This window comes from Nicotiana tomentosiformis, chromosome 7, assembly GCF_000390325.3.
Source record: "Nicotiana tomentosiformis chromosome 7, ASM39032v3, whole genome shotgun sequence".
Lineage (NCBI taxonomy): Eukaryota > Viridiplantae > Streptophyta > Magnoliopsida > Solanales > Solanaceae > Nicotiana > Nicotiana tomentosiformis.
The window spans coordinates 29038769-29182947 of record NC_090818.1 but is presented as its reverse complement, the minus strand read 5'-3'; the positions used below and the strand labels follow the sequence as shown (position 1 = coordinate 29182947).

At 39.2% G+C, this 144179-nt stretch overlaps 8 protein-coding genes and 2 long non-coding RNA genes across 11 annotated transcripts; 6 read left to right on the top strand and 4 right to left on the bottom strand.

Annotated features, from left to right (window-relative positions):
* Positions 1–14840: 14840 nt before the first annotated feature.
* On the top strand, positions 14841–15350 carry LOC138895411 (uncharacterized). The gene has a single exon (XM_070180097.1). The coding sequence runs from the start codon at positions 14841–14843 to the stop codon at positions 15348–15350; it is 510 nt and encodes a 169-aa protein (XP_070036198.1).
* Positions 15351–57456: 42106 nt separating this feature from the next.
* On the top strand, positions 57457–58179 carry LOC104109522 (F-box protein CPR1-like). The gene has a single exon (XM_009618847.2). It carries the CDS (start codon positions 57457–57459, stop codon positions 58177–58179), a length of 723 nt encoding a protein of 240 aa, XP_009617142.2.
* Positions 58180–72376: 14197 nt separating this feature from the next.
* Positions 72377–76857, bottom strand: LOC104109519 (uncharacterized). Its single transcript, XR_689241.4, has 2 exons — positions 75670–76857; positions 72377–72630 (listed from the first exon to the last, which is right to left on the bottom strand). It is a non-coding gene; the product is annotated as an uncharacterized lncRNA (long non-coding RNA).
* Positions 76858–88146: 11289 nt separating this feature from the next.
* On the bottom strand, positions 88147–88692 carry LOC138895410 (uncharacterized). The gene has a single exon (XM_070180096.1). It carries the CDS (start codon positions 88690–88692, stop codon positions 88147–88149), a length of 546 nt encoding a protein of 181 aa, XP_070036197.1.
* An 8347-nt stretch (positions 88693–97039) lies between these two features.
* On the top strand, positions 97040–97968 carry LOC138895409 (uncharacterized). Its single transcript, XM_070180095.1, has 2 exons — positions 97040–97347; positions 97497–97968. Exons 1-2 carry the CDS (start codon positions 97040–97042, stop codon positions 97966–97968), a joined length of 780 nt encoding a protein of 259 aa, XP_070036196.1.
* A 19075-nt stretch (positions 97969–117043) lies between these two features.
* LOC104109521 (protein sym-1) lies at positions 117044–124457 on the top strand. Of its 2 annotated transcripts, XM_009618846.4 has the most exons (8): positions 117044–117429; positions 120065–120220; positions 120349–120481; positions 120570–120609; positions 121448–121567; positions 121643–123233; positions 123494–123570; positions 123637–124457. In XM_009618846.4, the coding sequence occupies exons 1-5, from the start codon at positions 117136–117138 to the stop codon at positions 121533–121535; spliced, it is 711 nt and encodes a 236-aa protein (XP_009617141.1). In that variant the 5' UTR covers positions 117044–117135; the 3' UTR covers positions 121536–121567; positions 121643–123233; positions 123494–123570; positions 123637–124457. The 2 variants fall into 2 exon arrangements, with proteins under 2 accessions (XP_009617141.1, XP_033515421.1); XM_033659530.2 differs by lacking the exons at positions 117044–117429; positions 120065–120220; positions 120349–120481; positions 120570–120609; positions 121448–121567 and having other exon boundaries at positions 123081–123233.
* Positions 124458–127229: 2772 nt separating this feature from the next.
* On the top strand, positions 127230–131610 carry LOC104091672 (ATP-dependent zinc metalloprotease FTSH 2, chloroplastic). Its single transcript, XM_009597064.4, has 5 exons — positions 127230–127356; positions 128611–129849; positions 129923–130236; positions 130386–130626; positions 131060–131610. The coding sequence occupies exons 2-5, from the start codon at positions 128665–128667 to the stop codon at positions 131399–131401; spliced, it is 2082 nt and encodes a 693-aa protein (XP_009595359.1). The 5' UTR covers positions 127230–127356; positions 128611–128664; the 3' UTR covers positions 131402–131610.
* Positions 131611–134062: 2452 nt separating this feature from the next.
* Positions 134063–134970, bottom strand: LOC138895126 (uncharacterized). Its single transcript, XR_011409328.1, has 2 exons — positions 134545–134970; positions 134063–134445 (listed from the first exon to the last, which is right to left on the bottom strand). It is a non-coding gene; the product is annotated as an uncharacterized lncRNA (long non-coding RNA).
* Positions 134971–135517: 547 nt separating this feature from the next.
* On the top strand, positions 135518–137876 carry LOC104091683 (pentatricopeptide repeat-containing protein At2g41080). The gene has a single exon (XM_009597079.4). It carries the CDS (start codon positions 135598–135600, stop codon positions 137572–137574), a length of 1977 nt encoding a protein of 658 aa, XP_009595374.1. The 5' UTR covers positions 135518–135597; the 3' UTR covers positions 137575–137876.
* Positions 137877–138408: 532 nt separating this feature from the next.
* Positions 138409–143938, bottom strand: LOC104091691 (probable alpha,alpha-trehalose-phosphate synthase [UDP-forming] 7). Its single transcript, XM_009597090.4, has 4 exons — positions 143594–143938; positions 141273–143309; positions 140297–140570; positions 138409–139510 (listed from the first exon to the last, which is right to left on the bottom strand). The coding sequence occupies exons 2-4, from the start codon at positions 143261–143263 to the stop codon at positions 139199–139201; spliced, it is 2577 nt and encodes an 858-aa protein (XP_009595385.1). The 5' UTR covers positions 143264–143309; positions 143594–143938; the 3' UTR covers positions 138409–139198.
* Positions 143939–144179: the final 241 nt, after the last annotated feature.

Below are 144179 nucleotides of genomic sequence, written 5' to 3'. Positions count from 1 at the left end.
AGTAGTGATGAGGTACAGTCAAGACACTCACTAGTCAAATAACCTGTGCAATATAGTATACAAAAATAACAAGAAAGCAAATAGAAGTGATAGAAACAATAATCAACTAGTGATGTAAACAGCAAGGCAACAAGAACACCATAATTATTGCTCAAACGAATAAGGAACACAAGTACAACCAATTAATCAAGTCCTTCAAATATAAATCTTTCACATATAATTCTTTCGAATAAATACCTTCTGAATATACTTCTTTTAAATAAATATCTCTCGAATATAATTCTTTCAAATAAATATCTTTCGAATACACTTCTTTCCCATAAATGTCTTTCGAATATAAATTCTTTCAAATAAAAGTCACTATGTGACACCTCATTTCATAATCATTAAATACGGGTCTCAGTCCACTTTTATATTTTCGTAACACGGGTCTCAGCCTACTTTCATGTTTCCACGACACCTCATGCCATATTTCTATCAAAACCGCACGGACAACTCACGTGCCAATAATAAAAATCATCATATTTTTCCCGACACCTCGTGCCCACATTTCATATCTATTGCGGCGTGCAACCCGATGCCATATAACATTAATCATACCTGTTTCGGTATGCGACCCGATCCCATATAACATAATCCGCCCAACGATAGCCACAAGCTCACAATTTTAACATAGATTAGACTATTATCAAGTTTACCGAAACAACAAGACATGTTGCACAAGATGTAAAAATAAACACAAGAAAAATCACAACATCACATAAAAATTACCAACGCAATAACCTCACATCATCACATAAAAATTACCAACACAATAACCTACATCATTACATATCATCCCTGACAATAGCCACCCTTATCTCTCTTATAATAGCCTTCCTTATCCTTCCGCCCTGATAATATCAATAGCCACTCTTATCGCTCCTATAGTAGCCTCCCTTATCCCTCTCCCTGACAATATCAATAGCCACCCTTATCGCTCTTATAATAGCCTCCCTTATCACTCCGCCCAGATAATATCCCAACACACATAACAAGAGTGAAAAGCCACCCGTATGCCCGCATAATGTCAACAATTAAATGCCATCCTTATACGCCGCATAACAGTAACCCAAGTCATATAATAATTCACACAGAATATTATCACAACAACACAACATCATCAACTCGTATTTACAAATTTTCCGTAGGCCACAACCATTCCAAAGGTACAACAAAGTCAATTAATTTCATTACAGATAGTCCACGGCTTAACACAATGTATATAAAATCTCAAAAACAACCATAAGGATGGGAAAATAACTCATCATAGGACAACGCCTTCTTTAATACAAATTTTAGATAAATATATAAATGCCTCAATTTAAACCTATTTAATTAATTATTTGCAGATGAAAATTCATAATGTGATTATTTCCAAGAAATATCAAATCAAGAAATACACGAAATTCACATAAAAATCCAAGTGGCAATCACACCAAATTATCATATAAAAACAAATTCGACAAGCAGGATTGAGGCATGGAAAATTGAGGATTTAATAAATGCCAACAATTATCTAATTTACTACACAAAATATCTAAGATTTTAACCCAATAAATTTTGTACATATAAGCCCGATTACATACTCGTCACCTCGCGTACACGGCTTTTCACATTTCACAAATGGCACGTAAGACTCGATGCCTAAGGGGTAATTTCCTCCACTCAAGGTTAGGCAAGATGCTTGCTTTTTTGAAGTTATGTCGATATTCCAAAATAGTTGTCTTGCTTGAATAAATCCTCCGGACAACTCAAATCTATTCAAATTAATTGTATAACTTCATTAAAATTCATCGAAACCAATTTCGGATAATATAACGTCAATTTAAAATTTCACATTAAAACGTCAACCGAAGTCAACGCGGGGCTCGCCTCTCGGAACTCGATATAATTTTCACAAAATCCGAACATCCATTCCGATACGAGTTCAACCATACCAATTTTATCAAATTCCGATAACAACTCGACCTCCAAATCTTAAATTTTCCGTTTTTGCAAGATTTTGCAAAAATCCCAATTTCTTCCATTTAAATCAGAAATAAATGATGAATATAACCATAGAATCATGAAGTATAATTATTTTCGGATATAGAATACTTACCCCAATCCATATGGTAAAAAATTGCCTAAAAAATAGTTTCAATCCAAGCTTCATAGCTCCACAACTCCAAATATGTTAAAATGGCCGAAACCTCTATTTTTAGTATCTGTCCAGGCAAATTACATTTGTTATTTGAGACTTATAAATCGCATTTGACACATGCGCTTTTTGCCTGTCCCAGAAAAACAACATTATCATCCTTCGATAAATCGATCATAACTTTCTGTACAAATATCTAAATGATGAATAGATTAACTTTATGGAAATAAGACACCAAGGGCTACAACTTTCATATTTTTATAATTTCCTGATTACTTATAGATTTTGATATATAAGCTTCTAAAGTCAGCTCTGCGCATCAGAAATCTGGCGATGCACATTGCTGTAGCCAAAATCTGCAGTACCAGCCTTCAGTCAATCGATCATAACTTTCTATATAAATGTCCAAATGATGAATGGTTTAACTTTATGGATACTAGACACCAAGAGATAAAACTTTCATATTTTAATAATTTTCAGATTCCTTATAGATTTCGAGATATAAGCTTTCAAAGTCAGCTTTGCGCATCAAAAATCTGGCGATGCACACTGCTGTAGCCAAAATCTGTAGTACCAGCCTTCGGTCAATCGATCATAACTTTATATAAAAATGTTCAAATAATAAATGGTTTAACTTTATGGAAACTAGACACCAAGAGCTACAACTTTCATGTTTTGATAATTTCTCGATTCCTTATAGATTTCGAGATATAAGTTTCCAAAGTCAGCTCTGCGCATTAGAAATCTGGCGATGTACACTGTTGTAGCCAAAATCTCCAGTACTAGCCTTCAGTTAATCGATCATAACTTTATAAAAATGTCCAAATAATGAATGGTTTAACTTTTTAGAAATTAGACACCAAGGGTCACAACTTTCATGTTTTGATAATTTCTTTATTCCTTATAGATTTCGAGATATAAGCTTCCAACTTCCCAACGCGATTGCACCAGTTGCTGCCAAAAACAGCTTCTGCCAATAGAAATTCCAGCAGCTTCAACAAGGCGCCAAACGATCCGAATCCCATCCGAGCCACTCGGGACCTTGTCCAAATATTCCAATAAGTTCCGTAACATAACACGGACCTGCTCGAGGCCTCAAATCACATCAAACAATATCAAAACTACGAATCGCACCTCGAATCGAATTATGAGTTTATGAATTTTCCAAATTTTATAATTTGCGCCGTAACGTATCAAATCAATACGGAATAACTTCAAATTTTGCACACAAGTCATAAATGACGTAATGGAGCTTTTTCAATTTTCAGAATCGAAATCCGACCTCGTTAACAAAAATTCAACCTTCGGTCGAACTTTCCAAAAATCTTCTATTTTCCAACTTTCGCCAAAATGCGTCGAATTGTCCTACAGACTTCTAAATCCAAATTCGGACATACGCCTAAATCCGAAATTACCATACAAAGCTATTGACATCATCAAAATTCTATTCCGGAGCCGTTTGCTCAAAAGTTAATTCTCCGATCAACTCTTTTCATTTTAGCTTCTACAATAAGAATTGTTCTTTCAATTTAATTCCAAATATTCCGAAAACCAAACTTGACGGCACACACAAGTCATAATATATATTACAAAATTTCTCGGGACCTTAAGTCGCTGAACGAGGTGTTAATTCTTAAAACGACAAGTCGGGTCGTTACAGATGTACCCAATCTATTCTAATAACACCCACTCAAAAGAAAGCAAAAAATTGATATTTTTTTGCTACAAATAGCTAATTGGCTAATATTAGTAATATTTGGCTAATATTAGTAATATTTCATGAATTGGCCAATTTTGATAATGAGCTACTTATAAATGGACATAGATGGTAGTTTTCCTAAATAAAAAGGAATATATTTTCATATACGATCAACTAAATATTGCATTAATTGTATGTTATGAATCAGCCTCAACCCAATAATGGGCTGAAAAGAGTTATTGGGCTTAGAAGAAGCCAAAGGGTAGAAATGACATTAGGTAGCCACATTTAAGCATATTATTTAAAATGTATCTATAGTTTACAATGTATTTAAATATTAGTCAATTCACTCAAAATTTAGAACACGGTGTCCTGAAGTTTAAACCTCAAAGTTCAAACTTCAGGACATCGTGTCCTAAAGTTTAAAAATCTTGTCTAGAAATTTGAATCTAATATCCTGAATTTTAGATTAGTGTTTGACCCAAAAATAGATTTCTCGGTCAAAGCTAATATTAAAAAAAAATCGGGTTACTGATAAAAAAAATTACTTCACTTTCTCGGTAATTCAAAGAATAGAAAGAATAATGAAAATAATAGGTAAGGAAAGAAAATTTAATGTAGATCGATAATCTCTCCCAGAATTGCGGTTTGAGCACTTTGAATAAAGTAAAAGACTAATTGCATATATTGATAAAAATTCAGATGCCTTTATAAATGAGGATCGAGTCCTTATATAAAGATGCATAATTATAACGGTTTTTCTACTTAATTCTGGCTTGTTAATGACATTAATTGCCTTGATTGCCCGTTACCATATATAATTGTAACAGTTACAATAATGACTGAAGGTTTTCCGCATTCAAGATCAATAAAAGTGCCACTTGTCACCTTGTTGATGGTCCATGTTTTATTTTTTTTCCACCAATACAGATAGTCCCCCCACTTTTTGAATGTTCTCAACTGAATATTCGGGAAGTGGTAAGTATTTATGGCGAGAATTTCTTGCCGCCTTTTCCCAATTATCATAATGCCTTCTTCAGAATCAATGAGACATACGGCATGTCTATTTAATGCTCAAGACACGTGTCTCATTGTAATTGGTTCTGTAGTTTTCAGTGCCTTTTTAGGATTTTTCTGCGGCTGCATCAGTCACGAAGTGGCGGTTCCATGATGACAGTTCATAGTGACCATCTCTACCGACGGTTGCTTTCCCCTATAAATACCTCGTCACACTCAATTTCAAAAATCCCTTCCTTCTTCCTTGCATTCATATCTCTAATTTCTCTTGTAGTTCTTCTTTCCTTTTATGTGTTTCTACCATTAAAGATGTCTTCTCGTTCATTAAACCCTTCTTTATCAAAAGAACCTCGTAAGGTGGTGATCGTTGACGAGCTCCCTCTCTCTACTGCCCCTACTAGGAGTAGGAGAGGTGGCAGACTACGTAGTTTAGGTTCGTTGTCCACTCGTAGTTCTACTCCTCAAAGTAGTACTGGCAAGCCTTCTTCTTCTAGGGCTAGAACTTCCTTAACTCCTAGATCTTCCTATAGAGGGAGAGATCATAACGAACCCATGCGAGAACCCCTTATTTTCTAAGATTGTCCCACAAGAATTTTCTTTTGTATCAGATCGTGAAGCTATGAGAAAACAGGTTTCTTCCATAGCGTCTCTTAACCCCGTTGATCATTACCCTAGCTTGATTACTCCAAGACTCCTTTCCTTGGTTCGGTGTGAATGTAAGTGAAAACCTGATTTTTCAGTAATGACCCCTAGCGCCAATCATAGAATCACCTCTTACCATGAATGTTATTCCTTTGTTTATACCTACCCTTTTACCTTAGGGTTTACTCCCCCTATTGATCCCGTGATCATTGAATTTTGACGCTATTTCAATATTTGCCTCGGTCAAATAGGTCCAATTGTGTGGAGGGCAGTTGCTTGCCTTTGTTACTTGTCAGGCTTAATTTTCGCCCCTTTTACCTTATGTCACCTGCTCCACCTATATTCCACGAAACATTTTCATGAAGGTATTTTTCCCTCGTGGCTAGAAGTAAAAGAGTTTTAGTCAGCCCCGAGGATGACCGTGACCATGTCTGGTACACTCGATTTGTTGTTGTCCCACTCGTGAGTTAGTGGGTGATGAGAATATGCCTTTCCCTGAGAAGTGAAACTTTGCACGTAAGTATTTTTTCCCTCTTATTTCTTTGCTTTCCTTGACGTTTTAATTTTCTTCACATAAGTGCTTGTTCATTTTTCAGCAACCATGGAAGTCTTCGCAGAAATTTCTAACTTCCGTGATTGGGTAGAAAAAATGTTGACTGATGCTCCCATGAACAAGAGATCTTGGAAATCTCTCTCACAGAAATTTGGATAGAAAGTGAAGACCCATGGTAAATTTTTTATTCCCACGGTTCTCCTTCTCGTTGTTCATCATTTTCTTTTCTTTTGATATTTTTTGCTTTTGCCATTTTTTTTAGGGTTTGCCATCCGTAGCATCAACCCCGCTTCTGTTCCTTCTGCTAGGCTTTCTATAAGCTCTATACGGGAACAAAATTTTTAAGTGTGTTTTCCTCCAAGAGAAAGAATGTCGAAACCCGTGGCTCTGCAGATGAAGGGGATAACGAAGAAGGTTCCTTAGTGAGGAAATCACGAGTCAGAAGGCACGTGATTTCTGATGATGAAGACCGTGTTTCTCAAGACCCCCTCCAAGTTTTATTCCTTTTAGTCTTGTTGATAAGCCAGAGAGTGTCTACTTGGACATCTCTGATGAAGATGATGGTCACTTTGATAACCCCTTCTCAAGTCCCGTTGACAGACTCTTTGCCTAAGGATTTGAGGGTGAAGAAGACTTTAGTCCTATTTCAGAGGAGCCACAACTTGCCTCTCTACCAATGACTTCAGTTACCCCCGTTGCCAATCCTCCTGTTTCTTCTGCTTCCTTGCCTACAACTGCCCTAGTTGTTGTCCATGTTGTTGTTTCTCGTGAAGAAGCTAAGCCTTATAGCGGTAGACGGGGCATGAAGAAGGTTTTAATTGAAGTGCCAGATGGTGGGAATTTGTTGAAGAAGCCTGGTTAGGCCGTTGTATGGTTAAAACCATTACTTTATCCCGTAGAAAGGAAGAAACTTGAGTCCCGCAGTTCCTTGACTTTGATGAATGATATTATACATTCCTCCCTCAAGGTATATATATACTCTTACTATTTTCCTTCCCTTCATTTGGTGTTTGTAACTCCTTTTTCTTGTCTTTTTATAGTTCAATTTTACAGATACAGAGCTTATGAGAAGGATTTCTTAGACAGATCAGCAAGTGATTGAGTTGCGCACCGAAGCTGATAATTGAAAGGAGCAATTTGAAAGCCTTCAACTGGAAAAAGATGTTCTTGCTGAAGAAAATGGAGCTTTGGAACAATAACTAAAGATAACCACCACTGAACTAGTGGTTTTGAAAGCTTCCTACAATCAAGTTGAAAAAGACAAGGATAGATTGGAATCCTCCTTTGCTGAGCAACACTCCAAGGCAACTAAAGAAATAAGAAGCATGAAAGAGCTCCTTAACTAGAAAGAGGTGTACGTAAGTGATCTGGTGCAGATACTCACCCAAGCTTAAGAAGACCTCCGTGCCTCGTCGGACAAGATTCAGTTCCTTGAGAGTTCTCTTACTCCTTTGAAGGCATCTTATGAAGCTTCAGAAGTAGAGAAAGAAGAGTTGAGTGTTGAACTTGAGCAGTGGGAGAAGGATTATGAAGCTCTTGAAGACAAGTTGGCGCTTGATGTTAGCTGGCTTTCTTGAACACCCATTTTGAGACTCTAACTGAAGCTAGCCAGGAGAGTTTTGACCTTAATGCTGAAATCACAAAGGCTAAATAAGCGATTGAACAAACTCAACAGCGTCAAAGCTTCTCAAAACCCGAGGATGAAAGTTCCAAAGGTGATCGAGATGGACTTACTCCTGGTGAAGCTGATATTCAACCTTCGTCTTCTCAAGTTGATCCCTATACTCCCGTGGATGATACTCCTTAGTTTTTTACCCTTGGCCTTTTGAAAGTGACTTGACTTTGTGCTGGTTTTTGGTGAAACTTTTTTTTGTTTATGAGTAATTTTTGGGAGATTTTCCCTCCCATGTTTGTGGGAAACTGGTATAAATATCTTTTTGCTCTTTAAGTTTTTGAGCTTATACTTGCATTAAAAATGCTTTAGTAGACCGCGTCTTTAATATGCACGGGTTTTTTATAAAAGAGGTCCCTTTTATATTAACAACACTGATGAAGATGACATCTCATCTTCATATTGGTGCAAAGATATGAAACATGAAGTAATTTGAAAAAGTTTTATTTTTTTGAACTTTCAAATAAGTAATCTTGTACAACTTTTTCATAACTTCTTTCTTTATAGCAGGTTTACAAATACGGGTACATTTTCCAGCGATTAAATCTATGGCCTTAACCTAGAAGCTTGTGAAAGTATTTTGTAGGTTTTCTAACTCTCTACTGCCCATTCTTTCCGCGAGCTCGAACGCCTTTGAAATTTTGACATTTTCTTCAAGGTTTTCACTATTGGCTAAACTATGCTTTTGTGGTGTACATCTTCTTTCCTTGTGTACTCTTCCATATGCATTCCCCCCCCCCCCCCCAGTGTTTGAGCATTGAAGCATGAGATCTCGGACACTAGATCAAACTCTTAATTTTGTCCTTTTCCTGAAAAAGAAAATACGTACGAGACTCGGAGGTAATTTTTTTAGATGATGACTGCTTAACCCTTTGCCATCAAAAATGTTGTAACCTAGACGAGGAATAATTAAGTATTCTGCGAGTCTTTTGGGTCAAATGTCATCATTTGGTATGGCCTAGCTTTTTGCCTATCATCTAAAATGGTTAGTAAAACTTAAATGAACAAAGTAAAAATTGAACTTTCATGATACCTGGCCATGGGTATTAACTCCTTTAAGAAGTAATACTTCTTCAAATAGATTGCATTCCAATGGGATGGTAGCACCTTGCCGTCCATAGTTTCTAACTCGTACGCTCCTTTTTCTAGCAATGCCTTTAACTCTATATGAGCCTTCCCAATTTGGACTCAACTTTCTTGCGTTAGCCACTTGTGTTGACCGGAATACCTTTTGAGGACGAAGTCCCCAATTTTGAAATACCTCAGGTTTGCCTTCCTGTTATAGTATCGTTCAATCATATGCTTTTGAGCCGCCATCCAAATTAATATCGTTTCTTTTCTCTCTTCCATCAAATCCAAATTTATTCGAAGTTCTTCTTCATTTGTTGCCTTACTTGTATATGTGTACTTAGTGCTTGGTTCCCTTATCTCCACTAGGATTAAAGCTTATGTTCCATATACATGTGTGGGTTTCTCTCGTGCTACTTTTTGTCGTTGTTCGGTAAGCCCATAGCACACCTGGTAGTACTTCTGGCCACTTGCATTTTGATTCTTCTAATCGCTTCTTTAAGTTGTTGATGATGACTTATTTGTTGACTCAACTTGCCCGTTATCCACCGGGTGGTAAGGTGTAGAAGTAATCCGTTTAATCTTTCAACTTTGAAAAAGTCAGTAACTTTCGCACCTATAAATTGCGGTCCGTTATCACAAACGATTTCCTTTGGGACTCTAAATAGGCATATTATATTCCTCCAAATGAAGTTCATAACTTCCTTTTCTCGTACATGTTTAAAGACACGTGTTTCTACCCATTTTGAGAAATAATCCATAACTAAAGGCTACAGTAGACTAGGATAGTATTTTTGATAAAGTAGGCTAAAGAGGTCTCTAAACTTGCATGTTTTATCTTTGCTTTAAAAACTTCTTCCTCCTAGCTTTCAGCTCATAAGTCAGCTGACTCTTCACAAGTGTCTCTAGCAGAACAATCTATCTGTTTAGCAAGTAAAACAAGGCTCTGTTTGTAAGTATTAACATAAAGTGCACTGCCAAACGGTTCCCAGGTAATGTTATGAATGCAAAGACACTTGATTTTTCCAACTGCAGGTTCATATGAAACCAAGAACGGGTGGTACGCTCTCCACAAAATGTCACCATTTTTCCTTGAAGCCATTGGCTGAAACAAGTAAGGAGTAACCTGACGCTCATCTGTAACAGACCCATCATAAAGCATCGAGAAAAATTCATCAGCAACAACATTGAATATCATGCGTCGACAAATGCAGAACTGTTTCACCCATGATTCTGGGTCACCATACCCTTTCATCATCCAAATATCAACTTCACGATCTATCAAACTATTAAACAAACAAAGTGAATCCTTTGACCCAAAAATGACAAACTCAAAATCATAAGTCCAAGACTTGTCAACTAAACTAACTGGTAACATTATTTCCCGGAATATTTTTAAGACTATCTTGAAATTCAATAGAAAATGTTGTTGGATTTTGAAAATAGTATAGCAACTATGCTACTAGAACTACCAAAAAGAGAGTCCCGAGGGTATTTACATTCCTAGTTCTGAACAAAAAATACTTGTGCAAATGGAGGTTGTCAAAAGGTTTCAGTATCAATACAACAGAATATATGGGAAGCGAACAAATAGTAAGGTTCAAGTAGGAAGACTTAGGACAGAAAAAGGAGTATAAAGAACCAGCAAAACATCAGCCAACCATTATCCTATCGTTGTAAGATCAAAGCAAAACATCCATGACATGGCATATGATCAAGAAAGCTAAACTCTGTAAGGGAGGTGTATAGTACTGCTAGAAAGATAAGTATCTTACTAGTGGAATGCATTAAGGAGCAAGAATAGTTGGTTTTTCGCCGTAGCCATAACAGTTGAAAATATCATGAAATGTTTGGGGAGTGATGAGCCCAAAACTATATAGCTTCTCAGGAAGTAGATTCTAAGACATTGGATTTACAGCATGTAGCTCAAACATGGAGAGTCTCACTTACCAAGACCGTCCAAAATTATGCTGCTAGTCTGATTCCCACAAGAAAATTTCACCTTCCAACACTACAAGGTGGATAGAGTCAGAACACAACCTTCAAAACAAGGCCATCTTTGCAATTTCATGAACCTGATGGGATTCTATGATTAGAACTAGATATTTTAAATTTGAGGATGTAGCTGGATCCTGATGGTTTTCTCGAAATGACCAAGCATATTAGTGGCTTCCTTTTATGTTAATGGAAAACCAGATTATGCTCTGGCATAGAAGCTAAAACTAATGAAACATAAATAGAAAGAGTGAAATTAAGAAAGTTTTAGGAGGCTAAAAAGGAAAAAATCATATAATGAAAAAAATGCAGCATAATTATAAAGCAAAAATACTTCAGCAAACAGTGGCTGTAGGAATTTTCTAGTATATCAAAGAAACCCAAAATGCAAAGGGATGTTGACAGCAACTACAATTGAAGATTTCAGCCAAAACAAACAGTAAACTCCAAATAGGAAGACGCAGAAGAGAATAGGAAGATGAAGAACTAGCAAAGCATTAGCCAATCCTGTTTTTAAGATCAACAAATTGTAAAAGGAAAAAAATGCTGACAAGGCATATGATCAAGAAAACAAAATTCAATTCATAGTAGTGGTCTTTAGTATCATTTCTACAATTCTATTAAGCCTCCTACAACATAGAAATTTGGCGAGAAAATGTAATAGAAACACTAGATAGTTGCAAAAACAACACATTGTTTTGAACTATGATGAACCCAAAAACATCTACCTAGTAGTAGTTACGACATTAGATTTGCAGTCTCCACTTTAATCAAAGAGTTTGAATACCCAAGAGCATAGAGAATTGCCGTGTAATCCTGATTCCTTCAAGAAAGTTTGACCTTCTAATAAATTAAAGGAGGTCCCCATTGTCAGCCTGAAGCCTGCAAAACAATGCCATGTGGCAAGAAATTAATAAGATTTTAAAACAGGAACTATCTATAAAGGTTGTAAGAAGATTAGCATATAAAATTGTGACTTTATCCAAAATTTTATTAGAGTAAAAGAATTAAACAATAATGTTTACCCGAAAAATAAATAGAGTTGAATTTATATGCAATTCCGAGGATATGTGGCGCAACTTAATACAAAATGCAAGAATAAATAAAATGTGAATGTAGATTGGAGAGAATGCAATCTAGACAAGGCAATCAAGAACAGTGAACCTTAGGATTCGACAAAGAGAATCAATCTAAAAAACTGGAAGAGCCATTCTTTACTGTAGAGGAATATAATACTTTCATTACAATGTAAGTCTCAGAAAAAATTCTGTCCTACAGAAATGATAACCAAGCCTTTTTATAGTGGAGGGATTCGGCACCGAGCATAATAAAATAAACATTCAGTGGGAGACCCATGATAAGTCAGCTTTTTCATAGTTTCTGCCAATATTCCCTCTAGTGGGATTGCAACGGCTTTTGTCTGCGAGCTCGATCTCGTTTAGAATCCTTGATTTTGGCTCGAGCTTGATTTCGGCTCGAACTTGTGATCTTGGTTCGAGCCCGATCATGGTTCGAGCCCTCGAATTGATTCCAGATCAATGTTGGCCGGTCTTTGGATTATCAGCACGATAGGTCTACCCTGCGTCATGGTTCGATTCTTGTTCGAGTTTGATTAGGATATCGATCTCGACACGGACCGGCCTCCCCGGGTTTGAGGTTAGTTCGTCCTCTCTTCGGGATCTTACTTCGATACATCACCCTTCGAACCATACCGGACATGTCAAGGCTGAAATCTATTTCGACCGTATACAGATAGTCCCCTCGTTTCTCAAAAAGAATGTGACAATAAACGATATGATTTTTAACAGCTCGATCGGATTATATCTTGTCGTTTCCATCGGGTTCGACTATGATGCATCTGGAAGCTGTCCCGTCGGTTTAGTCTTTCAAGGCATTTAATGCATGTCAGGCGGTGGTCGGCCACTGCCGATACTGAACCGCCATCATTTGAACCTATAAATAACCCTTACGTTTATCCTTTACAATTTTTACATCTTCTATCTTCCAAAATTTCCCAAGTTCTTCTTCGTACTCTCCAACTTACCAGTAAAGCTGTGATTTCTTTCCGAAAAAACCCTTCTTCAATTATACCAAATCTCTATTACTTCCTTCTATTCCTTACTTTTGAATTCAAAAATGGCGAAAACATCGCAAACCATTCCTCAAAAAGAGAAGGCTTCATCTTCACAGTGTGTCGCCGATGAGGCACCGGCAGAACCACAGCCTGAGGAGTGTGTTCCCGGGGCGTGCGTCCTTACTTCAGATTTTAAGGTTGATAAAGGTTCATCGGTCCCTGGCCGGTGTGAGTCGGTATCGAGGTACATGTGTTCGATAACCGAGAAGCACCTTGATCTGTTAAAGGAGGATTGCAATTGGGTGAAAAAGAAGTAATAATACCTACCCCTGATGAAGATATCACTTCTTACGTGAAAGGGTTTTTGAACGTATATACTTACCCTTTCACTTTGGGTCCCCTTGATTCCGTCATTATTGACTTCTGTCGACAATATCAGGTAACCCTAGGCCAGGTCCATCCTTCCTTGTGGCTGATCGCTATCCTGATCCGATATTTTGTGAGCAAAATTGAGGGGATGTCATTCACCCTCGATCATCTTATCTGGCTGTACCGTCCCCGACTTTTTCGAGGATGGTTAATAAAACTTCAGTGTCGGGCTACCAAGGCTCTGTTCTCGAGTATTGACGAGGACAGGGACCGGGGTTGGATGGGAAGGTTCGTTCGAGTAAGGACTTCGGACCTGATCCCGACTGAGAAGATGCCCTTTCCCAAGGAGTGGAACATGAAACGTAAGTGTGATCTTGTTGTTGCTTCTATTTTGTTCTTCCATTTATTCTCTTATCGACACTCCTCCTTTTGTGATGTAGCGGTTCCCGATTTCAAGAACTGGGTAAGGGATATTGTTTCGACCTCCACATACGCCGAGCGCTCATGGCGTGATTTGTCAAAGGGTCAGTGGGAGGCCAAAAATCACGGTAAGCTCTTTTTTCGGACTCTGATGATCCGAACGAGGGGTTTTTTCAAAATATTTTTTATAAAGTTTCCCATATGCAGGTTTGGGTAAAGACGCGGTCTTGAGGCCTCTGTCCAATGAGTTGTTTCGACCTCTGTCCCAAAGCCGGTGAAGGAAAATAAAAGGAAAAGAGCCTCGGTTCCCGAATATCCAAAACTGAAGAAGAGGACGGCTCGTAAGCCGAACAAGAATGTCATTCCTTTGACCGTGGAATCCATTTTGCGTTTAAGGGATGAAGATGAAGAAGAAGAAGAAGAGGACAATGAGTCCGCGCTGGCGATCCGAATGAAGAGAGCCGCTGATGCCTCATCACCGGCTGGATCGATGATATTCTATGAGGCTCCGCCTCGAACTGAAGATATACCGGAGAAAGATCCAGGTAGAGTCCCCGAACTATCGGATGTCGAAGACGCCCCTCATCGGAGTCAACCGGTAGGGGTTACAATCGAAGAGCCCCTCGAACCCCTCCGAGCCGAGGGGAACGCTCCAAGCGAGTCATTTGGGGCAGCAGCGATCGAGGATTCACCTACCTTTCCCGCTTTTTCCGCAGGGGTGATTCGGGAAGCTCAAGCTCTGAGAGCCCTCGATCTAGACAGGCCCCACGATGGAGAAGATCCATTTTGTGACCTGTTTACCGGTATCGAGGATGTTGCCGGTGCCGGTGAAGAATCGGATCTTTTTCACGGATTGCGGCAGGCTTTGAATCAGGTGAACCTTTATAAAACAAAAATTGTCGGTACTGTCTTTATGTTCATTTTTTGTTAACTTCGCTTCTTGTTTCTTTGTAGGCTGCGGCAGTCCATCGAGAACAATGTTCTCGTTCCCAGAATAAGCTGCATCGATACGCGGCCGACCAACACCGTGCTACTGACGAGAGGAACTCCCTTAGACTTTCCTTAGGGCAAAGAGAGGAGGATATAAAAGACCTTCGAGCTGAGCTGGCCAAGGCTTATCGAGATCAGAATGATTTGTCTGAGTAGGTAATGATGCTTTTGAAAGCCTATGGGCTTGATACTGGAACGATAGCTCACATTTCGGTCTCACAGCTGCAGCAAAAAATCGAGATGATCGGGAAGCTTCGTGAGGAGTTCGACGTGATAAGGATGGAGTCCTTGCGGTGGAAAGAAGTTATGGACCGCTTTGCTGCAGAAAAAGAGACCGCTCGAGCCCAGTTATCGTCATCCGAAACCCAGCTTCAGAAAATGAAGGAAAAAGGCTTGGTTCTGGCAAGAAGAATTGAGGAGCTTGAGGCTCGGTTGGCCTCTGTACTCGCCAAGGATGAATCCGATGCTGAAAAGGCAAAGGCCGACGCGGATGCGCTCGTGGCTGTCTATCGGGCCGACGCTGAAGCTGCCCAAGTCCAGGCAAGAGAGGCGGCCGAATCAGCCAATAGTCGAGCGCATTGGGTCGCCGAACTTGCTAAGTGCCGATCCAGAAGGGAAACTCTCGAGGAGGTTCATACTCGCGGCTTCGATCTCGCGGAAGAGATATAAAGGGCAAAAGAACTCAAAGCTGATGCTGAAGCTCTGGTTTCTGACGGTGATGACGACGACGATGGGAGCAAGAACGGATCCGAAAATGGGGGGGAACCTGATAAAGAAGAGACCGCTCCCGGTTGAGAAATTTAGTTCCTAGTTTTTACGTTGTAATCACCCATGCAGATAAATTTGTGTATAGACATATCTCCCCTTTCGCCGATTTGCTTCTGTTTTTCTTTCCCGTCTTGCGAGGACTTTATTTGCCTTATGAATGTTTCCACAATGTTTTAAACAACTTAATCAAATTTGAACCTCGTAGCCTCTGTAATCGAGCGAGCGTTTACTCAAATTTGGGGCAATGTAGCCCTTTAGGCTTATTAGTTGTCAATGATTCGATCTTGAAGAAATATAACCCGTGGGTTTTTGCTCGGACTTAAAATTGTAGCCCGTAGGCTTAGTGGTCGAGTGAGTGTTTGCTCGAACTCGAAATAAAAATAGTCAGTAGGCTTGGTCGAGTGAATGGTTCGAACTCGAAGTAATATAGCCCGTAGGCTTAATGGTCGAGTGAGTGTTTTGCTCGAACTCGAAATAAAAATAGCCTGTAGGCTTGGTCGAGTGAATGATTTGAACTCAAAGTAATGTAACCCATAGGCTTGGTCGAGTGAATATTTTCGAACTCGAAGTAATGTAGCCCGTAGGTAGGTCGAGTGAGTGTTTGCTCGTACTTGAAATAAAAATAGCCCGTAGGCTTGATCTAGTGAATGATTCGAACTCGAAGTAATGTATCCCGTAGGCTTGGTTGAGTGAATGTTTCGAACTCGAAGTAATGTAGCCCGTAGGCTTAATGGTCGAGTGAGTGTTTGCTCGAACTCGAAATAAAAATAGCCCGTAGGCTTGGTCGAGTGAATGATTCGAACTCTAAGTAATGTAGCCCGTAGGCTTGGTCGAATTGTATCTTAATTCTGATTGCACAATAAATCTCGAAATAGAGGAATTTTCATTGGATATAAGATGCCGATAAAAAAGAGAACTCTCTTCGCACGTTATTACACGCCTGGGTTCGGGCCAATCTATATGAGCATGGTTCGCTTCGACCATTTGGCTCTTTATAGTTTTTCCTATTGGGACCCTGTTGCTGTGAAATAACTTTCTTGCGGGACCTCGGATATTGTCATAAATGTTGCACGACCAATGGTTGCCTCATTAAAAACCTTGCCGAAAAACCCATTTGGAATCAAACCGATCTAAGGGAAAAAAGAGTGCAACGCGTGCTTTCTGGCGAGAGATCTGTCCCTTGTTCGGACTTCTGCAGGGGTCAGTTTTGAGATATAAATGATTATGGAAAGGTTGTACCTTAACAGTAGTACCGTTTTAGATGTGATACATTCCAGCTGCTTGATAGCTGTTTTCCGTTTATAACGCCGATCCTGTATGACCCATTTTCGATGTCCTCGAGTACCTGATATGGTCCTTCCCAATTCGGTCCTAGCTTCCCTTCATTCGGATTTTGGGTATTGATGGTGATTTTTCTCAACACTAAGTCCCCAGGCTTGAAATGGCGGAGCTTGGTTCTTCGATTATAATATCTTTCGATTCGCTGCTTTTGGGCGGCTATTCGGACGAGAGCAGCTTCTCGTCTTTCGTCCGATAGTGCGAGGCTTGTATTCATAGCCTCATTATTTGATTCTTCCATCGCGAATCAAAATCTGGCACTGGGTTCACCAACCTCGACTGGTATCAATGCTTCGGATCCATATACTAAGGAGAACGGGGTCGCCCCCGTACTGGATTTTGACGTTGTCCGATATGCCCAAAGGACTTCGAGAAGGATTTCTCTCTATCTCCCTTTAGCGTCATTCAACCTCTTCTTTAAGTTTTGAATGACAGTTTTGTTTGTTGATTCTGCCTGCCTATTCCCACTGGGGTGGTATGGCGTCGACAGTATCCTTCTTATCTTGTGGTCTTCGAGGAATCTTGTTACTTTGCCGCCAACGAATTGTTTTCCATTGTCACATACTATTTCGGCGGGTATCCCAAACCGGCATATGATATGATCCCAAATAAAGTCTATAACTTCTTTCTCTCTTATTTTCTCGAACGCCTGCGCTTCAACCCATTTAGAAAAATAGTCAGTCATAAACAAATTGAATTTGGCTTTACCTGGGGTCGATGGCAGAGGGCCGACGATATCCATTCCCCATTTCATGAATGGCCACGTGGATAGGACCGAGTGGAGTTGCTCTCCGAGCTAGTGGATCATCGGTGCGAACCTTTGACATTTGTCACATTTACGAACAAATTCCTTCATATCTTTGCCTATATCGATCTAATAATACCCTGCTTTGATTATTTTTCGGACTAATGTGTCGGCTCCAGAGTGATTCCCGCAAGTACCCTCATGCACTTCCCGTAGGATGTAATCGACATCCCCCAGACCCAAGCATACCGCTAACGGTCCATCAAACGTTCTTCGGTACAGCGTTCCGTCCGAAGCCAACGTGAATCAACCAGCTTTGGTCCGTAGGGTTCTGGAATCTTTAGGGTCCAATGGGAGTTTTTTGCTTTTCAAATATTCAATATACTTGTTTCTCCAATCCCAGGTTAAGCTTGTAGAATTTATTTCGGCGTGACCTTCTTCGATTACCGATCTCGAAAGTTGAACAACATTCCCCGAGCCCGTATCATCTACATTGACCGACGACCCCAAATTTGCAAGCACGTCGGCCTCATTATTCTGTTCCCGTGGTACATGCCGTAAAGTCCATTGTTTGAAATGGCGCAAAGTGATAAGCAGTTTATCTAAATACCTTTGCATTCTACCTTCTCGAACTTCGAAGGTTTTGTTTACTTGACTTACCACCAGCAAGGAGTCGCGGTTGGCTTCAATGACTTTTGCTCCCAAGTTTCTAGCTAGCTCGAGACCTGCAATCATGGCTTCATACTCGGCCTCGTTGTTAGTCAACCTGATAGTTTTAATAGATTGCCTAATAGTGCTACCCGTGGGTGGTTTCAAAACTATGCCCAGCCCGGACCCTTTCACGTTCGAAGCCCTGTCCGTAAAAAGGATCCATACCCCCGATGATGTACCTGATTTCAACAGTTCTTTTTTAGCTTCGGGTATGAGGGCTGGTGTGAAATCGGCCACGAAGTCTGCTAAAACTTGAGACTTGATGGCCGTGCGGGGTTGATATTCGATATCGTACCCACTGAGTTCGATGGCCCATTTGGCCAGTCGGCCTTATAACTCGGGTTTGTGCAAAATATTACGAAGCGGGTAAGTGGACAATACACATATGGGATGACATTGAAAGTACGGCCTTAACTTCCTTGAGGCGCTTATCAGTGCAAGCGCCAATTTTTCTAGGAGCGGATATCTAGTTTCTGCCTCTCCTAAGGTTCGACTCGTATAATAAACGGGGAATTGCGTACCTTGCTCTTCTCGAACTAGGACACCGCTCACGGTAACTTCCGATACTGCCAAGTATAAACAAAGTTTCTCGTCTGTTTTTGGAGTGTGAAGTAGTGGTGCGCTTGATAGATATCGCTTTAGTTCTTCTAATGCTTGTTGGCACTCCGGGGTCCAAGAAAAATCGTTCTTCTTTTTGAGTAGAGAGAAAAATTTATGACTTCGATCAGATGATCTTGAGATGAACCGGCTTAAGGCGGCAATCCGACCCGTTAGCCTTTGTACGGCCTTCACGCTGTCTACAATGACAATGTCTTCGATGGCCTTGATTTTATCGGGGTTAATCTCTATTCCCCGATGTGACACCATGAAGCCGAGGAACTTGCCCGAACCGACCCCGAAAGCACATTTCTCGGGGTTGAGCTTCATTTTGTAGTTCCTTAAAATCTCGAACATTTCCTGCAAATGAATAAAATGGTCCTCTGCGCGTAGGGACTTGACTAACATGTCATCAATATAAACTCCCATTGATTTTCCTATTTGTTCTTCGAACATTTTATTTACTAGGCGTTGGTAAGTAGCCCCTGCATTTTTTAGCCCGAAAGGCATCACATTATAACAATACGTTCCATATTTGGTGACAAATGAGGTTTTTTCCTGGTCCTCCGGGTTCATCTATATTTGATTATACCCGAAATAGGCATCGAGAAAAGTGAGGATCTCATGGCCGGCCGTGGCATCGATCATGCGATCGATATTGGGCAGTGGAAAGGAATCTTTGGGGCATGCTTTGTTCAAATCCTTATAGTCCACGCACATTCTAAGTTTGTCCCCTTTTTAGGGAATACAACTACGTTGGCTAACCATTCGGGATATTTCACCTCCCGAATGGACCCTACTTTGAGAAGCATGGTTACCTCGTCCTTTATGAATGCGTGCTTTCTATCGGACTGGGGTCTTCTCTTTTGCTTCACCGGTCTGAACCTGGGGTCCAAACTTAGCTGATGCATCGTTATGTCCGGCGGGATCCCTGTTATATCTAAATGGGACCAGGCAAAACAATCGATGCTATTGATAAGAAATTGAACGAGTTTCTTCCTGAGTTCAGGGCTCAACCCCGTTCCCAAGTATACCTTTCGCTCGAGCCGGTGCTCGATTAATATGACTTGCTCTAGCTCCTCGATCGTCGATATTGTGGCGTCGGAGTCATCGGGAATCACGAAAGATCGAGGAACCCTTTGATCTCCATCCTCTTCGATTTTCTGGTTGTCTGGCTGGGTTGAAGCCGATGTCTGTGATTGCTATTTGGTGTCCCGTTCTCTTTCCGGGCCCGATCCTTTTATCGGCGAAAGTGAGGACACTGGTTTAGCTTCGTCGATGCCAAACATTTCTTTTGCGGCTGGTTGTTCTCCGTACACCGTTTTGACACCTCCCGACATCGGGAATTTGAGGGCCTGGTGTAGGGTCGAAGGCACAGCTCTCATGTTATGGATCCATGGCCTTCCGAAAAGGGCATTATATCTCATATCGCCTTCGATCACGTGAAACTTTGTTTCCTGGATGGTTCCGGCCACGTTTATTGGTAGGACTATCTCACCTTTGGTGGTTTCGCATGCCATATTGAACCCGTTTAGGACCAAAGCTGCTGGTACGATCTGATCCTGTAGGCCGAGCTGCTCCACTACCGTCAATCGAATGATGTCGGCCGAGCTACCTGGATCGATTAATAAACGCTTAATTTTAGTTTTATTTACGAGTACGGATATTACCATTGCGTCGTTGTGAGGTTGGATGACCCCCTCTGCATCTTCATCATCAAAGGACAGAGTCCCCATGGGTGCGTAATCTTGAGTCCGAGATCGCTTTTTCCTCACCATCGATGTTTTAGTGCGTTTAAGCATTGGTCCCTGAGGGGTATCGATGCCGCCGATGATTATGTAGATGATGTGTTGCGGTTCTTCTTGCTCGTTTTGCTTGCTGAAATCCCTACTTCTAAAATGGCTCTTTGCCCTATCACTCAGAAACTCCCGAAGGTGCCCTTTGTTAAATAAGCGAGCTATTTCCTCTCTTAGTTGCTTGCAATCTTCCGTTTTGTGGCCATGGGTACCATGATATTCGCACGTTTGATTGGGATTTCTTCGGGCAGGATCGGTCTGCATTGGTCGAGGCCATTTAGTGTCTTCGATGCGTCCGATGGCTGACACGAGAGCGGATGCACCAACGCTGAAGTTATATTCTGATAATCGAGGTGCTTCTATAGGCTCGGCATATTTATCGAAGCCTCTCTTACTCATAAGCCCCCGAGAATTTTTTCCTCGAACAATCCTTCGATTGTTCCGAACTGCGTTGTGTGCTGAACCGTTGTTCACCCGATCTGCGACGTATGGTCAATATCGATCTCTGTTCGACCTTTGTTCTCTGTTCTGATGAACGGGTCCGTACGGGGCTCCCGACTGATCATCCTCGACCCTAATTTTCAATTGATATCGGTTGTGCATATCTGCCCAAGTTATCGCTAGATACTCGATCAAAAATTTTGTTTTAGCCGATGTGATGTTGTCGAACTTAGATCGTTCAACCCTTGGGTGAAGGCTTGTACAGCCCAGTCATCTGTGACCGGGGGTAATTCCATGTGTTCCATTTGAAATCGGGATACGAATTCCCTCAGCATTTCTCCCTGCCTTTGCTTTACTTTGAAGAGGTCTGATTTCCTCGTTACAACCTTTATGGCACCAGCATGTGCCTTTACGAATGAATCCGCTAACTTGGCAAAAGAATCGATGGAATTCGGCGGTAAATTGTGGTACCAGATCATAGCTCCTTTCGAGAGGGTCTCCCTGAACTTTTTCAACAGCACGGATTCGATCTCATCGTCTTCCAAATCGTTGCCTTTTATGGCACATGTGTAAGAGGTGACATGTTCGTTAGGATCGGTCGTACCGTTATATTTGGGAATTTTGGGCATACGGAATTTTTTGGGGATTGGCTTTGGTGCCGCACTCGACGGAAAAGGCTTTTGTATGAATTTTTTCAAATCAAGCCCCTTTATCATTGGTGGAGCCCCCGGGATTTGGTCGACCCTGGCATTATACGTTTCCACCCTCTTGTCGTTGGCTTCGACTCGTTTTGTGAGTTCCTCGAGCAATTTAGTAATTCCGGGAGTAGTCCCCGATTCTTGCTCGTTAGATTTCACTATGGCAGGCTCTGTTCTGGGAGTAACTTCTCGAAGTGGATTGGAAACCGGCCTGCTTTGTGCGCGAGTTTGGCTCTGTAGCTGAGCTATCGCTACTTGTTGGGCTTGCAATATCTCGAAAATCATGCGTAAGCTGGCCCCAATTTCCCCTGGGTTTTGGGTGTCTCGGGCTACGGATCGAGTACCGCCCTGAATGCTTCTTTCCGGTTCGGAACGCTGGTTCGCTTCCAAAGCTATTTGTGAGACATCCAGTGGTATTTCGGCTCGAATTTCGGGTACTTCGATTCGAGCCTCGGGTGGTGCCAAGTTGTTGGTTTCATCTTGAAGGTCGGCTTCGTAATCGATCGGTGAAGCCATTCGATCGGTGGCTATTCGTAGCTGACCCTAAATTGAAGATGTTTTCGGAAATAAGTGCAAAGCACAATGGCGTGTTCTTTTTTAGATTTGTATCAAATGACCACTGTTATCCTCGGCCCCACGGTGGGCGCCAAACTGTTTACCCGAAAAATGGATAGAGTTGAATTTATATGCAGTTCCGAGGATATGTGGCCAACTTAATACAAAATGCAAGGATAAATAAAATGTGAATGTAGATTGGAGAGAATGCAATCTAGACAAGGCAATCAAGAACAGTGAACCTTAGGATTCGATAAATAGAATCAATCTAAGAAACTGGAAGAGCCATTCTTTACTGTAGAGTAATATAATACTTTTATTACAATGTAAGTCTCAAAAAAAAATTTGTCTTACAGAAATGATAACCAAGCCCTTTTATAGTGGAGGGATTCGGCACCGAGCATAATAAAATAAACATTCAGTGGGAGACCCATGATAAGTCAGTTTTTCCATAGTTTCTGCCAAGATTCCCTCTAGTGGGATTGCAACGGCTTTTGTCTGCGAGCTCGATCTCGTTTAGAATCCTTGATTTTGGTTCGAGCTTGATTTCGGCTCGAACTTGTGATCTTGGTTCGATCCCGATTATGGTTCGAGCCCTCGAATTGATTCCAGATCAATGTTGGTCGGTCTTTGGATTATCAGCACGATAGGTCTACCCTGCGTCATGGTTCGATTCTTGTTCGAGTTTGATTAGGATATCGATCTCGACACGAATCGGCCTCCCCGGGTTCGAGGTTAGTTCGTCCTCTCTTCGGGATCTTACTTCGATACATCATTCTTCGAACCATACCGGACATGCCAAGCCTGAAATCTATTTCGACCGTATACAAATAATATGAGCAAAAGAATCTTTTCCAGGTTTGTGTCTGTCTCATACAGAATATGCCAACTCAAAGCATAGAATCAGCTATTATATTTGTCGTGCATGTAGCTAAAACTTTAATACAGCCACATGCTAAGCTAAGAGTTTCAAGTAGACAAGGACGGTCTTTGAACTTGCATGTCTTCTATTTTATCATGTGCAGCCTCGTTGCTTTCATTTTTGACATGTAAAATATGCAGTCCACTTTTAGTATTTGCCTTTAAGAACTTCTTTCTCCCACCTTTAGCCTCCCTCTTGCATAAATTGGATGAATCTTCGCAAGTGTCTCCAGCAAAACAATGTCTGTTTACCAAGTAAAATAAGGCTCACAAAACAAGGAATTGTGAGTAAAACAATTAATATAATAATTTATTCATGATTTAAATGATTTATGATTTTCAAATAATTATGCAAATAATTAATTCAACGACGTATAGACACTCGTCACCTCGCCTATACGTCGTTCACATGCAATTCACATAACAAATAATTTAAGGGTTCTATTCCCTCAAGTCAAGGTTAACCACGACACTTACCTGGCTCTGCAAATTCCAATCAATTACTCGACCACAGCTTTTCCTTTTAAATTTGTCTCCAAAAGCTTCAAATCTATTCATAAACAATTCAATATACTCAATACAAATCATAGGAATTAATTTCATATGAATTTACTAATTTTTCGGATAAAAATCCGAAATTCATTAAAATATTTGGCAGTGGGACCCATGTCTCAAATCTCGAAAAAACTTATGAAATCCGAACACCCATTCCGAGACAAGTCCAACCATACAAAAATTATCCAATTCCGATATCAAATGGACCTTTAAATCTTAAATTTTTGTTTTTGGAAGAATTTATAAAAATTTGATTTTTATTCCATAAATTCACGGATTCATGATATAAATGAGTATGAAATCATGAAATATAATCAATATAGAATAAGGAACACTTACCCCAATGTTTTCCCGTGAAAATCGCCCAAAAATCGCCTTACCTGTGCTAAAAATGAAAAAGAGTTGAAAATGGGTCGAAACCCCATTTCCAAACTTAAGTTCTGTTTCTGGGATTTTTACCCTTCGCGAATGCGGTCAGTGCCTCGCGTTCGCGAAGCACAAATTTGTGCTGTCCAATTTTGACTCTTCGCAAACGCGAAGCTTGCCTGGCTTGGCCATCGCGAACGCGAGATGCCCTTTGCGAACGCGAAGGCATTTGTCCTGGCCAGCCCCTTTCCCTTCGCGAACGCGAGGTTTCGATCGCGAACGCGAAACTTCGCACCTCAAGCCTTCGCGAACGCGTTCTCTCTATCGCGAACGCGAAGCACAAAATGCGCCATCCCCAATTTGCTCTTCGCGAACGCGAGACTCCCCTCGCGAACGCGAAGAAGGAAAGCAGAAGCAGGTTTCTGCAGTTTCCTCAAGTCCAAAAATGATCCGTTAGCCACCCGAAATCAACCCGAGCCCTCGGGGCTCCAAACCAAACATGCACCCAAATCCTAAAACATCATACGAACTTGCTCGAGCGATCAAATCGCCAAAATAACACCAAGAACTACGAATCGGACACCAATTCAAAGGAAATTTTTAAGAAAATTTCAAAACTTATATTTTTACAACCGGACGTCCGAAGCACGTCAAATCAACTCTGGTTCTCACCAAATTTGGCAGACAAGTCATAAATATTATAGTGGACCTACAACGGGCTCCGGAACCAAAATACGGACCCGAGGTCAATAAATCCAACATCAGTAATTTCTTAAAAATCATTAAGCTTTCAAGCTTTTAAGTTTTCATCAAAATTCCATATCTCGAGCTAGGGACCTCGGAATTCGATTCTGGGCATACGCCCAAGTCCCAAATCACGATACGGACCTAACGAAATTGTCAAAATACTGATCCGGGCCTGTTTGCTTAAAATATTAACTAAAGTCAACTCAGTTGAGTTTTTAAAGCTCTATTTTACATTTTAATCATTTTTCACATAAAACAATTTTCAGAAATATGTACGGACTGCGCACGCAAGTCGATGAATGATAAATGGTACTTTTCGAGGTCTTATAACACATAATTACTTATTAAATTTAAAGATAATATTTTGGGTCATCACATAATATGAACAAAGGATTCTTTAGTAGGTTTGCATCCGTCTCTTATAGAGTATGTCGACTCAAAAAATAAACTCAGCTATTATATTTATAGTGCATTTAGCAAAAATCTGAAGAACATAACTAAAGGCTACAGTAGACTAGGATAGTATTTTTGATAAAGTAGGCTAAAGAGATCTCTGAACTTGCCTATTTTATCTGTTTAGCAAGTAAAACAAGGCTCTCTTTGTAAGTATTAACATAAAGTGCACTGCCAAACGGTTCCCAAGTAATGTTATGAATGCAAAAACACTTGATTTTTCCAACTGCAGGTTCATATGAAACCAAGAACGGGTGGTACGCTCTCCACAAAATGTCGCCATTTTTCCTTGAAGCCATTGGCTAAAACAAGTAAGGAGTAACCTGACGCTCATCTGTAACAGACCCACCATAAAGCATCGAGAAAAATTCATCGGCAACAACGTTGAATATCATGCGTCGACAAATGCAGAATTGTTTCACCCATGATTCTGGGTCACCATACCCTTTCATCATCCAAATATCAACTTCACGATCTATCAAACTATTAGCCAAACAAAGTGAATCCTTTGAACCAAAAAGGACAAACTCAAAATCATAAGTCCAAGACTTGTCAACTAAACTAACTGGTAACATTATTTCCCGGAACATTTTTAAGACTATCTTGAAATTCAATAGAAAATGTTGTTGGATTTTGAAAATAGTATAGCAACTATGCTACTAGAACTACCAAAAAGAGAGTCCCGAGGGTATTTACATTCCTAATTCTGAACAAAAAATACTTGTGCAAATGGAGGTTGTCAAAAGGTTTCAGTATCAATACAACAGAACATATGGGAAGCGAACAAATAGTAAGGTTCAAGTAGGAAGACTTAGGACAGAAAAAGGAGTATAAAGAACCAGCAAAACATCAGCCAACCATTATCATATCGTTGTAAGATCAAAGCAAAACATCCATGACATGGCATATGATCAAGAAAGCTAAACTCTGTAAGGGAGCTGTATAGTACTGCTAGAAAGATAAGTATCCTACTAGTGGAATGCATTAAGGAGCAAGAATAGTTGGTTTTTCGCCGTAGCCATAACAGTTGAAAATATCATGAAATGTTTAGGGAGAATGATGAGCCCAAAACTATATAGCTTCTCAGGAAGTAGATTCTAAGACATTGGATTTACAGCATGTAGCTCAAACATGGAGAGTCTCACTTACCAAGATCATCCAAAATTATGCTGCTAGTCTGATTCCCACAAGAAAATTTCACCTTCCAATACTACAAGGTGGATAGAGTCAGAAGTCAGAACACAAACTTCAAAACAAGGCCATCTTTGCAATTTCATGAACCTAGTGGGATTCTAAGATCAGAACTAGATATTTCAAATTTGAGGATGTAGCTGGATCCTGATGGTTTTCTGGAAATGATCAAGCATATTAGTGGCTTCCTTTTATGTTAATGGAAAACCAGATTATGCTCTGGCATAGAAGCTAAAACTAATGAAACATAAATAGAAAGAGTGAAATTAAGAAACTTTTAGGAGGCTAAAAAGGAAAAAAATCAGATAATGAAAAAAATGTAGCATAATTATAAAGCAAAAATACTTCGGCAAACAGTGGCTGTAGACACTTTCTAGTATATCAAAGAAACCCAAAATGCAAAGGGATGTTGACAGCAACTACAATTGAAGATTTCAGCCAAAACAAACAGTAAACTCCAAGTAGGAAGACGCAGAAGAGAATAGGAAGATGAAAAACTAGCAAAGCATTAGCCAATCCTGCATTTAAGATCTACAAATTGTAAAAGGAAGAAAATGTTGACAAGGCATATGATCAAGAAAACAAAATTCAATTCATAGTAGTGGTCTTTAGTATCATTTCTATAATTCTATTAAGCCTCCTACAACATAGAAATTTGGCGAGAAAATGTAATAGAAACACCAGATAGTTGGAAAAATAACACATTATTTTGAACTATGATGAACCCAAAAACATCTACCTAGTAGTAGTTACGACATTAGATTTACAGTCTCCACTTTAATCAAAGAGTTTGAATACCCAAGAGCATAGAGAATTGCCGTGTAATCCTGACTCCTTCAAGAAAGTTTGACCTTCCAATAAATTAAAGGAGGTCCCCATTGTCTGCCTGAAGCCTGCAAAACAATGCCATGTGGCAAGAAATTAATAAGATTTTAAAACAGGAACTATCTATAAAAGTTGTAAGAAGATTAGCATATAAAATTCAGTGACTTTATCCAAAATTTGATTTGACTAAAAGAATTAAACAATAATATGAGCAAAAGAATCCTTTCCAGGTTTGTGTCTGTCTCATACAGAATATGCCAACTCAAAGCATAGACTCAGCTATTATATTTGTCGTGCATGTAGCTAAAACTTTAATACAGCCACATGCTAAGCTAAGAGTTTCAAGTAGACAAGAACGGTTTTTGAACTTGCATGTCTTCTATTTTATCAGGCGCAGCCTAGTTACTTTCATTTTTGACATGTAAAATCTGCAGTCCACTTTTAGTATTTGCCTTTAAGAACTTCTTTCTCCCACCTTTAGCATAAATTGGATGAATCTTCGCAAGTGTCTTCAGCAAAACAATGTCTGTTTACCAAGTAAAATAAGGCTCACTCCGCAAGTATTAACAGAAAGTGTATCGTAATAAAAGTTAGCATCATGAATGCCAAGATTCTTAATTTTTTCAGCTGAAGGATCATATGAGACCAAGAGTCCTTTGTCCACTCTCCACAAAATTTCACCATTTTTCCTTGAAGCTATAGGCTTCATCAAGAGCTGACGACCACCATTAAACCTTAAGTAATCAACAACACCAACGTTGAACGATATGTCCCTTAAACTGATGCTGAACAGTTTCACCCATGATTCTGGGTCACCATACTCTTTCATCATCCAAATATCAATTGTTTCGTCATTTCCATTGGAACAATCAGCCAAACAAAGTGACTCATCTGATACAAAAAGTACAAATCCCTCACCAAAGAAACCAAAAAAGTTCCAAACCAAACTACCCGGTACCGCCATCTCCCGGAACGTCTCCTCATGCACATCAAACAAAACAATCATTTTTGGACCTTTTATTCCTCCTTTAGAAGCAACCCAATGGCATGCGCCATTCACATAGATCTCTGGTTTCTGCTTAAATAATTTATAAGATGGAGCAACAGGAGTAATGTCTCGCCAAACACCAGTGCTTAATTTAAAAAGCTCAACATGAGGTGGTACCTTATCAGTACAAAATCCAGTGTGTACTATTCTTACCACCTTGTAGTCATTAGTAACACTATCAAACCCAAACCCTAGTGTATGGTCAAAAGGGCCATGTGTTTTACATATAAAAATCGGTTCGGGGAGTTTTACTGACTTTCTGATGGATGGATTCCAAATATAATAACGGTCCCTATAACCCCACAGGTCGTCGGAAAGACACAAAATCCCATTACAACTACCCACAATATTAAAGTGAGTTTCACACTCAAATGGAAAATCAAAAAATTCTCATTGTCACAGAACAAAGCATAAAATTCTTTTACTATTGTCCGTGTCTTCTCGATTTCTCTTTGGTATGGATATAATTGTGTTAATTAATTATAATAATTCTTTTTAAAACGTCAGTAAATCACATTGCTATTAGAATGTCTTATTTGTTATGTGTATGATAATAGTAACAAATTTTAATATATAACACATAAAGTAAAAATTAAGAGTATTATATGTTTATTGAGTATATACTACAAGAGCTTGTATACACTAAGGGTGTCAAATGAGTCGGGCTGGCCAGGTTTTCCGGATCAGCCCTGACCGGCTTTAGATCGGACCGGCCCGGTGGTAGGGGGTCAGGCAGGGTTTGGTTGGGACGGGAACCGGTCTGTGCCGAGAAAAATTTCAATATCGGGTAACCGGACCTGTCACGACCCAAAATCCACTAGAGGTCATGATGGCGCGTAACATCGTCGCCAGGCAAGCCAACAGTGAATGTTTAACTTAATTACTCATTTTAATATTTTTGAAATCATAATTTTCATCAATTAAATTATAAGAAATAGAATTTATAGGGTTACTGATAATGTTTTCACAACTACAATAAAGGACAACCCATAAGCACCCCCAAAACCCGGTGTCACAAGTGCATGAACATCAACTAGGAAATAAAATAAAATACAACATCTGCCTGAGATACAAATTAGACAGGAGAATACAAATAACTCTGATGGAGACTCTGCAGGCTGCGGATCGTAACATGAAATGCAGCTCACGATAACTCTCCGCAATAGTTGCGCCTCTGCGCCCAAGAGATCACCAGACATATATGTACCTGCACAAAAATGTGCAGCAAGTGTAGCATGAATACGTAAACCAACGCATACCCAATAAGTATCTAGCCTAACCCTAGAGAAGTAGTGATGAGGGGTCAACATCGACACTTACTAGTAGTCCAATAAGACAGATACAGTAAGGAGTAAACAGAAATGGGGAGGAGTAAATAAATGAATTTAAACAACTGTAAATATGTGATAATGTCCTCCTCTCTACAATAGACTCCAGCTCACAATTAGCAATTACCTCCTCAACCGGAGCATATATATATATATATATATATATATATATATATATATATATATATATATATATAATGGACCTCACCAGATAGGTCATCATAATTCAAAGCAGGAAGACTCATGAACACTGACTTCTTGTCAAATATTACGCATGATTTCCATGAGAGTATTAATAAATGCCGAGGCGTACGGCCCGATCCCATCATAATATGTGCATTGCCGAGGGTCGAACAGCACGAACCATAAATACATCTATCATATTGCCGAGGCGAATGGCCCGCTCCCATGAGAGTGTGGTACATAATCCTGCCGAGGCGAACGACCCGATCCTATTAGAATAAGAAGCTTTGGCGGGTCCTTGACCCCACTCACGAAGGAACATGTGAGTTATAAGGAGCTTTGAGGAAACCTTACGATGAGAACGCATAACGCGGAAGAAATTTGTAAGAGGAGTACAATTATTCTGTGGCTAATCATGAAACTCGTCAAATCTCTACAATAGCAAGTCTATAACTTTACGTCCGTCTAGTCTCAAGTAATAATGTGAAGTAAAAGAATTTAATAAGCAAGTGATAACTCAAATAGTACAGTTATAGCATGGCGTGAACCTGAGTCTACCCGGACAATAACATGAATGTAGCTACATACGAACTCTCGTCACCTCGTATGTACGTAGCCCCTGCAACAAGTAGCACATATCAATTACAACACGTAGGGGTAGTTTCTCCCTCACAGGGTTAGACATGAGACTTACCTCGCTCAGAAGTTCCATAACCGGCTCCAACGCCGCTCTAACACCTCAAACTGGTGCTCGTCGCTCCAAAACTAGTCAGTGTGCAAATCCATAACCATATACTCTAATACTCATTATAAATCAAACTATAACAATTTTCAACTCCGTTCGAAAAATCGATAAAGCCGACCCTCGGGCCCACGTGCCCGGATTCCGAAAATTTTTGAAGATAACCATTACCCATAACATTATGAACTCAAACATATAATTTATTCTCAATTCCAAGTCCAATTTCGTGGTCAAAATCCAAAAATACCAATTTCTAGGTTTTTCTTCAAAATCCCAAATTTCTACAAACTTCCGCTTCTGCAACTCCAGCTGCCCAGCTCGCATTCCGCTTCTGCGGAGCTTTCCTCACATCTACGGGCTCGCATATACTGAGACATCCTCGCATTTGCGGGCATCCCTGCTCCGTCCAAACGTCGCTTCTGCGACCACATCGCAGCACCTGCGGGCTCGCACCAGATATTAGCTGCCTCAGCACTTCTTCCAAGTCCAAACTCGATCCGTTGATCATCCGGAATCCACCTGAGGCCCTCGGGACCTTAACCAAATATACCAACACGTTCCAAAATACGATACGAACTTAGTCGAAGCCTCAAACCACGTCAAACAATACCAAAACTACAAATTGTGCATCGATTGAAGCATAATGAACTGTTGAACTCCTAACTTTCACATTCGATGCCGAAACCTATCAAATCACGTCCGATTGACCTCAAATTTGTACACAAGTAACCTTTGACATTACAGACCTACTCCAACTTTTAGAATCGGAATCCGACCCCGATATCAAAAAGTCCACTCCCGGTCAAACTTCTAAAAAACCCCAACTTCCAACTTTCGCCAAATGACCCCAAAAATGACCTATGGACCTCCAAATCAACATTTGAACGCGCTCCTAAGACCAGAATCACCATATGGAGTCATTCCCGGGCTCGGAATTCCAAACAGACATCGATAACATTAAAATACACTTCAACCCAAATTTATGAAATTCTTCCAAAATGCCAACCTTCCATAATTTGCGTTGAAACGCTCCCGGGTCATCCAAAATCCGATACGGACATACGCCCAAGTCCAAAATCATCATACGAACCTATTGGAACCTTCAAATCCCGATTCTGAGGTCATTTACTCAAAAGTCAAACCTTGGTCAATTCCTCCAACTTAAAGTTTCCGAATTTAGAATTTTCTTTCCAAATTAACTCCAAACTTCCCGAAATTCAATTACGATCACGTGTACATGTCATAATACCTTAAGCATATACATGTCCAAAACATTGACAAATAAATTGTACTTGAAGAAGCAATTATACGCCTTACATATGGGTGAAGGTACAATTTTTTTGTTAAATTTAAATGTGTTTAATGGACTAATCACACAGCTTGCCAACCTCGGAGTAAAGATCGAGGAAGATGATAAATCCATCTTGCTCTTGAACTCATTGCCATCTTCGTATGATAATTTGGCAACAACCATCATGCACGGCAAAACCATTTTTGAGTTGAAGGACGTCGCATCGGCTCTTCTACTCAATGAGAAGATGAGAAAGAAACCTGAAAATCAAGGACAGGCTCTCGTCATAGAAGGTAGAGGCATGAGTTATCAAAGGAGTTCGAGCAACTATGGTAGATTCGGAGGTCGTGGGAAGTCCAAGATCTGATCCAAATCAAAAGCCAAAAATTGCTACAATTGCGATCAACCGGGTCAATTCAAAAGAGATTGCCCAAATCTAAGAAAGGGCAAAGGTGAAAGCAGTGGCCAGAAAAATGACGACAACACAACCGCCATGGTGCAAAACAATGATAATGTTGTTCTCTTTATAAATGAGGAAGAGGAATGCATGCACTTGGCAGGTCCAGAGTCGGAATGGGTGGTTGACACAATTGCATCTTACCATGCCACACTGGTAAGAGAAATGTTTTGCAAATATGTAGCAGGTGATTTCAGCACTGTGAGAATGGGTAACACGAGTTAGTTAGAGATTGCAGGGATTGGTGACATTTGTATCAAGACAAATGTCAGATGCACATTGGTTCTAAAGGACGTGCGGCATGTACATGATTTGCGGATGAACTTAATATCTAGAATAGCTTTGGACCGAGATAGATACGAAAACTATTTTGCAAATCAAAAGTGGAGAATCACCAAGGGATCATTGGTGATTGCAAAAGGAGTTGCTCAAGGCACGTTGTACAGGACAAATGCAGAAATATGTCGAGGTGCATTGAATGCTGCACAAGATGAGATTTCTGCAAACATGTGGCACAAAAGAAAGGGTGATATGAGCGAGAAAGGATTGCAAATTCTTGCCAGGAAATCACTCAATCTCTTTTGCCAAAGGTACAACGGTAAAACCTTATGACTGCTGTTTATTTGGTAAGCAGCGTAGAGTCTCATTTCAGACATCGTCTGAAAGAAAATTGAATATACTTAATTTGATATATTCTGATATTTGTGGTCCAATGGAAATTAAATCGATAGGCGGTAATGAACATTTTGTTACTTTTATTGATGATGATTCACAAAAATTGTGGACTTATATTTTGAAAACCAAAGATTAGGTGTTTCAAGTTTTCCACAAGTTTCATGCTTTGGTGAAAACGGAGACAGGACAAAATCTAAAGCGTCTCCAAAGTGACAATGGAGGTGAGTACACTTCAAGGTAATTTGAAGAGTATTGTTCGAGCCATGGGATCATACATGAAAAAATAGTTCCTGGAACCCCACAGCACAATGGTGTAGCTGAGAAGATGAACCGCACCATTGTTGAGAAGGTGAGAAGCATCCTTAGAATGGCTAAAGTGCATAAGTCATTCTGGGGTGAAGCAGTCCAGACAACAAGTTACCTGATCAATAGGAGTCCATTAGTTCAATAGGAGTCCATTAGTTACATTGAAGTTTGATATCCTAGAGAGAGTTTGGACCAACAAGGAGGTGTCCTACTCACATCTGAAGGTGTTCAGTTGAAGATATTTTGCACATGTACCAAAGGAGCAGAGAACAAAGATGGATGATAAATATGTTCCCCGCATATTCATCGGATATGGAGATGAAGAGTTTGGGTACAGATTGGGATCATGTAAAGAATATCATCAGAAGCAGAGATGTAATCTTCCGAGAAAGTAAAATTGGAGTTGTAGATGATCAGTCAGAGAAGGCCAAGAATTGTATAATCCCTAACCTTGTTACCATTCCTTCTACTTCTAACAATCCCACAAGTGTAGAAAGTACGACCGACGAGGTTGCCGAGCAGGGGGCAACCTGGTGAGGTTATTGAGCAGGGGGAGCAATCTGGTGAGGTTATTGAGCAAGTGGAGTACCCCTCTCAGGAAGAAGAACAACCTCAACCTCTGAGGAGATCAGAAAGGCCAAGGGTAGAGTCATGCAGGTACCCCTCCACAAAGTATGTCCTCATCAGTGAGGGGGAGCCAGAAAGTCTTAAGGATGTGATGTTCCATCCAGAAAAGAACTAGTGGATGAGAGCCATGCAAGAAGAGATGGAATCTTTACAGAAAAATAGCACATACAAGCTGGTTGAACTTCCAAAAGACCACTCAAATGCAAATGGGTATTTAAACTCAAGAAAGATGGAAATGGCAAGCTGGTCAGATACAAAGCTCGATTGGTGGTAAAAGGCTTCAAACAGAAGAAAGGTATTGATTTTGACAAAAAATTTCCACATGTTGTCAAAATAATTTCTATTCGAACAATTTTAAGCTAGCCTAGATCTTGAAGTGGAGCAGTTGGACATGAAAACTACATTTCTTCACGAAAATTTGGAAGAGAAGATTTATATGGAGCAGCCAGAAGGATTTGAAGTAGATGGAAAGAAACACATGGTGTGCAAATTGAATAAGAGTCTTTATGGGTTGAAACAGGCACCAAGGAGGTAGTACAAGAAGTTTGACTCATTCATGAAAAGTCAAACTTACATAAAGACATATTCTGATCCATATGTATACTTCAAAAGATTTTCTAACAAAAACTTTATTATTTTGTTGTTGTATGTTGATGACATGTTAATTGTAGGACAAAACAAGGAGCTGATTGCAAAGTTGAAGGGAGATTTGTCCAAGTCATTTGATATGAAGGAATTGGGTCCAGCACAACAAATTCTGGGAATGAAGATTGTTCGAGAGCGAACAAGCATAAAGTTGTGGCTGTCTCAGAAGAAGTACATTGAACGTGTACTGGAACGCTTCAACATGAAGAGTGTTAAGCCAATCAACACACCTCTTGTTAGTCATCTGAATGTGTCCTACAACAATGGAGGAAAAGGAGAGCATGGCCAAAGTTCCTTATTCCTCTGTCTTCGGAAGTTTGATGTACGCAATGGTATGCACTAGACCTGATATTGCTCACGCGGTTGGTGTTGTCAGCAGGTTTCTTGAACATCCTGGAAAAGAACACTGGGAAGCAGTCAAGTTGATACTCAGGTACTTGAGAGGTACCGCGGGAGATTGTTTGTGCTTTGGAGGATCTCATCCAATCTTGAAGGGTTATACAGATGCTGACATAGCAGGTGACAATGATAACAGAAAATCCACTACTGGATATCTGTTTACATTTTCAGGGGGTGCTATATCATGGCAGTCGAGGTTGCAGAAGTGTATCGCACTCTCTACAACTGAAGCAGAGTACATTGCCACTACTGAAGCTGGCAAGGAGATGATATGGCAGAAACGGTTCCTTCAAGAGCTTGGCTTGCATTAAAAGGAGTATGTTGTCTATTCTGACAGTCAAAGTGCAATAGACTTGAGCAAGAACTCCATGTATCATGCAAGGACCAAACATATCGATGTGAGATATCACTGGATTCGAGAAAAGGTAAAGAGTGAATCTCTGCAAGTTCTAAAGATTTTCATAAGTGAAAATCCTGCAAATATGTTGACTAAGGTGGTACCAAGAGAAGAATTCGAACTATGCAAAAACTTTATCGGCATGCACTCAAACTAGCAACCCTGGTGTTATCTCCTTCCGGTGAATGGGTCTGGAGGGGGAGATTGATGGGGTCCACACCTATTAATAGGAAAAAAAAGAAAGGGAATCTAATGATGGCAAAAACAAGTTTTAGAGTTGGCAACCAATTTGTACTGCAAATTGCATAATGCAAGTTATAAAGTGAGATTCAATCTTCTGATTGGTTAACTGGGGCATCCATCCCTTCTATATAAGGAGAGCTTCAGCTCTCATTTCAGACACACAATCTTAGAAGAAAACATATTTGAGAGTTAGAGAGCACTGTGAGGCATTCACATGCAGTGTAATCTATGAGGGAAAATAGAGTGTGAGCGATATTATAGTGAGGTGGGAATCTTAAAAGATGGTCATTTCGTTTGAGCGTATAGTGGTCCCTGGAGTATTTACTCGGGACTACGCAGTGTAAAATTCTTCATTATAGTGGATTACTTTGCTCCTCTTGGGCCCGTGATTTTTTTTCTTATTCATAAAAGTTTTCCACGTTAAAATTTTGTGTCCTTGTTGTTCTTTTTATTAGTACCGTCTCTTATTGTCTATATATTCATTAATGTGGGCTTATGCTTTCCTGAGCCGAGGGTCTATTGGAAATAGCCTCTATATCCTCATAAGGTAGGGGTAAGGTCTGCGTACACACTAACCTCCCCAAACCCCATGGTGTGAGATAATACTGGGTATGTTATTGTTGTTCTTTTTATTCTTGTTGATTACCGTATCTCAGTACCACGTTATTATTCCGTCGTTATTATCGTGAATAATATTTCTGCGGGGGGTTTATTCCCAACAGTGTTCCAGAATGTTACGGAAACTATTTGTGAGGGATGTTGATGTTTTGATATATAACTTCGTTCTTTCAGTAACTGCAGAATTCAAGGTAGTAAACAAGAATTATACTTCCACATATTATCTTTTAACTTTAAGTACAAACTAAGGCACTCCTCAGTAAGTCTTTCCCTCAACAGAAACAAATTCATTCTCCCTCAATTTGGAAGTGCTCTTCTTATATAGCATCACTGTAATAGAAAACGCAAGCTTAATAGAATTAGTACCTTAGTTTTCTTGGTCGGAAAGTAGTGTGTACGTCTTCACTAACCTGTTTCAAAATGCACAGGTATATCCAAAGGATTGCTTAAGGAGTGGCTTCAGGTGAGTATAATGCTTAGAAGCAGCTTTGTGAAATGGATTCATAAGATACAAGAATGGGACTCTTAACTGTTTTACCCTCTTCCACATACCCGTGAAACCTTACTTGTATGTTTCTAAATTCTTAAAAAAAGTGTAATAATTGCTCATATGGCAGAATCTCCTGATCTAGCAAGTGCCAATCATCGTAAGTTAAAAGAAGCATATGATACAGATGATAAGTTTGAGAACATTGAAGTTCCAAGACAGAGAAAGGATCATTTTGGAAAGCTTCTTGATGAGGTGGAAGTTAAGCTCGGTGAAACATCATACATACCTAGCAGGGCAAGAGTTCAGCCCCTGAACCCAATAGCATGTGAAAGTCCTCTCTCCAAAACCACTATAAATTTCTTAGTCCAGGAATTTAGTTCACCATATTGGTTCATAACCCAAACAGCACAACAATCACACGATTCACCCCGATCACGACCCTTTTCGTACCAAATCATAGAAATTAGTTCCCCACACGAACTTACAGTCAAATCCAAAGGTGATACATGTACCAGCTCTCGCGGCAAACCCATCTCACTAAACGTCTCATCACTTAAATCAAATACCAACAGGCTATTTGAAAAAACCCCACCTTTACTCTTACGATAACAAACCTAATGAATAGCCCCATTTAGATTAACACTGCTATAGAAATACTCAACAAATTTACAACTGATGTCATTTGAGTTAACTGTTTTCCATAAACCAGTACTTAAACTATAGACCTCAACTTCAAGAGGCAATACTGTATAAGCACCGTTAAATCCCTGCAAATAGGCAATCCTCACTACTTTATGATCATTTGTTTTGTAATCAAACCCAAACCCAAAGCAAAACATGTAAGGCCCATATGGACCAAAGTGAACACGAGGCTTAGGAATGGTTAAGCTTTTGCGAATAGCAGGGTTCCACAGAATGATAGCATACGTGTAACCGAAGAGATCATCAGAGAGGCAAAATAAACCATTGCACAAACCCACAACTCTAAAGTGGTTCTTAGACCTAGTTTTGAAGGGAAACTTGAGTTCCTTAACTAGGGTTAGGTTTTCGGGTTTTGAAGAGTCAAGGTAAACAGAGTAGTGTTCTCGTTTCCTGGGTTTGAGGGAGAGGTGGCGGAGGAGGAGAAGGGAAGTGGTAGTAGTAGCAGAAACAGAGTGAGATAAGTGAGTGGAGATGAAATTAGGAGATGAAATCACCTGAATCGTAAAAGGCTTTCAACGGGCAACCTGCTAAGGATTTGGGGTAGCAAACTATCAGGCAGATAATCAGACATTGTTGTACGATTTTTTTCAGCTCTTTGTTGTTTCTATAGAGAAGATAACAATGACAAAGCAAGAAAAAACCCTAGGGATTATATGGGTGCTGTCTCCTAAAGTTAAAATCCTTACGCTGCAGAGAAAGGAAAAAAGCTACATGTTCTTCAGCTTTCTGAGCACAATATGGCAAATAGCACAGAAAAGCTGATATGGAGTACTAGTACTGAACAAAAAGCATTTTTTCGTTTTTATTATTTTGTCCAATTTTTTTTGGTCAAAGGAAATATAAATAATATAATATTACAGCATAGTCTAATTTTGAATGGTTAAAGAATGTAAAATCTAGAGCCACACTCGTCGAGGTAAAAAGTCTACGCTAAGAACTTATCCCTTCTTCATACTCAGTCTCAAAATGGTGTAATGGCATTCGAACTTCATAAAAATAATTTTGTGTAAAATCTAGAGCCACACTCGTCGAGGTGAAAAGTCTACGCTAAGAACTTATCCCTTCTTCATACTCAGTCTCAAAATGGTGTAATGGCATTCGAACTTCATAAAAATAATTTTCACAAAATTAATTTTACATCTATAAGTACAACTATTCCTTTATCCTACTTTCCAACAATACAAAATATGGTCTCAATTATTACACTTTTGGTAACTGAACCTGAGCATGATATTTTTTGACAAGTAGCAAAAAGTTGAGCTGGATTATTGGAAACTGTAACGACCCGGCCGGCCGTTTCGAGAGTTATAACATTGTTTTCCCCAGTCCTACTTCTTTTTGTGTTATTCAGCTATATTATGTTATATCGGGTTAGTTGGTTCGAGTCTGGAAGGAACTCGGAGTGAAATGAGACACTTAGTCTCATAATTGAAAATTTTAAGTTAGAAAAGTGGACCGGATATGGATCTATATGTATGTTAATTTACAGCATGTATATAGTGTAGTATTGTCCCACATTGGTAGAGGAGTAGTATGTCCTTGTATAGTATAGCCATAAATAAGGACCTCTTGTGTAGTATTATTCATTCATTCAATATATCAATAACATATTTTCTCCCGTGCCTTCTCACATGGTATCAGAGCAATTGTAAGAGACTTATCGCTGTGCATAAATTCCAGCGATTCCGGGAAAGAGAAATCAGTATTTTTTAAGGTTGTTTTCTATCTGTTTCATTTCTGTCAGTGTTGTGCAAAATCCAACACTACCACAAGAGTCGTCACTGTCCGGCGATCAAACCCCAGTGAACAACTCCGGCAGAAGCAGCCTCACGCGTCACCAGAAGCTCACGCGCCGGCGCGTACGACCACTTCCGGCCATTTTTTGAAAATCTTCCTTCAGAACAGTTGGGTCGCCTGGTAATTCCGAACCTACCCCTACTGTTTTCATTTCATTCCGACAACTTTGAATTTTTTCCGGTAGCTACAGTACTATTCCGACAGCTACAGTAGATTCCGGCAGCTACAGTATTTCAGTATTCTATTTCTGTGTTTCCGTACACTGTTTCAGTGGATTATAGTTGATTCTTTCTCCTATTTGGTAATAATTTGCAACAATGTCTTTGGGATTTGATGCTTTTGGGTCTAGAAACATGAGTTCTGGAAACTCTAGTGCTATTATTACCTCGGAACCTTTAATGGGAGGTTCAAACTACTTAGCTTGGGCTTCATCTGTCGAGTTATGGTGTAGAGGTCAAGGTGTTCAAGATCATCTAATCAAACAGTCTAGCGATGGAGATGAAAAGGCAATAGCACTTTGGGCAAAAATCGATGCTCAGTTATGTAGCATCTTGTGGCGATCTATTGATTCCAAGTTGATGCCCTTGTTTCGTCCATTCCAGACATGTTATTTGGTTTGGGCAAAGGCACGCACCTTATACACTAATGACATATCTCGCTTCTATGATGTGATATCACGGATGACAAACTTAAAGAAGCAGGAATTGGATATGTCTACTTACTTGGGTCAAGTACAGGCAGTCATGGAGGAATTTGAGAAGTTGATGCCAGTTTCGGCTAGTGTGGAAAAATAACAAGAGCAGCGACAGAAGATGTTTCTCGTTCTTACCCTCGCTGGACTTCCTAATGATCTTGATTCAGTACGCGACCAGATTTTAGCTAGTCCGTCTGTCCCGACAGTTGATGAATTATTCTCTCGATTACTCCGCCTTGCTGCAGCACCAAGTCCACCAGTGAGCTCATCACAGATACTTAATTCCTCTGTTCTTGCATCCCAGACAATGGATGTTCGGGCATCTCAAACTATGGAGCATAGACGAGGAGGAGGTCGTTTTGGAAGATCTAGACCCAAGTGTTCTTATTGTCACAAACTTAGACACACTCGTGAAATGTGTTATTCCTTACATGGTCGTCTACCCAAAAATGCTTACATTGCTCAGACCGAGACTCCAGGTAACCAAGGATTTTCTTTATCTAAAGAAGAATATAATGAGCTCCTTCAGTATCGAGCAAGTAAGCAGACATCTCCACAAGTAGCCTCAGTTGCTTAGACTGATACTTCTGTTTCTGGTAATTCTTTTGCTTGTGTTTCCCAGTCTAGCACTCTTGGCCCATGGGTCATGGACTCCGGCGCTTCTGATCACATCTCTGGTAATATATCACTTTTGTCAAATATTGTATATTCACAGTCTCTTCCCACTGTTACTTTAGCCAATGGATGTCAAACTAAGGCAAAAGGAGTTGGACAAGCTAATCCCTTGTCTTCTATCACCCTAGATTCCGTTCTTTATGTCCCTGGCTGTCCTTTTAGTCTTGCATCTGTTAGTCGTTTGACTCGTGCCCTCCATTGTGGTATATACTTTATTGACGATTCTTTTATTATGCAGGACTGCAGTACGGGACAGACAATTGGTATAGGACGTGAATCAGAAGGCCTTTACTACCTTAACTCACTCAGTCCTTCCACAACATGTCTAGTTACAGATCCTCCAGATCTAATCCACAGACGTTTAGGACATCCGAGTTTATCCAAACTTCAGAAGATGGTGCCTAGTTTATCTAGTTTGTCTACATTAGATTGTGAGTCGTGTCAACTTGGGAAACATACCCGAGCCTCCTTTTCGCGTAGTGTTGAGAGTCATGCAGAGTCTGTCTTCTCCTTAGTTCATTCTGATATATGGGGTTCTAGTAGAGTCAGTTCATCCTTGGGATTTCGTTACTTTGTCAGTTTCATTGATGATTATTCAAGATGTACTTGGCTTTTCTTAATGAAAGATCGTTCTGAATTATTTTCTATATTCCAGAGTTTCTGTGCTGAAATCAAAAACCAATTTGGTGTTTCTATTCGCATTTTTCGCAGTGATAATGCCTTAGAATATTTATCTTCTCAATTTTAGCAATTTATGACTTCTCATGAAATTATTCATCAGACATCTTGTCCTTATACCCCTCAGCAAAATAGGGTTGCTGAGAGAAAGAATAGGCACCTTATTGAGACTGCTCGCACACTTCTAATTGAATCTCGTGTTCCGTTGCGTTTTTGGGGCGATGCAGTTCACACAGCTTGTTATTTGATTAATCGGATGCCTTCATCTCCCATCAAGAATCAGATTCCGCATTCAGTATTGTTTCCCCAGTCACCCTTATACTCTCTTCCACCTCGTGTTTTTGGGAGCACGTGTTTTGTTCATAACTTAGCCCCTGGGAAAGATAAGTTAGCTCCCCGTGCTCTCAAGTGTGTCTTCCTTGGTTATTCTCGTGTTCAGAAGGGATATCGTTGTTATTCTCCAGATCTTCGTAGGTACCTTATGTCAGCTGACGTCACATTTTTTGAGTCTAAACCTTTCTTTACCTCTGCTGACCACCATGATATATCTGAGGTCTTACCTATACCGACCTTTGAGGAGTTTACTATAGCTCTTCCTCCACCTTCGACCACAGAGTTTTCATCCATACCAACTGTTGAGGAATCTAGTGTTGTTCCCCCAAGTTCCCCGGCCACAGGAACACCACTCTTGACTTATCATCGTCGTTTGCGTCCTCCATCAGGCCCAACTGGTTCTCGTCCTGCACCTGACCCTGCTCCTAGTACACCGATTGCACTTTGGAAAGGTATAAGGACCACACTTAACCCTAATCCTCATTATGTCGGTTTGAGCTATCATTGTCTGTCATCTCCCCATTATGCTTTTATATCTTCTTTGTCCTCAGTTTCCATACCTAAGTATACAGGTGAAGCGTTGTCTCATCCAGGATGGCGCCAGGCTATGAGTGACGAGATGTCTGCTTTACATACAAGTGATACTTGGGAGCTTGTTCCTCTTCCCTCAGGTAAATCTACTGTTAGTTGTCGTTGGGTTTATGCAGTCAAAGTTGGTCCCGATGGACAGATTGATCGACTTAAGGCCCGTCTTGTTGTCAAAGGATATACTCAGATATTTAGGCTCGATTACAGTGATACCTTCTCTCCCGTGGCTAAAGTGGCTTCAGTCCGCCTTTTTCTATCCATGGCTGCGGTTCGTCATTGGCCCCTCTATCAGCTGGACATTAAAAATGCCTTTCTTCACGGTGATCTTGAGGATGAGGTTTATATGGAGCAACCACCTGGTTTTGTTGCTCAGGGGGAGTCTCGTGGCCTTGTATGTCGCTTGCGTCGGTCACTTTATGGTCTAAAGCAGTCTCCTCGAGCCTGGTTTGGTAAGTTCAGCACGGTTATCCGGGAGTTTGGCATGATTCGTAGTGAAGCTGATCACTCTGTGTTTTATCGGCACTCTGCTTCAAGTCTCTGTATTTATCTGGTAGTCTATGTTGATGATATTATTATTAATGGCAATGATCAGGATGGTATTACCAACCTGAAACAGCATCTCTTCCAGCACTTCCAAACTAAGGATCTAGGCAGATTGAAGTACTTTCTGGGTATTGAGGTTGCCCAGTCTAGCTCAGGTATTGTTATTTCTCAAAGAAAATATGCTTTAGACATTCTTGAGGAGACGGGGATGATAGGTTGCAGACCTGTTGACACTCCGATGGATCCAAATTCTAAACTTATGCCAGGACAGGGGGAGCCGCTTAGCGATCCTGCAAGCTATAGGCGGCTAGTTGGAAAATTAAATTATCTCACAGTGACTAGACCCGACATTTCCTAACCTGTGAGTGTGGTAAGTCAGTTTATGAATTCTCCCTGTGATAGTCATTGGGATGCAGTTGTCCGCATTATTCGATATATAAAATCGGCTCCAGGCAAAGGGTTACTCTTTGAGGATCGAGGTCATGAGCAGATCATTGGATACTCAGATGCTGATTGGGCAGGATCACCTTCTGATAGACGTTCTACGTCTGGATATTGTGTTTTAGTAGGAGGAAATTTGGTGTCCTGGAAGAGCAAGAAACAGAATGTAGTTGCTCGGTCTAGTGCAGAAGCAGAATATCGAGCAATGGCTATGGCAACATGTGAGCTAGTCTGGACCAAACAATTGCTCAAGGAGTTGAAATTTGGTGAAATCAGTCGGATGGAACTTGTGTGCGATAATCAAGCTGCCCTTCATATTGCATCAAATCCGGTGTTCCATGAGAGAACTAAACACATTGAGATTGATTGTCACTTCGTCAGAGAAAAGATACTTTCAGGAGAGATTGCTACAAAGTTTGTGAGGTCAAATGATCAACTTGCAGATATCTTCACCAAGTCTCTCACTGGTCCTCGTATTAGTTATATATGTAACAAGCTCGGTACATATGATTTGTATGCACCGGCTTCAGGGGGAGTGTTAATTTACAGCATGTATATAGTGTAGTATTGTCCCACATTGGTAGAGGAGTAGTATGTCCTTGTATAGTATAGCTATAAATAAGGACCTCTTATGTAGTATTATTCATTCATTCAATATATCAATAACATATTTTCTCCCGTGCCTTCTCACAATGTAAACGACCTCGTATTTGAATTTTGATAATTCCAATAGCTCCGTATGGTGATTTTGGGCTTAGGAACGTGTCCGGAATATTATTTGGAGGTCCGGAGAGGAATTAGGCTTGAAATACCGAAAGGGTTGACTTTTTGATATCGGGGTCGGAATCTGATTCTGAAAATTTGAATACCTCTGTTATGTCATTTAGGATTTGTGTGCAAAATTTGAGGTCAATCGGCCGTGATTTGGTAGGTTCCGGAGTTGTTTGTAGAAATTAGAAATTTCAAAGTTCATTAGGCTTGAATTGGGGCGTAATTCATGGTTTTAGCGTTGTTTGAGGTGATTTTAGGATTCGACTAAGTTCGTATGATGTTTTAGGATTTGTTGGTATATTTGGTTGAGGTCCCGAGGGCCTCGGGTGAGTTTCGGATGGTTAACAGATCAAAAATAAATTGAACTAGAACAGCTACTGCAATTTCCTTCTGTTGGAAATTTCTTCTGCCAGAAATCGAGCCCAGAAATCTCCCAGAAATTGAGCCCAGATCGAGCCTAGAGTCGAGGGCCACGATCGAAGCCATGATCGAGCCCAGAGTCGAGGGCCACTATCGAAGCCATGATCGAGTCCAGAGTCGAGGGCCACGATCGAAGCCATGATCGAGCTTAGGGTCGAGGGTCACGGTCGAAGGCCGGGTCGAAGACATGATCGAAGGCCTAGGATCAAGAACCAAGATCGAAGGCCTAGGATCGAGAACCAGGATCAAGGACTAGGATCGAAGGCCAAGATCGAGGCAGAACCGAGGTTGTCTGGGCAGAATTATAAAAATAGGGACTTCGTCCCATTTGCCATTTTTGACAAATTGGAGCTTGAAGAGAGGCAATTTTTGATATATTTTCAAGGAAAACTTGAGGTAAGTCCCTTGTGATCATTTCTACTCCATAATATTGAATTATCATCGAATAATCCGACTAGATTACATGATTTTGAGGTGTAAATCGGAGATTGGAACTTAGAAATTTGGAAATAAGATTTGTAGATTTGAGGATCGAGTTGAGGTCGGATTTTGGTAAAATTGGTATGGGTAGACTCGTGGTTGAATAGGCTTTCGGATTTTGTAACTTTTTGTTGGATTCCGAGACGTGGGCCCCACATGCGATTTTTGAGCCAATTTCAGATTTTGGTCTAATTTTGTAGTTTTTCTTGTGGAATTCATTCCATTAGCGCGTATTGATGGTATTGTACTGATTGTGAATAGATTCGGAGCATTTGGAGGCCGAGTCCAGAGGCAAGATCATTGCGGGATAGAGATTTGACCGGTTTGAGGAAAGTAACAATTGTAAATCTGCTCCTGAGGGTATGAAACCCCGTATTTCGTATCATTCTACTATTTTGAAGTGACACACATGCTAGGTGACGGGCGTGTGAGCGTGAACTGTTGGGGATTTGTAACTTGGTCCGTCCCGTAGCAACTGTAAAGTTGCATACTTTGTTGAAACCATTTGATACTTATATGTTTTAGAAAGAATTTCTGTAAATTGGGCTGAATGCCATGTTTGGGCCTTGCGCCAATGCTGTTTGGACCCTTAGGGGTTGTTTCTTACCATCCTCTTATTGTTTTCGATTTGGAAATCTATACTCAGTCATGTTTATACTTGTCTACCGCATAACTCAGTTTTTATGACTCTATTTTGATGCATATAAATGTTTTGGGCCGAATGCCCTGTTTTACTGAAATGCCCGAGTGGCTTGAGATATTTATGACTGAGTGAGGCCGAGGGCCTGATTGGTGAGGATGAGTGTGGATCGGGGCTGCCCGCCTGTAGCATACTTATGACTGAGTGAGGCCTAGGGCCTGATTGGTGAGGATGAGTGTGGATCGGGGCTGCCCGCCTGCAGCATACTTTATTATTATTACACGTGAGTTGTCCGTGCAGATTATAGCACTTGGGCTGAAGGAACCCCTTCGGAGTCTGTACACACCCCCAGTGAGCGCAGGTACCTACTGAGTGCGAGTGCCGAGTGTCGAGTGCTGAGTGACTAGGAGGCATGAGTGATTGTGAGGTATGCCCGAGTGGCAAGAGTGATTGTGAGGTATGCCCGAGTGGCAAGAGATATTGTGAGCTATGCTCGAGTGGCACGAGTGACTGTGAGGTTTGCCCGAGGGGCTATATATGAGTGATGTTTTGCCCGATGGGCTGCTTATGATTTCATCATTTTTGCTCACTTTTGCATTGATCCTTTGTTTGAAAAACTGTTGTTAAAAAAAATGTCTTTAAATGATTTTTACTGGAACTGGGTTTAAACTAGATAACATTATCCAAATCCTGATTTTTAAAAGCATGTGGTATTTTACTGAGATTTCCTAATATGAACGTTATATGCTTTATTGCTCGTCACTACTGCTCAGTCTTTATTTATTGTTGTTACTTACTGAGTTGGCGTACTCACGTTACTCCCTGCACCTTGTGTGCAGATTCAGGTGTAGCTGGACACGATAGCGGTTATTGAGTGTTCTAGTTGCAGATTTTCTTGGAGATAGCAAGGTAGCTGTTTGGCGATCGCAGCCCCTACTCTTCTCCCTCATATCTTCCTCTAGTTGTATTTAGCTATTTTTCGGGCTGAGTTAGCCTTGATATTGTTAGACAGATTGTAGTATATGCTCATGACTAGTGATACCCCGATGTCGGGCTTTTCTTTTCCGCACTTCTATTTTTTATTGATTTGAACTCTTTAAATGGAGGTTTTATGTTAAATAACCTTGGAATTATCTTTGAAATGAAAATATCGGTTTGTTTTGGAAATGAGTCGGCTTGCCTAGTTCCACGATAGGCGATATCACGACAGGGGTTAGTTTTGGGTCATGACAGATTGGTATCAGAGCCTAGGTTACATAGGTCTCACGAGTCATGAGCGGGTTTAGTAGAGTCTTGCGGATCGGTACGGAGACGGTTGTACTTATTTTCGAGAGGCTGCAGAACCTTTAGGAAACTTCACATTCTTGTATTCTATCATGCGAAAATGATTCAGCTTGAGACATAACTCTTTGAATTCCTTCCACGCATCTCGTATGCGCACATGAGCGCTCGGTATCAGTTGTGCATCACCGGCTTGTGATTCTATGAACAAGGTTGAGATGTGTATTTTGTGTTATGGTGGTGGGCCAGTCTGGAGGACTTGAGGCCATGGTTAGGCCGCAGCTTAGGCTCGGTAGCTTCAGTTATAACCTATACATTTGGACTCATATGTCCGATAATGTCCCTACGAGTTGAATTGTGGCTCGATGAGCAGTGGAATGGCTTTGTGGTGAGTATGACGTAACTGCTGGAAGTGTTAAGACTATGTGAATGTGACGAGAAGTGTTTTCTTTGAATGTAAAGGAAGGCCATTGGGTGCTTGGATTTTCATTTTGATGTGACGTACCGTCTCGAGTGTGAATGTTTTGAAGGATCTTTCACGTTGTTAAATTTTGGGGCAAATTAAATTCTCATGCATGTCAATGAGTTTGAACTCAAGAAGAGTAAGTGGTTGTGTAGTAATGGTGGTTGCGAATGGGTATTTTAATGTTGATGGCTCGGGAAAGATAATCTTTGAAGAAACTTAGAGTCGGCAATATTTTATTGGTTCAGGTGCAACAGAAATACATTTCGATTTGATGCAGCAGTTGGGTAGAAAAGTATGAGGGAAGACATGGCGGGAAGTGTTCGCGGTGGTTGAAGTACTAGCAGGTCAAGTAGGAGAAGTAGAGGTTGAGAAGTTTCTTAAAGGAGATGGTTTAACCGAAGTAAGAGTGGCAGATTAGCATATGAATTAAGTAGTAGGGTAGTCGTGCGCCTTGAGAAAGTGTAGAATGGTTTGGAATCGTGTTAATATGTGAATCAGCCTGTATACTCTGCAATCAGCATGCATACTCTGCATACTCTAAATTAAATATGGCAGAAAGGAGTGTGTTTGAAATGAATAGAGGCGTGAAGATCTGATTATTGTGTCAGGTGCAATATGACTTGAGTTCGGAAGGTATTGTTGATGTACAGTTGATGTCAATAGGGAAAGTGCAGACTTATATAAATGGTGGGCGAGCATGAACTTAGGGGAGTTTACGAATTTCGTGGTTGTTGCACTCAGTGCAGTGTCATTGGGAGATATCGGTAAGGAATTCCACATGTGGGTTATCTCCTGTGTGCAGCTAGCGGTGGCGTGATGTTGATGAAGCTTTTGTGAGGAATATTACTAGCTACCCGGTAGGAGGTCGCGTGTGTAATTTTGGCTGGAGATTCAGAATGTTCATGAAAGGCTTAATAAAAGACTTCGAGAAATATGGCAGGTTAACGGTGCGAGACCTTGGTAACTGAGAAGGAGAAATTCTTACGGGTTCTAATTTTATATAATTATAGCTTAAGGCTAAGTGGGGGAGTCTGCTATCGACGAGTTGATTGCACGGTTATGGGTCGTATTAGTTTCGGTTTGGGGTATACCGGTGAATCAGTTATGACTTGCAGAGGTCGAGATCGAGGATGACTCGGGTAAAGGAATTTCTGGACACAAGTTGTATTACACTCTATGGTTATAGGAGGACCATAAAAATAATTGGGTGTTTATTCACAAAGAATGTAGTGTACATGGAGCAGGAATTTGCTCGGTTGCGTAGGAGTGAGGGTTACTCTTTATTCCCTTGGGTGTTGATGTGCTAATGGGGCACGTGTCATTTCGGTCCGTTTGGTCGGTTAATTCGAGAAGGGTTACAATGGATTCAAGATTTATAAATATGGCTAGAAAACTGGGAGTCGCATTGAACGGTGTTGAGACTCGTTGCATCTCATATCATTGTGAATTATGCATTTCAGTATCAAGAAGGTGAAGGAAACGGTTTTAGGTTCCTATAAAGTCTCTTCGGAGTAAGCATGTTTAGTTGTGGAACCTTTGGAATACATAAAAAAAAAAGGGTATTCGGCAGCTTATAAGCCTTAGGGCGGTGTGATTCTATGCTAGAGTTCATGGGGCAAGTTTTAGTTAAGGATAGTAGTGTTCTAATAAGGAAATAAAATAGCAATTTGAAGGCAATTTGGAAAGGACTTGGGGAAATAGGACAGTTTGGAAGTAGGTTGGGGTAGCACAGTAATAGGTATGATCGGTTATTTGTGTACTTATGACGTGGCTAGTATCTACAGGTGCATCGTGGCAATGCTCCCGGATTTGGCAACCTGTGTGGCTTGGTGAAGTTAGAGGAATTCAGTTCAGATAGCTTGATTATGTACAAATAGATTTCAAAGTGTTCATGATGGGTTCTACCATGGTTTAAACCGGATAATTTCTACCGATGTACGGAACGTGTTGTGTGTTATGATTTTCTCCTAGAAAGAAGCAAGAAAGAGGTTTCTGACTAATAAGGTATGTAATTGCTAGTGACTCAGAGTTGATAATGGAATTCTTATGCTTGTCACATGATGGCATAATAGATGTGGTATGTTGTGCGGGAATAGGATTTACATGTACCAGGTCACAGTTCAGTTTTGAAGGGAAGGACATAAATTCTTAGGCTACATGAACGGTTTCTGATGACTAGGTAAATGATATTACTATCTGGTATAGCTTGATGAGAGTGTACATTTCAGAAGGGACAGTGTGTTTTGATTTATGGGTACTTCGTTGGTATTGCGGCACTCTCCTGGTTGATCGACTGTTGATATTCAAATTTTTGCCAGGTGGCACGGAAGAAGTTTCAAAGTATTTCTCGTGGGAGGATTGTGTATGAGAGAGGTGTTAGGCATTCGGGCGGTGGAGGTAGAATCAAATAGGGTGATTAATGTGTTCTATGGAATTGAAGATTGGGAGTTCTCATGAGCAGATTGTTTCATGGTGGTGGACTATGAAGTTGTGGCTGGAGCTAGCCAGATGATAGAAGGTGGTATGATTCCGTCATTGTGGACTTTCGGAGGTTGTTTATCTATTGGTGGCTGACCATAGTTGATTCGGGGCCCATTGGTAGGCCCAATTAGGATGCGTATTCTACACCGAGCCGGATTGATTGGCTCCATACTACTATTGTTGAAGGATGTGCCATTCGGTTGATGTGAAGCTTATTCGTGCTCTGAAATGATCGGTGAGTTACTCTTCTATGCTATGAGGAGTTGGGATTCGTGGTTATATGCACATATGGTGCGGTTCTATTGTGGCCTTATAGCGGAATTTGAGCGAGAATAGTATTGGATATTGCTTAGTTGATGACGTATTGGTCGTGTTCTTTCGGGTTTTATGTGGCATGGTGTCGTTTGCTTCTCTGTGGTTATGGTAATGCACTTTGGGTACTTGATGTCGAATTATGCATGGTTATTGATTTTTAGCAGGGTGACTTGAGGTGTTTCATATGGACCAGTATTTGGATAGGGTCGCGTATTGCAGCAGAGTTATGTGGAAATATGATCCCTTGTGTAAGATTCGTATGTTATGGTTCTGCGGTGTGTGATGGGTTCTTAACATTGCATCGGGGTGGTACTCATCGAGCTTGCGGAACGGTTCTCTTGTTTGGGTCATTATTACGATTGGGTACATTTGGAATGTTGTTATCTGGTACACGGATTGCACAGGTTGTGGCTTTAAATTGTATTGATGTGTCATGTCACTAGAGTGGTCGTGTTGGAGGAGACGAGGTCATTGGGCCTAGAATGGATGCTATCAGATTTGATTGTGGTATAATTAGGAGGATAATATCGAAAGTCGGCTTTGAAATTGGCTATAGTTCTTGTAGAAGGAACGAGAGCTCCATGGCCTGATGGTCTAATGAATGGTTATGAATTCGGTATGTTTCTTTCATCATCGGCATTGTACGAAGGTTTTAGAACGAGGGTTTGTTTGATATGAGGTTTATTACTGGCACTGGATTGATTTGAGTCGATACTGTGATTTGAAATCATTGCTTCGAGCATTCGAGCTATGCGGTATTTGAATTTGAGTATTTGAGTTATGGTTACAGCTTTTGGTACAGATTGTTCAAACTTATACGGTATGTAGATGCAAACTTCTCATCTTATAGGAAATTTCAGATATTGAAAATTTGATTCGAAGGCTTGTGGGCTAGGTTGAATTGAGAAATTTCAGTTATGTTGTGTTATCGGACCTGTATGGGATATGGTGACGTGGGATCACCCCCGGGTATGTGCATGTGAAAGCTACACAGCGATTTGATGGCTTTTGGAACAACTCTGGGCACGTTCGAGGACGAACGTATGTTTAAGAGGGGGAGGATGTAACGACCCGGCCGGTCGTTTCGAGAGTTATAACATCGTTTTCCCCATTCCTACTTCTTTTTGTGATATTCAGCTATATTATGTTATATCGGGTTAGTTGGTTCGAGTCTGAAAGGAACTCGGAGTGAAATGAGACACTTAGTCTCATAATTAAAAATTTTAAGTTAGAAAAGTAGACCGGATATGGACCTATATGTAAACAACCTCGAATTTGAATTTTGATAATTCCAATAGCTCTGTATGATGATTTTGGGCTTAGGAGCGTGTCCGAAATATTATTTGGAGGTCCGTAGAGGAATTAGGCTTGAAATGTCGAAAGTTTAATTTTTGAGAAATTTGACCGGGGGTTGACTTTTTGTTATCGGGGTCGGAATCTGATTCTGAAAATTTGAATACCTCTGTTATGTCATTTAGGACTTGTGTGCAAAATTTGAGGTCAATCGGACGTGATTTGATAGGTTCCGGAGTTGTTTGTAGAAATTAGAAATTTCAAAGTTCATTAGGCTTGAATTGGGGCGTAATTCATGGCTTTAGCGTTGTTTGAGGTGATTTTAGGATTCGACTAAGTTCATATGATGTTTTAAGACTTGTTGGTATATTTGGTTGAGGTCCCGAGGGCCTCGGGTGAGTTTCGGATGGTTAACGGATCAAAAATAAATTGAACTAGAACAGTTGCTGCAATTTCCTTCGGTTGAAAATTTCTTCTGCCAGAAATCGAGCCCAAAGATCGAGCCCAGAGTCGAGGGCCACGATCGAAGCCATGATCGAGCCCAGAGTCGAGGGCCACGATCGAAGCCATGATCGAGTCGAGAATCGAGGGCCACGATCAAAGCCATGATCGAGTCCAGGGTCGAGGATCACGGTCGAAGGCCGGGTCGAAGACATGATCGAAGGCCTAGGATTGAGAACCAAGATCAAAGGCCTAGGAACGAGAACCAGGACCGAGGACCAAGATCGAAGGCCAAGATCGAGGCAGAACCGAGGTTGTCTGGGCAGAATTATAAAAACAGGGTCTTCGTCCCATTTGCCATTTTTGACAAATTGGAGCTTGAACAGAGGCGATTTTTGATATATTTTCAAGGAAAACTTGAGGTAAGTCCCTTGTGATCATTTCTACTCCATAATATTGAATTATCATCTAATAATCCGACTAGATTACATGATTTTGAGATGTAAATCGGAGATTGGAACTTAGAAATTTGGAAATAAGATTTGTAGATTTGAGGGTCGAGTTGAGGTCGGATTTTGGTAAAATTAGTATGGGTAGACCTGTGGTTGAATAGGCTTTCGGATTTTGTAACTTTTGTCGGGTTCCGAGACGTGGGCCCCACATGCAATTTTTGAGCCAATTTCGGATTTTGGTCTAATTTTGTAGTTTTTCTTGTGGAATTCATTCCATTAGCGCGTATTGATGGTATTGTACTGATTGTGAATAGATTCGGAGCATTTGGAGGCCGAGTCCAGAGGCAAGATCATTGCGGGATAGAGATTTGACCGGTTTGAGGTAAGTAACGATTGTAAATCTGGTCCTGAGGGTATGAAACCCCGGATTTCATATCATTCTACTATTTTGAAATGACGCACATGCTAGGTGACGGGTACTTATATGTTTTAGAAAGAATTTTTGTAAATTGGGCTGAAGGCCATGTTTGGGCCTTGCGCCAATGCTGTTTGGACCCTTATGGGTTGTTTCTTACCATCCTCTCATTGTTTTCGATTTGGAAATCTATATTCAGTCATGTTTATACTTGTTTACCGCATAACTCAGTTTTTATGACTCTATTTTGATGCATATAAATATTTTGGGCCGAATGCCCTGTTTTACTGAAATGCCCGAGTGGCTTGAGATATTTATGACTGAGTGAGGCTAATGGCCTGACTGGTGAGGATGAGTGTGGATCGGGGCTGCCCGCCTGCAGCATAGTTATGACTGAGTGAGGCCGAGGGCCTGATTGGTGAGGATGAGTATGGATCGGGGCTGCCCGCCTGCAGCATACTTTATTATTATCGCACGTGAGTTGTCCGTACAGATTATAGCTCTTGGGCTGAAGGAGCCCCTCCGGAGTCTGTACACACCCCCAGTGAGCGCAGGTACCTACTGAGTGCGAGTGCCGAGTGACTGGGAGGCATGAGTGATTGTGAGGTATGCCCGAGTGGCAAAAGTAATTGTGAGGTATGCCCGAGTGGCAAGAGATATTGTGAGGTATGCCCGAGTGGCACGAGTTACTGTGAGGTTTGCCCGAGGGGCAGTATATGAGTGATGTTTTGCCCGAGGGGCTGTTTATGATTTCATCATTTTTGCTCACCTTTGCATTGAGCCTTTGTTTGAAAAACTATTATTAAAAAAATATCTTTAAATGATTTTTACTGAAACTGGGTTTATACTAGATAATTTGATCCAAATCCTGATTTTTAAAAGCATGTGGTATTTTACTGAGATTTTCTGATATGAAAGTTATATGCTTTATTGCTCGTCACTACTGCTCAGTCTGTTGTTACTTACTGAGTTGGTGTACTCACGTTACTCCCTGCACCTTGTGTGCAGACTCAGGTGTAGCTGGACACGATAGCGGTTATTGAGTGTTCTGGTTGCAGATTTTCTTAGAGATAGCAAGGTAGTTGTTTGGCGATCGCAGCCCCTGCTCTTCTCCCTCCTATCTTCCTCTAGTTGTATTTAGCTATTTTCCGGGCTGAGTTAGCCTTGATATTGTTAGACAGATTGTAGTATATGCTCATGACTAGTGACACCCCGATGTCGGGCTTTTCTTTTCCGCACTTCTGTTTTTTTTTTTTATTTGAACTCTTTAAATGGAGGTTTTATGTTAAATAACCTTGGAATTATCTTTAAAATGAAAATATCAGTTTGTTTTGGAAATGAGTCGGCTTGCCTAGTTCCACGTTAGGCGCCATCACGACAGGAGTTAGTTTTGGGTCATGACAGAAACAATACAACAATAACCCAGTATAATCCTACTAGTGGGATCTGGGGAGGGTAGTGTGTACACAGACCTTACCCCTACCCTGGGGTAGAGAGGCTGTTTCCGATAGACCCTCGGCTCCCTCCCTCCAAGAACTCCCCACCTTGCTCTTGGGGTGACTCGAACTCATAACCTCTTGATTGGAAGTGGAGGGTGCTCACCACTAGAGCAACCCCCCTTGTCTCTAAAATTGATTTTAGAAACAGTAAATTATTCAAATAGAAGTAAAAAGAAAATAACAACCATCAATCCTAAGAGGAAACATAACTCAGTCCTAACAACTAGAAAACAATACGTCAAAAGTTCATAAATTGTTAAACCATCCAACGAATGAAAGTGAGAGAGTAGTTTATAAAGGCAAGTAAAAGGCCGCTAAATTGCTAGCGTTTGTCCTGTGCTCAGGGCAATTCCACACAGACTTGACATAAACCACCAAAATGTTAAGAGAAGTCTACACTAAGAGCTTCCTGATGGCATGCTTCACGTGGTGCAGAGAGATGGTCAATCAAGCTTGAAGCTTCATATCAATTTGACAATAGCTTGAGTTTTCAGACAAAGCCATAAACTGCTCATTAAATGCTTCAACCAAAGAAGGGAACTAGCGACGTGTACAGGGAGCATCCCTTTCAAGTTTCAACCTCACAATCCAATTGCTTTTCGTTTTCCATTTCAGGCTTATCTGAAGAATTTCTGGAACAGAATACAAATACCGTGAATGGAAACAGCAGTAGTTAAGAGGTGCGGATGTTGCTAAACTAGGATTTGCCTTGACATCAAATGTCTAAATATGGATATAGGGAAATGCCAGTGTAACTAGTGCCAGAATGACAAATTGACAATGATGAGCAACTATCTCTCGCTAAGACTGACTTTCAACATAAAACATATGACAAAGATACAGTGAATTTTATCGTAAAGACAAGACAAGGTTGCATATACATTACTGCCACGATGTAAACATACACAGAAATAGAATATTTCTCTAAGTTTTCATTAAGGTTTTTTCAACTAATTTGGTCTCAGTAAGTTTCAAAATTGCTTTATCTAAACCTCTCTTGACGAATTATTTTCTGAAGAATTTTTATTACATGATAAGTGTTTACATGTTAGAGCTGTAAAATCACAGATTACAATTTCAACTTAGAGAATATCAGCAATCTTTAATTATCAATAACCAAACTAACAATTCGAGTTCCTAAATTGAAAAGAACTTCAAAATTCACAAACGAGACTCTGATTCCAAAAGAAGCAAATAGTAACTAGCAAGATTCCTCGTCACTACACTGTTTAAACTGTTGACATATTTATTTCTAGAAAATAGGGAAAAGAAAGAGAAGAAAAGAATAAAGGGACTTACACCGGAAATTTTTAGGCTTCAGCATGAAAGGGTGTTCGTATTTTCATAGACAATGTAATAAGGAACCAAATGAAATAACTAGTTAAGACAAAAAGAGAACTTATTTCTAAATATTCATAAACATAATGGAAACTACCCTCTCAATTTAGAGCATATTCAACAATTTTGTCATCTGGATGAACTCCTTTGCATAGTTTTTCTTTTGAATCATTTCATTCATGTTGCCTTGTTGCCTTGGTATTCACCAGATTTAATTGCGCCTTTTTTTGCTAATGCCAACACTTCAATTTTGTTTTGCGCTTACAGCCCTGATAGACCCGGAGTGCTTTTTAACCCTTTCGCCTTTGACAACACCTTCTGGGCCTAACAACTCTACCAGAGAAGCATGAGAACCAATATTTCAAATTGCTTAGTTCTTAATCACAAGGTAAGTAGGAATTTTGTTTATAATCGGTTCAAATTCAATTTCTTTCCTCTTTTAAAATCTAGGAAATCCTATTTCATCTCTGGAAGTCCAAATTTGGCATGCAATACCTTATCGATGTAACAAGTGTCAACATATCAGTTTGTCAATCAGGGTTCAGATTTATATAATCATAGTTTGCCAACTAATAACAAATGAAATTTATAGTCAAATGAACTAGTCTTTTTTCTATTTCTCCATTTTGCTATTGGTTGGTAAAGTACAAAGAAAAGCAATTCCCACCCCTCAATTCACCATGCCGAGCTCTCTAAATATTAGATCACCTTCCAGTGTTATCAAAGGCATAAAGCGCAAAAAAAACTCTAAGGTCTGGTGGGGCTTTAAACGCAAGTAAGCATGGGTTTTAATTTTAAAAAAAGGCGCAAACGGAGAAAAACTACAGATATGTATGTGTAGTCCAAGACTAATATCTATAACCATGAATACCAAATATATGGACAAAAAAATTTTTAAAAAAATTACGATAAAGTAAAATATCAATTGTTTATTGTCGACTCTTCAGGATTACGTTCATTGGCAAGGAAAAATATGCCTTAGAACCTTGATGACAACACTGAAGCGTCAGCTAAGAAAGGCAAAGTGCTCAACATGTTTTGAGCCTCGCTTCAGGGCTTAAGCGCACTTTAAGCGCGCCTTCGATAACACTGCCACCTTCTCATTTTCTTCCCTTCATAATTCGGTGGGAAATCTGGACAGGGATTAACATATCCCCTTACAGATTAGCATGCATTTATTTATTTTTGGTACAAAATTTTGTCTTTGCTCTATTTACCCTGTATAAAGCCATGCTTCTCTTACTTTTACAGGCATCAACTTACTTTTGAAGCTCTCTTCACCAGGAATAAAACTTCAAAAGCCAGCAGCACCAGTGACTGCTCCATCATTTTAACTCCTCCCCAACCTCTTCTTCTCTATAAACAGAAAAGTGAGGAAGAGAAAAGGAAATCAGCCAAAGATCCCAAGTTTCAGTCACCGAGGAAAATGTCAGATCATATCCCAGAAGAACTGATGATCCAAATCCTCTCAGGGCTCCCACCAAAATCTCTTCTCAGGTTCAGGTGTGTATCAAAATCATGGAACTCTTTAATCTCAAGCCCTGAATTCATTCGGCAACACACCCAACAAGCGATTCTTTCATAAAACCTTATACATAAAATTCTTAGATACTTCTCAATTCCTCAAAAGAAGGAACTTTATTCCGTTCGAGTCAATAATGCAACATTCAGTATTGACACCAATATAAACATACGATCCCCTTTCAATGACACAGTGAGGCATTATTTTAGGATCGTGGGCTCTTGCCACGGCATACTTTGTTTGTCTGATGATTTATTTGGATATTCACATGTTTTAGTACTATGGAACCCTGCAATAAACAGATGCCTCCGTCTCCCAATGCCTCTTCTTGATTGTAATCAGAAAGGGAGATAAATGTTTGTGTTTGGCTTTGGCTTTGATATAAAAAGCAAAGATTACAAGGTTGTTAAGATGACCTATTCTCAAAGTCGAGGAGCATTTTTGCTGCCACCTAAAGTTGAAATTTTTTCACTTAGTCTGGGAATTTGGAAGCAACTTGATGGTTTTATTCCAGAGAGCTACATTGTGGAGTACTTTTATAAACAAGCTGTTGTTCATGGGAAAGTCCACTGGACTGGTTACAAAATCGATGTCGAAAGAAAAAGGATGAAGAATTTGATTCTGGCATTTGATTTAAGTGATGAGATTTTTGTGGAATTACAATTACCAGAATGCTTGGTTATTGGACTACCTATGAATCTGAATACAGCAGAGTTTGGGGAATCACTTGCTATATATCACTACGACAAGTGTGCTTGGACCTGGATTTGTTCAATTTGGGTAATGAAAGAGTATGGTGTTGTCGAGTCATGGAGCAAGGAATACAATATCGTTCTTGACTGGGAACCTGGAATGATTCTGGGCTTTAGGAACAACAGTGAAATACTTTTGACAAGAAGAACAGGACAGCTTGTGTCTTATAATCTCGAGACACATGAAAAGATGAATTTTGATATCATTGGCACTAAAAACTCATTTTTTATGGGAACTTACGAGGAAAGCCTTGTTTTGCTCAATGAAGGACAGCTACTGTTGCCAAATGATTTTTCATCTGAGGCCGACCGAGATGAATGCTAGGACTATGACATTGAAAACAGGAATGCTCAAATGAGTGAGTTGTGGTACCAACTTGTTATGCACCAGTATCTCACTGCTGTTTTGGAAACCAGACATATTTAAGCATTTGTTAGAATCACACCAAATAAATTGGATTTAGTTTTTGTTTAGTTTACCATCTGTATTCATTGTGCTGTCGCATTCTGTTTTTTGTTTATCAAAGCTATGTACGACATGTTGATCCATTCCAGTTCTCATTCATCATTGGTATGTTTATTGTGTTGGTCCAACCCAATTCTATGTTCAATATTGCTACTTTCATCAATCTCTATGACATTCCATGTGATTTTTAAACATAGAATGATGTTATCAAAGGTGAAGGCCTTAGCCACTGTATTGTAACTGTGAGAAAGTACGACAGAAAATATGTTATTGATATTGGATGAACAATACAATACAAGAGGTCCTTATTTATAGCTATACTATACAAGGACATACTATTCTTCTACCAATGTGGGACAATACTACACTATATACATGCTGTAAACTAACACTCCCCCTCAAGCAGGTGCATACAAATCATATGTACCGAGCTTGTTACATATATAACCAATACGAGGACCAGTGAGAGACTTGGTGAAAATATCTGCAAGTTGATCATTCGACCTCACAAACTTTGTAGCAATCTCTCCTGAAAGTATCTTTTCTCTGACAAAGTGACAATCAATCTCAATGTGTTTAGTTCTCTCATGGAATACCGGATTTGATGCAATATGAAGGGCAGCTTGATTATCGCACACAAGTTCCATCCGACTGATTTCACCAAATTTCAACTCCTTGAGCAATTGTTTGGTCCAGACAAGCTCACATGTTGCCATAGCCATTGCTCGATATTCTGCTTCTGCACTAGACCGAGCAACTACATTCTGTTTCTTGCTCTTCCAGGACACCAAATTTTTTCCTACTAAAATACAATATCCAGACATAGAACGTCTATCAGAAGGTGATCCTGCCCAATCAGCATCTGAGTATCCAATAATCTGCTCATGACATCGATCCTCAAAGAGTAACCCTTTGCCTGGAGCCGATTTTATATATCGAATAATGCGGACAACTGCATCCCAATGACTATCACAGGGAGAATTCATAAACTGACTTACAACACTCACAGGATAAAAACTGTCGGGTCTAGTCACTGTGAGATAATTTAATTTTCCAACCAGCCGCCTATAGCTTGCAGGATCGCTAAGCGGCTCCCCGTGTCCTGGCATAAGTTTAGAATTCGGATCCATCGGAGTGTCAACAGGTCTGCAACCTATCATCCCCGTCTCCTCAAGAATGTCTAAAGCATATTTTCTTTGAGAAATAACAATACCTGAGCTAGTGGGCAACCTCAAAACCTAGAAAGTACTTCAATCTGCCTAGATCCTTAATTTAGAAGTGCTGGAAGAGATGCTGCTTCAGATTGGTAATACCATCCTGATCATTGCCAGTAATAATAATATCATCAACATAGACTACCAGATAAATACAGAGACTTGAAGCAGAGTGTCGATAAAACACAGAGTGATCAGCTTCACTACGAATCATGCCAAACTCCCGGATAACCGTGCTAAACTTACCAAACCAGGCTCGAGGAGACTGCTTTAGACCATAAAGTGACCGACGCAAGCGACATACAAGGCCACGAGACTCCCCCTGAGCAACAAAACCAGGTGGTTGCTCCATATAAACCTCATCCTCAAGATCACCGTGAAGAAAGGCATTTTTAATGTCCAGCTGATAGAGGGGCCAATGACGAACCGCAGCCATGGATAGAAAAAGGCGGACTGAAGCCACTTTTGCCACGGGAGAGAAGGTATCACTGTAATCGAGCCCAAATATCTGAGTATATCCTTTGACAACAAGACGGGCCTTAAGTCGATCAATCTGTCCATCGGGACCAACTTTGACTACATAAACCCAACGACAACCAAAAGTAGATTGACCTGAGGGAAGAGGAACAAGCTCCCAAGTACCACTTGTATGTAAAGCAGACATCTCGTCACTCATAGCTTGTTGCCATCCTGGATGAGACAACGCTTCACCTGTAGACTTAGGGATGGAAACCGATGACAAAGAAAATATAAAAGCATAATGGGGAGATGACAGACAATGATAGCTCAAACCGACATAATGAGGATTAGGGTTAAGTGTGGTCCGTATACCTTTTCGAAGTGCAATCGGTGTACTAGGAGTAGGGTCCGCAGCAGGAGCAGAGTCAGGTGCAGGACGAGAACCAGTTGGGCCTGATGGAAGATGCAAACGACGATGATAAGTCAAGAGTGGTGTTCCTGTGGCTGGGGAACTAGGAGGAACAACACTAGACTCCTCAACGGTTGGTACGGATGAAACCTCTGTGGTCGAAGGTGGAGGAGGAGCTATAGTAAACTCCTCAAAGGTCGGTATAGGTAAGACCTCAGATATATCATGGTGGTCAGCAGAGGTAAAGAAAGGTTTAGACTCAAAAATGTGACGTCAGCTGACATAAGTTACCTACGAAGATCTGGAGAATAACAACGATATCCCTTCTGAACACGAGAATAACCAAGGAAGACACACTTGAGAGCACGAGGAGCTAACTTATCTTTCCCAGGGGCTAAGTTATGAACAAAACACGTGCTCCCAAAAATACGAGGTGGAAGAGAGTATAAGGGTGACTGGGGAAACAATACTGAATGCGGAATCTGATTCTTGATAGGAGATGAAGGCATCCGATTAATCAAATAACAAGCTGTGAGAACTGCATCGCCCCAAAAACGCAAGGAACACGAGATTCAATTAGAAATGTGCGAGCAGTCTCAATAAGGTACCTATTCTTTCTCTCAACAACCCCATTTTGCTGAGGGGTATAAGGACAAGATGTCTGATGAATAATTCCTTGAGAAGTCATAAACTGCTGAAATTGAGAAGATAAATATTTTAAGGCATTATCACTGCGAAAAATGCGAATAGAAACACCAAATTGGTTTTTGATTTCAGCACAGAAACTCTGGAATATAGAAAATAACTCAGAACGATCTTTCATTAAGAAAAGCCAAGTACATCTTGAATAATCATTAATGAAACTGACAAAATAACGAAATCCCAAGGATGAACTGACTCTACTAGGACCCCATATATCAGAATGAACTAAGGAGAAGACAGACTCTGCATGACTCTCAACACTACACGAAAAGGAGGCTCGGGTATGTTTCCCAAGTTGACACGACTCACAATCTAATGTAGACAAACTAGATAAACTAGGCACCATCTTCTGAAGTTTGGATAAACTCGGATGTCCTAAACGTCTGTGGATTAGATCTGGAGGATCTGTAACTAGACATGTTGTGGAAGGACTGAGTGAGTTAGGTAGTAAAGGCCTTCTGATTCACGTCCTGTACCAATTGTCTGTCCCGTACTGCGGTCCTGCATAATAAAAGAATCGTCAATAAAATATATACCACAATGGAGGGCACGAGTCAAACGACTAACAGATGCAAGACTAAAAGGACAGCCAGGGACATAAAGAACGGAATCTAGGGTGATAGAAGACAAGGGATTAGCTTGTCCAACTCCTTTTGCCTTAGTTTGACATCCATTGGCTAAAGTAACAGTGGGAAGAGACTGTGAATATACAATATTTGACAAAAGTGATATATTACCAGAGATGTGATCAGAAGCGCCTGAGTCCATGACCCATGGGCCAAGAGTGCTAGACTGGGAAACACAAGCAAAAGAATTACCAGTAACAGAAGTATCAGTCTGAGCAACTGAGGCTACTTGTGGAGATGTCTGCTTACTTGCTCGATACTGAAGGAGCTCATTATATTCTTCTTTAGATAAAGAAAATCCTTGGTTACCTGGAGTCTCGGTCTGAGCAATGTAAGCATTTTTGGGTGGACGACCATGTAAGGAATAGCACATTTCACGAGTGTGTCCCAGTTTGTGACAATAAGAACACTTGGGTCTAGATCTTCTAAAATGACCTCCTCCTCGTCTATGCTCCATAGTTTGAGATGCCCGAGCATCCATTGTCTGGGATGCAAGAACAGAGAAATCAAGTATCTGTCATAAGATCACTGGTGGACTTGGTGCTGCAGCAAGGCGGAGTAATAGAGAATAATTCATCAACTGTCGCTTCTTGAGCTTTAAATGAAACTCTCTGAACTTTGGCTCTTACGTAGCTTCTGCGGCCGCACAATAATTGTGCGGTCCGCACTTTGCACTGGGGCTTTGTTGATTTTCCTTCACATTCTGCGGCCGCAGATAGAATTCTACGGTCCGCACTTGATCTTTTGTGCCTGATTTTTATCTTTGTTCAGATCACTCTTCCTTGAGTTGGATTTCATTATAGTGGCTCATTTTTCAATACTCCTGCAGGTAAGCATATTTCATCAATTTTCGGGTATACAATTAGACACTTTTGGACTAAAACGAAAGCTAAAAGGCGCTAATATGTAGTCAAAATTCCCATTTATCAATCATCAACCCCTGTCCCAATCTTGAAGATTCAAGGGAATAATTCACTAGATCATCATCTATCAGAGTAAGACCTTGTACTAAAACCTTCATGCAATTGTTATGGGTTTAATTAGGTTATGGAGTTGGAGATAGCCATGCGTGTGATATTAGGTGGTAGTAGGTGGGATTGTTAAACTATTTTGGGTAGTTTTTGTTGAAATTGGTTAAGGGAGGAAGGATCACCATTGTAGAGTTTCGTAGTCGATTTTGCATAATAGGTGTTTGACAAAATTCCTAAGAGAGTTACACCATGAGAATCCTTCTAATTATTATCCGACTTTCGCTATCTTCCTATAGATTGATATTGCTAGAAGTGTTGGATAGTAACTTAAGGAAAGCTCAAGCAAGGTATGTTGGATAAACTTTCTCTCTTAGAATCGAATTCCATAATGTTTCCGTAAGTTTCAAGTATGGTTGGCCCAGGTTCCTAATTCCCATGTTCCGAGTTGTTCCTAATGAATTCGATTTTCCCAAGTAAGCGTTATGTTGAAAGATGTATATACTCAAAACGTATTCCAATTACTCCTATCTCATTATGATCTCCTTCGGGAATGTGTTTGAGTATGCTTTAGGTGTAAAAATATTATAACTTCAATTTATGTTTCAAATGAAAGTTCATTATACTTAACTTGAAAAGATAACCCAATGTGCTTAAGTCTCATGTAGCTCATATACATATCAAATCTCTATTTCTAATTGTCCTTATTGTTGATAAACTTCATACGAAGTTTGGAAGTGAAAGAAGTAAGGGTGCGATATAAAATGTAGCCATGGTTGTTGTAACTAATGCATATGATCTGAATCCATATTCCAATCGTAGATCACCATGTTATGCTTTGTAAGTATATCCGATGTGTTTATGATTTTAATTTTTAACGTGGGCTTTGATTGCCAATTATTTGCTCTATCTCTTTTGAAAGAAATCTATAGTGTTTAAAGCTTTCAATACTAAGGCATTTTAAGTTATGGTTTTCGGAATAGTCTATATGTTGATGTTTATGATGATGATCCTCGAATGCAAAGAAATGAAAGTATGGAATATGAGATACGACCGGTGTGCCATGAATGAAGAATCACGTATGGCCAAGAGAGCCAAGGAAATAATGATGTTGTGAATGGTTGAAAGTACTAATGAAGCTATATGTGGTGTGAAAGGTTATGAGGTAAATATATTTCTATTTCTATTTCTATTGTGTGCAAAATAAAATATTTTTGGGAGTATCATTTGCGAACCGAGGAAGGATGGGTTGAAACGGCCCACACCCGGAAACTACACGTGCCGGTGTAGGAGTGGATTGTGATTATTGCCCTTATTTGGGATGAGATTGAAATATTGATGTGATGAGATTATTTCCCTTAAATGGGATGAGATTATTCTTAGTGAAGGGTGATGTCGATCCACATGACATTGTGGTGAGACGGCCTAGCCGATCGGGTTGAGATCAGATGCCATGCTGCACACATGGTGGTGATTGTGCTTGAGATAGTGATTGAGATTGTGATTGTGATTGTAATTGGATGTCTTTGGGTGAGACGGCCTAGCCGATCGGGCCGTGATCGGACTCCGTGCTAAAAATACGGTAGTATATCGGTGCTAATGATCTCCCAACAAAATATATATATATTATTTTCGTATTTTGAAAATTGTTATGTTTTAACTTGGCATTTGGGTATATCATTAATTATTACTTGTTGCTTATATGATTTTCTCCTTCTTAGATTGACATTCTATTTATAAAGAGGACATTTAACTGTACATACTAGTACTATTCCACATGTATTGACGTCCCTTTTGTCGGGGGCGTTGCATCTTCAATGGATGCAAGTGGTTCATCAACAGGAAGCTTTAGTCCTCGTTAGTTCTTACTCTCTATTCAACAGGTTTTGGTGAGTCCTACTCTGTTTCGGGCCTGATGTCACTTGAGGTTGTACTTTGTGTTTTGAGGTATAGCCGAGGCCTTGTCGTCGGCACTTCCATACTACTCTTCTGTTCTACTTAGAGGTTTCGTAGACATGTTGTAGATGGTGTACGATATTGAGTAATGAACTAGAAATGTTGGTATTTGGCAAACATGTTTTCCCTCGTAATGATGAACTTGTAATATTTTGCAAAATTGTAAAATAAATATCCTTTGAGTAATGAAAAAGAATGTGGAGCAGTAGACTCTTCTCATGTATATTTCTTGTGACTGATTTTTATATTGTTCATTGGTAAGGTTGGGTAGAAGGAATCAAGTAGGCTTGTTTGATCGGGGTATCTTATTTGAGCGCCGATCGCGCTCCCGAGGTCGAGGCGTGACATTAATACAGGGCAATGATGTCAGTGCTACGTGCATATTTATTCCGTGCATTGATTATATTGAAACCGAAGCATATCCTAGTATTTCATGTTGTCCGGCAAGGCATGCCAAAGTGATTCCATATGTTTTGCTAATTGGGTAGTAGTATTATATGCTTATCTTTCTTTATTGCCATTCCCCTCCATCATTACTCTGTTAAGGTCATAGTCACTAATTTGTCTTAATTTGTAGTTTTGTACACATTCTGTCTTAATTAACACTAACTCAACTGAGGTATTGAAGTGAGGGCATTTTGAGAGTTATAAAGGCAATGTACCATATGCATATGGTTTGCTAGACACCTTATTTGATAATACTTAAAAAAAAAAAAAACGAACAGCAAATTTTAGCGAATACAATTAGCTAGATTTCACTCATTGAATAATTATGGGTTCAACTTTTAGGATTTTTAACATTAAACTCATTATACTGTTAAAATTATGGGTTCAAATCAAATATTTCTTGAGATTTTAAAAGGTTTTTACGTATAAATCTGTATACGGGTAAAACCCGAGCTCATGATAGGGTAAAACGAGCTCCAGATATGATTGCGAAAGATCGGAATCGAAGCAAAGGTCTCATCGAGTCAAAATCCGGGGGCACATTGTCTGCCCTCGAGAATATCGGGGTCATGATTCGAGATCGGTCCAAATCCTTAAAGACTTTGGAGAACATCGTCGGGTAGTCAAGCACGACCAACAGAAAGCCGTAATATCCGCGACAGACCGGATATCATGGCGTGGATCTCGGCACGTATCGATAAAGAACCGGTAATCCGTTAAACAGAAGATTTTTTTACCTTTTATAGAGTTGTACTTAGAGTAGGATTTTCCTACTATATAAAGGGGGTGTGATAATTTACTAGACACATTGTAACACGTATTCCAAAGAAATATACTACTATTTTCACTGTTATTGTAAGCTTTTTCTCTCGTTTATCAAAGTTGTCCACTGTGAGCCCGGATCGAGGGTGAATGCTTCACTAAGGCTGGAATCCTCTTCCTCGCGTGATTTGAATTTACTGTATCTTTACTTGCCCATGCTAACTCAATTTCTCGTTTTGTATCAAATTAATCCGCATATCCTTAAAACCACTTACAAATTTAATTGTTATCCAATTTTGAGGGTAAACTGTTTGGTGCCTACCGTGGGGCTAAGGATAATAGTGGCAATTTGATATAAATTTTCATAACACACCCTACTTCACACTTGTTCTTTGAAATGTCTTTGATTTCAGGTCAAAGTTTAAGATGTCGAACTCCCAATCCGCCCCTCTAAATGTGGACGCTGAGTCTGGTCATCACGGCGAGAATAACAATATGGTACCCAGTGGCGAGGTACCACTTGTTGACCCCATCAAAATTCCGGTCGCGGACCCGATCGACGATAACTCACATGTGGCCATCAACGCGAATCTGCCTACCAATCCTGAGAACAACGTCCGCGATGGAGCCCGATCGACAGCCCAAAATACACAAGACGTTGGAGGAGACGGGATCAACTTGCGAATAATCTTCGAAATGCTACAGGCTCAACAGGCAGCGATAGCTCAACTATAAAACCAGAGTCACACCCCCAACAACGTCGAGTCAGAAGCGCCCCAAAAAGCCACTCGCAAAAGTGAACCGATCGTGGAAAGTCCAAGTGAAGCCGAGCTTGGGTCTAATCCCGAGATTTTAAAGATGCTCGAGGAGTTGACAAAATGGGTAGAATCGGGGAAGAATAAAATCGAAGCCAACGACAAAACGGTGGAAACCTATAATTCCATGGTCGATCAAATCCCAGGAGCACTACCAATATTGAAAGGCTTGGATTCCAAGAAGTTTGTTCAAAAGCCTTTTCCTCAAAGCGTAGCACCGAAGCCAATTCCGAAGAAGTTCCGCATGCCCGAGATTCCTAAGTACAGCAGAACAACCGACCCAAATGAGTATGTGACCTCCTTCACATATGCCATCAAAGGGAACGACTTGGAGGATGATGAGATCGAGTACGTCCTGCTGAAAAAGTTCGGGGAGACTTTGTCAAAGGTAGCTATGATATGGTACATAACTTACCCCCTAATTCTATTGACTCATTTGCTATGCTTGCAGACTCCTTCGTGAATGCACACGCCGGGGCCATCAAGGTCAAGACCAGGAAGTCAGACCTTTTCAAAGTAAAACAGAGAGAAAATGAGATGCTCGGGGAATTCGTGTCAAGGTTTCAAATGGAATGGATGGACCTGCCGCCGGTGGCAAATGATTAGGTCGTTCAGGCCTTCACCCAAGGACTCAATACTCGAAGCTCATTGGCTTCGCAGTAGTTGAAGCAAAATATGGTAGAATATCCGGCTGTAACTTAGGCCGATGTGCATAACCGGTATCAATCAAAACTTAGGGTCGAAGATGATTAGCTTGGGGCCCCTTCTGGGTCTGTTTATCCCGTTCGAGCTAGTGACGGATCCAAAAGAGACATTGATCGTGAACTAAGGTCAAGTAGAGATCGGTATTAGCCATACACCGGTGATCGTAGGGGTAACGGGTCTGGACAAAACCATGTGAGAAGTGAAAGGAGAAGCGATCGAGGTCAAAATAATTGGGGACTCATGAGCAAAAACGGTTTCGACAGGCTTGTCGGGCCTAAGGAAGCGCCGAGGTAATCGGAGTACAACTTCAACGTCGATGTGGCTGTCATCGTATCTGCCATAGGAAGCATCAAAGATACCAAGTGACCTCGTCCTGTACAGTCTGATCCAGCCCAAAGGGATCCCAACTTAATGTGTAAATATCATGGCACTCACGGCCACAAACAGAAGATTGCCGATAATTGAGAGAAGAAGTAGCCCGGTTATTCAACAACGGACATCTCGAGGAGTTCCTGAGCGATCAAGCCAAAAGCCATTTCAGGAATAGAGATTCTAGTAAGCAGATTGAGAAGGAGGAGCCTCAGCACGTCATTAACATGATCATCGGTAGGGTCTACGTTCCCCAGGGGCCGATGTTAAAGCGCACCAAAGTATCCATCACGAGAGAAAAACGGACTCGAGATTACGTACCAGAAGGAACCTTGTATTTCAACGACGAGGAAGCTGAAGGCATCGTGTAGCACCACAATGATGCACTGGTAATATCTATACTCATAAATAAATCTATATTTAAGCGTGTGTTAATTGATCCAGGTAGCTCGGCCAATATCATTAGATCAAGGGTCGTGGAACAACTGGGTCTATAAGACCGAATCGTGCCCGTCGGAGTCCTAAATGGATTCAACATGGCATGTGAGACCACTAAAGGGGAGATAACATTACCGGTGAACACCGCAGGAACCATTTAGGAAACAAAGTTCTACGTGATCGAAGGATACATGAGTTACAATGCTCTATTAAGGAGACCGTGGATTCACAACATGAGGGCAGTACCCTCGACGCTGCACCAGGTACTGAAATTCCCGACACCAAGAGGGATTAAAACAGTTTATGAAGAATAACCAGCCGCAAAGGAGATATTCACGGTCGACGAGGTGATCCCGGTATCCGCACTTTTGACATCAAAGGGTCTAAGTTCGGTGGCCAAAAAGGAAACCAAAAAGCAATTATCGACACCAGCCTCAATCGAACCGAAGAAGCAGGGGATGGGTGAGGACGATGACTACAGAGTTCCCAGGTTTTTCATAGTCCCCGATTATTCTGACGCCACCAAATCAATCGTCAAAGAACTGGAGCAAGTCATATTGATCAAATACCTACCCGATCGTAAGTTATACCTGGGCACGGGGTTAAGTCCCGAGCTTAGGAAAAACCTCATTCAATTCATTATAGCTAACATAGATTATTTCTCTTGGTCCCACCTCGATATGAAAAGGATTCCGCCAAAGATAACTACTCACAAGCTGAGCCTAGATCCGAAGTTCCATCTGGTCAAGCAGAAAAGGAGGCCTCAGTCCGAAGTCAAGCATGCATTCATCAAGGACGAGTTAACTAAACTCCTTAAAATAGGGTCCATCTGGGAGGTTAAGTACCCGGATTGGTTAGCAAACACAGTAGTAGTCCCTAAAAAGGGAAATAAATTAAGAATGTGTGTAGACTATAAAGACTTAAACAAGGCATGCCCAAGGACTCTTTCTCTCTGCCAAACATCGATCGCATGATCGATGCAACGGCCGACACGAGATCCTCAGTTTTCTCGACGCCTACTCCGGGTACAACCAAATTCGGATGGACCCGGACGACTAGGAAAAAATGTCCTTTATCACTAAATACGATACCTACTACTATAATGTAATGTCATTCAGACTAAAAAAATACCGGTGCCACTTACCAACGCCTAGTAAATCGGATGTTCGAAGAGCAAATAGGAAAATCAATGGAGGTTTACATTGACGATATGTTTGTTAAGTCCTTGCGAGTAGAGGACCAGTTGAAAAATTTGCAGGAAACCTTCAATATATTGAAGAAATACAACATGAAGCTGAACCCGGAGAAATGCGCATTTAGAGTCGGGCCCGAGAAATTCCTCGGATGCATGGTGTCCAACCGGGGAATCGAGATTAATCCCGATAAAATCAAGGCCATCGAGGACATCACCGTTGTGGATAATGTCAAGGCCGGTCAAAGGTTAACCGGGCGCATAGCCGCTTTGGGTCGATTCATCTCGAGGTCCTCCGACAAGAGCCATCGGTTATTATCACTATTGAAGAAGAAGAATAACTTCTCATGGATCCCGGAGTGCCAACAAGCCTTGGAGAAACTCAAGCGGTACCTCTCGAGCCCACCTTTGCTTCATACTCCGAAGGCAGACGAACAGTTGTACCTGTACTTAGCGGTATCCAGGTAGCGATAAGTGGAGTCTTGGTCCGGGAAGAGGATGGTACGTAATTTTCTATCTATTATGTTAGAAGAACTCTAGGCGAGGCCGAAACTAGGTATCCTCACCTGGAGAAATTGGTGCTCACTTTGCTAAGCACCTCTAGAAAGCTAAAACCGTATTTTCAATGTTATCCCATATGTGTGGTGACTACTTACCCATTAAAAAACGTAATGCATAAACCCGAGCTCTCGGGAGTATTGGCCAAATAGGTCGTGGAGATTAGCGGGTACGATATCGAATATCGACCCCGAACCGCCATCAAATCTCAAATTTTGGCAGACTTCGTGGCCGACTTCACGCCGGCCCTAATTTCTGAGGTTGAGAAGGAGTTGATCTCCACGGCGTCCATCCCCGCGTTCATCTTCCTCACCTACTCTTTACCGAGCGAGATGTCCTCGGGCAGTACCTCCACTTCATCCTCGCTCGCCTCAGCAGCAGATAGTTCTTGGGATGTAAGCCCTTCGTTTGACACAACCTCGGGTGGCACCTCCTGGCTCTTGTTGGTGGCATTTCTCTTTTTGTTACGGCCGCTCATGCTAGCAGTATCCTGGATGACGTTGGCTTGGGTGTTGGCAATGTTAATTTCTCCATTGTTCGCCATTTCCTTAGTTGCAACCTTTGCTCTGATACCACGTTATCACGTCCTTGGTCGTTAACTAAGTACACGTGCGACATTTGATAATTTGTTCACATTCTTGCTATGCCAAGTCAACCTTACTACACTCAAGATCGCTAAGAGAATGGTAGAAAGAGCACAAGAGAATTGTTAAAGGGAGCTTTGTATTAGAGAGAACTTGAATTGTTTGCTTGATGAATTACAAATGAATGGCCCCCTTTATATACTAGTCTCCTAGGGGCTAGTGTGTAAATATTTATTGTTACACAAGTCCTTAATATTTACAAGATAAGGACTTTCTCTAGAATTCTCTACAAGCCTAGAAGATTCCAAGGACTTTCCTAACAAATTTACAAGCATCTAGGATATTCCAAAGGAAATGTTCATACTTCTCTAGAATCTTCCCACAAATACTAGCTTTCCTCCTATGTAAGCTTCTACATGGTATTAATATATACCAAATGGTGCCTATGTGGCATGGTGACATGGCGGGTCATCACAGTTGACTGCTAAAGGTAATGGAACAACAAAGGGACTGAGTGACTTGTTTTGTAGAGAACAGAGCCAAGAGCCGGTGATGGAGTAATGGGAATTTGGCCAACTGCTTTGGCCGTGGTTTCGATGCCAATGGTAAGGGAAACTATGGGTGGTGATAAGATATTGGAAAAACAAATGAACAAATGTATGTTACTTGTTATGTAGTTTGAGGTTCCTAAATCACGAATCTAGGTCCCTGGAAGCAAAGAATGACTCAAGCATCTAATTGAGATAACAATATATGTAAGAAAGATGGTGAACAAAAGGATACTCAACCGCGCGCTTTATATTTCATAAACACATTATTCAGTAGTATAAACCACAATTGACTGATCTCCTAAAGGAGCTTTACGGTTTTTGTTCTTTTAGGAAAACATTTTGATGAATTCGACTTCTATAACTGATTTGGGCTATAGAAAATCGAAAAAATGGCTTTACTATTTTTCTCGTTATTAATGTTGTAGTGGCACTGATTGGGCATTAACGTGTTGATGCAGATAAACAACTTAGGCAAACTTTGCATTCTAGTCGCAAGTTGGACATGCTAAAACTTATTCCTAACCAGAGAAAAAGGATATCTTAGCTAGCTAGAAGTCAAAAGAAAAAAAATCAAACGGGTATGAGGTGACGAGTATATATATACGGCTTATATATGAAAATTGGACCAATTTAGACTCCTTTTGGTTCTTTGTACATTAAACTGAAGTTGTCTTATCATGTTATATCCTCCATTGCTAAATTTAGCTTTACATGTCTTAATTGAAGTTGATTGATTCATGTTCTGCTTTACATATATATTAATTGAAGTTGTTGCCTCTTTTATTGCTATGTTATCTCATTCGTAATTAATTATCCTTAATTGAGGTCGTTGTTATATATTATCTCTCTCATTGTTAAGTTATTCTTGTTTAAACCATTATTACTTGTTATGACTTTCATTGTGAGCTCGTTCTTCCATTCTTTAAGTTGAGTAATTCTTACGTTGATTTACTTGCCACACTCCCGTGTTATCTTTGTTGTTGTTGTACTCAGTGTTGTTGAGCCGAGGGCTATGTGTGATTGTAGTATTGGAATTATTTTGAGAAAATATTGTGGCATATGAGCACATGTGGTGCGAGTTTTTATATTGTGTTGTTATATTTTTGGCACATGTGATATTGTTGAAAGGATTTGTCAGGTGTTCTGTCAAGACCCAATTTTACCTATATGTCGTGATGGCGCCCAACGTCACCGCTAAGCAAGCCAACTAGTGAATTGCACATATATTTCCTCTTTTAAATAAATTTCCAAGTAATAAAACTCTCTTTAATTGCAGGATTCAAGAAAATAAGAGGTTTAAATAAATAAAACCAAAATAGTAATTCAAACCATAATTCTACTAGTGTGTATGCCAGGACCTAATGTCACAAGTGTATGTGCATCTAATAAATTATACAAACTTCTAAATACCGTCTGAACATAGAATAGACAGAATACAAATAGAAAGAGAGACACTAGGTGTTGCGGAACGGCTCAGGAAAGACAGATCACCACTAGGCCTCGGGATAACGGAGATGCACACCGGTAGGACCACTTGATACACCTGTCTCAGATCCTGCACAAAAAGTGCAGCAAGTGTAGCATGAGTACGTAAACAACGTGTACCCAGTAAGTATCAAGTTTAATCTCGAAGAAGTAGTGACGAGAGGTCGACTTCAACACTCACTATGTGTCAATAATATTAAGATAGAAATATTTAAATAGACACAATTTATGTGAATAATAACAAGTTCTTTAGCAAGCAAAAATAAATAATTTTTTCCCAATTAAATAATTTTTAATAAGTTATTTATCTTCACAAGCTGCAATAAATATCAAAGAATCATGAAATTTTTATTATTAAGCACGATTTATGCCGAGGTCATACGACCCGATCCGGAATAGTGTATACACTGCCGAGGGTCAAACGGCACGAACCATAGATGCATATATCTACTGCCAAGGCGTTCGGCCCGCTCCGCAAGAAGAGAAGGATATTTTATAAGCGTTTGACTGAAATATCAATGTCGTTTTATACAAAAATAATACGAATTTCATTAGCAGTCTTTCACAATTTCTCTAACAAATACTAATAAAATTTAGGCATTTTTAAATTAACAAGTATGTGCAAAATTCCAAATAATTGATAATTTAGTCCTAAAACTACCCGAACAATAGCATAATAGTAGCTACGTACGGACTCTCATCAACTCGTACGTACGTAGCTGTCACACCCCTTTTTTTTCACCACCTCAACCCTCTTTAAAATGATAAAGGTGATTTTAAAGCTCAAAAGGGTTTCAATTTGAAAAGTGACAAAAGTTGTGTTTTAAAAGATTTTTTAGAATCGCCACCTGACATTTGGTTTCGGTGTGCCAGGTCACCATTTTTAAGAAATAATTTTTTTTCCTTTAAAACACATTTAGACTCCACAACTAGTTTGCACTAGAGATTCTAAGTAAGGGGGTTCATTTGACTCGGGGAGAAGGTGTTAGGCATTCCCCGAGTCTGGTAACTAGTACGACTGCACACTTGATCAAATCGGCTTTAAAGAGTATTCAAACTGAGGCAAAACACATCAAAGAAAAATAAACACGCAAGAGGCTCGAGGATGTCCCCACCTAAATAAAATAAAATAAAATAAGAGAAAAATACTAAAAGTTTATACTATGCTCATCCACGAAGTCTGTCACAACCTCCAATCACTTTCACTATGGGGCATACCCCGGATAAAATATATATAAGTTCTTCGAGGTATTTCCCGGATAAATTTAACCAAGGGACAACCTCTAGCCTCGCAGAATAAATAAACGACCTAATATTTGCCTACCCACGTGTGGTCGGCCTAAACATGCTACTAGCGAATAATATCACAAAGTAAATAAATAAATAAAAGGGAACCAAATAAAAGGAAAATTTTAAATCATGCTCAAATTCTTTTGACTTTTATTTTATGTATTTGACTAGGCTCAATTCCTAAAACATGTAAACCATTTAATCACTAATGAGTTTCGTCTCCCCCCATTCTCACTTGCGCCTCTTTAATAATGCAGCATTTACATGGAATTTTCTTTACTTATAAAATAATTGATATCATGAGACAACTGTTTTTTTTTTTTTTTATAAGAGGGGAAACCTGCAGCCGCTACAATTTCTGGCACGGCCTCTGCCCTTCGGGTGAGCACTCTGTGGTGAGCACTTTGTGCGCACTGGGTAAACCTCCCCTTGTGTAATAGCCTGCAAACCACACAATGGATGTAAGCCGCACTAGGCAAGCCCTGTGCGGCAGGCTCAACCCAGAAGGCATTGAGGGGTGGTTCGATCCCAAGTCATCCATATGGATGACCACCCTCCAAACCAATTGGGCAACCCCGAAGGGTATGAGACAACTGTTCCTTAGCACAAAAGCACCATTTTTTTTTTCCAGTCATGAACATATCAAAAGGAGAGATTCAGCATATATGCTTGAAGGCAAATTTCAACTTTCATCCACAAAGTAAAACGTATTTTTTTGAAGAAAATCAAACATGGAAGTGACACCTACATAGGACTGCAGATGGTTCATACAAGCAACTAAGTTAACTTTTAAGGTGAGAGTTCTATTATATTCAAGCTTTACTAATGAACACTGACAAATTCTTAATAACAACAATAACAACAACCCAGTATAATTTCATTAGTGGGGTATGAGGATAGTAGTGTGTACGCAGACCTTACTCCTACCCTGGGGTAGAGAGGCCGTTTCCGATAGACCCTCGGCTGCCTCCCTCTAAGAACTACTCACCTTGCTCTTGGGGTGACTCGAACTCACAACCTCTTGGTTGGAAGTGGAGGGTGCTTGACTCGAAATCCTTAATAACAGAGATGAACAAAAACTATGGCAGGCTAACAAAATCAGGAGGAGCCATGGCAAGTGGACAATCTAATAACTCAGAATTCATGCTAAAATATAGATGCTCGAGCTAGGATACCCCCCTCGTAATCTCAACAAATCAACGAGACGGAGGACAAAATCAAAGCTCTCAGACAAGACCAACAAACAAACTGGAACATCTACCCTTTCACATACGGTTTCACGACCATAAAATCACAGAACATTACTCTAATGCTATTAATAGGCTTGCATTTAACAGAACTCAACTCGACTAAAGCTTAGCAGGGATTCATAATATGTTTCTTGAACATTAAACGGGGCCAACAGAGGCGACGAGACACAGGGAACATCTTCAGCAAATAAATTTCAGCAAAAGCGACTCGAATATACATTTCGTTTCACACTCAATTTCAACCAAACATATAAAACACTGATTCAAACCGCAAGGGAAGTGCATCACTGATTCATAATTTACGCAACAGTCAGATTTTAGTCAAAAACACGCGACAAGCAAATTCACACTCAAATAATTTAAACACGGTCACTTGACTCAAGTCATAACAACTTTCAACAAAATATTACTTCTAAGTTTACTCAGCTATTGGAATCAGAAAACAAATTCAGAAACTAGTATTTTTCTTTCAATTAGACCAAAGGCTTGAACAACTTTTAATCCATTTAAACCCCCGGCTCTCATCATCATTTAATCACACCTTCAAAATAAGAGAAAAAGAGTTGAACCTGAATAAGAGTTTTTCGATTACTTCTGTTCGGAAGCTATTACAAGCAAATCCGGCACCGGAATTCGAATGTCCAGCAGCAAACGAGCAAAACAGCAATAAAAATGGATTCGGAACCACGAATTTGAACCTCATGAGCAGTCAACGGACCTCAGCTAATCTCCATGTTTTCGGAACCCAAAAATCAGAGAGGAAACTTGAAAATAGCTGTGTATTTTCGAATTTAGAATCAAATTGAAACTAAGAAGAATTGAAATCTTTTTTTTTTCCTTTTATCTATGAATGAACAAGAACCCAAAATCAGAAAAAGGAAAATTTCCATCTCAAAAAACCCCCAATACGGTAGTTCTTTGTCCCTATTTTTATCCAAAATCCTTTTTTTGGATTGTTTTAAATAGTAGGAATACAATTGATCATATCAGCTTCAGGAACTGTGACCAAAATTAGGAATATGAGAATATAGTGTGTAATAATTCCCCTAAAATTCCCCCAACCGTCTAGCCATAAAATCCATCCAAACAGAAAAAGATGATGGTACAACCAATTTGAGAGAAAGACAACAAAGAGTTATTTAAAGTTTTAGCATATTTTGAATAGCTTCTGAAGTAGCTGTGTTTTAAGAAAAATGCTCCAAATTTCTTCTTTTGAAGCAAAAACAATTAATTAGTTGAAACTTGAAACGCTAATATGTTTACCATAAGACTCATAAACATCCAGCTAAGAATTACTGGTAGTAGTTTTCCAGACATAATTACAGCCCACCACCCACCTAACCCCCTCCCCCGGGACCCAAATCAGAGCTAAGCACTCTGAACTACACGTTGGTAAACCACAATGAAGCAATTTCGAAGAGCTTTTCCGCGTAAGAACTGCCTCTCGGCTAGTGCAAGGCAAAGAAGAGTGGTCGTATATTGTACACAATTTTCCCCTTGTATTAAACTATTTCTAAACTTGGAACCCATTATCCACAGATCATTAAAATAAATAACTCTACTGTTGCGCCAAATCTCGGCCTCAACAAGATTTTAACTTTAAATCTACCACTAGACCAGGTTTTGGTTTGCAATCTTTTCTCTCAACACCACTAATTGTTTCACATTAAGCAAGTTATGAGGTTTGAGCAAATGGAGGTAGTGATAGTCATGAAGCAGAACTGAGTAAAGAGAGATTTAGAAAAACCGATTCTGAAACTTACTGAGAGGATGGATCGATCATGCTTCGCTACAGGTTTGTTGCTTTGGAAGCCATTTTGCGCACCGGAAACGCTGCGAAACGCCGAACGTTTTTTCTGTCACTCAGTTCGAATAAGCTTTAGAAAAATACTAATCTTCTGACCATATTGTTATATCTCAATCGGGCACCTAAGTTAAATGATACTAGTAGCATCGTCAATACATAAATGAAATCTTTTTAACAAAAATAGTTCCTAATACAATCAATTATTTTTATCAAATTTTGAAGTTAAAAAAAAGTTTAATAAGTGATGGTGTGAATACGAATTGGCAAGCCCTCCTAATGTCGTATAATAAGGAAAAATTAATGACAATAGCTAGCCACAAAATAAACTATACAATTAAAAGTCCAAAACTAATTAAAAGAGCCCAAGACCACTGTCACTTAAAACCCTAACTTCCTTCTCCCTCAGCGATCATACGCATTTTTCTCAGCCGAAGAAGTCGTTGCCGAACACCGCCGTCGCAAGCGTCGCCTCCGTATTGAACCACCAATCAACGCCCTCCGTCGTGATCCACTCCCGAGGGGACCGCCTTCACGTGACGACCGTCGTATTGCTCTATTTATGCAACTGGACCATAGAAAAATGGTCCATGTATTTTACCAGAAGGATCCTTATAATGCCACATTTTTGCAGCTTCATTGATCTTGATGGAAGTTTCTGCAACCTTACTGCGGAATATAGATGGAGAATCTACCGATGACGCACCAAAAAATGATTCCGTTCTTGATAAAAATTGGCTATTCCGTCGAGTTGGGTCGGAATTAGCAGCTGACGTCGGCTTCTCCAAATTCTTAGATTCTGTCTCCCTATCTCTTAATTCATTCCAAGTATCTTCATTCAGTCCCCCTCCAGAATGTGCACCGTCTTCACCAATATTTAAAAGTCATTTTAGATTATGTATTAGATCGGAGAGCATTTCTTTTGAATATTGATATATTACAAAATATATATATATATATATAATACACAAAATATACTGTCACTATACAAAAATTATATAAAAATAGACTGTCACTATACAATTTTTATACAATAGACTGTCACTATACAAAATATATACAAAAATAGACTGTCGTTATATAAAAAATATACAAAATAGACTGTCACTATACAAAATATATACAAAATAGACTGTCACTATACAAAAATATATTAAATAGACTGTCACTATATAATTTATATATAATAGACTGTCACTATACAAAATATATACAAAATAGACTGTCGCTATACAAAATATATACTAAATAGATTGTCACTATACAACACAATATACAAAATAGACTGTCACTATACAAACAATATACAAAATAGATATTTCGGGCTGTTGGATGTAATATGTTTGGGCCGGAGGGCCATTTTGTGTCAATGGGCAAAAACATGGGCTATTAAAATTTTGAGGGGTTATAGAGAGTAGTTTTCTCTATAATAAGTAGCTATGTAAGCATGTTGTTTAAAATATATTCTTACAATGTATTTAAAGATTAGCCAATTTCACTCAAAATTCAGGACGCGACATCCTAGAGTTTAAACCTCAAAATTCGAACTCTGGGACATCCTGTCCTAAAGTTTGAAAATTGTATCCAGAAGTTTGAATCTTGAATTTTAAATTAGTAGTTTAGAAGTTCAGGACACTAAGTCTTAAATTTGGAAATTCTGTATACTTAATCCTAAAATTTGGGTGAATTGACTAATCTTTAAATACATTATAAATTGTGGATATATTTTAAATAGCGGACTTAGAAGGGGCTATTGTTGCACTTCGCCCCAATGTAATGGAGTAAATGGGACATCAGTAGCCTTTTTAAATCTCTTATGTGTAAACGATAGATATCTTACGTTTAAAACTAAGCTCCCGTTTAACCATAGATTTTGGCTTCATCACCTCAAAAAAAAATTGAAAACATTGTTTGTTTATGACATATGATCATGTTTTGAGGAAAAAAAATCAAAAATTTCCAAGAACAGTTTTTGGTGAAATTTTTTCTTCCACTCACAAAACTTCAATTTTTCTTCAAATAAATTGCATGTCTAAACATAACTTCAAGATTCAAAATTTATTTTTCGACACAACTTCAAAAACTCTTTTTTCAAGTTTCAATCAAATATATGTCCAACTACTAGCTAAATCTCCCATGTGCAAAAAAAGAAATAAGGTCACAAAACTAAAAATAAATTTGTAAAGGCCCACAAAACTATCTAACGCTTATAATAACAAAATTATACTAGTGGTATAGAGATGACAATGGGGCGGTGTGGGCTCAATCTCAATCCACAGAGGATTCGCCCCGCCCCGCCCCGCATAATATATATTTTTCTGTTTCAATCCGCTCTGCTCCGCCCCGCCAATGGCGGAGCCAGAATTTTCATTAAGGGGTGTCAAAATATATAAAAGTAAATATACCAGGAAATTAAGGGGAGTCAATACATAGTATATATACATATAATTTATTTTTTACCTACCTACATAATGTATTTTTTCCGCGAAGGGGTGTTATTTGACACTCCTTCCTATAAGGTGGCTCCTCCACTGTGCTCCGCCCCGCACCGCTTAACTATCTTTTTTTTAAAATTATTTTCTTTTTGAATATATGATAATAAATTATGAAATTTATAGATAAAAAAATTCTTGCTAATTAGTATTAATTTAATTTCAGGTACGAAGGTTCTCAAATACAAAAATGGGAACGTGCATTATTGATTAAAGTCTACTATCTTCAAGATGAAATGTAAGGTTCTCAAATACAAAAATTAGAACGTGCATTGTTAATTCTAGTCTTCTTCAAGATGAAATGTAATAAAAGTCGTGATTAGTACGAAGGACGTTAGAAACTTACTAAAACTTACCCCCTGTAGTTGCTGGGATATCAGTGACCAACCTAGGCCCTAGCAAAGAATCAGGTCACTTGTGGAATTTATGTAATTCCAAAAATGATTTTTTAAATTTTATTTGCAATACAATTTGTGAAGTACATAATTTCTTGTTGGATATTACGGAAAATGTTTTGAAATATTGTCGAAAGAACATGAATTTTTTTTACATAACAGAAGAAGAATACAGAGAGCAAACAACACACCATATTGGGAGAAACCCGCATAGACATGCAACCCGCCCTGCCCTTCATTAGTTTTTCTCAAAAATATTTTAACCGCCCCGCACCCGTATCGCCCTGCAAAACTTTAAACCCGCTCCACCCTGCACAACTTTAAACATATATATCATCATATCATCATATTATATTATAAGTGTGAAGGCCAAAGTGCAAAGTTAAAAGACCAAAATATCCATTAAAAGCTAAGTGATATTTTTGTCCTTTATTTAAATACTACTCTTATGTCATTTTTGTACCAAAAAGTAAAAACATCTCATACTAAATTGAGCATTTAATTCTCTACTACACTTTAAGTGAAAACATAAAATACAATGTAGCGTATAAAATTTTTTTTTAAACTTGCAAAATATTTTTGTAGTCCCAAATAAATTCATCTAATATCCAATTGAAACTTTTTTAGTCATTTTCTTTTGGGAAAAGGGCCAAATATACCCCTCTAGTATCGAATATTGTCTACATTTAACTTTCGTTATATTATCCGGCCAAATTTACCCCTATCGTTATACTATCTGGCCAAATTTATCCCTATCATCAACAAATATTTAAAAAATACTCTTTGATGTGTTAAGTAATCCAAAATCTCCCAAATTCCTTTTATTTAAATCACTTGTTGTTCTTCTTGCTCCACTATTTTCAGAAATTACTATTGATGTGAATGCCACTAAACTATACAAATTATTCATGAATATTTTTAATTACCAATGCACCCACTTTTCTTCTTGTAATAATGGGTTTGGAATTGGCTTAATTTTTATTTTTATTTTTCAACCATATACACACCGTAGAATTCAGTGGGTCTGTTTATTGTGAATTATATGCGGCTGATCATCATGTATGTACATGTATTATATTCAAATATATTTTGTCATTATTTGGTTAGTATAGAGTTCGATCGACTAACTTAAGAGTGCACAATGTGTAGGCATTTGATTAAAGTAAAGTTGAATTCGACAATGTAAAGTCTCTGAGGAATTCATTAAAATTGGGATGTTGTAAATACTTTTAGAATTTAGACAACATACCTAATTTTGATTTTTCAAATTACTCTACTTTGTTTATTAAGGGTTTTATTATTTAATATTTTTTTCTCTTATTTTTTCTCAAATGCAGATTGCAAGTAAATGCCAATTATTTTGGACCAAGAAGTAGAATAAGTAACTTAATTAAAATAATTTGGGAGATTCTGGGTCACTTGATGGATTGAGGGATAATTTTTAAAAGTTTACTGATTGTAGAGGTAAATTTAACCCGATAATATAACGGTAGGGGTAAATTTGGCCCGATAGTATACCGGAGGTTAAATATAAAAAATATCTTAAAGTAGAGGGGTATATTTGTCCTTTTTCCCTTTTCATTTTCATAGTCTTGCCCGTTAGTCTTAATTGGATAACTACTTAATGTATCTAGTCTATTAAAAATATCCGGTACTTTTTTGTATTCTCAATTAAATTCTAGAATCTTTGCTTTGAGAACATTCCAGATAAAAATATTATTAATGATATTTGATAGACATATTATTCTATAAACAAACTAAATTTTAGTAGTAGTATTTACTGGCTAGCGCTCCTTGTATTATAAGAAAGACAAAGCCTGCCATTATTTTTGTCAGTGGTAATATAGCAAACTAACTTTACAATTTTGGGTTACCTTATGAGCCTAACAAATCACTTGTTGATATGGATGGCATATCTAATAAGTTCTTGTATATGGTGGTGCCTTTGGACAATCATTGATATTGCAACAAGTTAGAGGAGGCGTTTGTGCCAATGAGAGTATAATGACGTCTACTATTGTCACGATCCAAAAATCTTAACCTATCGTGATAGCGCCTATTTCAATACTAGGCAAACCAACAACCTTAATAAGCCACAATTTCTTTTAAGTTTGAAAACATAATATTTGAATTTCCATAGAAAATATCACAAATTACTGACATAAGATACATTCACAAAATCCGGTGTCACTGGGTACATGAGCATATAAATGATAATAAAGTCTGACTGATAAAAATATTGTCTGAAAATATAGAACATTACAATAACTGAAAGGAAGTGAGTCAAGGTCAGCGGACGCCAAGCAGCTACCTTGATAGTCTCCAACTGATAACACTCTGAGATCTATCCTTTTTCATATCCGAAAGTACCTGAATCTGCACACGAGGTGCAGGGTGTAGTATGAGTACAACCAAATCAGCAAGTAACAATACTAAATAAAGAATTGAAAGTAGTGACGAGCTTCACAACTAAGTCCAATTACAGTAATTTCCAACATAAGAAAGTAGGCATGCTTGCAAGTTCAACAATTAAGGCCCAAACAGTAATTTCATATCAAGTTCGACTGAAACAGAAGATAATATCTCTCAGAAATTTCCAAAACAATGATATATGACAAATGTAGTACAACAATAATGAAATCAATGCATCATCTTAGAGCAACAGTCACTCAGTCCTCCCACTCGCTCAACACTCAGCACTCAGTAGGTACATGCGTTTACTAGGGGTGTGTACAGACTCCGGAGGGGCTCCTTCAGCCCAAGCGCTATAATCCGTACGGACAACTCACGTGCTATAGTATAATATATGGATCCGCACGGACAACTCACGTGCTGCACAGACAACTCACGTGCTATAGTATAATATCTCACAATCAGGCCCTCGACCTCACTCACTCATAAATCTCTCCAGTCTCTCGGGCTCTCAGTAATCATGAAAATCAGCCCCAACAGAAATGACATAATGTATCAACAAGGAACAATGGAGACTGAGATAAAATAAATAAGTAAACTCTGACTGAGTATAAAACAGCAATTTAGCAGATAATTCAACATGTACACGACCTTTGTGGGTCCCTACAGTGCCAACACATAATCTAAACATGATTTCTAACATGGTTGGCGATTCAATTTCTCTACTACATGGAGAATGTACAGATAACAACAGATTATTCAACTACACAGTTCCATGAAATTTGACCAAGTCATAATTCCTACGGTGCATGCCCACACGCCCGTCACCTAACATGTGTGTCACCTCAAAACCGATCAGATAACATATAATCCGGGGTTTTATACCCTCAGAACCAAATTTAGAACTGCTACTTACCTCAAACCGTGTAATTCTTTATTCTGCTATGCATTTGCCTCGCAAATCGGTCTCCAAACGCCTCAAATCTAGTAACAAATAATTCGATTTAGTCAATACAAATTATAGGAATTAATTCCATATGAAAAAACTAATTTTCCAACAAAATCCAAAATTGCACTCAAAAATCGCTTGTGGGGCCCACGTCTCGGAACCCGAAAAAAGTTACACAATATGAATGCTCATTCAACCACGAATCCATCCATATCAAATTTACCAAATTTCGACATCAACTCGACCTCCAAATCTTAAATTCTTATTTTGAAATCCCTAGGTCCAAATCCTCTAATTTTACCTCAAAACACGTAATCTAGTCGAAATACTCAATGATAATTCAATATTATTGACTAACAATAATCATAAGTGACTTACCTCAAGTATTTCCGGGAATTCTCTATGAAAAATTACCTCAACCCATGTTTAGAATGTCCAAAAATAAGAAAATCTCGGACCTCTCTGTTTTTGTACACTGCCCAGAGGTTCTGCACCTGCGGAATTTTTAACCGCTCTTGCGATTTTTCTCCCGCTTCTGTGCCATTATCGCTTCCGCGGATAAGAGTCCGCTTCTACTGTCCAGTGCCCTCCTATCCCAGGCTACATCTGTGACCATGTTGTCGCTTTTGCAGTCGCGCTTCTGTGGAATTTTGTCCGCTTTTGCGGACCGCACGCTTCTGCGATTCCAGGCTCGTTTCTGCGAGCTCGCACCTGCGAGCCAAATTCCGCAGGTGCGATTGCATCAGAAGGCAGAAGGTTTCCAGTTTTGTTCTAAGTTCGAATTTGATCCGTTAACCATCTAAAACTCACCTGAGGCCCTCGGGATCTCAACCAAATATACCAACAAGTTTTAAAACATCATACGAACTTAGTCGAAACCTCAAATCACATCAAACAACGCTAAAACCACGAATCATATCCCAAATCAAGCTTAATGAAACTTCGATTTTTTTAACTTTTACATTCGATGCCGAAACCTATTAAATCAAGTCCGATTGACCTCAAATTTTGCACACAATCATAAATGATATAACGGACCTATTCTAATTTCCAGAATCGGATTCCGACCCCGATATCAAAAAGTAAACTCCCCGGTCAAACTTCCAAACTTAAATTTTTATTTTAGCCAATTCAAGCCTAATTTAACTATGGAGTTTCAAATAATTTTTCGGACACGCTCCTAAGTCCAAAATCATCATACAGAGCTATTGGAATCATCAAAACTCTATTTTGGGGTCGTTTACACATAATAAACATTCGTTCAACTATTTCAACTTAAGCTTTAAACCTTGGAACTAAGTGTTCCAATTCATTCCAAAACCTCACCGGACCCGAACCAAGTACCCCGACAAGTCACATAACAATTATAAAGCATAAATCGAGCAGTAAATGGGGGAATGAGGTTGTCCTCAAATGGGTTTAGAATTATACCTGGAGTCTCAAATAGGTGCGGATATTTGCTTTGCATCTCCCGCTTAGTCTCCCAAGTAGCTTCTCCGACTGGCTGGCCTCTCCACTGTACTTTCACTGAAGCTATGTTCTTTGATCTCAACTTTCGAACCTGCCGGTCTAAAATGCCCACCGACTCCACATCATAAGCCAAATTACCATCCAACTGTATTGTGCTGGAATCCAAAACATGAGACGGATCCCCGACATACTTCTGGAGCATAGATACATGAAACACTGGATGAAAACTCGATAGACTAGGCGGCAATGCAAGTTTATAAGCCACTTCTGCAATCTTCTTAAGCACCTCAAACGGCCCAATATACCGAGGGCTCAACTTTCCCTTCATCCCGAACCTCAACACACCCTTCATGGGTGAAATCTTGAGCAAAACCTTCTCCCCAACCATGTAAGCAACATCATGGACCTTCTGGTCGGCATAACTCTTCTGTCTAGACTGCGCCGTGCGAAGTCAATCCTGAATCAATTTAACTTTTTCCAAAGCATCCTAAACTAAATTAGTACCCAATAGCCTAGCCTCACCCGGCTCGAACTAACCCACTGGAGACCGACACAATCTCCCATACAAATTCTCATACTGAGCCATCTGAATGCTCGATTGGTAGCTGTTATTATAGGCAAACTCTGCAAGTAGCAGAAACTGATCCCAAGAACCCCCAAAATCTATAACACAAGCACGTAGCATATCTTCCAATATTTGAATAGTACGCTCTGACTGTCTGTCTGTCTGAGGGTGAAATGATGTACTCAACTGAACCTGTGTGCCTAATTCTCGCTGCACTGCTCTCCAAAACTGTGATGTAAACTGCGTGCCCCAATCTGAAATGATAGACACTGGCACACCGTGTAGGCGAATAATCTCGCGGATATAAATCTCAGCCAACCACTCCCAAGAATAAGTAGTACCAACTGGAATAAAATGCGCGAACTTGGTCAACCAATCTACAATAACCCAAACAACATCAAACTTTATCAAAGTTCGTGGGAGTCTAACTACGGAGTCCATGGTGATACGCTCCCACTTCCACTCCGGAATTTCAAGTCTCTGAAGAAATCCGCCCGGTCTCTGATGCTCGTACTTCACCTGTTGACAATTTAGACACCGAGCTACAAACCCAACTATATCTTTCTTCATTTTTCTCCACCAATAGTGCTGCCTTAAGTCTTGGTACATCTTAGCGGCACCCGGATGAATGGAATACCGCGAACTATGGGCTTCTTCAAGAATCAATTCACGCAGCCCATCCACATTAGGCACACAAATTTGACCCTGCATCCTCAATACCCCCATTATCTCTAATAGTAACATCTTTGGCATCACCGTGCTGAACTGTGTCCTTCAAGACAAGCAAATGGGGATCATCATACTAGCGCTCTCTAATGCGATCATATAGGGAAGACCGAGAAACCATACAAGCTAGAACCTGACTGGGCTCCGAAACATCTAATCTCACGAACTGATTAGCCAAGTCCTGAAAATCAACTGCACGAGGCCTTTCACCAGCATGAATGAATGCAAGGCTACCCATACTCACCGCCTATCTACTCAAGGCATCGGCCACCACATTGTCCTTCCCGGGATGATAAAGAATAGTGATATCATAGTCCTTTAGCAACTCCAACCATCTCCGCTGCCTCAAATTTAGATCTTTCTGTTTGAATAGGTGCTGAAGGCTCCGATGATTTGTAAATACCTCACAAGACACACATAGAGATAGTGTCTCCAAATATTCAATGCATGAATAATGGCTGCCAATCCTAAATCATGAACATGGTAGTTATTTTTATGTGACTTCATCTGACGCGGAGCATAAGCAATCACTCTACTCTCCTGCATTAAGACACGCCCAATACCAATCCGAGAAGCATCACAATACACTGCATAAGAGCATGAAGCTGAAGGCAAAACTAGAACTGGATCTATGGTCAAGGCAGTCTTGAGCTTTTGAAAGCTCTCTTCACACTCATCCGACCACCTGAATGGAGCACCTTTCTGGGTTAATTTAGTCAAAGGCGATGCAATAGACAAAAAACCCTCCACGAAGTGACGATAATAACCGACCAAGCTGAGAAAACTCTAAATCTCAGTAGCTGAAGATGGCCTGGGACAACTCTGAACTGCCTCTATCTTCTTCGGATCCACCTTTATTCCTTCACTGGACACTATGTGTCCCAAGAATGCCACTGAACTAATCCAGAACTCACACTTAGAGAATTTAGCATAAAGTTTCTCATCTCAGCCTCTGTAATACAATACCCAAGTGTTGTGCATGCTCCTTTTGGCTACGTGAGTACACCAGGATATCATCAATAAATACTATGACAAATGAATCAAGATATGGCTAAAATACACTATTCATCAAGTGCATAAATGTTGTTGGGGCGTTGGTCAGCCCAAAAGACATCACGAGAAATTTATAGTGATCATAACGAGTCCTGACCGCCATCTTTAGAATATCCGAATCCCGAATTTTTAACTGGTGATACCCGAATGTCAAATCAATTTTGGAGAATACCCTCGCTCCCTGAAGCTGGTCAAATAAATCATCAATACGTGGCAAATAATACTTATTCTTGATTGTAACTTTGTTCAACTGCCTATAGTCGATGCACGTACGCATAGTACCATCTTTCTTTTTCACAAACAGAACCGATGCACCCCAATGAGACACACTATCCCTAATAAACCCCTTATCAAGAAGTTCCTGAAGTTGTTCTTTCAATTCTTTCAACTCAGCTTGTGCCATACGATACGGAGGAATAGAAATGAGCTGAGTGCCTCGCACCAAGTCAATACCGAAATCAATATCCCTGTCGGGTGGCATATCCGGCATGTCTGCATGAAATACATTCGAAAAGTCTTGCACTACCGGTACTGAATCAATAGTAGGAGTATCTGTATCAACGTCTCTCACAAAGGCCAAATATGACAAACACCCCTTCCCAACCATACGTTGGGCCTTTAAATAAGAAATTACCCTGCCGGGAACATAATCTAGAGAACCTCTCCATTCGACCTTCGGCAACCCCGGCATCACCAACGTCACAGTTTTTGCGTGACAGTCCAGAATATCATGACATGGAGACAACCAATCCATACCCAAGATTACATTGAAATCCAATAAGAAATCAACTCAAGTCTCCAGTCCCCCAATAGTTACTACACACGACCGATATACACGGTCCACAATAATAGTATCGCCCACCGGCGTAGGTACACTAACAGATGAAACTAAGGACTCACGGGGCATATCCAGATAATGAGTAAAGTACGATGATACATAGGAATAAGTAAAACCAGGGTCAAATAATATAGAAGCTTCCATATGGCACACTGAGACAATACCTGTGATCACTGCATCTGAGGCAATGACATCTGGCATGGCAGGAAAAGCATAGAATCAGGCCTGACCACTACCTGATCGGCCTCCCCCTCTTGGGCGACTCCTAGCTGACTAAGCCCCACCCCGAGCTGGCTGGATGTGCGGTGTAACTACTGGTGCTGGTGCCATCGGCCGAGAACTCTATTGTGGAGCCCTACTCAACAACCTAGGGCAATCTCTCATGATATGACCAAAGTCTTCGCACTCGAAACAACCCCTCCTATGATGGAACTGCTCCTCTTGATGACCTGCGGAATTATATGTAGAAGCATGAGTGAACGAGGTATGGTGAGAACTCTGCACTGGTAGTGCACTGAATGAAGACTGGACTAAGTGAGCACTGTAAGAACCGTGGCTAGCTGATGCACCACGATGAGCTGGACGAGTCATCTGAGCAAGCCTATAAGGACGACCCCTGCTGTGGTAGGACTGTCCCCCAAAAGGTAACCCACCGAAACCGCCCGAACCTCGAGGCCTCTTGGCCTCCCTCTCACCACACTCCTGGCTATGGACCACATCTATCTGCCGAGCAATGTCAACCACCTCGTCAAAAGTGGCACCAGATACCCTCTCCCTAGTCATAAGCAACCGCAACTGATACGTGAGGCCATTAACGAACCTCTTAATCCTCTCCTTACCAGTGTAAACCAACCAAAATGCGTGACGAGCCAACTCAGAAAACCTCATCTCGTATTAGGTCACAGACATGCCATCCTGCCAAAGCTGCTCAAACTGTCTGCGCAACTCATCCCTACGCGACGACGACACGAGCTTCTCCAAGAAGAGAACGGAGAGCTCCAGCCATGTAAGTGGTACTGCACCGACCGATTTGTGGCTCTCATAAGCCTCCCACCATCTGAAGGCATCCCCAGAAAACTGAAAAGTAGTGAACAAGAACCCATTGGTCTCCAGAATACTCGATGTCCGAAGCATTTGCTGGCACTTATCCAAAAAAACCTGAGTATCCTCTGACTCAGCACCGCTAAATGATGGAGGTCGAAGCCTCCCAAATCTCTCAAGTCTCTTATGCTCATTATCAGCCATATCGGGGACCACCTGGGCTTGAGCAGCTGTAACTAGCTAGGCTGGTAGTGCCCCGGTATTTGAAGTCCCTACACTACCTGCTCTGGAGTATGGGCAACAGGGGTATGAGTACCTCCCCTAGCCTGAAAAGTGGCTGGTGCGACCTGAGCCTAAACCACCTGAGCAAGGCCAGTGCAAACAGTCAATATATGTGCTAGAGCCTCCTGAAGACCTGGAATCACAATAGGCACAACTGGTGCCTGAGCTGGTCCCGCCGGCTCAACTATATCTGGAATCTGCTCCTGAGCTGGAGCAACTGGTGGTGCTACGGGTGCAGCTCCAACTGCTATACGAGTTATACCTCGACCTCTACCTCGGCCCCGGCCTCTACCACGGCCCTAACTGGTGGCACTGGTGGCTGACCGTCCGATCCGGTAGTACGTGTCCTCACCATTGAATATAATAACAGAAATTTAGTTTCGAATCAACAAATTCGCACGACAAAATACAAGAAAGTGAAATTTTCCTAAGGGTTCGGCAGCCACTCGAAGATAAGTACAGACATCTCCTACCGATCCGTAAGACTCTACTAAACCTGCTCATGACTCGTGAGACCTATGTAACCTAGGCTCTGATACTAACTTGTCACGACCCAAAAATCCTAACCTATCATGATGGCGCCTATCTCAATACTAGGCAAGCCGACAATCTTAATAAGCCACAATTTCTTTTAAGTTTGAAAACATAATATTTGAATTTCCATAGAAAATATTACAAATTACTGACATAAGATACATTCACAAAATCCGGTGTCACTGGGTACATGAGCATATAAATGATAACAAAGTCTGACTGATAAAAATATTGTCTGAAAATATAAAATATTACAATAACTGAAAGGAAGTGAGTCAAGGTCAGCGGACGCCAAGCAGCTACCTTGATAGTCTCCAACTGATAACACTCTGAGATCTATCACTTGTCGTATCCGGAAGTACCTGGATCTGCACACGAGGTGTAGGGTGTAGTATGAGTACAACCAACTCAGCAAGTAACAATACTAAATAAAGAATTGAAAGTAGTGACGAGCTTCACAACTAAGTCCAATTACAGTAATTTCCAACATAAGAAAGTAGGCATGCTTGCAAGTTCAACAATTAAGGCCCAAACAGTAATTTCATATCAAGTTCGACTGAAACAGCAGATAATATCTCTCAGAAATTTCCAAAATAATGATATATGACAAATGTAGTACAACAATAATGAAATCAATGCATCATCTTAGAGCAACAGTCACTCAGTTCTCCCACTCGCTCAGCACTCACACTCAGTAGGTACATGCGTTTACTAGGGGTGTGTACAGACTCCGGAGGGGCTCCTTCATCCCAAGCGCTATAATCCGCACGGACAACTCATGTATTGTACGGACAACTCACGTGCTATAGTATAATATCTGGATCCACACGGATAACTCACGTGCTGCATGGACAACTCACATGCTATAGTATAATATTTGGATCCGTACAGACAACTCACGTGCTATAGTATAATATCTCACAATCAGGCCCTCGGCCTCACTCAGTCATAAATCTCTCCAGTCTCTCGGGCTCTCAGTAATCATAAAAATCAGCCCCAACAGAAATAGCATAATGTATCAACAAGGAACAATAGAGACTGAGATAAAATAAACAAGTAAACTATGACTCAATACAAAATAGCAATTTAGCAGATAATTCAACATGTACACGACCTCTCTTGGTCCCTACAATGCCAAGACATAATCTAAACATGATTTCTAACATGGTTGGTGGTTCAATTTCTCTACTACATGGAGAATGTACAGATAACAACAGATTATTCAACTACACATTTCCATGGAATTTGACCAAGTCACAATTTCTATGGTGCACGCCCACACCCCCGTCACCTAGCATGTGCGTCACCTCAAAACCGATCACATAACATATAATCCGGGTTTTCATGCTCTCAGAACCAAATTTAGAACTATTACTTACCTCAAACCGTGTAATTCATTATTCTGCTATGCCTCTGCCTCGCGAATCAGTCTCCAAACGCCTCGAATCTAGTCACAAATAATTCGATTAAGTCAATACAAATTATAGGAATTAATTCCATATGAAAATACTAATTTTTCAACAAAATCCGAAATTGCACTCAAAAATCGCCCATGGGGACCACGTCTCGGAACCCGACAAAAGTTACAAAATATGAATGCCCATTCAACCACGAGTCCATCCATTTCAAATTTACCAAATTCCGACATCAACTCGACCTCCAAATCTTAAATTATTATTTTGAAATCACTAGGCCCAAATCCTCTAATTTCACTTCCAAAATATGTAATCTAGTCAAAATACTCAATGATAATTCAATATTATCGACTAACAATGATCATAAGTGACTTACCTCAAGTTTTCCCGTGAATTCTCTCTGAAAAATCGCCTCAACCCGTGTTTGGAATGTCCAAAAATGAGAAAATCTAGGATCACTCTGTTTTTGTACACTGCCCAGAGGTTCCGCACCTGCAGAATTTTTAACCGCTCTTGCGCAACCGCTTCTGTGCCATTCTCGCTTCTGCGAAGAAGCATCCGCTTCTGTGGTCCAGTGCCTTCCTGGCCCAGGCCGCATCTGCGACCATGTTGTCGCTTCTGCGATCGCGCTTCTGCGACATTTTGTCCACTTCTGCGCACCACACGCTTCTGCGATTCCAGGATCGCTTCTGCCAGCTCGCACTTGCGAGCCAAATTCCGCAGGTATGATTGCATCAGAAGACAAAAGGTTTCCAGTTTTGTTCTAAGTCCGAATTTGATCCGTTAACCATCCTAAACTCACCTGATGCCCTCGGGTCCTTAACCAAATATACCAACAAGTCTTAAAACATCATACGAACTTAGTCAAAACCTCAAATCACATCAAACAACGCTAAAACTATGAATCATACCCCAATTCAAGCTTAATGAAACTAAGAATTTTTTAACTTTTACATTCGATGCCGAAACCTATCAAATCAAGTCCGATTGACCTCAAATTTTGCACACAAGTCATAAATGACATAATGGACATATTCTAATTTCCAGAATTGGATTCTGACCCTAATATCAAAAAGTCAATTCTCCGGTCAAACTTCCAAACTTAAATTTTCATTTTAGTCAATTCAAGCCTACTTTAACTACGGACTTCCAAATAATTTTTCGGACACACTCCTAAGTCCAAAATCACCATACGGAGTTATTGGATTCATCAAAACTCTATTTCGGGGTCGTTTATACATAGTTAATATCCGGTCAACTATTTCAACTTAAACTTTAAACCTTGGAACAAAGTGTTCCAATTCATTCCAAAACCTCATCAGACCCGAACCAATTACCCCGACAAGTCACATGACAATTATAAAGCATAAATTGAGTAGGAAATGAGGGAACAAGATTGTAATACTCAAAACGACCGGCCGGATCGTTACAACTATAAAAATCAGAGAGCCTACGGGGCTAAACACTTTTTTCTTTTGTGTTCAGATAAATATTTTTCCGGTATGATTTCTTTAGTTTTTACTCGAAGTATGTAGTTTTTTGCCACCCTGAAGGTATTTTTGCTTTTTGAAACAAGCTAATAAATATATCCAGATCACCATAAGATATCAAGAACTTATACTTCTTTCTTTAATCATCATACTATACTAAACGTAGGAAGACTTTAAGTTGTAAAGTTGATTTACTAAAATATTCTTAAAAAACTAGATGACATTTATACCCTCATCTAAATAATACTCATCATATCATCATACTATACTAAAAGTGGGAAGACTCTAAGTTGTAAAGTTGATTTACTAAAATATTCATAAAAAACTAGACGACATTTTTACCCCTCATCTAAATACTACTCATAATAAATTTGTACTAAATAGTAAATTTACATTCCAATAAATAATAAATATATCACTTAAATGGGAATTCATTGGCTTGAAAGCTCCATGTATCTGCCAAGCACTTATTCACTTTCTTGAAATTTGAATTACTTTCATCTTCCAGTAATTATTACTATGCCTATTCATTAATGTTTTGAAAACTTTCACTTTCAAACAATATTGTCTCAAAATTAGCCGAAGAGTTGTAACAGAACTGGGTTCTTGTGGCCAGCCTTTAATAGGACAATCTATATTACAAAGTGTCACGACCCAAAATCCATTATAAATCGTGATGGCACCTAACGCCGACGTCAGGCAAGCAAACTGTGATTGATCAATTTAATTACTCATTTTATTACTTTCAAAATCATAAATTTTAATAAGAAATAAAATTTACACTTTTAAATCCACAAGAATGTACAAAATTTATAGTTTGTAAGAGAAATGAAAGGCGATGATAATATACAGAACCGTAAGCATCAATATTATATCCCAAAACTCGATGTCATAAGCATGAGCATTTACTAAGTAGTACAATAATAATACAACATCTATCTAGAATGTAAATGAGATGGGATAAAATAAATAGTACGATGGAGACTCTGTGGACTGCGATGCGTAGCCTGGAATGCAACTCACGTAAAGTCTCTTCAACAACTGCGCCTACGCGCCAAGATGATCGCCAAATGAACTTGTTAGATCATGCACATTTAGTGCAGAAGAGCAGCATGAGTACGTAAATCAATGCGTACCCAGTAAGTATCTAGCCTAACCCCAAAGAAGTAGTGACGAGAGGTCGATATTGACACTTACTAGTGGTCCAATAAATCAATATGGTAAATCATAAACAGATAAGAAGTACAACAGTAGTAGTGAGGTAAATCTGTAATTAACACAATATTCTAATAATTTCTTTAAACGATATCAATCTCTCATCTCGTATTCTATCTTGATAAGTGGGAATTTTGACTACTTATTATCACCTTTTATCTTTCGTTTTAGTCCAAAACCTTTTAATTGTGTTCCCAAAAACTGATGACATATGCTTAATTGTAGGAATATTGAAAAATGAGCCTCCAAGATGAAATCCAACTCAAGAATTAGTGATCTGAATTCAAGGACAAAAACAGACACAAAAGCTTAAAGTGCGGACCGCGGAACATCATATATGGCCGCAGATTGTGCAGAAGAACTTATCAGAGAACTGTGAGAAGTGCGTCCGCAGAAGCTAGGCAAGAGCAAAAGTACAGAGAACCTACATATAAAGTTCTACGGAAGTGTGGACCGCACAATTATTGTGCGGACGCAGAAGATCAGCTACACGGCCGCATGTTCATTTGTTCGATCCGAAAAAGAGCTATGTGGGGCCGCACTCAGAAATGTGTGGACTGTAGAAAGAGAGAGATGCGGTCGCGGTTTAGAATTGTATGGCCGCAAGATTCCAATCCTGTCAGGTTGAAGCAAAGTGCAAAACCTCCGAAAATACATTTTTGTCCAAAAATTTCAGCTCTGTATAAATAGAAGAGTTTCACTTTTTTAGGTTAAGTTTTTGACATCAGTAGCTACAATAGCCATTTTTCTTTACTCTCTTTAGTAGTTTTTGCCATTTTGAGCTTTTTAAACATAGATTTCTTTATTTTAATTATCAATATGAGTTTAATTATTATTTCTTCTTCTATTTCTTCCATCTTAAGCATGAGTAGCTAAATTTTTACTAGGGTTGTGACCCAACCCTAGAGTGTAAACTTAATGGGTATTTGATTTATTGCTTACTTATAGTTAGGTGTTTATTATTTAGCATTGTTTGTGTTTTTAGTTGTAGAATTAATGGTTACAAATATTAGTTCATACCTATTTGACTTAGTCTCTACTTGAGAAAGAGAGACTTAGTCTAGAAAAATTTGGCTAACAAAAAATTGGGGTGAATCAAGAGATTGATAGTCCCAATTAAAGGCTTGAATCTAGAGATAGTAAAACCCGACCTGAGCTTTGTATCAACCATTTTGTTCAACACCCATTTGGATTTGAGAAAGTCAAATTGGGCAAAGTCACTCTCTGACCGAGAAGTATTGAGTGGGTACTCAAGTGTTGACAGCTATAATACACCCCGACTAATAAAACAAGCTTTAAAGTTTACAACCCGTTAGGCAAACACCTAGGTAAAGGTCATAGCCCTAAGCCTTTTACAGTATTTGAAAAACAACAACAAAATCAATTCCTTAGTTTTATTACTTAATCTTGCAATCTTAAATTGGAATAGACATAGAACAAGCATCAATTTGTGGAAGTGTAATTTGAGATAGTTCATACTCATACACTGAAATTTATACTCCTAAATCCCACGTATAGCTCCCTGTGGAATTCGACCCCGACTCCTTGTTGGGTATTACTATTGCAATCGACCATTTCATAACCTTGAATTAAGGTGTGAACTTGGACGAGATCAATTTTTGGCATCGTTGCCGGGGAGCTAAAAACGGATTTAGCTATATATTTGGTTTTGTGTGTGAATTGTCTTCTTTTTCTTCCTTGTTACTGATTTGTGTGAATCAATTGTAGGTACCATAATGGCAAACAACAACGATCAACTCGGAAATATGCCTGTGGGGGATGTGACATTACAGATGACCAAGTTGAGGAGGTTCCTCTTGAACCTCAAGCAAATAGAAGAGGTCGGGCACCTCAAGACAACGTCCCAACTCCACCTCCACTAAGAGCGGCTCCACACCAGGTGTTGCCGAATGAAGGGTATGCAAGTTCCATTGTCCCGCTCCGCATTAGGGCGGGCAACGTTCAAATCACGAATGTAATGCTCACATTATTAGAGCAACGAGGATTCTTCACCGGGGCTCCGAGTCAAAATGCATACAAACACTTGAAGGGGTTTGTGAATACTTGTTGGGGGAGTAAACAGACAAACGTCTCTGAGGATGCTTTTAAGGTTGAGGCTATTTTCTTTCTCTCTACAGGGGAAAGCCTTGTATTGGCTAGAAAGATTGCCAAATCACTCCATCCATACATGGGATGAATTGGCGGAGAAATTTATTTCCAAGTTCTTTTCTCCCTGCATATGGATACCCTTAGAGACGAGATTCTAGCATTCAAATAAGAGCCCAATGAACCGTTGCATGAAATATGGGAGAGGTACCGAACTATGGTCAAAGAGTGCCCAAATAATGACATGACGGAGGCTATGATTCAACAAACTTTCTATTGGGGGATCAATACTACTAATCAGTACGTGGTTAATCAACTTGCCGGTGAAAATTTCATGACAACATCGTATGCGGAAGCTTGTGAGATTTTAGATGAAATGGCGGATAATTCTTCGGTATGGAAAAGTAGAGCAAATGTTCCTCAAGGTGATCCGAACATGATTTACCTACATAAAGAATTGCATGACAATGGGCAAGCCATTGTCGAGTTGACCACCACAATGAATCAATTAGCCAAAGCTCAACTTCAACAAGTGCAAAATCTTAAGCAAGTCAATGCCATGGAGGGAGTTAGTATGATGGTGAACAAAAGAAGGCCCAAAGGTCCACAAGTGCAAATCCGAGTGGAGAATTAGTGCAAGAAGATAGTGGGTTTGATCAAGATGAATCTTACAATGAATAAGAGGAGGAAGTGCAATATGTGAACAACTTTCAAGGGCAAAGAAACAACTCTCAAGGCTCGAATCAACAACAATGGCGACCTCAAGGTAATCAAGGGAATTGGAATTCTAACAACTAAGGTATTTGGAATGGTGGCAACACTCAAGGGAATTGGAATAGTAACAATAATAAAGGAAATTGGAATGGTGGTAATAACCAAGGCAATTAGAGTGAAAATAATCAAGGATATTGGGGAGGCAACAACCAAGAGGGATGGAACAATAATCAAGTCAATCGGGGGTCGGGTTTTCAAAGGCCCCCGATGTATCAACAATTGAGCAACCCGCCTCCTTATCCTTCCCATGGTTCAAATTCTTCCAACAATGAGATGGGATGAATTGAAAATATGTTTAAGCAAATGATGGAGAAAAATGCCGACTTCGATGCCTAACTTGCCTCTCACAATATATATATCCGAAACTTGGAAGTCCAAATGGGGCAAATCTCTCAAGCCCTAAACACTCGACCTAAGGGGGCACTACCAAATGACACGGTGGTGAACCCAAAAGGTGGAAATAATACGGGACATGCCATGGTCGTTACTACAAGGAGTGGAAAAGGTGGGGATGCACCCACCTCGAATCAACGGAAGCTTGTGGATGATGAGCAAGTGGTTCAAGAAAATGAGATCCTGGACAATGTGGTGAAAGCAAATGAGGAAGTGCAGATTGATATTGATGACAATGTGGAGGAAGCTCAAGAGGAAGTGAACCCGTCTAGGGATTACATTGTTGACATACCGTAACCGGTAGTGCAAAAGGCTATGGCACCAATGCCTAGGCCTCCTCCTCTATATCCTCAAACGCTCGCCAAGCAAAATGGCAAGAATCAATTCAAAAGGTTTATGGACATGATGAAGAGCCTATCTATCAATGTGCCATTGGTTGAAGTCTTGGAGCAAATGCCCAGTTATGCAAAGTTATGAAGGATTTAGTGACAAAGAAGCGATCGATGAATTTTGAAACCATAAAAATGACTCATCAAGTGAGTGCAATTATGCATTTAATGGATCCCAAAGTGGAGGATCCCTACGCTTTCACGATTCCTTGTACCATTGGGAGTGTCGAGTTTGCAAAAGCTCTTTGTGATCTTGGGAAAAGTATCAATTTGATGCCCTATTCGGTTTTCAAGACTTTGGGAATTAGGCAACCAAGACCCGCATCTATGAGATTACAAATGGTCTATCGTACCATGAAGATACAATTGGGAGTGATTGAAGATGTATTGGCTCGTATTGATAAATTCATTCTCCCAGCGGATTTTGTCATTCTTGATTGTGAGGTTGATTATGAGGTGCCGATTATTCTTCGTAGACCTTTCCTTGCTACGGGGAAGGCTCTAGTTGATATTGAGGCCGGATAACTTACCTTCCGGGGTGGTGATGAAAAAGTGATTTTCCATGTGTGTAAGTCCATGTGGCAACCCAATAGCAAAGAGGTGTGTTCTTTCGTAGACTTGGTGACCGATGTGATTGTAGATGAAAAAAGTGTTGTGATGAATGTTGATGATACATTAGAGGCCGTCTTGCTCAACTTTGATGTTGACGAAATGGATGGATTCATGGAATGTGTGAAATCGCTGCAAGGAATGGGGTCGTACGCTTATGAGCCCTGCAAATTGTCCTTGGATCTTGAAAATAGGACAACTCCTCAAACAAAGCCCTCGATCGAGGAGCCTCCTATCTTGGAGTTGAATCCATTGCCTCCACATCTTCGGTATGAATTTCTTGGCCCTTATTATACTTTACAAGTTATTCTTTCCTCTTGTTTGACTAACATGCAGGTAGACTCTACATTGGCGGTGCTACAAAAGAGGAAGAAGGCTATTGGATGGACATTGGAGGATATTCGGTGGATAAGCCTCGCATTTTGCATGTACAATATTAACTTGGAGGAAGGTGCCAAACCATATATTGAACATAAAAGGAGACTCAACGAAGCAATGCAAGAAGTTATCAAAAAGGAGATCATCAAGTGGTTGGATTCTGGGGTTGTCTATCCCATTTCCGATAGTTCGTGGACTTCTCCGGTTCAATATGTCCCAAAGAATGGGGGCATGATGGTGGTCACCAATGATAAGAATGAGTTAATTCCTATAAGAACGGTGACCAGGTGGAGAGTGTGTATGGACTATCGTAAGCTCAACAAAGTCATAAGGAAAGACCATTTTCCACTTCCCTTCCTAGATCAAATACTTGATAGATTGGTTGGCCGTGTTTTTTATTGTTTTCTTGATGGGTATTCCGGCTACAACCAAATTCTTATTGCTCCGGAGGATCAAGAGAAGACTACTTTTACATGTCCTTATGGAACTTTTGCCTTCAAGCGGATGCCATTTGGGTTGTGGAATGTACCGACGACTTTTCAAAGGTGTATGATGGAGATCTTCACGGATATGGTGGAGGATTACCTTGAAGTCTTCATGGATGACTTCTCAGTGGTAGGGAATTCTTTTGATGATTGTCTCGCAAACTTTAATAAAGTGTTGGCAAGATGTGAAGAAACAAACTTGGTGATCAATTGGGAGAAATGTCATTTTATGGTCGAGGAAGGCTTTGTCCTTGGCCACAAGATCTCAAAGAATGGCATTGAAGTCGACAAGGCAAATATTGAGGTGATTTCTAAACTTCCACCTCCAACTTCAGTGAAAGGCGTACAGAGTTTCTTAGGTCACGCGAAATTTTACCGGCATTTCATCAAAGATTTCTCTAGAGTGGTGAACCCGTTGTGCAAGCTTTTGGAGAAAGATGCTAAGTTCCACTTCAATGATTATTGCATGAAAGCCTTTGAATTGCTAAAGTTCAAGTTAACTACTACTCCCATTATTACCGCTCCAACTTGGAGTGTTCCTTTTGAGCTCATGTGCGACGCAAGTGATGTGGTGGTAGGGGCTATTTTGGGATAACACATCAACAAGTTTTTTCATCTGGTCTACTATTCTAGTAAAACCATGAATAGTTCCCAAGTCAACTACACCATCACGAAGAAAGAGCTTTTTTCCATTGTCTTTGCTGTGGAGAAGTTCCGCTCGTAGTTGATGGGTGCAAAAGTCATTGTCCATACGGATCATGCGGCACTTCGCTATCTTATGAGCAAGAAATATTCCAAAGCCCGGTTGATGATATGGGTGCTTTTATTGCAAGAGTTTGATATTAACATCCAAGATCTCAAAGGAAGTAAAAACAAGTGGCGGACCACTTATCTCGTTTGGAGGAGGAGGGGAGGCCGCATGATGGCCTTGAAATCAATGACTCCTTCCCCGATGATCAACCCTTGGCTATTTCAATAAAAGAGGTGCCATGGTTCGCGGATCTATCAAACATCCTTGTAAGTGGTATCATCCCGAATGAGTTCTCCTCAAACCAAAGGAAGAAGCTAAAACGGGATTGTAAAGACTATTATTGGGATGAACCGTACCTTTTTCGGATTTGTACAGATAGAGTGATTAGAAAATGAGTACCGGAGGAGGAACAAGTTGAAATTCTTAGGGCCTGTCATTCTTCGCCATACGGTAGCCACCATGGTAGAGCAAGAACGACGGCCAAAGTGCTAAATTGCGGTTTCTATTGGCTCACACTTTATAAGGATGCAAGTGGTCTAGTCAAGCATTGTGATGAATGTCAAAGGACCGGTGGAATCTCAAATAAAAATGAAATGCCCTTCACCACCATTTTGGAGATTGATATTTTCAATGTGTGGGGTATTGACTTCATGGGTCCTTTTGTGAGTTCTTGTGAAAATACCTACATCTTGGTCGCGGTTGATTATGTGTCCAAATAGGTTGAGGCCGTTGCTCTACCAAACAATGAAGTGAAAAGTGTGGTGGCATTTTTGAAGAAACATATTTTCACAAGATTTGGTACTCCAAGGGCTATCATAAGTGATGGGGGATCGCATTTTTGCAACAAAGCTTTCGACACCTTACTCACCAAGTATGGTATCACTCATAAAGTCACAACTCCCTATCATCCACAAGTAAGCGGTCAAGTGAAATTCTTCAATCGGGAGATAAAGAGTATTTTGTCCAAAACAGTGAATGCTAACCGAACGGATTTGTCCAAGAAACTTGATGATGTTGTATGGGCTTATAGTACGGCTTACAAAACACCTATCGAAATGTCTCCATACCGTTTTGTGTTTGGAAAAGCTTGTCATCTTCCGGTGGAACTTGAGCACAAAGCCATATGGGCTTTAAAGAAGTTGAATCTTGAGTAGGATGTCACCGCCAACTTAAGGGTGGCACATTTGAACGAGTTGGATGAGTTCTGGTATCATGCATACACAAGTTCGTCCTTATACAAAGAGAAGATAAAATATCTTCATGACAAGTGCATTTGGAACAAAGAGTTTAAAGAGGGTGATCTTGTGTTGTTGTTCAATTCGCGGTTATGGATGTTTCTCGGAAAGTAAAAGTCTAAATGGTGTGGCCCGTTTGAGGTTGTGGGTATGACACCCTTTGGTGCTTTGGACTTGAAGAATAAAAATGATGAGGTGTTTAGAGCCAATGGTCATCGGGTGAAGCATTATCTGGGAAAAGTTAGTGATGGCCACGTCGTGGCGGTAATTAATTTCAAATGATGGTAATCTGCGTCGTGCCGCGACGTTAAATCAGGCACTTCTTGGGAGGCAACCTATGTTTATTTTTCTTTAGATAGGTCTTATTTTGTGCTTACTGGTTTTGAAGTGTGTTGCAGGAACTGTGCTCAGACAAATTATCTAAGTATGGAAAAAGTGCGGACCACACATGTACTTTGCGGACCGCACAATTTTGAATGCTATAGCAGAAGTCAATTGGAGCCGCACAATTCTTGTGCGGACCGCACAACTTGAGATGGGAAAATGCAAACTCTCTAAAGTTTGTTTATCAGAGAAATGGCCATAGTGCGGCCGCACAAGGAAATCTGCGGACCACATCAACATCTGCGGTCGCACAGCTAATTATGTGGACCGTAAATTAACTAAGGGAACTCGAACAATAGGTAACAAAGTGCGGACCGCAGAAGGAATTCTGCGGCCGCACTCGTCTCTTGAACCATTAGCCAAAACCGGTTAGTATAAATAGTAGCCCTAATGCTGCTGTTGAAACTTTCCAATCTCTAAGAAATTAAAATAAAGGCTACAATCTTGCACACAACTGATTCAAACATCTGCCACTAAATTGAGCATCTGTGATCACTTCTTAGAACAGTTGGGGAATATTGGTGTTGGACCCGACCTTTCTGTTTGCTCGTTACTACTTTCAACCTAAGGTTAGGTTTTTTACTTATTGAGTATATGGGGTCGGTTGTACTCATACTACACTTCTGCACCTTGCATGCAGATGTTGGTTGCTGATATTGCTGTGTTCGATGGGAGATGGATTAAAGATGTACATGCGTTCCGGTTATAGCTGCCCCTTGTTTGTGGTAGCTTTAGGTCTATAAAACTCTGTTTATGTACTTTTCAAACAAGACTATGTATTTAATTCATTTCAGCTTTGTAAACTCTATTCTTAGAAGCTCATGATTTGTACTACCAGTTCTTGAAAAATGTATTAGATTCAAATATTTCTTCACTTAATTGCTTTATTAATTGTTATTGGAATTGGTTAGTGGTTAATTGGTTTACCTAGTGGGTTGGGTTAGGTGCCATCATGACTAGTCGGATTTTGGGTCGTGACAAGGTGGTATCAGAGCTCTAGGTTCATAGGTTCTACAAGTCATGAGCAAATATCTAGTAGAGTCTTGCGGATCGATATGATAACGTCCATACCTATCTTCGAGAGGCTACATGACATATAGGATATACTTCCCATCTTTCTTTCCTTATCGTGCGACATTGATTCAGCTTGAAGCGTAACTCTTTGAATTCCTTCCACACATCCGTATGCGCATGCGATCGCTCGGTATCAGCTGTGCATCGCCGTCTTGTGATTCTATGAACGGGGTGCGAGATGTGATTTCTGTGTGCTAATGATGGGCTAGTCTGGAGGACTGGAAGCCAAGTTTTGACTGTAGCTTAATCACGAAGATTTTGATTGTATGAGCACGTTCTTTTAGGACTTATACGTCCGGTAGTGTTCCTATGGGTGGAATTTGTGGCTCGATGAGCGGTAGAATGACTATGTGGTGAGTATGATGTGACTGTAAAATGTGTTCAGATTGTTCAAATGTGACGAGAAGATTTACTTGATATGTAGCAAGGACTATGGGGTGTCTGATTTCTGTCTTGATTTGGCGTATGATCTCGAGTTATGGGTGTGTTGAGGGATCTCTCATGTTGTTTAGTTGTGGAGTGAAGTAGATTCTCATGTCTTGTCGATGAGTTCAGAATCAAGAAGATTAAGTGATTGCATATTAGTCGTGACTGTAGAAGGGTATAGAGAGATGTCAGTTTGAGGCAGAGCATACGGGTTATCTCTTGCGAGGTGTCCTAAGGTTATGTGGTCCTTATGATGTTTTGTAGAGAGTTCTCTTTTACCAGTGAATGATATATGTTGCAATTTGAGTTTGGATCGCTTGTGGGAGTTGGCTTGACTATTACAAGGGTGAATGCGAGATTTGCAGATGATTTAAGGTATTATATGGTTTGTGTTACACGGGCTTGCGAAGGATTTAGTTGAATTTCAGCGCGGAATTCTAGCAGCAATAGAGTATGGATATCGTGATGTTATCGACTGTTTTGTTCTATGGCTTCGAGCCAAGTGGGGAAATATGCTATCGACGAGTGGATTGCACGGTTATGTGTTATATTGGTTTCAGTTTGAGGTATACTGGTGAATCAGTTATGACTTGTAAAAGTTGAGATTGAGGATGACTCGAGTAAGGGAATTTCTGGATACGGGTTGTATTACACTCTATGGGTATATGGGAATCATAAAATAATTGAGTGGTTATTCACAAAGGATGTAGTGTTCATGGAGTAGGAATTTGCTCGGTTACTTAGGAGTGTGGGTTACTCTTTATTCCCTTGGGTGTTGGTGTGCTAATGGGGCACAGGTCGTTCGGTCCATTTGGTCGGTTCAATTGAGTTGAGTTGAGTGGATAACTCTCGATAATGGTTCTAATGGATTCAAGATTTATATGTAGCGATTTGGAACTTTCAAAATTTATATATGGCTAGAAACTGGGAGTTGCATTGGATGGTGTCGAAACTTATGGCATTTTATATCATGGGGGATTGTGCATTTCAGTATCAAGAAGGTGAAGGAAACAGTTTTAGGTTCACATAAGGTCTCTTTAGAGTGGGTGTCTCGGTTGTGGTGCCTTAGGGTGCATAAGAGGGGAGTCAGCGGCTTATGGGCCTTAGGGCGTTATGGTTTTATACTAGGGTCTCTTGTGTGGTGAATTTTGGTTAGGGATCGTGATGTTCTATCAAGGAGAAATACCAATTTGAAGGCAATTTGGAAAGGACTTGGAGAAATAAAACAGCGTGGTAGTAGGTTGGGTTAGCACAGTAATGGGTATGATCAGTTCTCTGGGTACTTATGATGTGGCTAGCCTCCACAGGTGTTTCGTGGCAATGCTCTTGGGTTTTGGCGACCTGCGTGGCTGGGTTGAGTTAGAAAGATTCGGTTCTGATAGCTTGGTTGTGTGCAAATGGGTTTCGAAGAGTTCTCAATGGTTTTTACCACGTTTTGAGAAGTATATTTCCTACCGGTGTGAGGAATATGTGGTGTATTGGGATTTTCTCCGGGATAAGATCAAATGGAAGGTCCTTGGCTAATTGAGTATGTAGTTGCTTGTGACTCAGAGCGGACTATGAAGTATCGTATTTTTCATATGATGGCATGGTATATGCGGTGTGTTATGTGGGATTGAGATTTACGTGAGCGGGATCACAGTTCTGTTTGGAAGCATGGACGGTTTCAGATGACTAGGTAAATAATATTACTATTTGGTATGGCTTGATGAGAGCATACATTTCAGAAGGGGCAATGTGCTTTGATTTATGGATACTTCACTGGTATTGCGGCACTCTTCTGGTTTATCGACTGCTGATATTCAAATTTTGCTATGTGGCACGGAAGAATTTTAAAAGTATTCCTCGTGGGATGATCGTGTATGAGAGATGAGTTAGACATTCTGGCGATAGAGTTGGGATCAGATATGGGATTCGTGTGTTCTATGGATTTAGAGACTGGGAGTTCTCAAGAGCAGGTTGTTTTCATGGTTGTGGACTGTGAAGTCATGGCCGAAGCTAGCTAGATGATAGTAAGCGTTATGATTCGGTTATTGTGGGCTTTTGGAGGGCTATTTATCCATGTGTGGGTGCCCGGAGTTGAGTTGGGGGAGGGGGGGTCCATTGGTAGGCCCAATTAGGATGTTTATTCTACACCGAGCCGGATTGGTTGGCTCCATACTATTATTGTTGAGGGATGTGTCATTCGGTTGTAGATGAGCTTATTCGTGTTCTCTTATGTTCGGTGAGTTACTCTTCTATGCTACGAGGGGTCGTGATTTGTTGGTTGTATGCACCTATGGTGCAGTTCTATTGGGGCCTTACAACAGAATTCACGTGAGATGGGTATTTGGGTGATGCATGAATGGTTGCGCATTGGTTATGTTCGTTCGGGTTTGTGTGGCATTGTGTCATTTGCTTCTCCATGGTTATGGTAATGCACTGTGAGTACTTGATGTCGGATTGCGCGTAATTATTGATTTTGAGCATGGTGGCTAAGGTATTTCATATGGATCAGTGTTTGGATGGGGTCGCACATTGCGGCGGAGTTATGTTGAGATATGATCCTTTGTGTTAGATTCGTTTGTTATGGTAATACGGTGTGTGATGGGTTCTTTGCATTGTGTTGGGGTGGTACCCGTCGAGCTTGTGGGATGGTTCTCTTGTTTGAGTCATTTTCGTGATTGAGTACATTTGGAATAATGCTTATTGGTGCACGGATCTAGGATGGGTGCTATCAGATTTGATTGTGGTATATTTGGAAGGAAAATATCGAAAGTCGGCTTAGAAATTTGCTATGGTTCTTGTCGAAGGAGAGAGAGCTCCATGGCTGGTGGATCTGATGAATGGTTACGAGTTTCTGCGTGTTTCTTTCATCATCGGTAGTGTACGAAGGTTTTAGAATGGAGTCCTATTTGATATGAGGTTTATTACCGAGATTGGGTTGTTTTGAGCAGCTACTGTGATTAGAAATCATTGCTTCGAGCATTTGAGCTATGTGGTATTTGAGTTTTGAGTATTTGAGTTATGGTTATGGCTTTTGGTACAGCTTGTTCAGACTTATACAGTGTGTAAGTTGCGGGATCCAGATCTTATAAGAAATTCTGGATGTTGGAAATTGGATTCGAAGGCTTGTGGGCTAGGTTGCATTGAGAAATTTCGGTTATGTTGTGTTATCGGACCTGTATGGGATAGGGTGATGTGGGATCACCCCCGGGTATGTGCATGGTAAGGTTATATGGAGGTTTGATGGCTTTGAGAACAACTCTGGACATGTTCGAGGACGAACGTATGTTTAAGCGGGGGAGGATGTAACGACCCGACCGGTCGTTTTGAGTATTTGCACTTTGCTCGGTAGTTTACGGGCATGAATAGCTCTGTATGATACAGTATGACTTATGTGAATCGTCGGTTTTAATTTTCAGGTTATTCGGAATCGAATTGGAAGAATGGATTTCATTGTCGAAGCTTTAAATTGGGAGAGCTGACCAAGTTTGACTTTTTGTGAATTTGAACCCGGAACGGAGTTTTGATGGTTCTGTTAGCTCTGTTGGGTGATTTTGGACTTAGGAGTGCGTCCGGATTGTGATTCGGAGGTCCGTAGTGAAATTTGGCTTGAAATGGCGAAAGTTGAAATTTTGGAAAGTTTGACCGGGAGTGGACTTTTTGATATTGGGGTCAGAATCCAATTCTAGAAATTGGAATAGGTCTTTAATGTGAAATGTGACGTGTGTGCAAAATTTGAGGTCAATCGGACGTAATTCGATAGGTTTCGGCATCGGTTGTGGAAGTTGAAGTTTCAAAGTTCATATATTTCGATTTGAGGTGCGCTTCGTCGTTTCGATGTGGTTATGCATGATTTGAGGCCTCGAGTAGGTCCGTGTTATGTTATTGGACTTGTTAGTATATTCGGACGGGGCCCCGATTGGCCCGGATGAGTTTTGGATGAGGTTCGGATCATTTTCACTTCATGTGCAAAGCTGGAGGATGTTGATTCTGGTATGATTGCACCTGCGGTTGGTTTATGCAGGTGCGATGGCCGCAATAGCAACAAAGGCATCGCAGATGTGAGAATAGTGTTGGGTGAGAAAGACCGCAGAAGCGGAGATTTGGGCGCATATGCGATGCCTCAGGTGCGGTAGATCGAGCACAGGTGCGGAGTTGGAGGGTGTCAGCAGAGGTCACAGGTGCGATAGGATTTATGCACCTGCGATGGCACAGATACGGGCAGGAAGTCACAGAAGTAGAAATGGTGAGGAAGCCAAGCAGCGCAGGTGCGAGGTGTTTCCGCAAAAGCGGTGGTCGCAGGTGCGACGAATTTTCCGCAAATGCGGATGTGCTGGGCAGAATGTTATATACAAAGGTTCGCGCTTTTGGCTTCATTTTTGCATTTTCAAGCTCGGATTGAGGCGAGTTTTGGAGCAATTTTCACCATATGAATTGAAGTAAGTGTTCTCTACTCGGTTTTGATTATATTCCATGAATCTATCTTCGATTCTAGCTTTTGGTTGATGAATTTAAAAGAGGAAATTGGGGGGTTTGGCCTAAAGTTTCATAATATGAATTTTTGAGTTTTCAACATCGAATTGAAGTCGGATTTGAGTGAAACTAGTATGGTTGGACTCGTAATTGAATGGGTTGTTGAATTTTGTAAATTTTGTCGGGTTCCGAGGTACGGGCCCGGGTTGGGCTTTTGGCTGATTTCGGGTTTTTGATTCAAGATTTGATCTTTTTCGATCGGGATTGGTTCCTTTAGCATTGTTTGATGTACTTGAGTTGTTTTTGGTTAGTTTCGAGCCGTTTGGAGGTCGGAACGCGCAAGATGGCATCTTTGGAGCACCGCTTGACTTGTTCGGCATTGGTATTGGCTTGTTCGAGGTAAGTAACTCTTCTAGTCTTAGTGCTGAGGGTATGAAACCCCGAAATACGTGTTATGTGATTGGTATTGAGGTGACGCACATGCTAGGTAACAGGCGTGTGGGCGTGCACCATGTGAATTGGGACTTTGTTGTTTCCATGGCACTGTATAGTGGTCCTACTTTGTTGATATCCGTATTTTCATCATGTGACAAAGTAGTTAAGCTGTCAATCATGCTAGATATCATGTTTAGGCATTTTGCCGATATTGTTTGGACCCATAGTGGTCGTTTCTTACTGTCATCTCACTGATTTCATTGATATTTCGTACTCAGTCATATTCATACATTAATATCATATCTCAGTCTCAGTTATTTATCGATACATTATATCATTGTTATCGGGCTAGTTTCATTACATTGTGAGCCCGTGAGTGAGACTGGAGAGATTGATGACTGAGTGAGGGCGGGGGTCTGTTTGTGAGGATGTTGTCACTATAGCATGTGAGTTGTCCATGCCATTCCAGATGTTGATATTATAGCACGTGAGTTGTCCGTGCGATTCCAGATATTGATATTATGACACGTGAGTTATCCGTGCAGCACGTGAGTTGTCCGTGCAGATTATAGCGCTTGGGCTGAAAGGAGCCCTTCCAGAGTCTGCACACCCCCAGTGAGCGCAGTCGACTATAAATAGGGATCGGGTTGCACGCTGCAGCGTGTATGGTACAACGCTGAGTGTTTGAGTGTGCTGAGCATAATGAGAGAGAATGCGAGACAGTGAAATTGAGTACTCTGAGAGTGTGAGTACATGAGCTCATTATCGAGATGCATTGCCTTTGACATGCGTACTTGAGATAAATGCATAGAGGTGCATTTCCTTTTGCTACCCAGTTTTGGGGACATTTATGATTTTACCTATATCTTGACATGTAGGCATAGAGATGTACTTTACTCATGCTATATGAAAATGAAACATTTTACTATTTGTTGAAAGGAGTTTTGGAAAAAATCACAGTTTTCAAACTTACTCGTATATTGGCTTTTCGGTAAAAGATTTGGATTTTCACTGAGATACTTGAAAAGAAATGCCTATTTTTCTGGAAGTGTGAACGAACTGAGCCTTTTATTTCTAAGATTCTTCTTTTGTTATTGTACTATGTTGTTATGAACTATTGGGGAATATGGGTGTTGGACCCGACCTTTCTGTTAGCTCGTCACTACTTTCAATCTAAGGTTAGGTTTGTTACTTATTGAGTACATGGGGTCGGTTGTACTCATATTACACTTCTGCACCTTGCGTGCAGATGTTGATTATTGATGTTGATGTGTTCGATGGGAGCTGGATTAAAAATGTACTTGTATTCCGGTTGTAGATGCCCCTTGTTCGTGGTAGCTTTAGGTCTATGAAACTCTGTTTATGTACTTTTCAAACAAGACTATGTATTTAATTCATTTCATCTTTGTAAACTCTATTCTTAGAATCTCATTATTTGTACTACCAGTTCTTGGAGAATGTATTAGATTCAGATATTTCTTTACTTAATTATTTTATTAATTGTTATTGGAATTGGTTAGTGGTTAATTGGCTTACCTAGCGGGTTGGGTTAGGTGCCATCACGACTAGTCGAATTTTGGGTCGTGACAGTCCTAGGGGCATGAAACCCCGGAATATGTATTATGTGATTAGTTTTGAGGTGGCGCACATGCTAGGTGACGGGCGTATGGGTGTGCGCCGTAGGAATTATGACTTGGTCAATTCCATGAAACTGTGTAGTTGAAAAATCTATTGATATCCGTACATTTTTCCCCGTATTAGAAAAATTGATCTATGAATCATGTTTAAATCATATGTTTACACTGTTAGGACCCACAGAGGTCGGGTACTTGTGAAATTATTTGCTAAATTGTTGTTTTGCACTTAGTCACAGTTCTATTTGCACATTTTTACCTCAGTTTCTCTTATTCATTATTGATGCATCATATCATTATTGTTGGGTTGCTTATCATGATTTCTGAGAGCCCGAGAGACTGGAGAGGTTGATGACTGAGTGAGGTCGAGGGCCTAATTGTGAGGATATTTATGGATCGGGCTGCACGCCGCAGCATGTTCATTGATTTATGCCATGATTGGCTTGATATAGTGCTTGGGCTGAAGGAGCCCCTCCGGAGTCTGTACACACCCCAAGTGAGCGCAGGTACCTACTGAGTGCGAGTGCCGAGTGATGAGTGATTATGAGGAATGAGCGACTGTGAGGAAAGAGTGACTGTGAGGAAAGAGTGACTGTGAGGTTGGAGCGAATGGGAGGACTGAATGACATTTACTCTGAGAGGATGCATTAATTTCATTATTTGCTGCATTTCAGCTGTCATATATCACTATTTTTGGAAGTTTCGGAAAAATATTATTTTCTGTTTCGGTCAAACTTGATATGAAATTTTAATGAAATCTTAAATGTTAAACTTGAGAGCAGGCCTACTCTTTTATATTAGAAAGTATTGTATTTGGACGTAGCTAAGAAGCTCGTCACTACTTTCAGTTCTTTATTTATTATTGTTACTTACTGAGTTGGTTGTACTCATACTACACCCTGTACTTCGTGTGCAGATCCAGATGATCCCGGATACAGTGGGTGTTGATTCTTTCACACAGTCGATTTTTCGGAGATTCAGAGGTAGCTGCCATGTTTCGCAGACCTTGTCTCTCCTTCCCTATCCTTTTGTTTATTGTATTTGATCTCAGATTATTATAGACCACATTTTCCAGACTTGTAATGTATAGATGCTCATGTACTCAGTGACATCAGATTTTGGGAGTGTGTGTATCGGTATTTGCGAAACTTGTGGATTGTGTGTAAATATTATATTATTGAGGTTATCGGCTTACCTAGTATCGAGATAGGCGCCGTCATGATAGGTTAGGATTTTGGGTCATGAGAACTTACCAATTGCATCCCTATACAATTTTCTTAAATAACTCTATGTCAATCTGTCCCCTGGTAGTCAGGTCGATTCTATTGGCATAGTTGAGTTCAACCATCATGATAGCAAAGAACTTATTAAATTTTTATACTCCCCGGGTAGTCCAGGCATCTACTGTAAAATTAAATAATTCTTTCAATCCATGCATCTAATGCAATAAATAATTTTAACATATTCTCAAACTATAAGTTTTCTGGTTGTCAGGCCGCTCCTTATAAACAAGAAATAAATAAAATTATTTATTTTGATGGATAGCTTTATAATAAAATATCTTATATTTTATTAGTAAGAACTCAAATTTTAACAAGAGGGAATTGTTACTAAAACAAATTTTAATAACAAGATGATCAAATCTTTTATAGAACATGAATTTTGTTCAAGTTGTCTACACGCTTAGTCCTAAATTAATTAACATCACATGTAATAAATAATTCAAAATCGTATAACGAACAAGCACGTGACATAAAAACGGAATTCAACATACTTCTAACATGTTTATCTTATATATCACATAAAATAATTCATGCCATAATATATTATTAATTAATATCTCATAGACTAATAACAATTAAAATAATTATATAATCTAATAACCTATTATAGATTACCGTCGTATCTTATACGATATTTCAAATTCAAGTTACGAACTATCTCGGTAGTTTAACTTATATGAATACATATTTTATTCACAATAAAATAATATCAATCCATATGTATTCAAATAATTTGACTATTGCACAAGACACATGTATTATGGTTTGAACTTTTCAAATATAATCTTAAAATATTTCGTAAATAAATTTTAGACATGAGAAACCATGGCTCTGATACCACTGTAGGAATGATGGAGGTGTTCATAACATGCAACGGAAGACAATAATAATTTTAGACAGGTCTTTTGTATTTAAAATTTATTTACATGTCAAAGGAAAGGTTAGAGGCGGTGAACTTTTGTACAATTTTAAACCAAAAGTAAGTTGCTATTGTTAAAAAATTAAATCCCATTCTAAATGGGATTGTGGCTACCCACATATTGGACTTTCCAATACAATTCAAATTTGGATTCTTGTCTAAACCGAAAGTAATTTTGCTATTGTTGAAAAATTGAATCCCGTTCTAAATGGGATTGTGGTTGCCCACATGTTGGACTTCACGTGAATCCAAATTCACTTGACAAAGTTTCCACCAAGCTTCTTTCTTAATTAATATTTTATATAACATCTCTAATATAAAATAAGTATTAATTATATATATCACATATATATCCCAACCAAGAGATACGATTTAATTTTCTATTCCAAATAGAAAACTTCAATTTGTTCACAATATTAATTATATCATTTGTGCTAGCAATAAAATTAATAATATTTTATTTGGACTAATAACTAAATTTATTTGACTAATTAAATTCTTTAATTTAATTATCAAATAATAAAATAATTAATTCTTTAGCAAAGATTAGAACACTCGTTAGTGTGCGACCCCATAGGTTCAATACTAAGCCGGTAGTAAATTAATCACATCAATATACTAATCAAGGGTGACGTCTAGCAACACTCCTCAACGACCGAATAGAATGAAGTATACAATTTACTCTCAAGAACCAGTAGAAGAATAATATAGAAATTCCTTCTGTCCTTATAGCTCTGGGTCACCTTAGGATATGGTTCAACTGTTAAATCCTAATAGGCGACCAACTATGTATTTATCTTAAATATTATCGACCATTGAATGACCTAAGAGACTCTATTCTTCTTTTATTCAATTGCCCTGGCCAAGGTCTTAGTTTGGTCGTTTATAATTCATGAAAACATGGAGCTTAAACTCATTACCAAGAATTGACAGATTCTATCTTGATCAATCACTAATTCTACAAGTATTTAATCGTACTCAATATCCTTTCAACTATCGTCCTAGGGCCATAGGTGTCTAGTATCAAAGTACAATAAATAACTTGTCAATTACTATAATGATATCAGGTCAAAGGAAACTCTTACATCACATTCTTCAAGAGAATATCTTATTGACAGTTTTATGGTAATTCTAACCATTAGAAATTATCCAATGAGTCGGTTCAATGATCATATCTCTATATGCATCATCTATCCATGTGATTTAGTTAATGAGATCAATTAATCTTTATCAAATAAAGACGATCATATAAATATTGATCTAACCGGATTACTAATGTCCAAATTTATAATCCTACGATCAGGAATAAATTTAGATTAAATTATAAGAAACTTTACTCTCATTATCATGATCTCCATCATGATGACAAGTCTCAAAATTTAATCAAGGACCTTATTAAATTAATCAAGCAATTAATAATAACTATGATAAACGAATATCAAATGCCATATATTTTTATATCAAATAACATTCACAAAAATATGTTCAAATCATCAAATATGAGATTGGATCTAGGGCATATCTAATATATCCCTAACACTATATGCTTGTGATAGACTGATATTCATCATTTTTTTTGGAGATTTTATTCTTTACAACAAGCTGGTTGGCCCATAAAGATAGAATAACTGTGAATATATCATAATTTTTATTAGTAACATCTAATTAATTAGTCTGTCTTTGCATGTTTGATATATCATTCCCTCTTAGAGAAGTATGATATATGCCTCTAAGTGCTCAGTGCTTGTTACACCCCATATTTTCGTACGTAAGAGTACGTCGTAAGTCAATTGATGTAAGCTTGAAAATGAGATTATCTTTGAAAGTACATAAAGTAAGTTAATCATGTTACCTTGGAGGTTACAAATATTTAAGATCATGAACTGCAAATACCAAAAGGGTTGGAAGGTTTAGAAGCTAAACGAAACGAAGAAAATAAGTTTCGTCGAAAGTCATCAAGTTGGGAATGTTATAACCCATACTTTTGGGGTGATACGAGGGTGTTTAATATGATAAGGAGGTGATGTTATGAGGTATTTTGGTTGTATTATAGTTGTGTGTTAAGTTTTGAAGTCAAACGAGTTATTAAACAAAAAGTTGTCGCAAGTTACGTTCATAATTTTACTTAAATTTTAGGTCTAATGTTACTGAACCTTTCTCTCAATATACTTGGAATTACGGGGTAATCCACCCACCAATTTTAAGATCTATGAGTCTCGTTTCTAATTCATTAAACTGTTCATCGATACAACGTCAGAGTGGAGATATATTCGCGTTTTCGTGAGATTGCGCAAGCAGCTTCCTTTGGGACCCACAAGGTCAGTTGAGGATTATCTTGATATATAAAGTTGTAGCCTTCGTCTCTAAGTCTCATTTCGACCAACATCAGACCTAATAACTCTGTATAGACAACCTAAAGACACCCTTAGGGTTTTGAAGTAATTCCATCATCCGCAACTCAAAATCAAGAGGCGAACACATCAATGTGATCCTTACGACATAGGTAAGACTTTGTCATCCCCCTTTCTCCTTATAACTTGAGTTTTGGAAAGAATTTCGTGGATAAGGAAGCTTGTAACCTCTGTATTTTATCCAGACAAGCATAAGTAAACAAGTTTGGAAGTAAGAACACAAGAGGTATATAGGGTTTTTGTTTCGTTTTCGGCATGATTTGGTTTAGCTATGTTCTAGCCTTTCTTCTTGGTCTTTTAGGGGTTGTTCAAGGGAAATATCGTATTTATTATATCCTTGTATATTATTCAATTCCATATGTGAATTATGGAAGGAAATAGCTTAGATTGGAACTTCAAAACACAACAAAAACAAAAGGGAAAATCGCCAATTTGGCTTATGTCATCCGGACATCCGTTTGTTCCGTTCCTTTGATATTTTTATGTATACCCAACCCCCATATGATACTAATAGCTAAATTTAAGATTTTATAAGCTTAATTGTCATGTGTTGATGCTTATATTATTCTTAAATTATATTTTAATTTTCATGTCACAAGTTAGCCAATATGGGTCGGCATTACATTCAAAATTCTGTTTTGTCGATCGTTTAACACTATTGTGGATAACTGGATCTCCTTTAGTTTGATGTTATCATTTTGGTCGGGTATCCATTCCCGTGTATATTGTAGTGCTTTCTATTATTTTTGGGGATCATCCAGTTTCAGGGAAAACTCTACCGAAAATTTTGAAAATTCGAAGAGTTGGACAAATCTTGAGTTCCTTGGTTCTAAATTAATTATAGAGGGATCCTAATGAGTTAATTAACCTTAGTATCTCATGTACATACTCAAATTCTCCCTAAAATGTGGATAGGCTCCTCCATCCAACTTATGGACGACGAGCGTCATATTACGTTTGTGATTCCATTTATGGTTTCCTTCATAATTTCTTGAGTCCATATGATGTTGCCACATGTGTAATGCCTCATACATGCTTACATTGATTGTGCTGGGGATATAGCCTATAACACTAGCGAGGCCTACTGATTATATGATGGGGGAGATAGCCCATAACACCAACGAGGCCTATTGATTATAGGCTGGGGGAGATAGCCCACAACACCAGTCGGCCTATTGATTATATATTTACATGCTAGGGGGATATAACCCATAACACCAGTCAAGCATGTTATATACGCGTATATAGCTACAGTTTGCATTGCATGACTATACTTTAGGCTAGCTCAATTTTACAGTTACCTGATTGAGGGGATATAGCTCATAACACCAGTCGGGTACCAGTTCAGATAATTGTTCAGTTTCAGTACAACTTCAGCTTAAACTTCGATTTAATTCCATATCAGTTGCTAGTCCAGACTCTTATTTAGCTTTCAACTTATATTGAGATTTACATCTTATAGTCATACTTTAGTATGCTTTACATAGCTTTCCACCTTGCATACTTTATACATATCGTACTCACGTCCCTTCCGGGGTGCTGCATTTCATGCCACGCAAGTACAAATAGATCAGCGTTTGAACCACATCAGTAGGCCATCCACCAGCTGTTGGAGTCACTCCACTTACTCTCGGAGTTACTTATCTTTTGGTATGTGTACAGTCAGCTAGTTTGGGTATGACAAGCCCATTTTCCGTCCAATACTTTTTCAGTTCAGCGCTCCTAGAGGCCTGTAGATATGCATAAGTGCAGTTAGTAGGTTTTTATATGTCAGCATGTGTTAGCCTTGTCAGCTTTCCAAATTGTACAGTTCTTATTAGTCATGCTTATGCTCGTTCAATTTATCCGTTTATATTCATGATTAGTAGATTATCAGTAAATTTAGTGATGATTGACACTTAGTATCGGTTATCCGTCGCGAACCTATGCTAGGTCGTGACAGTGCTTTAGCTACTATTTTCTGGAGTACCTGTAGTCTTTGAGTAACTAGATTAGTACACATGTTGGCACTTGGCAAAGGTTCATCCCATTGTTTAATATGTAAAAATTGTTATGCGTCATAGTTAATACTCCCTCCGTTTCAATTTATGTGAACACATTTGATTGGGCACGAAGTTTAAGAAAATATAGAAGACTTTTGAATTTGTGGTGTAAAATGAGGCATATATATTTTATGTGACTATAAATTATTGCATAAAGGTAAATTATTTCCAAATAAGGAAAGTGGTCATTTTTTTTGTACGGACTAAAAAGGAAATATGTTCAAATAAATTGAAACGGAGGGAGTATGTTTCTTTAATTTATTTTTTTTAATATTCTTAATATATTTACTTTATAAATAGTCTCCTACTTATATCCAATAAATTATGGCGTGATTTCTTTAACTTTTCTAACTCAAACATAACTTTTTGATGATATTTATGTACTAATATTTTAAAAGTTTTATATTCATTAATATTGGAGTGCACTCGCAACGTGCGTGCTCAAAAACTAATATATATATATATATATATATATATATATATATATAATTGTACATATTTATCGATTATTTTTAATTTAAATGGTTGAATTGAGGACTATTTAAGCAAATTTTTCTAATTAAAAAAAAAGCAACAATCTTTGTCAAGCCATTTAGCCAACCACAAATTAGTGTTAAAATAGCAAGGCCGGCAAGTTTTTGATCAATAATTGAAAATAGTCAGCGTTTGCAAAGTCATTAAAAAATAGCCCTTATTTTATGCGGAGATAAAATTTGAACAAAAACATCCTTAGCAAGCATGTAAAAATCTAGCATAATATGCTGAATTATGAAAAATATGCATACAAAACTCGTATTGAAGTTCAAATTTCAAAGAAACCTTGTATGCAAATTACAACATATTATGCTAGAGTTTAACTTGTAAAAATTTAAATTTTGAACTCTAACATATTATATTGGAATCTTTTCAGAAATTAATTTAGGGTATTTTTGTCCACATTTTATTATCGCTTAAAAAAATGACTAAAATTTAATTAAATTTGAAAATGACTAATTTTCAATTAGTCGGTGATACATTTTAAATTAGGTTAATTTTGAATTTCTTCCCAAATTAGTTACCAAATGTGCTTTTTACGCACTTCATTTGTCAAGAAGTTTGGCGAAACATACTGTAATTCCTCTCTCTATACGGCGCCACTATTTCTCCGAGAGAAGGAAAAAAAACAGGAATGGGGTCATTGAGTGGTGGAAATGGGAGTCTATGGGGAATGGGATTTTTTCATTCTCAAGAATGGAACTTTGAACGAAGGAGAAGAAGAAGCAGTGGTGAAAAAGAAGGTAAAAGCAGTAGTAATGCATCAAAATCCTCACGTGCCGATGTAAATGGTGGAAGCGGTTATCGTTTCCCTTTGAAGCAAGCCATGACTGCTAGCTCTCTTGCCCTTACTGGTGACACCTTAGCTCAGCTCCGTGACCGCTGGCTCAAGAACAAAGACACCCTTCCTAATCCACCTCATCCTAAGGTCAATTTTCTATTCCTTTTTTGGGTAAATTAAGGTCATTTTTCTAGTATAACAAAAAATCATTGACTTTTAAGTTGTGGATTTGAAAATTTGGTCTAGTTTCTTGAGAAACCACTTGAGTTTCTTGTACCCATTTTTTGGTAATGGGTGCTGGGAATTTTGGCTGTTTTATGAAGGTAATTTTGGGAGTTGTGGTATTGTGAATTGTCTCTTTTGTCAGTTTATAACTTTGGTAAATTTGATTGCTTATGATTTTTATGTTACAGGGATAGTTTTTAGAAACTCAGGTGTGCTCATATTAGTGAAGTTCTGACTGCTGATATAACAACGTTTCACCTATTCTGCTTGTAATTTCACAATATCAGCTTGACATTGTTTTATGTTTAATAAAACCTTACTCTGCCTGTACTATATACGTGTCGCTTCTGTTTTCCCCTTTGTCAGTAACAACACTTACATTTGGAATTAGGTTGTAGCATTGATTCTCTATAGCAGGACAACGGGCTGGAGAAAAATGTATTTTGATTGGCTTTTGGCTTCTTAAGCACAACATGTGCATAGTTCCATCATTATTGACCTGTCAGGTCTATTAACCTCTCCGCACAGAGGTACACGATATCATGTGCTTCTGTAAAGTGAAAGGAAAAGCCAAGCACAAATAAAATCTTGATTTCTTGCTTATATTTTTCCTATTGACTCTACAGAAGACAATTGGGGAAAAGGGAAGGGTTTACTTTCTATTCAGCTTCTTCTTCTTTTTTCTCTCTAAGGGCATCCGGGTACAACAGTGTTTTGGATAGCGTGTGGCGACAAATAGCAACGAGGGCCCGCTTCACTGAGGCGAGAGGCGCGCAGCGAAGCGCTCGCCTTTTTGATGTGAAGCGACAATTTATACAAAAACATAAAATATTATATATATATAAAACTAAAAACTCAATAATATATATATAAAACTAAAAACTCAATAACAATAATATATTAATAAATATATCAATTCAAAACTCAATAGATAGTCATAGTAGATTCATAAACTAAAGTTTATAAGAAAGAACAAAGAAAAAAGAAGACAACAATGGTCGAAGTCGAACTGACGAAGAAAAAAAGAAGACAACAATGGTCACTGTCGCTGAAATAGAAGAAGAAGAAAGTAGAAGAAGAAAGGAGAAGAAGAAGAAAAGAAAAGAAAGAAACATACCTGGGTTAGTGGGTTACTGTCGCTGATGGCTGAAGATGAATCCCAAGCCTAATTTTTCTGTTGCTGAGAGAAAGGTTGTTGAAGGAGAAGAAGTGAAAAACCCAAGCCCTAATGTTTTAAGTCGCTGGTCTTTGCGCCTTTTTCTTTCTTTTTTTTCAAATAGCGACGCCACAGCTCGCCTCTCACTACACAACGCCTCTCGTTACACAGGCAGAGGCGCTCGCCTTTTACAATCGCGACGCAACAGAGCCAAAATAGCGTAGGCTGCTCGCTTCGCCTCGCCTCGCCTCACGCTATTAGCGCTGAGGCGAGCGCTATTTATAACACTGGGGTACACAAGGTATCCCGCGTTCACGGAGTGTTCAGGGAAGGGCCTCACTCCAAGGAGTGTGATGTAGACAACCTACTCTAATGCAAGCATTAGTGGTTGCTTCCACGGCTTGAAACCGTGACCTATATGCGGGCTAGAGTTTGTATATCCTTTTTCATATTAGATTAGCTTATTCCCCTTGGGGTTTTGAATAAGGAAATACTCACCTGTAGTCCTACCAGATAAGAGGCAAATGGAGAAATCTCCCTGTGCGTGGTGCATATTGCAACTCATCTACAGCTTAGGAAAAGAGCAGGAGTGGAGTTAGAATCCGACATACGGGTTCGGTCGAACCGAGTAGCTTTAGTCCAAACTCTGTATTTGTATTTAAAAATCCACTAAACATGTACAAAAATTCAATTCAGAACCCAGTTAGGAACATAAAATGTCGCTCTCCTAGAATTTAAAAGCTAAAAAGTTTAAATCCTAGCTCCAACTCTGGAAAATAGGTCAAATTCCATCCACCTCTGCACCCTTCAACTTCACAACAGACACTTCCTTGCTTGATCAACGTACCATATGCCAGCTCCATTTGCATATTGGCAACTTTAAATTTATTCTCACTTTGACTCTCTGGAGGGTTGCTTTTTCTGCTTAAATGTTTTGCTTTATCAACTTAATGTTTTCTCTAATAATTTATTAATTTACGTGTTGAATGTTGTCTTTCTCTTGTGAATAAAATATCCAATTACTTGATAATATTTGCCGTCTTTCTGTTGATATTTGTTGGCCAATCAACCCCTTAGGGAGATTTCATATTATTAACGAACTATTCAATAGCGGCATCATTCTTTTTTCTATTCCCGAATATAATATGCAGCTTTAGGAGTTCAATAAAATTGATTAATACATTTTAGAGCCAGTAGCTTTTCAATACATTTGCCAACACATCTTAATGACTAAAGATTTTGCATGTCTTATGAGTTAGCACCAAAACAAAAAATTGCATGTCTTGTGCACTCTCATACAATGGCTTCCCTTTGGTTATCTGATTCACTGAATTAAGGAGGTAAATTTGGGGGTATTCACACACTAATCTGAATTTTGTATTTAACCAAATCCCGTTTTAGGATATGATTGGTGCTCTCCTATCTGAGCATGACTGGCTTCGATCCATCCGGATGGCTTCATATGGATTTTTGTTATATGGTCCTGGTACTTACGCATGGTACTCGTATCTCGACAGATGTATGCCCAAGCAAACAGTGGAGAATATATTAATGAAGGTAGTTAGGCTTCTGAGCAGATTTTTTTTAATGATGAGGTTAACTTGCCAATTAAAAAAGAATTCTTTATAAGTAATGAGTTTGACCTGGCTCCATCTGACCAGTACCTTTAATACTCTTTGTTTCAGGTTGTATTAAACCAAATTGTACTAGGTCCTGCTGTAATTGCTGTTATCTTTGCATGGAATAATTTATGGCTGGGGAAACTTTCAGATCTTCCGAACAAATATCAGAAAGACGCCCTTCCAACTCTACTTTTTGGTAAGCATTTCCATATTACATTCCTTTGCTGGTTGCTTTAATTCCTTCTTCCCAACAAAGCTTGATTTCGTTCTTCATTCTCTTGCAGGATTTAGGTTCTGGATCCCTGTCAGTGTATTGAACTTTTGGTATGTCTTTTACTACCCTCCTTAGCACCTTCCTAAAAGATGGACAATATAAATAAAAAAAAAAATCCTGATCTCTGTTAGCCTAGCTGTAATCGGAGCTTTTCTCATTCTCGTAAAAACGTTTTTCTGGGGTCCTGGTTTTGTTTTAGTTATATGATTTGCTTGTGATATGTTGTCTATTGCCCTTGCATACAATGCTTTATACTTCAATTAGTACCAACGCCAGAAGTCATATCTGAAATATTCCATTTCTGGAACTATTTTTTTAGTTTTCATCTTCTCTTTGCAATCAACGTTTGGTCAGCGAAACAGTCCATATTTTGGTAGTATTAACGTATTTTGAGCTATGATTTATGCACCTGCAGTCGATTTTAGTGGCTAAAAGCTTGTTTTCTGAGCATTTACATTGTTTGCATTACGTTAAGGACCTGTTACTGCTCCTTAGCATCATTAATACGTCTGAGCATGCATGTAAGATTTTTAATCTCCACAAAGAATTTTTCTTCTAGTGCAGGCTTGTAGCCCTATGGCATGATCTCATAGAACACTTATTTTGTCATCATTCTGAAAGGATAATCATTTCTGGTTTAGTGTTACAAATTGTATTGATCTTTGTCATCAGACAAACTTTTAGCAAAAGGCATATGCAATCACACGTTCCTCTCTTTTCATCTATTTGCCTCTGAAACCTGCTATTGTTAATTTCCGTTCGTTCAGGTTGAATTATGTGGTTATACTAGTAATTTACCTGCTCTTAGCATGAATTTGTGGTTAGACTAGTAACTGAATAGCCTTTAGTATAATGAAATATGACAACTTCTGTGTTGGAAAATCATAGGGTGATTCCTCTTCAAGCTCGTGTTGCTTTCATGTCGATGGCTTCTATATTCTGGAATTTTTGGTTGTCAGCAACTATGAGCAAGTAACTGTCATCGAAGTGATTGACAGGGGAAAGCAGGTTAGTGCTAGCCTAGCCCATATTTGAGATTGATACATGTCATGTCTTAGACTAATTTTAATTTGGTAATTTTAGGATGCGCAATTGATATAACAGTCTGTCTGTCAAGACAAAAATGGTGTCTGGAGGCACTAGTTGAAACCTTTCTGATTTTCCAAAGGTGATTTGCACTAGCGTTCCACAGTGTCTCAGCTGGCACCTCGTTACACATGAAATGTTAGAGAATTTGTTTCGCCATTGCTATAAGTTCTCCAGGAGTGGAGCTTTCTTCGGTTTATGACTCCAGTACTATCATGGAAGGCATTTGATTGGCTATTTTGACCAAATTATTTCATTAATTTTCTTTCTTTCTTTGGTTCTTGGCCTTCTTTTCCCCGTTAGGTATTGGCTCGAGCCAGATGACATATATGCAAAAGGAAGTTTTTGTAGTATACAATTTGAAAGCAAGTGCTGCTGCACTTCCATATAGGAAGTCATCATGTCAAATTTCTCTATGATTGACAGCTTGAGGATTGAGGAACTCCCTGTTAGAATGCCAACTATCTTAAGTGGAAAGTGTTTATAAACTTCGCTTTCTGAAATGTGCAATGTTACAACAACAACAACCCAGTATAATCCCACAAGTGGGGTCTGGGGAGGGTAGTGTGTACCCAGATTTCTACCTTGTGGGGTAGAGAGGCTGTTTCCTATAGAATCTCGGCACAAGAAATGTGCAATGTTGGTTGAGGATTATATAACATGGAGTGTGCAACATCTCTGCTCATGGAGAGTGTTATCATTTCTTTGATATGCATAATCTCAAGTCATACACCTGCACATTGTGCCAATTATCTCCGATTATGAATAGCATCATATCTATCAATTACGTTAAACTAGTTGAGCTCGGCTATATGAATCCTCTGTGACCATTTCACTCTGTAAATCAATATTAGGAGGATTCAGCACAATCTTATTATTCTTACGTTGGTCGTCCACCTACTCTAGCTTCTGTTTTTTCCAATTTGATTCCTTCACACTTACGGTTCGGCTTTGGACGTTCTGCAAATCTGATTAATCCAAGTCGGTAACATGATAAGATAGTGAAAGACAGGAATCCGGCCGTTGATTTTGCTGCTCTGGAAAGTCACTGACACTAAGTTAAATTATGAAGAGAATCTACATTCAGAACCAAAGGCACCAAAACCAACTACCCAACTAGCAGCCAAGAACTGGATTCTTTACTTCTCTAATACTTTAATTGGTCTTTTATTCCATGCACCACCCACCGTAGAGAAACACCTTTTGATTGGGAAAAAGCATCACATTTCACTTCATCGTACAGTATTATGGCAACTCGAAAGCTATAATGGATCAATTATTATGTGCCATTTATTTGCCCAAACTTAAAGCTTCCTAAGCTATAGTTTCTTATTCCTCTCCCCCTTTCCCCAAAAATACAAAACTAAAGAAGAAAAGAACACACGAAGAGGTTACAGGTACAGAGAATTAGTGATCAATAGGAAATAGTGGAATCATGAGCAGCAACAGACCTTATAATTTTACACCAAATGAGAATTGGAGTCCTGAACAGTGGCATGATTCTACTTCACATGAACCTGAGCACAGCAACTGGAACAGATGGCGAGTCATTTACCCTCGTCCTACACCTCCCCGAGATATCCCTCAGGTAAGTCTCTTCTTCTCCTATACATGACCAGAGGTAGAAGCCAGTATTTTAGACACTGAACATAGATATACATGTTATTTAACCACCAAAATTTCAACAAATATTAAAATCTTGTATACATGTTTTCGAAAGTACAATTTAGTGTTAACAACCTTAATGTTGAACCTATTAAGTTTAAATCATGAATCTGCTTTTGTATATATTTACACCAGATAGGGCTCATATACTTGATCTGATTTGAAGTGTTTTGTGTTTCATAGAATTATAGACATGTCGTTCATGATCCATGGTTGCCTGTAACAGAGAGACCAATACCAGTACCTCATGGTGCAACCAGGTAAACATTTTCTTCTATCCTTTTTTCAGATTAAAATCCAAGATTCATTTCAAGAACCACTTGCAGTTATCCATATCCAGGCCAACCACGACATAGACCACCTCATCCTCCTGTTCGAGTGCTAGTCCACGACGATGACATACCAAGACATGCACCAGATCCTAGGCCAAGCCAACCTCCATTTGAATCTCCCCCTCCTTGGTTTCTACAGAACCAGCCACAAAACCGGGACGAATCCAAATTAAGCCCAGATGAGCAAAAGTCTGCATTGAATAAGCTCAAGAAAGAAATCTACAATCCTGTACAAACAAAAGTTGCAAGACAAGTAAGCCTTTATTTTAGAGGTTTGAACAATAACATGAATAATAGTACTGCCAATGAATTGAAAAAGGACAACGACGAAGATGGTAAAAGATGTGCCATTTGCTTGGAAGATTTTGTGCCTAAAGAAATGGTGACAGTAACTCCATGCAGCCACATGTTCCATGAAGATTGTATTGTTCCATGGGTGACGAGCCATGGCTCGTGTCCTGTTTGTCGCTTTGCAATTTGCGAACGGATGAAAGAAAGCACAGACTCATCGGTCAGGACTATTGCAAACACAATGCCACATGATCTAATGGCGGAAAGGGGCCTGATTTCCATAATGAGAGCATTTGATGAAGCTTTTGAATTGGATCACATTAGATCCATTCTCTTCCCAAGATTAACCAGAGGCTAGATCGGCTTGCTTAGTTTTTTAGGCTAATGTTACTTGCCTTGCGTTTATTCACTTTCTGTTGTTAGCAGATAGTACTAGTATCTGAACACACAAAGAGATGTATAATGTATTTGTTCCTTCTTACAAATGAATTATCTTGCTTGAATAAAAATTGGCTCTTTCATAATTGATGTGTGTACGCTTTTTCTAACGCCTAGTAAGAGATGCCAAGTTGTTTTGCAAAAAATGATTGTTTGTTGTCAACTATAATGAAATTGCAGTCACCTTTTAGTTGCTTATATGTGATCGGGAAAGGTGGTAAGTTGTCCATCAAAGTAACAATTCTTAATTTAGCTTTTTTCACTTTTAGCCCGCGACAAAAACTATTTATATTCGTTAGCCTGAAAAAATGTACAAAATTTCCGAGAGATTGTTCGCCTGCATGGTGTCCCAGTTTCCATCATTTCAGATAGGGGTACTCAGTTCACATTGCGGTTTTGGAGGGCCGTGCAGCGAGAGTTGGGTACTCAGGTTGAGTTAAGCACAGCTTTTCACCCTCAGACGGACAGGCAGTCCGAGCGCACTATTCAGATATTGGAGGACATGTTGCGTGCTTGTGTCATTGATTTTGGGGGTCCATGGGACCAGTTTCTGCCACTCGCGGAGTTTGCATATAACAACAGTTATCAGTCGAGTATTCAGATGGCTCCGTACGAGGCTTTGTATGGGGGGAGGTGTAGATCTCCGGTTGGATGGTTTGAGCCTGGTGAGGCTAGGCTCTTAGGTACAGACTTGATCCAGGACGCATTAGATAAGGTTAAATTGATTCAGGAGCGGCTTCGCACGGCGCAGTCTAGGCAGAAGAGCTACGCGGATAGGAAGGTCTGTGATGTGTCTTTTATGGTTGGGGAGAAGGTTTTGCTGAAGGTATCACCCATGAAGGGTGTTGGGAGGTTTGGGAAGAGGGGCAAGTTGAGCCCCCGGTTCATTGGGCCTTTTGAGGTGCTTCAGCAGATAGGAAAGGTGGCTTATAAGCTTGCCTTGCCACCCAACTTAATCGGGGGGTTGACTTTTTGATATCGGGGTTGGAATCCGATTCTGAAAATTGAAATACCTCTGTTATGTCATTTAGGACTTGTGTGCAAAATTTGAGGTCAATTGGACGTGATTTGATAGGTTCCGGAGTTATTTGTAGAAATTAGAAATTTTAAAGTTCATTAGGCTTGAATTGGGGTGTAATTCATGGTTTTAGCGTTGTTTGAGGTGATTTGAGGATTCCTCTAAGTTCGTATGATGTTTTAGGACTTGTTGGTATATTTGGTTGAGGTCCCGAGGGCCTCGTGTGAGTTTCGGATGGTTAACGAATCAAATATTGAACTAGAACAGCTGCTGCAATTTCCTTCTGTTGGAAATTGCTTCTGCCCAGAAATCGAGCCCAGATGTGAGCCCAGATCGATCTCAGGGTCGAGGGACACGATCGAAGCCCAGATCGATCTCAGGGTCGAGGGACACGATAGAAGCCCAGATCGAGCTCAGGGTCGAGGGACACGATCGAAGCCCAAATCGAGCCTAGAGTCGAGGGTCACGATCGAAGCCATGATCGAGCCCAGAGTCGAGAGCCACGATCGAAGCCATGATCGAGCCTAGAGTCGAGGGCCACGATCGAAGGCATAATCTAGGGCCAAGATCGAAGGCAGGACCGAGGACCAGAATCGAGGACCTCGATCGAAGGCCAAGATCGAGGCAGAACCGAGGATGTCTGGGCAGAATTATAAAAACAGGGACTTCGTCCCATTTGCCATTTTTGACAAATTGGAGCTTGAAGAGAGGCGATTTTTGATATATTTTCAAGGAAAACTTGAGGTAAATCCCTTGTGATCATTTCTACTCCATAATACTGAATTATCATCGAATAATCCGACTAGATTACATGATTTTGAGGTGTAAATCGGAGATTGGAACTTAGAAATTTGGAAATAAGATTTGTAGATTTGAGGGTCGAGTTGAGGTCGGATTTTGGTAAAATTGGTATGGGTAGACTCGTGGTTGAATGGGCTTTCGGATTTTGTAATATATATATATATAAAGATATATTTTTTGACTATTATTTGAAAGCAGCTATATAATGCCATTTTGCCATCTTAATTCTTGTCAATGATTGATTACAAATTAAATGTTTTGCATATAGACTAAACTTGTTCTGTTAAATCATAATTAAATATACTAGTAAACTCATACTACTTATAATTTTCATCCTACTCTTGACTAAACTTTTCTGGTAAGAATAATATTTCACTCCAACATTTAGTTAAAAAGGTGTGGATGTTGAGGATAAAGGTGAAGAGTTATGATATGTCGCCTGACGTTGTCCCTATCTGTAACAGTAGCTTTAGTATATCAGTTAATATTATTTATGTATTTCCGTGTTCCTTGACTTCTGTGTTTACTTGTCGTTGCTTTCGTTCCGGCATTCTGATTATAATACTCAGTTTTAGCTTTGTATCTTTATATTTTTGCATCGGTTTTCTAATTGGTGTGTTTGTTGTTGCCCTTCTTTTATTTTTCCTAAGTCGAGGGTCTTCTGTAAACAATGTCTCTGCCTTCTTGAATGTGAGAGTAATGTTTGCGTACATTCTATCTCCTCAGACCCCACTTGTGAGATTACACTGGATTAATTATTATTGTTGTCGTACATAGTTACAAAAGTTTTTATTCCACCAAAGGTCTTTTCCGCACCTAAGTTTGAAAAATAAAGAATTTTTTTAATTGAATATACGGCCACAAAATTTGTGCGGACTGCGGAGTACCATGTTTATGATGCCCAAGCAAGAAATTGAGAAGCCAATTGACTAAAGAGTGGCCACTCAGATAGGAGGCCATAATATAAAATCTCTCAAAAATAGCCAAAAATATTCTCGTAGAAGAAAATCAAACAGCATTTTGTGAAAGAATTGTCGACTGAATTATCCATTGAGGAAAAAGCCACGTACCCCATTCCTAAACCACATCCACTCCCTCTAAATTACCCCTCTTTGTTCTTCCCATCTTCCCTCCACTCCAATATCTTTCCTCTTTCAGCTTGTCAGGTACTTTCTCTTCCTTCTGTTACTCTGCTTCCTTACTTAGCTCCTAACTTTAAATCTGTATTGTTATCTGATCGAAATCTGTTTGTTATAATGCCTCAGTGAATTTACTGCTCCTTCACCTGTATTTTTTTTTTTTTTTTTTTGCGCGCACACCCACCCACCCACCCACCAACCAAGGTATGAAGATAGTTTCTTGATGTTATGGCCTATTTATTCGCAATAGAAGTGGAGCTATGGATATTTCAAAAGCCTTAGTTTTTGACATGTGGAAAAGTTTTAACTTCAATTGGTTGGGTTTTTATTTGTTATTATTAATGGAATACACATAACTGGCTATGTTAAGGGGAGGATTTGAATTTCTTGAGCTAACAAAGCTCAATTTTTACTTGATACCCAGGTGCCAAGCTAAAAATTTTATAGAAAAATTCTTGAGATTGGAAATAATCAAAGGTTATGAAATGAGTAAATTTTACCTTCATATGAATTTCCTTCACTCTCTTTCAAATTGGCACAATTGAAATTCCAATTAGCATTCAGATTCATATGTCTCTTTTTAACAACCTATGAAAATGTTAAGATTTGAGAATTCTCTTGATTAAAGTATCCATTATAATGTTCAATTATGATTTATGGGGTTTCTGTTTGTTTTGTAACTTAAAAATTAATGGAGATCCATCTTTAAAGCTAACTTTCTAAAGTACTTAGATATAGTTACACTCTATTTACATGGTAAACCAATACAATACGGGTGTGTGCAAATATCCGATATGGATGTGTTATTTTCTTGCTAATTTTAGAGTATTTTAAAGAATACGCATGAATTACCCATATCCATGTCACATCCGGTTGATACGTGTTAAAGTAAATGAAAGATCTTTGTAATATAGGTTAAACTTCAAATATCAGATGCTAAGCATTTGCATGCAGTAAATACGCCTAAACTTTTGCTGCATAATTTTAACTGGCAATGTTCGTGCGACCCAGAAAGGAAACTAGGAGTTATCAATTGCCAAGAAATTGATATACTTAAAGATGGGTTGCGGAATTATCATCATTGAGACCAGTGGTATTTATCTTAAGTATGTATTAACTTGAGATATAAAATAGAAAAGGGAAAAAGTTGCTAGCCCAATGAATTCCCAATAATTTTAGAAGTTTTTTAAATGGGCATGATTACCAGTCCTATGCCTGATTGATTATTTCCTTGTAACTTGCGGAGTTGCAGTTATCAACTTTGTAGTTTCTTGTTTGCAGATCTATCAGTAGAAGTGATCTCTGCAGGTTATTGTTTCTTGTGAGTGTATCAATATGGCTACTTCATCAGTGTGCATAGCAGGAAATAGTTTGTCTACTCATAGAAGGCAGAAAGTTTTCAGGAAGGAGATTTATGGCAGGAAAATTTTATTTTCCTCAAATCTTCCATCGTCTAGTAAAACATCGAGAATAGCTGTAAAAGCATCCCTTCAGCAAAGGCCAGATGAAGGAAGAAGAGGCTTTCTCAAATTATTGCTTGGAAATGTTGGGCTTGGAGTACCTGCTTTGTTAGGTGATGGAAAAGCCTACGCTGATGAGCAAGGTGTTTCTAACTCAAGGATGTCGTATTCTAGATTTTTGGAGTATTTGGATAAGGATAGGGTGCAAAAAGTAGATTTGTTTGAAAACGGAACCATAGCTATTGTTGAGGCTATATCTCCAGAATTAGGAAACCGGGTTCAGAGGGTTCGGGTACAACTACCTGGGCTCAGCCAGGAACTCCTTCAGAAGTTGCGAGAAAAGAACATTGACTTTGCTGCTCACAATGCCCAAGAGGACTCGGGTTCTTTCCTATTCAACTTGATTGGGAATCTGGCATTCCCGCTTATTTTGATTGGTGGTCTTTTCCTTCTATCAAGGCGGTCTCCTGGAGGAATGGGAGGTCCTGGTGGGCCTGGTAACCCATTAGCATTTGGTCAATCAAAGGCTAAATTCCAAATGGAGCCAAACACTGGTGTAACATTTGATGATGTTGCTGGTGTAGATGAAGCAAAACAAGATTTTATGGAGGTCGTAGAATTTTTGAAGAAGCCCGAGAGGTTTACCGCAGTGGGGGCTCGTATTCCAAAAGGTGTTCTTCTTGTTGGTCCTCCTGGTACTGGGAAGACCCTGCTAGCAAAGGCAATTGCTGGTGAAGCGGGTGTTCCATTTTTCTCAATTTCAGGTTCAGAATTTGTTGAGATGTTTGTTGGTGTAGGAGCCTCTCGAGTCCGTGATCTTTTCAAGAAGGCCAAGGAAAATGCTCCCTGCATTGTATTTGTTGATGAAATTGATGCTGTTGGGCGGCAAAGAGGGACTGGAATTGGAGGAGGGAATGATGAAAGGGAACAGACCCTGAACCAACTATTGACAGAAATGGACGGTTTCGAAGGAAATACTGGTATAATAGTTGTTGCGGCAACCAATCGTGCAGATATTCTTGACTCTGCTTTGCTGAGACCAGGGCGATTTGATAGACAAGTAAGATTATGTCCTTGCTTCAGTTTTTGAACTGTGATTTTGGCAAGAAACTAATTTTTGATTTCTTGTGCAGGTAAGTGTGGATGTTCCAGATATCAAGGGAAGAACAGAGATCTTAAAGGTTCATGCAGGCAACAAGAAGTTCGATTCTGATGTTTCTCTTGAAGTTATAGCCATGAGGACACCCGGTTTTAGTGGTGCAGATCTTGCTAACCTCTTAAATGAAGCAGCCATTCTTGCTGGTCGACGTGGTAAGACAGCAATCGCGTCCAAAGAGATTGATGATTCAATTGATAGGATAGTGGCTGGAATGGAAGGAACAGTCATGACTGATGGCAAGAGCAAGAGTCTGGTGGCATACCACGAAGTTGGACATGCCATCTGTGGGTGAGTTGCTACACTATTAGCTAGTTACCCTTGGCTCCTGATTTACATCTGTTGTATAAGCATTATTGTAAGACAATATTATGAGCTATTTATTATTGTGTTGGCATTTCAATTCCCTCTAATGGCACTCTATGTTCCTTTCCATGCAGAACTCTCACTCCAGGGCATGATGCTGTTCAAAAGGTCACATTAATCCCACGTGGTCAGGCAAAAGGTTTGACCTGGTTCATTCCTGCAGATGATCCAACCTTAATATCCAAGCAGCAACTCTTTGCTAGAATTGTCGGAGGACTTGGGGGAAGAGCTGCAGAGGAAGTTATCTTTGGTGAACCTGAGGTGACCACTGGTGCTGCCGGCGATTTGCAGCAGATCACCGGTTTGGCAAAACAGGTATACCTTCAGTACCTTTCTTTTTGTGTTTAAGGATTCTAGAATGAAGTATATGTTGAGGTAATCTATAGATACTACAAATTTTATAGATTGATTGATTTAAATTAAGTGAACTTTAACCTCTTGTCTACGATTTGACTTGACACCAAGTTTAAAAAAAAGAAACAAAGATTTTTGGAACTTGTGGTCTTGAACATGCCATGAGATTTTTGTGGCTATCAAAGCATTCATAGGGTAAAGTGAGAAATCTAAAGTTAACTTGTTTCCAAACATAGAAACGTCACATTCTTTTTAGATGCTAACAAAAAAATTAGTGTCACATAACATGGAACGGAGGGAGTAGTTTTCATCTTTTTTTTCTTCTTAAACTTACCATTCTGAAAATTTCTTTCTAGATGACTTGGTTCTGGAAAATGACAAACTGTCCTTGCAGATGGTTGTCACTTTTGGGATGTCTGAACTTGGCCCATGGTCGCTCATGGATTCTTCAGCCCAAAGTGGTGATGTAATCATGAGAATGATGGCCAGGAATTCTATGTCTGAAAAGCTAGCTGAAGACATTGATGGTGCTGTAAAGAGGCTTTCAGACAGTGCATATGAGATTGCACTGACCCACATCCGCAACAACCGTGAAGCAATTGATAAGATTGTGGAAGTCCTCCTTGAAAAGGAGACAATGACTGGAGATGAATTCCGCGCTATTCTCTCAGAATTTGTTGAAATTCCTGCTGAAAACCGAGTTGCTCCTGTTGTACCTACCCCAGCAACTGTATAATAACATGAACATATGCTTCAATTTGTACAATATACTTATCCACCTGATTGATTCAAGGTATATACAATAGTTTGAGATAGGTTATCAAAAAAGTTAAAATATTTTATGCATGTGTGTTGTAAGCAGTTTTTGCATTTGAAATAGAACTAGTAGTTTCTTGATTGTAAATTTGTAATGCTTTTCTCCAAGATGTGGGATGAGTTGTTTCATTTCCCCTGCTTAAAGCATTTTTCAGGTCTCAAACTCCTCTGTCACAATCCACTCACATAACAATATGACAATACAAACGAGATTTTGTCCATGGATTCTCTCAGCATAATGTGGTTGTTTGTTACTGTGAAACTATGTTCCTAAGATCACTTACTTCAGGTTTGTGTAATTTACTACCTTTAACGTTCTCATTTTACCCTTGATGATACTTTTATTGGATGACGTGACATATTTAACAGCCTGTTGGGATGATTTTTCTCATTGTTTCACAATATATGATATTGTATTATATTATATTGTTATGTAAAAATAACGTGTGGGTAGATTGTATCCTTTGATGTGGTAACATTTTCATTGTTTGATTTGAATGTATTGTATTTACTAGTATGACCTAAACTGATGTAAATATTAAGTTTATCACAACTTTTAATAAGATGGTTTTAGACTTCCTTTTCGTAATTTATCACCAATTATGCCTTTTACAAGTGTCGAGTTCTTATATTCATGCAAGTGCTCTAAGTGAAAGATTACATAACATTCATATATTATCCATTCATGTTATCATCTACCAGAATAAGGATATCATATTTGCTTTGTTTTATTATGCGAGTGTGACCGAATTCTACATGTAAAAGTTATCACATGGACTCATAATAAAAAGATAAACAAACAAAAAATAACTATGACAAAATATTAATCATTACACAAAGTAAAGAGAAAAGAAAAAGAAGAAACCATGACGCTAGTACACGATGAGTTCATAGTCATGTTAGATGATTGTGATCTCAAATTATATTGGAAAATACTACAACACGTAGGAAAAGGCAGCACCAAAACACGAACCAGAAACATGGTGGAGACTGCTGGGAAAGAGAAATAAGGTGATGTAAGCCGGAGCAGAGCTAGAGTGCGAGTTCGGTCGAACTTTGTATTTATCTAAAAATATTTATTGAGTATGTATAAATTATTAATTATTTAGAACTCAATAACTTAAAACGATTAAAATCTTAACACATAAGCTTGAAATCCTAACTCCGCTTCCGGACGTAACCTCACTAATCACTCGTTATATAAAACTAGGAAATTTGCCGCGCTCCGCGCGGTTGCGAAAAATGCCATTAAATTTAAAAGAAATATTTATTTTTAAATTTTAGTATGAAACAGATAATTTTTTCAATTATGTGAATAATAAAATTAATTCTACATATTGATAAGATAACAATATAAAAATTTCTGTAGAATTAGAGCTTAAATGCAATAAATACTTGATTTTTGTTCTTTTTTGCTTTCATTAGATAGTGAAAATAATCTTGCATAAGTTCTCTTCAATTCAAGTAGAGCAAAATGAAATGAAAAATATAAAACCAAAAGTAAGGGGAAAAAAGAGTTTCTATTCCGTTTCCTTTTTTATTTTTTTACTTCTTTATTCTTTCTCTATCTATTCCTTAGTTTCTCTCAATTTTGAACCCCAATTACAGACGTTCCTTTTTCCTTTGCGATTAAGTTTTAGGGGAAGTTACATACTTTTGCAGCTCGACTAAAAATATTAACAGTCCCTAAAATATACATAAATTATACACAAACTATAGACAACTACACATATATACATATATTAAACTTCTTCCGATTTATTTTTTATCTTTTCCATATATCCCTGTTTTTGTTCTGCTAAACTTTGCCTTACAAATTTTATGTTCTTCTTTTAACTCTCTGCATATTAAAATATATAATAAATTTTATTTATATTTCAATATTATCGTTACTCGTGTTATAAATAGAGAAAAGTAACCCTATAAGAGAATTTATAACACAAAATGTCGTCCCCAAATCCATTACAAATTGTATGAATCTCTTATATGATTTTCACTCTTATTTTTTCCTTTCTTTTACCTTTTTTTTTTTTTTTTTTTGTGTTTTCCTTTTCTTTTCCTCCTCCTCCTTCTTCTTCTTCTTTCATTTCTTAATTACTTCTTCTCCATTCATTTTACAATAAGAATGCCTATTTAGCTTTTCTTTTTACATCTCTAACTTCCAATCACCTTCCCATAGTCAGCGACTCGTTCACTCTAAAATCACTCATTTCATCTTCAAAACCATCAAAAGTCTGCTAAGATTTCCCAAAATTGCAAAAATTCAGTTCATTTATTTTGGATGCTAAGTTTCTCCTATAAATTTAATATACACATGATCATCTTCAGAAAGTACAGATAATAGCTTCAACGGAAATTTTAAGTTTCGGTCTTATTGAAAATCTTTTTGACAGTTAGAATAGTTTCATTGAAATTATGTAAACTAATTTTCTGGTAAAGCTTATCCTCAAATATCCGCACCTAACTATTATTGATAATTTGATATAGTAGAGGAAATAAGAAGTATAAATTGTTCCAAAAAGACATTAAAAACTGTAATATCTTGACAGACCTGCTTTCAAATCAAGAAAATTCATACATATTAGAGATCAAAATAGGAAGGTGTACTTCCAGGTCCCAAAATAAAATAAAATAGAAGAGAACAACATCAATAGAAAAACATATGATTATCAGCTAAAAACACCATATGAATGAATCACCAAAAAGTAAAAACAGGGAAAATAAAATTACTCCGCCAAAACAGAGAAATAAAAGAGAACAAATAGTGTTTGAAAACAATTATTATCAGGTAAAACACATCAATGAATTACCCAAAACAATTAGGTAAAAATTAATGACATCGAATACAATATTCTAGGCCAATAAATTGAAAAAAGATATAGAAAGAAGGAAAAAAGATTCCAAAGCGATCGACCTGGTATAAGAATACATTGAATTTGTCTCTCCGAACAACTTGTCTCCTTCCTATCATATTACTATGAATAATAATGAGAAAGCAACAGGGAGAGATTTCTATCGTTTAGAGAAGAAAAAAAAGTAAGAGGGAGAATTCTAAAGCTTTGCCTGATATAAGTCCTTCATTTGAGTATACGCAGTTTTTGCTCATTACTGCTTCTAATGAATCTCAATATTGTTTCTCATCCTATCGGATGAGGTTTGTTCATATACATATATACATTGCCTTGTTTATGCAAGGAGCAGTTGGAGGAGCAATTTTATTATGGAGTTTCGGCTAAAACGAAGGATTGACAATTAGGAAGATGAATGAAATACAACCAATTTGTAGAAGAGAAGAACCGTCACTATACACTTTTTCATTGTTCATAATGTTTCGGCTATTATTTGCATGACAACGTTTCAGGTATAGTTACGTGTAATTGATTGTTAGAGTTGGTTACAAAATACATAATTATAGGAAAGAGAGAAAGAGCGAAAGAATAAGGGATTAAAAAGCAAAAAAGGGAGAGCGAAGATAAATAGATTCATTGGCCAAAGCAGTGGCGAAACCAGGAAATTCAATAAGGGTGTTCAAACCTTTGCCAGTGGGCTATGTTAGGGTGTTCAAAGTCTATTTTTAATCAATAACAAGTAATATTTTATCTTATACGGAGTATAATTTTCCGGCGAAGTGTGATCAGTTGACCACACGTAGCTTCGCCCCTGGGCCAAAGAGAGGTGTCAAGTCAGCACTCTTTGGCCCTCTTATATATATATATATATATATATAGAAAGATAGATGAGTCTTTTCATCGTTACGTAAAAACGAATATAACGACACAATACAATAAAATTTAATTAACGATCAAATAAATATTATATCTAACATAATATGCACCTTTAAGTTAGCGAGGTTAATATTTATTTGATATATAATATTAAATAAATGTTTATTTTAGTGAAATAAAATAAAAATACTTTTACATTATATCAAATAAACTTTAATTAATAATCAAATGGGTATTTTCATTTTTCATCATTACCTAACCTCTAATTCTAAAAGCATTTTTAATACTATAGTATATGCACCTTTAATTTAAAATTAGAGGATTCCAAACCAAGACACATAAAATGAGAGGACGAAATAAAAGGCAACGACCAACTTGAACTTTTAAACGAATGGGACAGTCTTGTGTAAGACCTCTGAGTTTCCTTCCCCTCCGTTCATCAAACTCTCGGCCGTTCTCGACAGCCTCCACTGAGTTTTCAATCCTATGTTCTCAAGGTTACCTAAAAGAAGCGTTCAATAAGTTCTCTTTCCTAATATGGGACAATCCATCTCATTTCTCTTACCTTCTACAATCATGCATCCAAAAAAAATCTTTTTCCCTCACCAAACAGCTGCATTCTCTCATACTAACCTCTGGCTGTTTCAAAGACAAATTTGTTTCCAACCACCTCCTTAATGCTTACTCTAAGTTGGGTCAGCTAGATACTGCGGTTTCTCTGTTTGATAAATTGCCTAAAAGAAATGTCATGTCTTTTAACATTTTGATAGGTGGGTATGTACAAATTGGCGATTTGGATAGTGCCTCTAAGCTGTTTGATGAAATGGGTGAGAGAAATTTGGCTTCTTGGAATGCTATGATTACTGGATTGACTCAGTTTGAGTTCAATGAGAAGGCATTGAGTTTGTTTTCACAAATGCATGGATTGGGTTACTTGCCTGATGCATTTACTCTTGCAAGTGTTTTAAGAGGTTGTGCTGGCTTGAAGGATGTGAATAAGGGCAGGCAGGTTCATGGTTGTGTATTGAAATTGGGCTTAGAGGACCATCTGGTTGTTGCAAGTTCGTTGGCGCATATGTATATGAAGTCTGGTAGCTTAAGAGAAGGGGAGATGGTGATCAAGTCAATGCCAGCTCCAACTGTAGCGGCTTGGAATACCCTTATTGCTGGTAAGGCTCAGAATGGATGTTTTGAGGGTACATTAGAGCTGTATAATTTGATGAAAATCGCTGGGTTTAGACCGGATAAGATAACATTTGTTAGTCTGATCAGCTCGTGTTCGGAGCTGGCTACGATAGGACAGGGACAGCAGATTCATTCTGAGGTTATAAAAACTGGAGCAGTTTCTGTGGTTGCAGTTGATAGCTCCTTGATTAGCATGTATTCAAAATGTGGGTGTTTAGATGAAGCTGAGAAGATTTTTGAGGACAGGGAGGAAGCTGATATTGTTTTGTGGAGTGCTATGATATCTGCTTATGGGTTTCATGGGAAAGGAAAGGACGCGGTTGGGTTGTTTCATCGCATGGAGCAGGAAGGACTGGTACCTAATCATGTGACTTTCTTGAGTTTGCTCTATGCCTGTAGTCATAGTGGGATGAAGGATGAAGGACTTGAATTTTTCAACTTGATGGTGGAAAAGTACAATGTGGAGCCTCAACTGGTGCATTATACATGTGTGGTTGATCTCCTAGGAAGAGCAGGCCGTTTGCAGGAGGCTGAAGCTCTTATTAGATCTATGCCTGTGAAGCCAGATGCTGTCATATGGAAGACGTTGCTATCGGCCTGTAAAATCCATAAAAATGCCGATATGGCTAGGAGTATAGCTGAAGAAGTTTTGAGGATTGATCCTCAGGATTCAGCTTCATATGTGCTCCTTGCTAATGTTCATGCATCTGCTAAAAGGTGGAAGTATGTTTCTGAAGTGAGGAAATCAATGAGGGATAGGGGAGTAAAGAAAGAACCAGGTATAAGCTGGCTGGAGTTGAAGAACCAGGTTCACCACTTTATTATGGGTGATAAATCTCACCCACAGTCGGAAGAGGTTGATGTATACTTAAAGGAATTGATCGCAGAACTGAAGTTAGAGGGCTATGTTCCTGATACGGGCTCCGTTTTGCATGATATGGATTTAGAGGAAAAAGAGCACAACTTGGTCCATCACAGTGAAAAATTAGCAATTGCTTTTGCTCTAATGAACACCCCCGAGGGTTTTCCAATTAGGATAATGAAGAATTTACGAATTTGTGGCGATTGCCATGTGGCTATTAAGTACATATCCAAGATCAAAAAGCGAGAAATTATTGTACGCGATGCCAGTAGGTTTCATCACTTCAAAGATGGCTGTTGTTCTTGTGGAGATTATTGGTGACAATCTGACTGTAGGTAATGGTCGTTCCCCCTTTTCTCATATCGAGACTGTTTATGAACCCTTATTTCCTCTGTTAGATGTAACAATATTCAAACCTTGAAAGAGATTCACAAAAATTAAATCTTTTATTTATTTTCATTCATATTGAAAAGTGAATACAGTATTTCTCAGAATACCATGTGTCCAAATGTATTTACATATATGTTCTTCGACCCCATTTTATTTCCCTTTAGTTTGATTTTGTCCTTCAGAGCAACCAGATTTCTCCAGGAAGAGAATGGATTCTTTTGTTTCCTTTTTTTACTGGTAAAGATGCTTTACTACTATAATGTAGTTACTAGTTTCTCCAAACGTGTGAATTTCAGATTTTAAGCATAATTGGTTTAATATTTATAATTAATTTCTATTTCCAAAGTAAAAGGCTATTTTTATTAGTTTAATAAGTCTAAAGCAAATTCCAGTTGACTAATATGTGCTCCAATTATTACTTCAAATTTCCAACAGATTCTCTCACATAATATCCAATAGAGATTTCCGTTGTCGTCCCAAAAGTGTATCTCTTCCATCCCCTTACTGTCCATGTTACAATCTTTTTCTTAACAAGAAAATGATAAATTAGTAGTTCTAAACTACCAACTTCTTAAAAGAGAGCATCACAAGAATTGAAAGGAATTCATCAAACGACCCTATATATTCTCCCAACATAAAGAGTACAGAAATGTTGCAAAGGCAAATAAATATAGGGATTAGTAAATTAAAAACAAACAGAATGCACCATCAAGATAGTCAAAATAGATAGGTGGCAGAGAGCTTTATGATTAGAAAACTCTAATCTTTAAAACAAAATGCTCTTGCATTAACTTATATCCACAATGCTTTTGATAGGACCAAATATTTTTTTAAAAAAAAAAGGGAATTTCTCCCAATTCACATCCTATTCTTAGACTGTACAATTATAAAACTGCTGAAACCATTGCCTCAAATCACATTCTTGATGCTTATTACCCAGCTACAGATTCCATGTCCACAGACACAATGCTATAATCTAAACTAGGTCCAACATACGACCAACTTATAAGAAAGAAGAAAAAGAAGAAGAAAACCTCATATACTAACCATTCAACTGTCAAGCAGCCAGAAGCAGTCTTCAGTTAAAGCTTTGCCACCACAATTGGCGTAAGCAGCCCCAACGGCAAGAACTTCATTAGTTTCAGCATATTTCAAGAATGACGCAAACTTTTGTCTGTCCTAATACATTCTCTGCCCTTGTCGGTCTTACAGAAACCATGTCTAACATCTTTGGCTCAGTCCCTCTCTTCTTATGATTCTCCGATTCCGCATAAATGCTCAATGCCCTCCAGCACTGCACAATCTCTTTCCCTTAAGAATCTGCATTCATCTTCTGTATTTCTCCCCTTCTCATAAAATATATTACATCCAGGATTGTGATAAAAGAATAGAAAAAAACCAGAAAGGAAAGAATGATTGAGCAGAATTTGAGATTCCACTTTTCTTAAACCTCAAAACCTAAACTATCAAATGGACAAACTGATCTCCGGCCTGGAATATACTACATTCAGCAGAGAAGGTAACCAAAGCAAACCAAGCACCTGCGTAGCTACATTCACGCGGAGCTCTCAGATTCTTCATCGGAAGTCACTGGAGTATCAGTGGCTTCAGCAAGGGAGTCGAGCATTAGCACCACCTCCGATGTGTCATCCAAGTAATACTTAGCTTTGCTAGGTTTTTGTCCAACTGTGCAAGCAAATACCTTGGTATCATATGAAATAATATTTCTGGACAAAGCATCGCCGATGATTTCAAACATATCTTCATCAGATCTATCATCACCAATGCAAAGCACAAAATCCGCCCGTTTTCCTTTCTCAGCTAAAGATGTAAAGATTTTTTCTGCAACTAAACCTTTGGTAACACCCTAGAATGACAAGACAAAATTAAGGTTATTAAAAACACAAGCTAAGATTGACACATTAGAGACTGCAACCACTGCTTACAATACACGTCAAAAATCATTAAAATAAGAAGATATACTCTGGATACTCAAGAATTTGACAACAGCCATCAGAATAGTGGAAGAGAAAACAACACTGTTGTTAAAATCAGTACTTAACATTAATTTTTCAAGACAGGACATGTATGCCATCTACTTCCTTGTCACCTACTTACATGAATGTTAGAAAATACTTAAGGCACCTTGATTTGTAGATAAGCTACACATGGATTTAAAATGGGATGATGCTTTGCACTAAATGTGGAGAATGATGGTACTCACTTACAAGATAGGGATTGTTAATGGAGATCGATGTATACCAGCTTGAATGCACACCATTCACACTTACAATAGGAAGAATGTACACCATCCTCATAAGCAACATAACAAAATTGGCAACTCAGAAAGCAAATGCCAAACTTAATGTTGAGATCAGCACAATTATTGTACACAGGAAACGACGATGTATAAGTTATATGGTCAACACCATATTCATATTTCGCATCAAGATGCCCGATTGCTAATAAAAAGTTGCATCCAGAGATCATTTATAGGAAACCAAAAGTGTACTGTGTTTGGGTGAGGAGATTGTCATCAACATGAAAGGGGGTTATTTACTGACGCTAAGTACCATTTGGTAAATGTAAATCTTGGAATATAAGAAGCAAATAAGAATGAAAACATATGGAAACTGGGATAAGCAATACGTGCCTGGGGCTTCACTTCCACAATGAACTGGCCACTTTTCACAGCAACCGGTTCATTTGCTAAAACACTCTCTAGATGATCAAGCATCTCCTTTGCCTGAGAAAACCCAAATCCAGAATCCGCATCACGATACTGCCACACTATAGCACTTTCCTTTCTTTCTATGCAAGAACCATCTGTAGCGTCTGTGTAGGATTGCATTACGGGTTCAGCAAGATGCATCCAACCAAAATCAGAGCTCTGACTGCATACTTCCCATTCCTGATCTTCAGCCCATCTGCATTGTCAGAAAACTAAAAGTTAGCAAACCTAGAAGAGCAAAAGATTGACCTGGAAAACAGCATTCCCTGATTCATGCAGATAATCTTGGCTGAGTCAGACCATATCCTGATGGCAGCAAAGATTGCCAGGAATCATTAGCACAGGAATCTCAACAATCACTAAGGAGCAGATTGTCAGGGCATGAAGTTCAATGACTTACGTTGACTACAAAACTATATTAACCACGATAGAAAAATAAGACTAAATAGTACATTAGAGATTGTTTTGATCAGGTAGTACTATAGAGATTTGAGAAAGTACTGCGATGATTGGATTAGTAAATGAATTTGAATTACTGAAAGATGTAAAGCTGCATAAAATACTATACCATCATTCTAACAACTATATCAAATGTTAGGGACATCCTAAAATGGAAACTGTATCACATGAGATAAAAAATGACCTATATCACTTTTTCTTCATTTGCAAGAATACTCATTCTGCATTACACCTTTTAACAGCACACTAGACTATTTGTTTTAGACACCATACAAAAAGTAGATATAGGAAACAGGGATAGTCCATATCAAGCCCACAGCAACTAGAATGATTGACATTGTGAATAACGTAACCAAAAGAAACACTAGTAATTAAGGTGCCAAAATGCAGGTAACATTGATATCAGTTGACATTGTACAGGGAAAGAGAAGAAACAGACCTCAAAAAGTAGCCATGTTCTGCTGCAAGTCCCAGTTTCCTACAAGGAGAAAACCACTTGCTTAGGCTTTCCCTCCCTCTTCCACTAACAATGAAGACTGTATTGTTTTGATCACCACAAATTCTATTTAGGATGGAGATAACTTCAGAACTTGGAGACTTGATGATAGAATTCTGAGGCATCACAGTTCCATCATAGTCCAGGAATATGGCCCTGCTCTTAGACTTGATATAAGCATTCACAATATCATCAATTGACAGCTTCCTGAAGTTGGGATCTAGGGCAACAACTCTAAACCCAAAGCCCAAACCAATACCATAGCATCTTTTCCTAAAGTGATCAGCACAAGTTCTCTCCATATCTTGCAAGAAACTTCTCGACCAATACGCAACATCGTGAGTGCTGACAAAACGGTAATGCTTCTCATGCCGTAGCTGTTTCTCTTGTTCAGCCATTGATACAGCCTCATTCATTGCCTCGGCAGTTGCTTCAACATTCCATGGGTTAATACGGATTGCCCCACTTAAGGAAGGTGAACACCCAATAAATTCTGACACAACTAGCATGCTCTTGTCGGGTCCACCTACACCTGAATCTGTTTCTGAACCAGATACACCGTGTCGACAGACGATGTATTCATATGGAGTCAGGTTCATTCCATCCCTAACAGCTGTGACAACAACACATTCAGCAAGACTATAATAAGCCATTCGTTCGCTACTTGACACAGGCTTATCAATATAAACTATAGGTTCATACCCAGGCTTGCCAAATTGTTTATTAATTCTATTGCAGCTTTCCTGTATCTCAGCCTGTATTTCCTCTAAATCTATTCCTTTACCCCACATAGGATTGGCAATCTGGACAAGTACAGCCTGCCCTTGCCACTTGGGATGCTGTTTCAGCATATGCTCCATAGCTAGAAGCTTTAAGTTGATACCTTTGAAGATGTCCAAGTCATCAACTCCAAGCAGAACAGTTTTTCCTTCAAATTGCTGTTTTAGCTCCTTAAACTTTACCTCTTTATATGCAATTTTCTTCATAGACTCAATGTGACCCATATGTATCCCTACGGGCATAATCTTGATACCTACTGTCCTTCCAAAGTATTCTAAACCTATATAACCTCTCTTAGATTGATACTCTAAACCTAACATTCGACTGCAACAAGAAAGGAAATGTCGAGCGTAGTCAAAAGTATGGAATCCAACAAGGTCAGAACATAGCAGAGCTTTAAGTATTTCCTCTCTAACAGGAAGCGTCCTGTAAATCTCAGATGAAGGAAATGGACTGTGAAGGAAAAACCCAATTCTCAATCGATTGAACCGCCTCCTCAAGAAAGTGGGCAACACCATCAAATGATAATCGTGAACCCAAACAAAATCATCCTCGGGATTAAGCACCTCAACCACTTTCTGCGAAAACATCTTGTTGGCAGAAACATAAGCCTCCCACATAGAACGATCAAAGCGACCTCCGTGATCAGGTGAAAATGGCAACATGTAGTGAAAAAGTGGCCACAAATGCCTCTTGCAGAAGCCCTCATAATATTTCTCCAAAATATTAGGCGGAAGAAATGTTGGCACGCATCTAAATTTATCTAAAAGATAGCTAGAAACGTCATCCTGTTCAATTGGATCAACATCAATGGATAAAGACCCAACAAATAAGACTTCCATATCTTCAGGTAAACCATCCTTAAGTCTCAAAAGCAATGAGTCCTCATTCCAACTAAAGCTCCAGCCTTTATTGTCCGGTCTCCTTTTTGCTTTCAGTGGCAACAGATTCGCCACAATAATCATCCGATCACCAGCAAGGGAAGATAAGTTATCAGAAGAAACACTATGAGCAAGGTCATCATCCAGCTCACATATACTCCCAGGCACTGTCATTACACGTGGCATCATCCGCGGCCGCTCCCTCTCTCTTCCCATTACAGGAAAATTCCCAGATGCCAAATCCAAAAGATTGGTATATGATCTGGACATCATCTTGACAACGAATCTTTTTTTCCTCTAATTGGGGAATTTCAATTTTCTACAATTAAACAAAAGAATTCAAGTTTAACCATACTTCTATAGCTAAAACAGAAGAACCCTTGCTGAAAAACTGAATCACAGAACAAAAGGGCAAAAAGATGCCGAGTAAAAAGAATCAAACAGAAACCCATGTGAAGTAACTACATAAAAATATGATCTTTAATCATAACCATATGAAATTAAACATATAAAAGAGAATCAAACATTTCAAAATTTGTAGCAAATTAAAACATATAATATAAAGTACAGAAAAATAGTAATTTTGGGAACTCAGATTTTCACCTCAGAGATTCAATAAGCAGAGAATCTTGGATCCTTTTCAGTAAAGACTCGATCTTTAGAGTTGAAGGGGGTGGAATTTAGGGTTTGATCTATCCATTTGTTCTCTGTTTGAAAAGGGTGATTCCCAATGCGTAGAAAGAAAGTCCTTCAGAGAAATAAAAATATAAAAAATTTATATACAAATTAAGAGTAGTTGTAGCTGATCTTGCAAGAAAAATTAAGATTCTTTGCTTGACCCAGACATAGACAAAAAACGTGCAATGCATATGTAAAATGGGCGTTCAAAATTAAAATCAGCAGCTGAGTATGCCCATTTTCTGTAGCTAAGGCCACCGAAAGGGGCTAAAAAGGAAAGGATAAGGATAAAAGAAAAAGCTTTGCATAAAGGTGCAATAATGGAATAATTTGACTTTCTTTTTTAGGCTCGATTAATTTAAATTCGTATTAAAAAAAATATTTTAGAATAACAACCTCGACTTCATTTCTAAGACTCCACCGTGAAATATATGCTAAAAATAAAAAAAAAATTACTATTTTCACATAACTTTTAATGATTTAAATTTATAAATTTATTTGTATATTTATG

What these genes read in the sequence shown, in the direction of transcription:
- LOC138895411 (XM_070180097.1), top strand. Translation starts at nt 14,841, where the DNA reads ATGATGCTTTTGAAAGCCTATGGGCTTGATACTGGAACGATAGCTCAC.
- LOC104109522 (XM_009618847.2), top strand. Translation starts at nt 57,457, where the DNA reads ATGTTTGTGTTTGGCTTTGGCTTTGATATAAAAAGCAAAGATTACAAG.
- LOC138895410 (XM_070180096.1), bottom strand. Translation starts at nt 88,692, where the DNA reads ATGAGGTTTTCTGAGTTGGCTCGTCACGCATTTTGGTTGGTTTACACT.
- LOC138895409 (XM_070180095.1), top strand. Translation starts at nt 97,040, where the DNA reads ATGGGGCAAATCTCTCAAGCCCTAAACACTCGACCTAAGGGGGCACTA. An exon ending in GATTACATTGTTGACATACC is followed by an intron (nt 97,348 to 97,496) that starts GTAACCGGTAGT and finishes CATTGGTTGAAG; the next exon opens with TCTTGGAGCAAATGCCCAGT.
- LOC104109521 (XM_033659530.2), top strand. Translation starts at nt 123,081, where the DNA reads ATGAGCAGCAACAGACCTTATAATTTTACACCAAATGAGAATTGGAGT. An exon ending in CTCCCCGAGATATCCCTCAG is followed by an intron (nt 123,234 to 123,493) that starts GTAAGTCTCTTC and finishes TGTGTTTCATAG; the next exon opens with AATTATAGACATGTCGTTCA. An exon ending in GTACCTCATGGTGCAACCAG is followed by an intron (nt 123,571 to 123,636) that starts GTAAACATTTTC and finishes AACCACTTGCAG; the next exon opens with TTATCCATATCCAGGCCAAC.
- LOC104091672 (XM_009597064.4), top strand. Translation starts at nt 128,665, where the DNA reads ATGGCTACTTCATCAGTGTGCATAGCAGGAAATAGTTTGTCTACTCAT. An exon ending in CAGGGCGATTTGATAGACAA is followed by an intron (nt 129,850 to 129,922) that starts GTAAGATTATGT and finishes TTTCTTGTGCAG; the next exon opens with GTAAGTGTGGATGTTCCAGA. An exon ending in GTTGGACATGCCATCTGTGG is followed by an intron (nt 130,237 to 130,385) that starts GTGAGTTGCTAC and finishes CTTTCCATGCAG; the next exon opens with AACTCTCACTCCAGGGCATG.
- LOC104091683 (XM_009597079.4), top strand. Translation starts at nt 135,598, where the DNA reads ATGGGACAGTCTTGTGTAAGACCTCTGAGTTTCCTTCCCCTCCGTTCA.
- LOC104091691 (XM_009597090.4), bottom strand. Translation starts at nt 143,263, where the DNA reads ATGATGTCCAGATCATATACCAATCTTTTGGATTTGGCATCTGGGAAT. An exon ending in GAACATGGCTACTTTTTGAG is followed by an intron (nt 140,571 to 141,272) that starts GTCTGTTTCTTC and finishes CTGACAATGCAG; the next exon opens with ATGGGCTGAAGATCAGGAAT. An exon ending in TTGTGGAAGTGAAGCCCCAG is followed by an intron (nt 139,511 to 140,296) that starts GCACGTATTGCT and finishes TTGTCATTCTAG; the next exon opens with GGTGTTACCAAAGGTTTAGT.